Source organism: Pan troglodytes, chromosome 19 (assembly GCF_028858775.2).
Source record: "Pan troglodytes isolate AG18354 chromosome 19, NHGRI_mPanTro3-v2.0_pri, whole genome shotgun sequence".
In the NCBI taxonomy this organism is placed as follows: Eukaryota; Metazoa; Chordata; class Mammalia; order Primates; family Hominidae; genus Pan; species Pan troglodytes.
The window spans coordinates 35,205,456-35,327,666 of NC_072417.2; the positions used below are offsets into that span (position 1 = coordinate 35,205,456).

At 46.6% G+C, this 122,211-nt stretch overlaps 3 protein-coding genes, 1 long non-coding RNA gene and 1 other non-coding gene across 32 annotated transcripts; 2 read left to right on the forward strand and 3 right to left on the reverse strand.

Moving 5' to 3' along the window:
• Window positions 1-3,662: 3,662 nt before the first annotated feature.
• Window positions 3,663-34,514, reverse strand: ZNF207 (zinc finger protein 207). 19 transcript variants are annotated; one of them, XR_010152707.1, is made up of 14 exons: window positions 34,174-34,396; window positions 32,585-32,711; window positions 25,915-26,053; window positions 23,798-23,965; window positions 23,596-23,671; window positions 23,048-23,095; window positions 21,584-21,654; window positions 19,090-19,247; window positions 17,814-17,906; window positions 16,586-16,828; window positions 15,141-15,300; window positions 14,812-14,995; window positions 11,132-11,190; window positions 3,663-6,668 (listed from the first exon to the last, which is right to left on the reverse strand). XR_010152707.1 is itself a non-coding variant. In XM_016930475.4 (12 exons), exons 1-12 carry the CDS (start codon window positions 34,212-34,214, stop codon window positions 14,835-14,837), a joined length of 1,485 nt encoding a protein of 494 aa, XP_016785964.1. In that variant the 5' UTR covers window positions 34,215-34,514; the 3' UTR covers window positions 14,145-14,834. The 19 variants fall into 19 exon arrangements, 11 of the variants coding, with proteins under 11 accessions (XP_016785964.1, XP_063654054.1, XP_009430698.1 ...); XR_008540107.2 differs by having other exon boundaries at window positions 6,534-6,671; window positions 11,136-11,190; XR_001710551.3 differs by having other exon boundaries at window positions 6,536-6,674; window positions 11,136-11,190.
• On the reverse strand, window positions 34,299-34,391 carry MIR632 (microRNA mir-632). The gene has a single exon (NR_035956.1). It is a non-coding gene; the product is annotated as a microRNA mir-632 (primary transcript).
• On the forward strand, window positions 34,473-53,082 carry C17H17orf75 (chromosome 17 C17orf75 homolog). 5 transcript variants are annotated; one of them, XM_009432421.5, is made up of 10 exons: window positions 34,473-34,558; window positions 43,247-43,327; window positions 44,614-44,725; window positions 46,190-46,333; window positions 46,587-46,644; window positions 49,140-49,259; window positions 49,743-49,807; window positions 49,977-50,113; window positions 51,155-51,258; window positions 52,698-53,082. In XM_009432421.5, exons 2-10 carry the CDS (start codon window positions 43,297-43,299, stop codon window positions 52,911-52,913), a joined length of 987 nt encoding a protein of 328 aa, XP_009430696.1. In that variant the 5' UTR covers window positions 34,473-34,558; window positions 43,247-43,296; the 3' UTR covers window positions 52,914-53,082. The 5 variants fall into 5 exon arrangements, with proteins under 5 accessions (XP_009430696.1, XP_009430694.1, XP_511401.2 ...); XM_009432419.4 differs by lacking the exon at window positions 34,473-34,558 and adding an exon at window positions 42,303-42,530; XM_511401.9 differs by lacking the exon at window positions 34,473-34,558 and adding an exon at window positions 42,326-42,530 and having other exon boundaries at window positions 44,600-44,725.
• A 6,899-nt stretch (window positions 53,083-59,981) lies between these two features.
• RHBDL3 (rhomboid like 3) lies at window positions 59,982-119,471 on the reverse strand. 6 transcript variants are annotated; one of them, XM_016932027.4, is made up of 9 exons: window positions 119,000-119,471; window positions 117,374-117,397; window positions 100,219-100,377; window positions 96,021-96,245; window positions 90,570-90,718; window positions 86,849-86,961; window positions 79,568-79,668; window positions 68,541-68,601; window positions 59,982-63,671 (listed from the first exon to the last, which is right to left on the reverse strand). In XM_016932027.4, exons 1-9 carry the CDS (start codon window positions 119,108-119,110, stop codon window positions 63,400-63,402), a joined length of 1,215 nt encoding a protein of 404 aa, XP_016787516.1. In that variant the 5' UTR covers window positions 119,111-119,471; the 3' UTR covers window positions 59,982-63,399. The 6 variants fall into 6 exon arrangements, with proteins under 6 accessions (XP_016787516.1, XP_016787517.1, XP_016787518.1 ...); XM_016932028.4 differs by lacking the exon at window positions 117,374-117,397; XM_016932029.4 differs by lacking the exon at window positions 100,219-100,377 and having other exon boundaries at window positions 119,000-119,184.
• On the forward strand, window positions 104,054-104,680 carry LOC107969201 (uncharacterized). Its single transcript, XR_001710868.4, has 2 exons — window positions 104,054-104,158; window positions 104,396-104,680. It is a non-coding gene; the product is annotated as an uncharacterized LOC107969201 (long non-coding RNA).
• Window positions 119,472-122,211: the final 2,740 nt, after the last annotated feature.

Genomic DNA, 122,211 nt, shown 5'->3' on the forward strand with positions numbered 1-122,211 from the left:
GGAGAGCTGTAAATGGATGCCTAGTACAATGTGATAAAAAAGGATGCAAATACAGATTTTATAGATATGGTAGGTTGAGGGCCTTGGCTTTTACCATCTTCATGAATCAGAAAGCCATCAGACAAACTGTTTATGGCATCAACGGATGAGGAAAACGAGCCATGTGGAATAGCCAGGGGAATAAGTGAAAAGGGTGACTATCAATTGCTTCACAGCATCATGATCCTAGCAAATACTGAGACATATGGTTACACATTGCTCACTTCCATTGTACATGGTTATATAATACATGCACAATGTATGAATATACATTGGTAGAGACTCAGAACCAGCTTTCAGGAAAGTTCCATGAAGAATTCAGAAAGGGGTGTTCTGTTACTAAAAAATACAAGTTATGTGGTGATAACAAAGGTTTCTGAGCAGAACAATGTCCTATAATTGTGGGGAATAGTAAAAAATTAAGAAACTTAGTTTGTAAAGTGACCAAGAAGTACAATGGCCTCAGGTATATAAGGCTTCCAAAACACTTTAAACTGGCCTTACTGAACATAAAATAGTTCTAGTTTCAACTCACCAAGTTAATAGCTGTCCGGCCCAGTTATGGTTTCTAAATTTTATTATTCCCTGTCACCCAGATGGTAGTGATATGGAAATATCCTGTGGTGCCAGGAAATAGTGGCAGCCTATAATGATACCCTGGGTGCTTCTGAAGACACACTGGGTCCAAAACCACAGCCACTGCTCTAGTCGATGTTTTTTTGTTGTTTTTTGAGACGGAGTCCCACTCCTTGTCCAGGCTGGAGTGCAGTGGCACGACCTTGGGTCACTGCAACCTCTGCCTTCCGGGTTCAAGCGATTCTCCTGCCTCAGCCTCCCGAGTAGCTGGGATTACAGGCACCTGCCACCACGCCCGGCTTTTGTATTTTTAGTAGACAGGGTTTCACCATGTTGGCCAGGCTGGTCCTGAACTCCTGACCTTGTAATCTGCCCACCTAAGCCTCTTGAAGTGCTGGGATTACAGGTGTGAGCCACCACACCCAGGCAGTTAATGTTGTTTTTATGCCAAGAATCCCAAGACACCCCAACTCCTAGAGAAAATGTATATGCCTAATGTGGTATTCAAGGAACTTTACACTTTGGACTCCAATGACCTCATTCTTTACAACTTTCCTTCATAAGCCTCATACTATTGGGTTTTCCCATCTCTTTTCTAACACGTTTTTTTCCAATTTGCCCAAATCCTAACAATCCAAGACCTACTTCAAATGCCACCATCCTGAGATCACAGATGGAATTTGCTTTCTCCAAATTTTACGTCCTTTGAGGGCATTTTCACTTTGTTACTGATGTATCCTTCTTAGACTCTTGAAGAAACTTTTTTGCCTCTCAATGTCTTACTTGATCTCCAACAAACATTTCCTAAATAAGTCTTACAGATTAGGTGGAGCCTAAACGGCGTCCAAATAAATAACAAAAACAAAAAAACCCCAAAAAATCCCCCAAACCAACCCACTGTATTTCCAACGTTTCCTTTTTGAGTTGGGGGTCTCACTGTTGCCCGGGCACCAGCGAGTGCAGTGGCACCATCATGGTTTACTGCAGCCTTGAACTCATGGCCTGACACAATCCTCCCAACTCAGCCTCAGTTGCTGAGTTTACAGGCATAAGTCACTGTACCCAGCATCAATATTTTGCTTTTTGCCTTTTCCTGTGTTTCACATATTCAAGGTTAGCATCTTCTAACTTCTCCCATGACTATTCAGTAAGTCATTACATCAGTTACTCTTGAGATGTTTGGGGCCAGGTTCTTCTTGCCTTCTAACTGATCCTCATACTGCCCACCAACCCACCCTGCCCCACTGCCAACCAACTTAGGATAATCTGTTAATCATAAACCATGTATTACTCACCAGCTCCAAGTTCTTCAAAAGATTTCCATTAGAATGACATTCAAACCATGGTCCATTGTGAGACTTGGCCTCTCTCTCTCTCCCATCTCCACTCACCTTACATGCACACACACCCATCCCACCCACCATTCAAACCTCATTTTTTGTTCAAGATGTTATGTTTCCCATCTCATGGTTTCTGCACACCTACTACGCAAAACACTGTTACTCAATGAGACTTTGTGCAAAGGCTGGCTTCTTAAATCCTCAGTTCCAAAGTCTCTACTCAGATGCACTTCCTCTATTATGTGCAAAGGATAATATCAAAGCACACTGTGGGCATTCATATATATGTGCTAAATGAAATTTTTTGATTTGCAATAACTGCTCCCACCATTGCCTGTGGTCTAACAAGATTAGCACAAATGTATAGTGTGTTAGTTCTTCCAAGTAAACATACAGAAAATACTGAGCACTTACAAAGTTGCCAGGCCAAATTCTTTTACACATATTTACTTGTTTCTCACAAACCTATGAAACTTATGACTACCATTTGAGAAGTAACTTGTTCCAGGTCATATAACTAATAAATAATAGAAAAGCAAGGATTTGGTTGCAAGATCTAGTTTTATGCTCACTCTAAATCACTGTTTCTTCTGGCTCATCTACCTACCCAACTATCACATACAAAATATGCACACTAAGCGTGCTCTTTTACCCCTTTTCCCCGTAGACATTCTGTATTTAATAATTATTCCTTACAGTTCCCAGGATACAAAAAAAACTGCTCAGGACAACTGATGCATATCATAATACCTTAATATATAACTGTTCGGGATACAAATTTAAAAAATGGGCTCAGACAAGTATCATAAATAATAAACGAAAGATTTTATTCATCTTTGTAGATAACAAGCACTCAAAGGTTAATGAGTGAAGGAGATAACCATCTCCTCCAAACAAAGAGGCTCTTAATAACGCAGAAGCCAAAATCTTTCCACTTTTAGATGAAAACAAACTAAAAAATAACTTCAGGCTTCAGATATGGAAATAAAGCACCATTTTTCAAATGGTAGACTTGGCTTACTTAAAATAAGTAAATAGCCCCAGACTATCTGAAAAAGAAAAACATTTCAATGCCCCTTGTGAGTTCTAATTACATGGCTACATGTTAAGGAACATCTCTCTCTCTCTGAACCTACTAGTAAACAAAAATTATACAGATATACATACAAATGTAGTCTTCCATTTCATTTTTCATTTGCACAAGCTTCCAGCTATTTAGCCAGGTGACAAATCAAAGTGACAAGATGCACTAATATTCGTGAGAACTTTAAATTTTAAAAGCTAGTATTGAATTACCCTTAGTGAGCTCATTTACTTACATTAAAAATTATGCGATCAGTCATGATTTTTCTTTAGACCATTTAATAATACACATGGACTAACATTTATCATGCTTTGTTCAGGACCTCCTTACAATCATATCCCTTGTATGACTTACTCTTCACATAATCCCTTGCCAGTAAAAGTGAAGACCGAAGACTGACCTGACAGACAGGTCCCTTTACTAACCTTTGCAATCTTGTACCACTTCATAAAATAATGCTTACTCTAAACCACTACAGACTAGTTTGGAAATAAATGGACCTTTTCCTCAGAAATAATCAATCTTTCCTGGTGTAGTAATTGAACACTTCACTTTAACCTTCATTTATTATCACTTTATTATTAATACAACATCCCAGGGAATAGACTCCCAAATCTTATCACTTTTTCTTTTTTTCTTTTTTTTTTTTTTTGAGACGGAGTCTCGCTCTGTCACCCAAGCTGGAGTGCAACAGTGCCATCTCGGCTCACCGCAACCTCCTCCCCCTGGGTTCAAGCGATTTTCCTGCCTCAGCCTCCAGAGTTAGCTGGGGTTACAGGCACGTCCCACCACACCCGGCTGATTTTTGTATTTTTAGTGGAGACGGGGTTTCACTATGTTGGCCAGGCTGGTCTCAAACTCCTGACCTCAGGAGATCCACCCGCCTCAGCTGGGCCCAGCCCCTTTTCTCTCAATTTAAAAACTGCTTTAAAAACTGCAAATCAAGTATTGGGTTAATACCACTTTACTATCATTAACTGATTCCTCTAACATTCCAGAAAGAGCACAAGATTTTTTCCATTTTTGATAGCTGCCTATTGTCAGTTTTAAAAAGGGACATTGAAATAATCCTTCTTGAAGATATTTTCTTTAACAGCCACTTATTTCTACCCTGCAAAAAGCTTGAAATATAAAATTAGTATTTAAAGCACCATACAAAATAAAAAAACCAGACAAAGGAGTAAGGTATGTTCCAATTTAATCTTTATGCAGGCAAATTTGTAAAAATGTTAATCACATCTACATGAAGTCGCAAAAGAGATGCAATAATTATTGCTCACTTTTAAACATTATCTTATATTACGGAAATTTGGCTACTTACTCTCATCACTATTACATGCACTTAAAGTTAAATACTTACCAAATTTTCACTGTTTATTCCTGCTAGGAAAGGACACAGTTCCTTAGAAATTTACTTCACTTTAAATCTTAAAGACATAAATTGAGGGTCCATACTTTGTTTAGTGCTTATCTAGAAGAATGCATTGCCACATCACATACTCAGGTATTGATTTTCAGATTTTAGAAAACTATCATTGTTCATACTAAAAAGCATCACAGTTGACTGTTTATTATTGGTTCAGAAAGATCACAGGAGGAAATAGAATGTAAAAACATTCTTAGCATATGCTGGTTTTAATCTAGGATATAGTTAAAAACTAGAGGGAAAAAATAATCCATGTGTTACATATAGCGAGGCTAAATAAAGCAGGGCATAAATTAGAAATTTACTCAGAAGCTAATTTTCACTGGTATACGTGGTCTCAGAAATCAGTATTTCTAACTCCAATTTTTCATGCAGGGTTAGAGTGGCTTAAATAATACTTTTGAAATTTTTAAGCCTCTCAAAGAAACCCTGTAAGCAACTAGTCTGCAGGAAGAATTTTGGTAAACCCTTCTTCCACTCTAACTCCAGCTTACTGCTCATGAATCACCACAACAACAGCTTCAACAAGAACAGAATGAAGTTCTGGTATCTTAATTTTACACCTATGCAATGTCTCCAAAGCACTAAGAAAAATCTTTTGGCTGCCAACTAAAAAAAATGTTTAAGAACTTTCTTAAATACTAATTTTAAACATTTATTCCATCTCACCAAAATGAAATAATTTATGTGTTCAAAGTTTTTGTATTTATAGTCTGTTAAGCGAAGGTCAGAAAAAAGTGAACTAGCAAATTAAAAGGGAAATGCCAGGTGGTAAAATAATTTTCTAATATTCTTGATTCAAGTAATATCCAAAGATGTAGAAATTCAGAGTGCTCACCTCTTTAATCAAAGTGTCCTATTTCAGTTAATTTTAGAAGATAAAATTATAATATATAAAAGTATAAAATAGTACTCACCAGAAAGGCAGCTTTAAAGAGACAGTTTTAAGGAAAACCATTTCCACTGTATCTACACCATTTCATATACAGATTAAACTGTGAAAGGCAATGAAACTTAAGCCCTTGTGCAATTTTACATTAAAAAACAAGTGGTTATCTTGTAAGATATATTTTATTATCAGTTGATAAATCCATGTTTTAAAATTTAGCAATATGCACAATTTCCATATAATCTGTTTTCACAATGGCTAATCACCATCCAGCTCAAGAGGAATTCAAGATTACTAGTTTTATGGCTAGATCGTCTCAAATTAAACAACACACAAGGTGAAAAGGAAGAAGCCATACATCCTACTATCAGATTAGGATGGTTCAGGCTTGCGAAAATTAGAAATTAACTTGTATGCTTTATTCCTCCCTCCTCAGTGCTTTACATTTGTTATCAACCTAAAAGCACAACATTTAGAGGTTAAAGGAAATCTTTACAGGATGGTTCAAACAACAATGAACTCGGGTAGAATAAAAAAAATAATAAAAATGTTAAAACACATCTTCCACAACCCATTATGTCCCCACTGCCCCTCAAAAGTGTTACATAATCTAGCTACATTTCTTGATGAGTAGTCAACTTTCAGTATTAAAAAGGTATGTTATTCTTAGTTTACAGTAAAATGAACTCACTGGTACACCAACAGGATACGTTATAGTTTACAAAAAAAGAACAAAAATAGGAGTACTTGTATTTACAAGTGTTGCTAAAAGAACAAAAAAGCATTATAAAAACATATTCTAGCTTATGACTGTACACCATTTATCATTTCTAGATGTGAGGAAACTTGCCTTTTTTCTTAGGTTGATTCATACTGTAAAAAGTTAAAAGGTGAATGAGAGAACCACCATGAAATAGCTTAAGTAAAAGACCCTGGACCCAAAGCCCTGGACTCCATATCATCTATCAACAAGGGCATAGCCAACTGAAACTGTCTTTTCCTTTTATGTACAATGTATCTACTTAGGTTGAACCACAAGGAGATAACAAAGGAGCAGTATTACACCTTTATTACAACTGGGGTTAGCAAACCTAGATCTACTTTGGCCCAAGTACTGAGTGTTTTGAAGTGTCCAATGGATCTATTATTAGTTATACTAACATTTAAGTAACCGCACAGCTTTCTTCCTTGTGTGAGTTATATGGATATGTTTGAAAAAAATAGGAACATCAGGTACTTACAGATTAAACTAACCTGTACTGGCAGGGCTGTGGGATTTTTCTTCTCTACCAGTAAGTAGCAAATGCTGAAATTCTGCTGCTAGTTAACAAAAACACAAATTGTATTAAACTGAGGAGTTCAATCCATAGTTTAAAAAGTCAATGTGCATTAAATTTCCTCAGAGCCTGATACTAATACATTTAAAACTTTTCCCTAGTTTTTTTTTTTTAACAGAAGTTACCTTATATTGGCTATTTAGAATGAGCTAATTAACACTGAAAATCTCTTGGACACATCTCAATTTTACTATGTATTCCAGTATGTGAACTGTGATAGAAATTTTGATTACTCTAAAAAGGGGATGGGCATATATCTTAACCATGTGGGAATTTCTAAATTTAAACGAATATGTAGACATACCCCCAAAGACAAGCAATTTTTTAAAGTTTTTAATTCAACTTTTGTAAAAACTGATTTTGTCACATCAGAGATTCTCAATTTTAAAAACATGTACTGAGAAGCAAATTCTATTGTTTCTCTTTGAATAAGCGAACAGGTAAAGGGGGGCTTTGCTCAATAACTAGATGCTCTGTATTTTTTCTAACTCAGACTTACAGTAACTGTAGTAACTCTTCCCTTGCTCCACTTGGGTACTTAAGCAGCCTCATTTTATTAGTAAAGACTCGGATATGATGGTGCAAATCTTTTTTTTTTTCCGCCTCTGTGACTGCTAAACTATTTATGAATAAAATTTTAATAAGAAGCTACATTAAAATACTATGGTGAGACCTCAGTAACAAATGCAAATCATGAGCAAGAATGCCGTTACTTTTCAATATATTTAAGGTTCTTAAGTCAAACAACACTACCCAGTGTTCTCTCCCAAATAATCACTATTGGTCCATGTGTAGTAAACTGGGAAAATATCATTCTTCATTTTTATCCAAGTTGGCCATCAATGAATTTCACTGTTAGTTCCTCAGACTTAACCAATGGTGAAGGAACACAGATTCAACCATAATAGTAAAATGCAAACCAACCAACCCAGACACTAACAATGTCAGAGGGCTTAGAAAATGCCAATAAAGTACTTCACCTTTTTACAAACACAGCACACATTACTGAAGCTGTGCCAGATTACTACCTTATAGACCATTATATCATTTAGAATTAATGGGTGGGTTCCAAGTAATCAACCATTAAGACAGTTTACTCACATGTACCTCCTCTGAGGTTATTTTGATAAAAATTAAAACATAAACATTCTCGTAACTCATTGTATGCCTCTTAAAGAACCTAACCATCAAAGTTTCCATCTAATTAGCCAGTCTAGATTTATAATAGTGTTCAATTTGCTTCAAATAGGAATAGTTCAAATTAGTTTCAGCGAAGACCTACCTCGTTTGGGCTACAAATTTCTGCCTCAATATGACTACTACTTCCGCTTAGTAAAATAAAGACATTTTCCCCTGAGAATACATGAGACTAACTGAACAGATTTAAAGAGAGATGATTCAGATTTCTCAAACTAATTTAGTTCCAAACTATTATTTTCCAGAGTTAAGAAAATGAAAAGCTTTTCAAGACTAAAATATTATGCAAAAATGTATAGAGCCAAGAGCAAGAAAAATATACTTATTAAAAGCAATTATCTTACTGAAGAATTTTTTTTAATGTTACTTTAAAACGTAATCTATTTTCTAACAAAAATGCCAGGTAAAAAAATAAAGATAGATGTTTTAGGGCTTAAACACTTGGAAAACGTGGATATATTTAAAGTTATTGGGAAGCGCAAACTGAAGTCCTACTTTCTCCATTTCCTACATATTGGTCTGAATTAGATCCATAATAGGGTGCCTAGGAGCTTAAGATACTAGTTTAGAAAATTCAGCAGTAATCACAAAATTAATGAATATCCATTATGTACATGACCATACATCAAGTGCTTATTTTGCCAAGAAACATCACACAGAAAAGTCAGATGATTTCTTTGCTATAAAAACAAAAGGTTATTATTTAAATGATTCAATGACAGAAATTAAAATACTGAGAAAGGGTTTTTAAAAAGGAGTAAACTTTACTGTCATGAGACAGTTAGCATAAGTGGAATCGGGGGAATGTTTACTTATAAAAATCTGCCCTATAGTCAAATAGCCTTATAATTGAATCCCCTTTTAAAGGACTTTTCCATAAAAGTTACAATGAAGAGCAAACAAATTTCAATTTGGAATAACGCAGAAAGATTACTCAATATTAGGTCGATAATGACAACCTTTTAAAAAAGACATTATGTCTGTATAAATTTTAGAGTATCTACTTCTAGGGTACATGTCTATTTTCATCAGCTTATTCAAACAAAATTTTGCTCAGTTAAAGTGGTGACTTCACAATTTTCTTTCATGTGCCAAGTTTTACCAGTGGATGTTACAGACACCTAAACACTACATAATTCTCGAAATCTTATTTGTCTGAGTCACAGAACTACAAAAAAAAAAGGAACTATCTTAGTTAACTATAGATATTACCTTCAACAGATTATGACATTACTAAATCCTTCCCACCCCCAGTACTCAACCAGATAAGAGCCTGTATTTCCACCAGCACACGTTTTTCAATTATCACCATTAGAATTAAGATAAGCAACTTAGAAAGATTTCAGCATATTGCGGATGGTAGGTAATAGAGAAAACAGATCTCCAATTAAGGACTCTTAAATGTTGATTACTGAGGTTATAAAATAGTCCAATGGGATATTTTGTCATGGAAGCAAAAAATTCTTTAAATATTAAAATCCTATTAGTTATAGTGAAAAACATGTTATTTAACAAGTCAAAATTTACAATTCATTTAATGCATATTTTTTCTTTATGCTTCCAAGAATGAAAACCACATACAAACAATTCCAGGTTTGCTAAATGCTATACTGTTTGTTCATTGTTACTGCTCAGAGTAAACTGCTATCTGGATAGAATCGTGGCTCAAACACAAGAAACAAAAGTAATTCAGGTTTGTTTTTGGCCTCTCTTCCAATTCCCTAATTATTCCCTACAACAAACACACACACACAACTTTTCTCACCAAATAAAAGCAAATTTTAGTTGGAAACAAATGTGGATACTTTTCACATGTGCGTAAAACACTGTTGAGTGAGGCTGAAAATGAACCTCAAAATAATCACTCCAAAACCATAGTTTAACATACTTTACCACAGGATCAGGTATCAAATTTCAGTTTCGATACCTGAAAATTAGTAATCCATCCATGCTGAAAGGTCTGTAACACCCAAATTCTGTTGTTATATCAACTATATGGTCTATACCCCCACATACACAAGCACACACATAGACACCACCTTCCCACCTTTACAGGGCTCTACATTAACATTTGCTCTAATGTGGTGAGGCTTGAAAATATTTTAAAATTAAGCATTTCCAGATGACCTTTTAGCCTTAACATTCAATGCGTAAGTTTGTGATTAAGAATGCAGATTTTGGCCAAGCGCAGCGGCCCACGCCTGTAATCCCAGCACTTTGGGAGGCCGAGGCAGGGGGATCACAAAGTCAGGAGATCGAGACCATCCTGGCTAACACGGTGAAACCCCGTCTCTACTAAAAATACAAAAAATTAGGCGGGTGTGGTGGCATGCACCTGTAGTCCCAGCTACTCGGGAGGCTGAGACAGGAGAATTGCTTGAATCCAGGAGGTGGAGGTTGTAGTGAGCTGAGATCGTGCTACTGCACTCCAGCCTGGGTGACACAGTGAGACACTGTCTCAAAAAAAAAAAAAAAAAATTACAAAAAAGAATGCAGATTTTGGCCAGGCACGGTGGCTCACACCTGCTACTCCAGCACTTTGGGAGGCTGAGATGGGTGGATCACCTGAGGTCAGGAGTTTGAGACCAGCCTGGCCAACACGGCAAAACCCCATCCCTACTGAAAAATATTGAAAAAATAGCCAGATGTGGTGGCGGGAGCCTATAATCCCAGCTACTCGGGAGGCTGAGGCAGGATAATCACTTGAACCCGGGAGGCAGAGGTTGCAGTGAACCGAGATCGCACCACTGCACTCCATCCTGGGTGATAAGAGTGAAACTCCGTCTCAAAAAAAAGAAGGCACATTTCAGTATCCAGTGGCATTTCCAATGATTAAACTTATCCTTGAGGTTAAATTTAATAGTTTATGGAGAAAATAAAACCAGTAAGATTTTCCTAGAAGTGAAAGTAAAAAACGTGAATGAAACATTTCTTGCCTCCCATCAAAAATATCAAATTTTGTCAATTTATTGAAGTTCAATATAGGAACACAAGCTTTACTGAAGCTGTTAATTATGTAACACACAGCAGATTACATAAAATTGCATATGAAATACTTATGTTTATTAACACCACAGTCAAACGTGAATATTAATATAGAGCCTTCTCTGCCAGAAGAGTATAAAAATCCTAAGTTTAATTAAATTTAGGGGCCTTCACCAAACTTGCTGCAAGTTTGGGGACATAAATATCCAACAGCCATAAAGCTGTGAAAGCCCCTATAAGGAATAAAATAAATCCCACTTGCCTCAGACTGAACAGGGCAACACTGAGACTCAGCCTCAGCCTGTCCTATGGCAGGGCTATAGGAAGAAGAAAATTTTAATTTTAGAAAAACAGTTCCCAATTAATTTAAAAGACATGCATTAAAATTTTTTTTTTAAAAATCCCAATGATCAAGCAAGCAAAAGGAGCAGCTTTGTTTTTAACTATTGTCCACTACAATTCCACTCTGAGCCCGTACTTCTTTTTGTTGGGGAATCCCCCTCCCCAATTAATTAAGTTTAATTAAGGCGAGTCTAAGTTCAAAATGTAACTTAGTGGAATAGGAGTACAGTAGGAATATTTTATTCATACCTAATGGCAAATGTGTGAGAGACTACTAAAATACTAAGTATTCAAATCAAGTAATTCCAGCAGCCACTCAAAAATTAATCCTTACCTGCTGTGGTCTTGTTAAACAGTATGAAAACGTATACAACAGAAACTAGTGCCAGACAAAATGTTTTCTTGTTTTTCTAAAAGGGGTGGATGTAAGGTAGAGCCAAAGCTGCCAGCCCTACTAACCTTACAGCTTCCTTAATTATGACAATCACAATGCCTGCCTGAATTATCAACTCCCAAAAGTTGTCTTCTGTGAGGGCAGTTGGCATCCACTTTGACTCAACTTCATCTACTACTTAAGGAAGGTTGAGTCAGAGTTAATTATATGAATATAATTTGCTCCACTCATAATTCAACCACACTATGGACCCCAGAAGCATTTAGATAAAAGGTATTTTCTAGAAGCTTAATTACGTTTGGATGCATGCAAAAATTACACTTCAAATATATTAAATGGGTACACCACCTCTGAGCCTATAGCTACAAACTCAGGAACTCATGAGCTTAAGTTTTATGTGCCAATGCCTAACACTTTCAATTAATTTTTAATTAGAATTCTATCCCATATTTAAAAGTTCCATTTTTGCCCATCAGACCTATACAGAGAGCAAAAAACCTTGCTACAAAGTATCAACCTTCTTTGCATAAAATGCAAATAAAGCTTCACATAATTTCTGAAACAGGTCTACTAACTCTATTGCAGTTTGTCAATAACCATATACATGAAATTCCTGAGAATTTGGGAGAGCACCCCTTACTTAATTATTCTAAATTTAATCACAGCATTTTTTTTTTTTTTTGAGACGGAGTCTCGATCTGTCGTCCAGGCTAGAGTGCAGTGGTGCGATCTCCGCTCACTGCAAGCTATGCCTCCCGGGTTCACGCCATTCTCCTGCCTCAGTCTCCAGAGTAGCTGGGACTACAGGCGTCCGCAACTATGCCCAGCTAATTTTTTGTATTTTTAGTAGAGACGGGGTTTCACCGTGTTAGCCAGGATGGTCTCCATCTCCTGACCTCATGATCCGCCCGCCTGGGCCTCCCAAAGTGCTGGGATTACAGGCGTGAGCCACTGAGCCCGGCCTATCACACCATTTTTATCTTAAAGACTTTCAACACAAGTTTTCCTTCAGCAGTATATTAAGTGTGCTGCCAAATCAAAGCAGCATGTATTAATTTTGAAACCATTTAGGTAAGCAGAGGTTCAGAGGGGAAAGTGATTTGGGACTTGGCTGCTGGCAGAAAGCAATACATTACTGGCAAAATACGTATGTTTTATTTTCAAACTATGAAAATTTTTGTACCACTATGGTACCACAAGCACAGGAGCCAAAATCATTGAAGCCAAATAATCAGATATTTTATTTTATTTTTTGACAGAGTCTCGCTCTGTTGCCCAGGCTGGAGTGAACATAGCTCACCGCAGCCTCGGAAGGAGGAAGAACCTCCTTCCTCAGCCTCTTGAGCAGCTGGGACCACAGACACACACTAACGCGCCTGGCTAATTTTTAAATGTTTTGTACAGATGGGGTTTTGCCATGTTGGCCAGGCTGATCTCAAACTCCTGGACTCAAGCAATCCTCCCATCTCTGCCTTCCAGAGGGCTGGGATTACAGGCGTGAGCCACTGCACGCAGCCAATGTGAGTTAAAATAGCATTCAGCTTTATAATACTTGCAATGTTTTGCTTAAAGGTATGACTTTTATCTGTCACATAAATACAAACTCTTTTGTGATGGCTAAATCACTTTTCAATATATTTTCCTTCAAAGTTAAAGCCCTTTTTTCCATACAACTTCAGACTTCATGTCTTTTATCTATACCTTCACAGGAAAGTTATAAAGAAATGTTACCATTTTCTTAGAAGTCTTAACTTTATAATGAGAAAAACTCAACTTGAGTTCATTATATTAATACTTTGCATAGGTTATTTGATGCCTAAAAAATCATAAAACTACCCTGCAAAAGATCAGAAAAACAGATCCCAAAAAGGTCAACAAGAGCTATTATTTTAAGAGGTTGCAACACAAAATATTGAATAGCAGTCATCTCTACAGAAAAGCTCTCTGTAAGAACACAACATTCAAAATTTCCAAGGATAAATAAAAAGTTGCACAGTAAGGCTACCTAGGCTTAATAACAGAAGGTACTCAAATGAATAATGTAATCTTCCAGGAACATAATAAAAATTGCCAATTCATCTGTTAACCATCCCAACAGAGACACATTTAGATTCTCAGCATTACACTTAGAATAATATATAACAACCCATTAACAGCACAAGAAGCTATTACTGCATGCACCTAAGCTTCTAGAAGTTTGCACCTGAAAAGCTTCTGAGGTCCATGCAGTACTGAGTCTCAAAAATAATCAAAAGGAAATGAATGGGTCTGGCACTAGGCTCTAAACATCTCAGCAGGAAGGAAAAGTGTTAACATTTACATTTTAAGTATCTATGACACGTGATGTGTACTGACACCATAGAGGGTGGAAGGGTGATTATAAAGATTTCATACCCATTATGTTAATGACTCATGTATCTTAAGTTTTTCTCTTAACTGAAACATTAACATACAACTCTATGCAAATTCAGTTTAAAACATGCAGCTAAGAAATAACCTAAAACTCAAAGACAGAATCCAACGATATATCAAAACTGCATTGGTAACTACGAATTTTATTATGTGGACATCTACTGTGGCATGCATCTGTACAAACCTTTCAGGCAGTGGTCCACAGCTGGGTTATGAATAAAAAGGCATAAATTTTTCTCTCATTTTATTACAATGAAGTTTGACAGTACAGAAAAGTCACATGACCTTGGTGGGTCAGATTTCTTAAACCCTGCAACATGAGGAACTCTAAATACATTAAATATTGTTACACATTCAGACTTCCAATGTACAAGTACTTGGAAACAGTTACAGCCCTCACCAAGCTAGGTTGGGGACATGAAGTCCAACAGCATCTGAAATGCTGTGAAGGCAAACTTTACAAATAGCAATGTAAGCTTACAGAACTTGCCTTTACTAGGGTGGTATGTTCATGTAATTCCAGCGCCTTCACAATTTAACGAACCAAATTTACTATACTTCACTTCTAAAAACCTAGATGAAACATGAAAAAGAAGCCATACAGTATAAATTGCAACTTCAGGAAAAGTTCCTGCTTTATTATTCCAAATAATTTTTCCCATGTAAAATAAATGTCCAATAGTTCCTGGTATGTGGGAAGATAATGTTTGTTAAAGTCACAATGAAGCCTTATTGACGGAAGCTTGGCTATATAAACAGCACAAGTTGAGAAAAGGTTTAATCTCCAAACCTATTAGACTGGATGAAGTAAGATCAGTAACGGCCACCTTGCGACATTACAGGAGGTCTCATTCCCATCGGAGGTCGAGGAGGCCCACCCTGGTAAGGGGGCACCATTGGCGGTCCCTGCCCATACGGGGGCATAGCACCAGGAAGGTATCCTGGCATGCCTTGATGATGACCACCATACTGACCTAAAAAACAAGAATTTCAAACACAAAAAAATAGATTGTTAACGCATTGTACTTTTAAATGCAACGTATGCTGCAGATAAATTTAATATTTTATGCGTGAACTTAGAAAATCCACTAAATATGAAAAACATAAAAAGAGGAATACCATGAGGTGGCATTGGGGGTCTCATTCCTTGTTGCTGTGGGATGCCTGGCTGTGGTGGCATCATACCTCCAATTGGTCCAACTGGTGGATTACCGATGGGGGCCTGTCCTGGCCGAGGAAGATTACGTTGATACTTAGGTAACTGTGCCCTTCTCTCTTCCTGGGAATAAAAATAAGCACAAGGCTAAATACTCGAATGCAGAGGCTCATCAAGCATAAAGGCATGCATCTAAAATCTTACAACGTTAAGAGTAATTTTCAAAAATTTACCCTTACATCCCAACTATTTACTTTTGCCAGACAAACCAATCCAACTACTTAAACTCTAGATACCTTAAAACTTCACCTATTTGTAAACTTGAAGCATGGCTAACAACTTTCCGGGAATTACAAATTGCTTCAACAAGAAACTATCTAATGAAGTATTGTTATTAACATTCTTTTTTTTTGAGACGGAGTTTCACTCATTGCCCAGGCTGGAGTGCAATGGCCTGGTCTCAGCTCACCGCAACCTCCGCCTCCCGAGTTCAAGAAATTCTCCTGCCTCAGCCTCCAGAGTGGCTGGGATTACAGGCATGCACCCCCATGCCTAGCTAATTCTGTATTTTTAGTAGAGATGGGGTTTCTCCATGTTGGTCAGGCTGGTCTCGAACTCCCGACCCTCAGGTGATCCACCCGCCTCGGCCTCCCAAGTGCTGGGATTACCGGTGTGAGCCACTGCGCGCCCGGCCAACATTCCATTTTTTTCTTTTCTTTTTTTTTTTTTTTTGAGATGGAGTCTTGCTCTGTTGCCCAGGCTGGAGTGCAGTGGTGCAATCTTGGCTCAACGCAACCTCCGCCTCCCAAGTTCAACTGATGATCCCGCCTCAGCCTCCCGAGTAGCTGGGATTACAGGTGCCCGCCACTACACACTGCTAATTTTTGTATGGATGAGGTTTCACCATGTTGGCCAGGCTGGTCTTGAACTCCTGATCAAATGATCTGCCTGTCTTGGCCTCCCAAAGTGCTGGAATTATAGGCGTGAGCCACCACACCTGGCCATTATCAACATTCTAAACATTAACTTTATATCAAAATTAATTCATTTATATGGGACTTAAGGGATCTGCAGATTCTACTTCACACTTAACGTTTATTCAATTAACATATGCAAACTTATGTTTAACTAAAATGATTTTTAAGAGAGTTAAGAACCTGACTTACTGTCTTCTTTTAGAAACAGTCTGGAGGAAGGGGAGAGAAACCATCTAAGACCAAAACATGCAATATCCGTCCACTTTAAGTATTTTATGATTTCTTAAGAATCAGAATGGCAAAAACCACTTAGTGAGCATTAAACCAGATCACAGACCATCTGAGTACAAATGAACATTTATTTTAAAGGGACAAACTGCTATAATGGCTTTAAATCAAATGCTGCTCGTAGAAAACTAAAAGCAACTTACCAGGGATATATCCTCATCTGGATGGATCAACTTACTGGTTGCACTAGTTGTTGTAAGTGTAGCAGGCTTACTTGTTATTGAAGCCGCTGGTTTAGCTGCAGTACTATTTGTTGTACTAGTTGTTGAAGCTGTAGACTGTGTATAAGCAGGGAATGTAGGCTTTGGGGGTTCTGTAGTTGTTGCAGGGGTACTATTTAAGGGTTTGAAATCTGTACCAACAGGTCCTTGAACAGCTGCCTGAGCCTGTAAAATACAATACTTCATCAACGAAACTTCAAAACCTTAAATTAACTATATCTACAACAGTTCAACTTAAAACAAGGCATCAACATTAAATAAAGGACCAAACTTTAAATGAAATTAATACAAAGTTAACATGTGATAAACATTTCACAAAATTCAAGATAACCCATAAAAATATCAAAAGATGCTGGGTTAAAGTCACACCCACAACACAGCAGTGGAAATAAGACTGTATATTTAACTTGTTAGATGTCTTCTACCTCCTCACCAAAAATTAAATTTACAATGCTTTGTATTTATTCCAGATTGCTGAAATACAGTATCTTAGAATAGCATGTGTTCTATTTTTAATGTTCTATTAATTAGTTATTAATCTATCAAACAGCTAAAAAAAAAAAACTACAGAATATGAGTTTAAACTCCAGTTACTAACTATAACATGAACAGTGTAAATGGTGACACAATAAAAATACATCCTTTAGTAGTATTATTTATATATATATAATCCCCTCCAAATTAACAATGGCTGGATAATTATCATGGACAAAAGGGTTAATTTAGCAGGATCTTTTAAAGTAGCAAATTATCAGTAACAATGTGTTACTTTTCATAATACCACACATCTAAAACATGTAGACTAGGCCAACTTTAGAACCAAAGCAGTATTAAATTTTCTTACATTAAATGTGATGCATTAAACAGCATTAAATCAAAATAGCTTAATCATGCATCAGGCTAACCATTGGCCACTATAACGCATTTACTGCTTACATGCTTTTAACCCTTTAGAACCACAGGAGTTCGGGGTAGTTTTGTTTAGTATGAATTCAAATTTTTAAATACCATTTGACTTATATAGCATTAATTTTGCTTTAAAAAAGTAAACACAGTATATTTTTGGAAAAATATTCATTTTTTAAGTAGGGTCCAAAGGGTTAAGTTATAAAGCCATTTTAACAATTTTAAACTGCAACTTCCTGCGTACTTGTGCTGTGCTAGGAAACAGAGCTTTAGAAGATGCAGACAGACTTTCTGAATTGGATGAAGCTGTACTTGAGCTTGTGACAGGTGTCCCCATCTGTAGCATAAAAGAAAGGAAACAATGAAAAGTCTCCAAACAAATGGGTCAAAATAAGCCATGTGGTAGACTTTTTAGTAGATTGCATATTTGTAAATGCAAAATTTAATGCAATCAAATGTCACTTATTTTAAAAGGCAGGCAGTTAATGCATTTACAATAAACAAAATTAAAGTATGAGCCTCAAAATTTTAATTCTATACCAGTAAAACCTAATTAACTAGTTTCTTTTCTAAAACTACTGTTGTGCATTATTTCAAGAATGATACCTGAAACTGAGAATAACGATGTACAAATACTGACACTTCAATCCAATTCTGTATCAATGATTCTCTACAAAAGATTTTTGCCAAAAGTTTTACATCTCTCAATACATAAAATTCCCACCCACCATAAAAGCTAGGTTAATGTGCTTAACAAAAGGCACTTAAAGAAAATGCTTTTAATTTAGCACCCACAAACAGAAAAAAACAATTTAAAAAAATCTAAGGGATAATCTAAAAAAGAAAATGAATAAACATACATCCTGATCTAAATTCTGAATAAATTAAATCTGAATCTGCTTAATTCTCAATGAAACTAGGAAAAAAAGCAAAGGTGTTAACCATCATGTGTACACCATATAGAACAGAAGCATCTTTCACTTATGCTCTGGAAAAAAACTTTTAAAAGCTTTGAAAAAAGACCAGTAAGAAATACTAGTGTGCCTAGGTCAAAAGCCATTAAATTACTCCATTTTAGCACAAGTGCGGCATTGTAGCTCATCACTGTTCCGTACTAGAGGCAGAGCCTGACAAATGATTTGCTACCGTCTTAAGAATGCTAATCTTTGACTTTGGTGTCCTTCCATTCACAGTTTAGTCAGTAAAGGAAAACTTCTAAACGCTCCAGATATTAAACTTTCGTTAGCTTAAAAAAACAAAACAAAAAACTAAGAATAAATAGGGTTCACAGCTATGAAAAAGTAACATACTAACTTTGGCTCCATTCAACCTTTTATGGGTAGAGGAAATCAGTGTGTAAACATGGAAGTGGATAAGCCACCTTTTAGTATATTTAATAAATAATATTAAAAATATTATAAACAAAAAAAATTGACCTATGAAAATTTCAAAGACTTCTGTAAACAACTGTACTTTATCTTTAAATATAAGTGCACTCCTTTTCAGGATTTTCACCTTACCTGTCCAGCACTGGGGAAAAGAGGCTTAGTAACTGGAGGCTGTGGGGCAGGTACAGTTGCTGTTGGTGCAGGTGGTCTATTAAGAATACCTGGCGCTGAAACAGCCTGTGCTTGAGTCATTGGAGGAATTCCAGGACGTGGAACAGGTGGGGGCATACCTGCAGAGAAGAAATGTTTGGGGAAATTGAGTCACTGAAAAATTTAGTGTAGAAAAAAACGCTTCTATACTACAAAGTTATTAACAATTAACTGCTCAATGACTCGACTAAATCCAAGGAACTTAGGCATTTGCCCCATGCAACATTCTTACCTTAAAATTTCCCTTCCTTTGTACTGCTTCAGAATTTTACAAAGTGGAAGATAACACTAGACCCTGCTGCATGGGCAAAACATTTGGCAATTATGCTTACTGGTCCTACTGATTTAGCAAACTTCTTGCAATATATAAAAGAATTATTTCAATCGGCTACAAGACAGATATTTAAATACTTCCTGAACCCTAGTGCAAATTACAGTAAAAACTGATGAATCAAATATCATGAACAATAAAAACTTTTCCAAAGTTAAACACATCACTACTACATACTTTAAACTTCCTCAACATGACAAAACTTTTAATGACTTCACATTCTCAAATGAACATCAATTATTATTCTGTATTCTTTTAAATACCTAAATATGTACCACAACATAATGTATATGGAACTGCCTGGCAATTATTCATAGTTTGTTGATGCTTTATTTTTCCTGTGTCCATTTACATCAACTATCATTTCAGTACTCTAAATATGCTACGGATTGCAAACACACCAACATAAAACGCAGGCTAAGGCCGGGGACAGTGGCTCACGACTATAATCCCAGCACTTTGGGAGGCCGAGGCAGATGGATCACGAGATCAGGAGTTCGAGACCAGCCTGACCAACATGGTGAAACCCCATCTCTATTAAAAATACAACAATTTGTCGGGTGGGGTGGCACACGCCTGTAATCCCAGCTACTCAAGAGGCTGAGGCAGGAGAAAATCGCTTGAACCCAGGAGGCGGATGTTGTGGTGAGCTGAAATCGCACCACTGCTCTCCAGCCTGGGCGACAGAACAAAACTCCATCTCAAAAAAAAAAAAAGAAAAAAAAACAACTAATAGCCTCGTGTGGCACATCTTGCTGGCCAACCAAATCCCTTTCCTTGTGCTGTATTTCCTGCTTTATAGGCCAAATTCTATATACTTAATTTCCCAGGTTCCCTCACAGCATAATATGTAAGGAGCTAAAGAGCTTCTGGGAAAGTTATTTTGGTTCCAAATAGAAGAAAAAGGAGGCCAGGTGCTGAGGCTCACTCACACCTGTAATCCCAGCACTTTGGGAGGCTGCAGCTGCAGTGAGCTATGATCGTGCCACGGCACATCAGCACGGGTATCAGACCAACACCCTGTCTCAAAAAAAAAAAAAAGAAGAAGAAAAGAAAACGGAGAGTGCACTACGACCGACACCCCTTCTCGTCTAAGCTGTCTTATAACCAAATGACATTTCTGAGGAAAAAAAGCTAAGGTGAGCAAAGTCAAAAAAAGCATGGGTTAATAAATATCATTGGGCCACTGAATCTACCACTTTTTTGTTGACTGAGACAATGAATGCCTACACCGTTTAATACAGTTTGTTGGGGCCAGGCACAGTGGCTCACGCCTGTAATCCCAGCACTTCGGGAGGACAAGGCGGGCGGATAACCTGAGGTCAGGAGTTTGAGACCAGCTGGCCAACATGGCGAAACCCCGTCTCTACTAAAAATACAAAAATGAGCCAGGCGTGGTAGTGGGTGCCTGTACTCCCAGCTACTCGGGAGGCTGAGGCAGGAGAATCACTTGAACCCCGGAAGCAGAGGTTGCAGTGAGCCGAGATCATGCTCCAGCCTGGGTGACAGAGCGAGATTCCATCTCAAAAAAAAAAAAAAAGTTTGTTGGATTTCTCTATTACTTGTCTAAAACATTCCTAACAAATACAAGCGCTCTAAGTACGTGAGATTCAGCACATAGGCCGTGACTCACTTTGGCTGCTTTGAAACCTATCATCTATTTCAAACTTCAAGAAAGGGCCAGCCAGGCGTGGTGGCTCACACCTGTAATCCCAGCACTTTGGGAGGCCAAGGTGGGTGGATCACCTGAGGTCAGAAGTTCAAGACCAACCTGGTCAACATGGTGAAACCCCATCTCTACTAAATACACAAAAATTAGCCGGGTGTGGTGGCAGGCGCCTGTAATCCCAGCTACTCAGGAGGCTGAGGCAGAAGAATCGCCTGAACCTGCGAGGCAGAGGTTGCAGTGAGCCGAGATATCTACTAAAATACATTTTTAAAAAAAGGGTCCATATAACACTTCTCACAGGAACTTGCAACTTTCAAAAATTTTTTAATTTCATTATACTAATGCCCACAAACGTCTAAAAAAACTTAGAAATAAAGCCTGTACATCATATTAAAATGAAATTGTCTAACATATACCTGGTGGCATTCCAGGCATCAGAGGTGGTATTCCTGGTCCAGGTGGCATCATTCCACCCATTGGCATCATTCTATTAGAAAGCAAATTTCAAGAAACAGTAAGTTAATGAACAGCATAAACCATTAAAAAATATTCTGGCTAAAGCCTGAAACAACACTAGGTAGAAGACTTGAATCTGACCTCTAATACTGAAATGAATCAAAGCTGAAAGAACACACAACACACTGTAACAATTCTATCAAAATAAATTGTCTAAAACCCAGCAAACTCTTTGGTTTACCAATAAAAGAAAAAAAAAAGTTGACAAAACATTTAAAGTCACTGAGAACAAATATACTCTCAATATGTACAAGAGGCCTCATCTAAAATATGTGTAATGGGAAAGCAAATTCACTTTTTCCACTTGGAAAATATCCACACAGAGTATTAAAGAAAAAGAAGAAATCTCTATTTCAGAGTTGTGTTGGATTTTGAAAAGAAAAAGATTGAATGAATGTACCCTGTGAAATGAGATTTTTTATTTGGCTAGGTGCAGCAGCTCATGCCTATAATCCCAGAAGTTTTGAGAGGCCAAGGCTTAAGGACTGCTTGAACCCAGGAGTTTAAGACCAGGCTGGGCAAAAAGTGAGACCATATCTTTTTTAAAAAGCAAAAATTTTAAACATTAGCTGGGTGCAGTAGTGTGCGCCTGTAGTCCCAGATACTCAGAGGGCTGAGGTGGGAGGATCACTTGAGCCCAGGAGGTCAAGGCTGCAGTAAGCTGTGACTGCACCACTGCACTGTAGTCTGGGCGACAGAATAAGAGACCCTGTGTCAAATACATACATACACACACACACACACAATTTTTTTTTTTTAGAGAAAGGAAATACTACCACCAAAATTAAAGACACCCAAAAGTAAAACCAGATGGCCTATTTACAATAACTACCTAACACTAAACCATGACTTAAAAACACAACCCACTTATTTTTTTCCCCTAAAAGAGCTCACCTTCAAATATCAGTGTCCAATTCACTTAAAAAATGATAAATTGGTCAATTTTCTTTAAAATTTTTTAAATTTTTGTGGGTAAATTCAGTTCTTGATTTAAAATTTTTATCAGAAGATTAACTTCTATTAATAGATTAGAAAATTCCATTACATCCTATAATAATAAAGCATGTAATTTCATAGAATATAGTCTTTCTTAAATACTAACCCTTATTAACAGGTCCCATTACTTTCAATAGTTTGGAGAAAATCACTGCACATTTGAAGTATGTTTATATGGGTCTATTACCATTTCCTAAAAGATGTTTTATTTTCCTTCTTTAAGAGACCTGTGTTAATTAGCTTGCAAGTTTTAGTGAGGAAGGTTAGAAAATTTCTGAAGTCAACTGAATAGATACCATTAAACACACACATAAAAAAATGACAGTATGATTATACCTCCTGAATTACATTATGAATGAGATGCTTACATGTTTTCACCGCAAAATGACTGGGTGTATTTTCTCTGATGATGCAATCTGTGAAAATGTATGACAAAATCAAAATCTAACTGTGATTTTCAAAATACAGTGGGAAAGTGTATTGTATACCTCTCACATCCAACAATATTTAAGTAAAAGTGATGGGCACAAGCACCTCATATTCATTTTAGTTTTGATGCTTTGACAAATAAATCATTTACAGAGTTTCTCTGCTTCTTGTCACAACTACAAAGTGTCATAGATAATTCTGAATCTCAGAAACGCAAATCTATAAATAACCAACTACTTTAATCACAGTAAATGCAATTGAAGTAGATGGTTGCTTACATATACCCTAAAACCCAAAAATCTATTACTCAGAGGCAAATTTATATTCCTTAAATTTACTGGTTGATCCCTTTATTAGACAAGATATATAGAGCCCATACCTTCTAGAAGCAAAAAATGGAAAGTAACATTTCATTCATATAACATCCAAATTGAAAAAGATCATTACTAGGCACAAGCCTACAGGGCAATTAAAAGAATTTTCTTACCCAGGTGGCATGCCTGGCATAACTGGTGGCATTCCTGGCATCAGAGGAGGAACACCTGGCATTAATGGAGGTATGCCTACAAGCAAGAATTTCAATCAAAATAATAACAAATATTAAAGAGTTAGAGGGAAGAAAGTAATACTTCGATACAATATCAATAATGTCCTAAAAATGTTAGATTTTAAGCAATCCTATGTGTTACCTGGAGGCATTCCTGGTGCTCCTGGCACTGGTGGCAGTCCTGGCTGTGCCATTGGAGGAATATAACCTTGTTGAGGTTGAACAGGCTGTGGCTGAAATGAAGTTGAGGCTGCAGAGTCGTCATCATCATATTCATCAGAATCATCTTGTTGCTTCTTTTTTTGACTTTCTGTTAAAAAAAAAATATTTCCATAGAGTAAAAACTAAGAAAGTTTATTTACAACATTCAATATTTAAAAATACATATATGGGTAAAATTAGTTCATGAGATTTTTCTTCCCCAAAAATTCAATTAATACTGCTCTATGTTCTTCAAATGTGTTTTCACCCTATATTAAACAAGATTAACGTTCTTTCCCTGTCCTATAAAAGGTAATATGATTATCCTAAATCAGTATTTTTTCTTTTAAATTTTTAGTAAGGTCTTGCTCTGTGACGCAGGCTGGACAGCAGTGGCACGACTGCAGCTCACTGCACTCTCAAACTCCTGGGCTGAAGCGTCCTCCCGCCTCAGTCTCCCAAGTAGCTGGGACTGCAGACACATGCCACCACACTGGGCTTTTTTTTTTTTTTGGGGGGGGGTAAAGGTGAGGTCTTGAACTTTTGGCCTCAAGTGATCCTACGGCCTCAGCTACCTAAAGTACTGAAATTATAGGAGTCCTTCATTTTCATATGCCTTAACACTTGCTAATTCTATTTGGAATTCAATTAATAATAATAATATAAGAAAATCGAATGATCCAAATGGTACTGCATATATACAAATCAAGTATGTCTTCAAAATCAGAGCTCAAATTTTAAATTCCAAATAAATCTATCATCTACCATTCAATTTTATCTATCTATCAAGTGATCAATCAATCGATTTATCTAGATAGGATCTCACTCTGTTGCCCAGACTGGAGAATTCACAGCTCACTGAAGCTTCAACCCCTTGGGCTCAAGAGATCCTCCCACCTCAGCTGAGACTATAGGCATGTGCCACCACACCCGGCTAATTTTTGTATTTTTTTTGTAAAGACAGGGTGTCATTCTCTATTGCCTAGGTTGGTCTCCCAATTTCTGGGCTCAAGCAATCTTCCTGCACTGCCTGCCCATAGTGCTGGGATTACAGGTGTGAGCCACTGCAACTACCCTACCATTAAATTTATAATTGAAAATACTAACTCTGGGCTTAAGTGAGGCTGAAAAAAGAATATTATCACAAGGGGAGAGAGATGGTGGCTCACACCTGTAATCCCAGCACCTAGGGAGGCCTCGGCAGGTAGATTGCTTGAGGCCAGGAGTTTGAGACCAGCCTGACCAACATGGTGAAACCCTGGTTTCTACTAAAAAATATAAAAACTAGGCCAGGTGTGGTGACTCACATCTGTAATCCCAGCACTTTGGGAGGCCGAGGCAGGCAGATCACGAGGTCAGGAGTTCAAGACCAGCCTGACCAACATGGTGAAATCCTGTCTCTACTAAAAACACAAAAATTAGCCAGGTGTGGTGGCACACACCTCTAATCCCAGCTACTCCGAAGGCTGAGGCAGGAGAATCGCTTGAACCTGGGAAGCGGAGGTTGTGGTGAGCCGAGATCGCACCTCTGCACTCCAGCCTGGGCAACAGAGTGAGACTCCATCTCAAAACAAAAACAAAAACAAACAAAAATCAACTGGATGTGGTGGCTTGCGCCTGTAATCCCAGCACTTTGCGAGGCAAAAGTGGGCAAATCACCACTTAGGGTCTGGAGTTCGAGACCAGCCTGACCAACATGGTAAAACCCCGTATCTACTAAAAACACAAAAACTAGCCGGGCGTGGTAGTGCATGCCTGTAGTGCCAGCTACTCAGGAGGCCGAGGCAAGAGAATCGCTTGAACCTGGGAAGCAGAGGTTGCAGTGCAATGAGCCGAGATCATGCTACTGCACTCCAGCCTGGCAACAGAGCAAGACTCCACCTCAAAAAAGAAAAAAACAAACCAACAATCACTTAAACCCCGGAGGCAGAAGATGCAGAGAGCCCAGATCACACCACTGTACTCCAGCCTCGGCTGGACAGAGTAAGCCTCTGTCTCAAAAAAATAAATAAAAATAAATAAATAAATAAATAAAATAAAACTTATCCCAATATTTACCTTGTGTTTTCTGTTCAAGAAGTCGTCGTCTTTCATCCATGTCTTTTTCTGGAATACCTTCCATACCATATATTTCCAACTCTATGTCTGTTCTTCCAGGTATTGCATTTGGTACGGCATCTATTGTTTCTTTATGTACCTAACAACAACAATTTCCATTAGATAAAAGTCTTTTTTAAGAATAATTCCAAGTTAATCAAAGACTGCTTAGTATAAAGAATAAACGTTCTATAGTGAGGCCATGTAGAGCCAATTCCCAGTTTTGCCATTCACTAGCTCTGTGACATTAAGCATGTCAGTGGACTTCTAAGCCTCAGTTTACTTCACCTATATAATAGCTAACTTCTAGAGTTGTTTTTAGGATTAAATACTGTATATAAAAAACACTTGGCGAGATGTCTAACACACAGTAAGCATTCAATAAACATTCTTTCAAGTTTGCCATATAATCTTGATTACTTCAATTATTAGCAGTAACTAGTAGTCCTATCCAAATCAGGGATGTTTCAAGTGTGAATTAAGTAAAGATTACGAAACAGCCTCATACTAAGAATTAGAATATAGCCAGGCGAGGTGGCTCACATCTGTAATCCCAGCACTTGGCAGGCCAAGACGGGTGGATCACCTGAGGTCAGGAGTTTGAGACCAGCCTGGCCAACGTGGCAAAACCCTGTCCCGACTAAAAATACAAAAAATTAGTCGGGTGTGGTGGGGTCTGCCTGTAATCCCAGCTACTCGGGAGGCTGAGGAGGCAGAATCACTTGAAGTGAGCAGAGGTCACACCACTGCAATCCAGCCTGCGCGAGAGGGAGAGTCCCTCAAAAAAAAAAAAAAAAAATTAGCAGGGCGTGGTGGTGCACACCCGTAATCCGTCACTCGACAGGCTGAGGCATGAGAATCACTTGAACCTGGGAGGCAGAGGTTGCAGTGAGCACTCCAGCCTGGGCAGATACTGAGAGACTGTCTCCAAAAAAAATAAATAAAAAATAAAAAGTCAGGTGGGGCGGCTCACGCCTGTAATCCCAGCACTTTGGGAGGCCGAGGCGGGCGGATCACGAGGTCAAGAGTTCGAGACCAGCCTGACCAACATGGTGAAACCCCATCTCTACTAAAAATACAAAAATTAGCCGGGCATGGTGGCACGTGCCTGTAATCCCAGCTACTCAGGAGGCTGAGGCAGAAGAATCGCTTGAACACGGGAGGCAGAGGTTACAGTGAGCCGAGACTGTGCCACGGCACTCTAGCCTGGGCAAGAGAGCGAGATTCTGTCTCAAAAAATAATAATAATAATTAGAATAGCAAATTTTCTAAGTATAGATCTTGAGACAAGCCTCTGGTTACAAACTAGAAAAGTTACATTTGCAATCAGTATCACTTGTAACTAATGAGTTACGTGAGGCATTTTACTTTTTTTTTTTTTAAGACAGGGTCTCACTCTGCCACCCAAGCAGGAGTACAGTGCCATAATCTCAGTTCACTGCAACCTCTGCCTCCCAAGCTCAAGCCACCCTCCCACCTCAGCCTCCCAAGTAACTGGGACTACAGGTGCGTGCCGCCATGCCTGGCTAATTTTTGTATTTTCTGAGGCGAGGTAGTTTTGTTATGTTCCCCAGGCTGGTCTCAAACTCCTGAACTCAAGGGATCCACCCACCTCAGTGTCCTAAAGTGCTGGGTTACAGAGGTGAGCCACCATGCCCAGCCCTGAGGCACTTTAACATGTTTATTGCAACACACTGAAAATCTGGGATTTTTTTTCATTATATTGTTTTGCTACATAAGCGCTTCTAATCTTCAGATCTGGGTAACTTTTGCCAATAATGTAATATCCCTGCCAGTCTTGGTTTCTTCAGCAAGCCATTTTGCTGAAGTAGATGTCAAAGTATTTTGCCTAGACTATCAAGCCTTTCTGGAAATGCTAATGCATGCTCAAGTTTGAGAAGCACTCATTTAGGCTAATGACTTAGATATATTTGCCCAAATAATACTCATTTTTTCTTTCCTCCTAAGACATTTTCATGTACGAACAGAAAAGTAACTACAAAAAGCTAAGTATTTTCTTCTTAGCAATGTATCTCACTTAAAGATGTGAAACTGGGGCATGCAAATCAAACTCAGAAATTATCTTAATATCTGATTGTTAAAAGCTATTCCTTATATTGCAATTAAAATATTTATGGATAAAGCGGCTTAACAAGTGACTTAATTGCCGTTTCCTAAGGTTTTTTGAAATATTTTGCTATTCTTAATAAAGAGATGATGCAACAGGCATTCTATAAACAATTACATTCACATACACACTAATCTTCACTACATTTTTGAGAAGGGCAACAATTAATTTAAAGGTGTATCTATTATGGTACAGCCAGAATTAGATTTCTTGGGACCCTGCCAAGCAAAGTCATAGGGTCTTGGTTGAAAAGACAGGAGCAAGCATTGATGAGAAACTGCAGGGAACCACCTAACTTACTAATAATGTCTTACGGTTTATCATCTATAAAATTGGTATGATTTAACTGCCAGGTCTATCTCACAGGTTGCTGTGAAAATAGGACTAAATAAAGGCACTCAGACAATTAATAATGTTACTTTCTCAACTAACCTTGAAGCTTCCACTCCACTTCTCTGCTCTTCATAAAGGGCAGCTCCCTAAGAGTGCCTTCGCTTCCTCTCTCTGTCTCTTCAAAGCACCGTAATCACACTTCACCCTCACCACTCTTGGCAATCGCTCTTTGTCAAGTCACCAATGACCTTATTAACCCAGTCTCAGTACTCTTACTGAACCAGCATTTGACTCAGTTAAATAACTCACTCCTTGAAACACGTCATTGACTTCCAGGGCACTACTCTTGGTTTTTCCTACCTTTCATCTCCTTAGACGATTCCTTTTAATCTCCTGACCTTCAAATGTTGGAAGTGGCCCAGAGCAGAGAGCACCTAATTTCCAACCACACTATAGTCCTTACAAAGGACATCTGGTAGCGCGGCTTAAACTAGCCACCCTTACATTGTATGCTTCCAAATTTCTATCTCCTGTTTTAATTTCTATGAACTCCTGACTTGTACATCAAACTGCTTCGGTAACCTTTTCATCTGGATATTTAATAGACCTCAAACATACCTACACTCAAAATTAACACAGGACTCCCTTATTCTCATTCTTAAGCCTATTATCCCCGTAGCTTTTCACATCTTGTCATATGCTCAAAATAAACATTTTTGAGACAGGGTTTCACTCTTGTAGCCCAAGTTGGAGCTGAGTAGTGCTATCACGGCTCACTGTAGTCTCGTCCTCCCCAGCTCAAGCGATCCTCCTGCCTCAGTCTCCTGAGTAGCTGGGACACAGGCACGTGCCGCCATGCCCAACTTTGCATTTTTTGTAGAGACAGGGTCTCATTATATTGCCCAGGCTAGTCTCGAACTATTAGGATCAAGTGATTAGTCCATCTCGGCCTACCAAAGTGCTGATTACAGGCGTGAGCCACTGCACCTAGCCAGACCATCTTGAGATCAACATCTTGAGACCACCCTTAACTCCTCACTTTTTCTTATACCCCATATCTAACCTATCAAACTCTGGTCTCTGTCACCATCTCCTCTTGTCTGGAATATTCCAAGTCTTCTAAACTGGTCTCACTGTACTCTGCACTTTACTTTCAACCCTGCAGCCAGAAAAATCCTTTTAAAAAGTCTTACAGGCTGGGCGCAGTGGCTCACGCCTGTAATCCCAGCACTTTGGGAGGCCAAGGAAGGTGGATCAGGAGGTCAGGAGTTCAAGACCAGCCTGGCCAAGATGGTGAAACCCCATCTCTACTAAAAATACAAAACAATTAGCCAGGCACAATGGCAGGCGTCTGTAATCCCAGCTACTCTAGAGGCTGAGGCAGAAGAATTGCTTGAACCCGGAGGGCAGAGGCTGCAGTGAGCCGAGATCGCGCCCACTGCGCTCCAGCCTGGACGAAAGAGACTCCGTCTCAAGAAAAAAAAAAAAAAGTCTAACAGAGGCCAGCTGCAGTGACTTATGCCTGTAATCCCAGCACTTTGGAGGCCAAAGTAGATGGGATCACTTGAGGCCAGGAGTTCAAGACCACCCTGGCCAACATGGTGAAGCCCCATCTCTACTAAAAATACAACTCAGGCAGGCACGGTGGTGCACGCCTGTAATCCTAGCTATTTGGAAGGCTGATGCACAAGAATCACTTAAGCCCAGGAGGCGGAGGCTGCAGTGAGCACAAGACAGAGGAAAACTCCGTTTCAAAAAAAAAAAAAAAAGTGACAGAGCATACATCTCTATTTAAACCCCTATTTCATTCAGAATTAAAGATAATGGCCGGGCTCAGTGGCTCACAACTGTAATTTCAGCACTTTGGGTGGCCGAGTGGGAGAATCGATTGATCCTGGGAGTTGGGCGACCAGCCTGTGCAACATAGTGAGACCCTGTCTCTACAAAAATAAAATTTTAAAAATAGCCAGGTATGGTGGTACACAATTGTTGTCCCAGGTACTCAGGAGGCTAAGGTGGAAGGATCATTTGAGTAAGGGAGTTCAAAGTTGCAGTGAGCTATGATCTGCACTCCAGCCTGGACAACAGAATGAGACCCTGTCAATCAATCAAAACAAAATGTTCTTATCCACATTACCCAATATAAGTTAGCTACTTGACAGAGAAACTGAGCATTTAGATATTTATATCATTTTAAATAGCCACATGTAACTAATGGCTGCAACAGTGAACAGCTGTGGGTCTAACATGTAGTAGGTTCTCTAACTTTTTTTTTTTTTTTTTTTGGAGACAGAGTCTCTGTCACCCAGGCTGGAGTGCAGTGGCACAAACTCAGCTCACTGCAACCTCTGCCTCCCGGGTTCAAGTGATTCTCCTGTCTCAGCACCCGCCTCGCCCCCCCCCCCCAGCCCTCCCCCCGTAGCCAGGACTACATGTGCCCGCCACCACGCCCAGCTAATTTTTGGTATTTTTAGTAGAGATGGGGTTTCTCCATGTTGGTCAGGCTGGTCTTGAAACCCTGACCTCAGGTGATCCACCAGCCTCGGCCTCCCAAAGTGCTGGGATTACAGGCGTGAGCCACCACATCTGGTCAACATTTTAAAATGAGTATTAAATTGTTGTTAAAGTATCTGGAGTGAAAAGGATCTATATAAATTTATCTTTAAACCTGGAGAAATCACGTCTCCCTACCTCCCACCAATAGTAGTTTCCAATGATTTGGTATTTGCTCATCTCATATTTCTCTAAGGTCTAATTTAGCAAAAATTCAGACAGCTCTAGGACTAAGCAAAAGTAGAATAATGTTGAATGAGACATGAAGGTACTTACTAGATCTTAAAAAATATAAATTACAATGCTCTCGCTATTTATTAAAAGAACTTTAAAAACCTAGAAATTATTGTTATTATTATTATTATTGAGACAGAGTCTCACCCTGTTGTCCAGGCTGGAATGCAGTGGCACGATCTCAGCTCACTGCAACCTCTGCCTCCAGGGTTCAAATGATTCTCTTGCCTCAGCCTCCCCAGTAGCCAGGATTACAGGCGCATGCCACCACACCCGGCTAATTTTTGTATCTTTAGTAGAGACGGGGTTTCACCATGTTGGTCAGGCTGTCTTGAACTCCTGACCTTGTGATCCGCCCACCTTGGCCTCCCAAAGCGCTGGGATTACAGGCGTGAGCCACCGCGCCCCGCCGAAACCTAGAAATTATTAAATGAAATACAATTCTGGGCTGGCACAATGGCTCATGCCCATAATCCCAGGGCTTTGGGAGAACAAGACGGCTAGAACCCAGGAATATGAGGCTGCAGTGAGCCATAACCATGTCACTGCAATCCAGCCTGGGCCACAGAGCAAGGCCATCTCTTGAAAACAAAAGCAAAAAGTACAATGCTGCCATTCCAAAAGAAGTCCAATAAATAAATTGCTGAAATTAGCCTAGCCCCAAGCTACAGATAATAACAAATCCTTCAATGGCAGTGAGTAATGACTGCTAATTAAGTATTAATTCTTAAGGCCAGACCACCTACAAAATCTAAATCGCTGATCCTTGTTCTCTGCTCCAAGTACTCAGGAAATATTTTGTGATTTCGATATGTTACCAATCTAACCTAGTAAGGTACTATCAAACTAAACACAAATACAAACCCTCTTTAAACATAAAAAGCCAGTTTTGTTTATTGTCTTGATGGCTATCGAACAAATTTGTTTTTTGTTTTTTTTAATGCTGATTGGCTATCTTATCTTTTGCAGTAAGTGAACAAAAAAACCAAAACTACAGTTGTCAGAGAAATAAATGATTATTCTTTCGGCCAGGCGCGGTGGCTCACGCCTGTAATCCCAGCACTCTGGGAGGCCCAGGTGGGTGGATCATCTGAGGTCAGGAGTTCGAGACCAGCCTGGCCAACATGGTGAAACCCCAGTCTCTACTAAAAATACAAAAAATTAGCCGGGCATGGTGGCGGCTGCCTGTAGTCCCAACTACTCGGGAGGCTGAGGCAGAAGAATAGCTTGAACCCGAGAGGCAGAGGTTGCAGTGGGCCAAGACTGCACCACTGCACTCCAGCTTGGGCGACAAGATCGAAACTCAAAAAAATAAAAAAGATTATTCTTTCAAGTTGTTTCCAAATCACAAGCGGACAATAAATACAGAAGAAAAATCCTTACCTGCATGCAATGAATAGCTAAGCCAGGTCCTGTATACAATTTCTTGTGACATATATGGCATTTAAAATGCTTTGCTTTTTGGTGCTGAATAAGGATCTTCTCATCATCAAAATCTCTATTACAATACCTGATCAATACTGTTAAGGCACAAAGACAGCCTAATGATGACACTGCCTATAATAAAAACATATGGATAACATTACAATATGGGAACAGCTAAAACCAAAATGGTACTGTATAGAAACTCTGCTTTTTATATTTATTACACAATTAGGGACTACACTTGCCATGTTATTATTTCGGTATTTTCAATTTCCTAGAAGCCCAGCTCTCTTCACCACCCCAAAAAACACATCTCAGTAATCAGCAATATACTTTGTCAAATTCCTATGTTTAACAGAGATGTCGGTGAAACTTTTGTTATAAATATTTCAACATTTACAAATGCACACTGAGGACAGGAAAGAGTTCAGTTAAGAAATCCCCAAGGTTCTGTCAAGACAATTACTTCACTAGATATGAAGACGATAGCAATAACTGGATTAGGAATTTAGCAATATTTAGAATCTAAGAGTAACTATATGGTGAACAATAATCACATAATTTCGAATGAACAGTCCATAAAGTTGTTTCCAATTCCGTATGAATTTATGTTGCCAAGCAATGTATTTAAATTCACAGATCAATAAAATCAATAAAGCAGAATTCTTACTACATCAATAAAACAGAATTCTTACCTCACTACTCAGATTTTCCTAAAATCACATTACAAAATTCGTAACCGTATTTAAGCTATTTTTAAAACTGTTACATAAACGCAGTACTGTAACAAGCCGCCTTTACGTACAAAACAGTAAATAAAATAAATTTTAATGTAAAGAATATTAACGCTTCCAGAAAAAGCATTAATACCACACTGTAGTAAGAGTTTTCCTAATAAGATAGGCACTTTTTAGTCCTACGAAGTTGGGTAACAGAAACTCCACCCTGTGAGAACGCTTCCTGAAGATTAAGGCGCCTCTGGGTGAGACACGGAAGCTAGTTCTCCTCCCGCCCCGAAAAGAAAAAAAAAAAAAAGGTTCGAAACCAGGGTTGACTAACTTGGTTCTTTACTAAACCGCCAATTCGAAAAAATAAACACAAAACACACATAAAGTAAATAAAAACAGAAAAAGTGGGTGACAGACTGTGAAGCTGTCCCCAACCCTCCATGAAAGTAATAAGCCTATCGCACTCGAAGAAAAGTCCCTTGTTGAATCGTCACCAAAACAACGGAAGGTGGCTGAATAGTCCCTAGGGGACACCGTCCTTGGCGGAGGGGTCCAGGCCGCCTCCCGGAGTCCAAAATTCGCACCGAAGAAGATCCTCCTGAGTCACAGAGTCACATGACCCACAACTGCAAGAGCCTGTCGACCTCGGAACCCCATTTTCCTAGAAGCCTTCCCAAGTCCAATCCCAACCACCAGGCCACCCACGCAGACGCCTAAATACAAACGCTCCACGCCGTAAGCCAAATCCAGGCCTCCTAGTCCCAGGCCCCAACAACCGGCACCCTAACGCGACCTCGACTTCAAACCGACAAAGGATACCAGCACCACGGCTTCAGCTGCTTCTTCTTCTTGCGACCCATAACTGTGTTCTACCGGCAAAGTAAAAGGGAGGAGAAAAGAAGCAGGAGAAACGAGGCGAAAAATCCCTCACTTTCCCGACCCAACGGCTACCACCGCGTCCCACAGGAAGCAGACACAAAATGGCCGACGGCCTCGTTCCCCGCTCCGCCTCCCGTCAAGCACTGCGGTAGGAGGCGGAGCCAAGAAGGGGAGGGTCACATGACGCAGACCTCCGCCCTGAGTGGGTGGGACTAAGAGGCGCGAAGAGGTGGCAGCCATCTTGTCCGTTTCAGAGTTTTTCGCTTTCGCTGGCTGTGCTTGCGGAGCACTTTGGGTTTCATTTGTAAAGGAGCCGGAGCCCCAGGTACGCTAAGGGGCATGCGAATGGAAAACAGAAAACAAAAAAACGGAAAAGATTGCCAGTGCAGTTAGGGCCGATCACAAATAAAGATAGAGACAGCGCCCAATTTTAATTTTGTTTCAATTGAACAGTAAATGTTGATTATGTGCCTATTAAATGCTAAACCAAATAAGTTAGTCTCTGCTTTGTAACTCGCAGATTGGTGACAGACGAGTACACAATGCAGAGTTCTCAGTGCGGCGTTGGGGAAAATGCGAAGTGCTGTAGGACCTCAGAGAGCGGGAGTCCTAGGGCGGCCGTAGTGGTAGTGGTCGTTGGGTTGTCAAGTAAGGTTTTGTTTTTCTTTGTTTTGTTTTATTTTTCTGAGACCAAGTCTCGCTCTGTCTCCCAGGCTGGAGTGCAGCGGCGCGATCTCTGCTCACTGCAACCTCCGTCTCCCGGGTTCAAGCGATTCTCCTACCTCAGCCTCCCGAGTAGCTGGGACTGCAGGCCCGCGCCACCAAGCCCGGCTAATTTTTGTAATTTTAGTAGAATGGGGTTTCACCATGTTAGCGAGGCTGGTCTCGAACTCCTGGGCTCAAGTGATCCGCCCGCCTCGGCCTCCCAAAGTGCTGGATTGCAGGCTTGAGCCGCTGCGCCCGACATAAGAAAGGTTTCTTGAGTCAACGGGAGCAAGCAAGGTGAAGGAAGGGGTATCTCCGTAAGGGAGCAAAGAGTTTAAGTCTTTCAGGCTGGGCACCTGAAAAACTAATCTGGTAAGACTGGAGCTGATAGCCGGGCACGGTTGCTCACGCCAGTAATCCCAACACTATGGGCCAAGGCCGAGGCAGGCGGATCACTTGAGGTCAGGAGTTCGAGACCAGCCTGGCCGACATGGTGAAACCCTGTCTCTACTAAAAATACAAAAATTAGCCAGGCGTAGTGGCAGGCGCCTGTAACCTCAGCTACTCGGGAGAATGAGGCAGGAGAATCACTTGGACCTGGGAGGTGAAGGTTGCAGTGAACCGAGATCTCGCCATTGCATTCCAGCCTGGGTGACAGAGTGAGACTCCGTCTCAAAAAAAAAAAAAAAAAAAAAAAAAAAGACTGGAGCTGTCAGTCAAGGTGCTGGTCACAAGAGATAATCTTAGGGAGGCTAGCAAAGGCGGGTTCTGGCGAACCCTAGAAGCATTCTCAGAAGTTGGATTTCATGCTGAAGTCTCTGAGAAGGCACAGAGTGGTTCTAAGAGGGCAACTGGAGGATCATGCAAGTGAGAGGTGGTTAAAAGCCCAGTGCTTGGGTTCATAGTCCACCAGTGCCACTGCCTAGCTGCCTGACTTTGGGCAAGGCAGTTAAACTTCATCTTGGCTGCACTTAGAACAGAGCTTAGCATATAATAATAACTAGTATTGTAAATTATGTTACTATTAAAAGCAAAAAATAATAGCAGACATCCATGGAGCACCTACCGTGTGCCAAGCATTGTAGTGAGTTTTAACATTATTTGTCTCAGCCTCTGGGGTAGGAGCCATTATTGTCAACTTGTTAATAGAGATGAGATAAAAGAGACTTAAGAGAGCTGGAATAATTTGCCCAAAAACACAAAGTATGTGTGGAGCTGAATTAAATTTGAATTTTAAAGGATCAGTTTAGGCTGGGCGCAGTGGCTCACACCTGTAATCCCAGCACTGTGGGAGGCTGAGGCGGGTGGATCACCTGAGATCAGGAGTTGAAGACCAGCCTGGCCAACATGGTGAAACCCGGTCTTTACTAAAAATACCAAAAAAAAAATTAGCCAGGCGTGGTGGGGCATGCCTGTAATCCCAGCTACTCCGGAGGCTGAGGCAGGAGAATCGCTTGAACCCGGGAGGCGGAGGCTGCAGTGAGCCGAGATCACTCTGCTGCACTCCAGCCTGGGCGACAGAGCAAGACTCTGTCTCAAAAAGAAAAAAAAAAAAAAAAAGTTCAGGCTGGGTGCAGTTGCTCAAGCCTGTAATCGCCGTGCTTTGGGAGACTGAGGCAAGAGGGTGGCTTGAGGCCAGGAGTGTGAGACCAACCTGGGCACCATAGTGAGACCATCTCTATGAAAAAATAAATTAAAAAATGAAAAAGTTTAAAACTGTATTGCAATGTGCTGAATATCCCCCCAACTGCTTGAAACGTAATCACCAATGTGATAGCATTAAGAGGTGGGACCTTTAGCAGGTGATTAAATCATGAGTAAACTGGGGGGGGGGGTGGGATTAGTGATTTTATTAAAGTGCTGGAAGGAACTAAACTCTCTACTCTCTCTTGCCTCAACCAAATGAGGATGCAGCAAGAATGCCCTCATCAGACACTATTAGTGCCTTGATCTTGGATTTCCAAATTTCCAGACTATAAGAAAATAAAATTCAGTGGGTGTGGTGGTGGCTCACCCCTGTAATCCCAACACTTTGGGAGGCTGAGGTGGGTGGATCACCTGAGGTCAGGAGTTCGAGACCAGCCTGGCCAACATGATGAAACCCTGTCTCTACTAAAAAATACAAAAAAAACAGCTGGGTGTGGTGGCGGGCGCCTGTAATCCCAGCTACTCTGGAGGCTGAGGCAGGAGAATCACTTGAACCCAGGAGGCGGAGGTTGTAGTGAGCCGAGATTGCGCCATTGCACTCCAGCCTGTGCAATAAGAGCGAAACTCCATCTTGGGGGAAAAAAAAGAAAGAAAAGAAATAAAATTCTGGCCAGATGTGGTGGCTCATGCCTGTAATCCCAGCACTTTGGGAGGCCGATGTGGGTTGATCACCTGAGATCAGGAGTTCAAGACCAGCCTTGCCAACATGGCAAAATCCTGTCTCTACTAAAAATACAAAAATTAGCTGGGCATTGTGGTGGGTGCCTGTAATCCCAGCTACTCAGGAGGCTGAGACAGTAGAACCCAGGCTGAGGCTTGAACCTGGCAGGTGGAGGTTGCAGTGAGCTGAGATTGTGCCACTGTACTCCAGCCTTGGTGTCAGAGTGAGACTCCAGCTCCAAAAAAAGAAAGAAAGAAAGAAATACAATTCTGTTATTCATAAATTCCCCAGTCTGTGGTGTTTGTTACAGCACCATAAACAGATTAAAACACTTTTACTATGAAAGCAATAAGCAATAAAATATTGCTGTTAGTTGGGAGGCTTAGGCAGGCGGATCACCTGAGGTCAAGAGATTGAGACCATCCTGGCCAACATGGTGAAACCCTGTCTCTGCTAAAAATACAAAAATTAGCTGGGCCTAGTGGCGTGTGCCTATAGTTCCAGCTACTCGGGAGGCTGAGGCAGGAGAATCGCTTGAACCCGGGAGGCAGAGGTTGCAGTGAGCCGAGATCGTGCCACTGCACTCCAGCCTGGCAACAGAGCGAGACTGCGTCTCAAAAAAAAACAAAAAAAAATTGCTGTTAGAAATTAAAGAAGGCCTGGTGCACTAGCTCATTCCTGTAATCCCAGTACCTTGGGAGGCTGAGGTGGGAGAATCACTTGAAGCCGGAAGTTTAAGGCGAGCCTGGGCAACAAAGCAATATCCTGTCTCTATGAAAAAATTAAAAATTAGCTGGGTTTCGGTGGCCCAGGCTGGTAGTGTGCAGTGGTGCAATCGTAGCACACTGCAGCCTGGATCTCCTGGGCTCAATGGATCCTCCCACCTCAGCCCACGGAGTAGCAGGGACTACAGGGCCATGCCACCATGCCTTGCTAATTTTTGTGTTTTTTGTAGAGATAAGGTCTCGCTTTGTTGTCCAGGCTGGTCTTGAACTCCTGGGCTCAAGTGATCCTCCTGCCTTAGCTTCTAAGTGTTAAGATTAACAAGCGTGAGCCACCATGCTGTGCCTCTCGTTGTAGTGAGTTTATAGATAAGCAAGGGGAGGAGGCTAGAATGATCCATGCGGCCATGGATTAGAGCTGGAGACACCAGAATGAACTTGTGTTTATTTTAAAATAGATACATAGAGAAATATTTACGGATATGTGTATATCTAAAGTTAGTATAGATACATATATCAGCTGAGAGGGCCTAGAAGCAATAATGTCCCATATCAAGCATACTTTGTCCAGAGATCTTGGTTTGTAATACCATTCTCCAGTAAAAGCAACCTGAGGTCCTTGGAGAAATGGTTGATGCGGACCAGGCACGGTGGCTCATGCCTGTAATCCCAGCACTTTGGGAAGCCGAAGAGGGTGGATCACGAGGTCAGGAGTTCGAGACCAGCCTGACGAAACATGGGGATTCTGCTGCCTCAGACTCCCGAGTAGCTGGGACTACAGGCGTGCGCCACCACGCCCGCCTAATTCTTATATTTTTAGTAGAGACAGGGTTTCACCATGTTGGCCAGGGTGGCCTCAATCTCCTGACCTTGTCATCTGCCTGCCTCAGCCTTCCAAAGTGCTGGGATTACAGGTGTGAGCCACGGCGCCCGGCCAGGGGAATTCTTTTCAACCTAGAATTCAATGTCCGATCATATCAATCTAAAATTCTATTTCTTTTTTTCCCCCCTGAGATGGAGTCTTACTCTGTTGCCCAGGCTGGAGAGCAGTGGCATGATCTTGGCTCACTGCAACCTCTGCCTCCCAGGTTCAAGTGATTCTTCTGCCTCAGCCTCCTGAGTAGCTGGGATCACAGGCGTGCACCACCAGGCCCGGCTAATTGTTGTGTTTTTAATAGAGACGGGGTTTCACCATGTTGGCCAGGCTGATCTCGAACTCCTGACCTTGTGATCCGCCTGCTTCAGCCTCCCAAAGTGCTGGGATTACAGGTGTGTGCCACCATGCCTGGCCCCTAAAATTCTATTTCTAAGGAATATCCAATCAAATGTGAAAATACAATAAAGACGTGAGGATATATTTTCAGACATGCAAGGGCTTAAAAATTATTTTATATATACCCTTTCTTGGCTAATATTGGAGGCAGTACTTGAGCAAATCAAGAGAACAAACCATAATCTAGAAAAAATGGGATTAACAGGGAAGAATGTGAAGAAATCCAGATAAGAATAGAAGAAAGGGTTGTTGGGGGGACTCTATTACTTCCTTTCTTTCTTTTTTTTATTTTTATTTTTATTTATTTATTTATTTTGAGACAGAGTCTCACTCTGTCACCCAGGCTGGAGTGCAGTGGCATGATTTCGGCTCACTGCAACCTCTGCCTCCCGGGTTCGAGTGAGTCTTCTGCCTCAGCCTTCTGAGTAGCTGCGACTACAGGTGTGTGCCACCATGCCAGGCTAACTTTTGTATTTTCAGTAGAGATGGGGTTTCACCATATTGGCCAGGCTGGCCTCAAACTCCTGACCTCGCGATCCACCCACCTTGGCCTCCCAAAGTGCTGGGATTACAGGTGTGAGCCACCACGCCCGGCCGTATTAGTTTCTTTCTTTCTTTCTTTTTTTTTTTTTTTTTTTTGAGACAGAGTCTGGCTCTATGGCCCAGGCTGGAGTGCACTCTGCCTCCCAGGTTCATGCCATTCTCCTGCCTCAGCCTCCCAAGTAGCTGGGACTACAGGTGCCCACCACCTCACTGGGCTAATTTTTTGTATTTTTAGTAGAGATGGGGTTTCACCGTATTAGCCAGGATGGTCTCGATCTCCTGACCTTGTGATCCGCCTGCCTCGGCCTCCCAAAGTGCTGGGATTACAGGCGTGAGCCACCACACCCAGCCACTGTATTAGTTTCTTATGGCTGCTATAACATGTACCACCTGGGCACGGTGGCTCACACCTGTAATCTCAGCACTTCAGGAGGATGGGGCAGAAGGATCACTTGAGCCCAGGAGTTCAAGACCAGCCTGAGCAACAAAGTGATACCCTGTCTCTATAAAAAATAAAAATACAGCTGTTTCCTGAGTGAGATTTGGTTTTCAGTCTGGGCAAATGAAGACCATTTTGGGGTTAAATGGGCTCTTTTTTCTCAATTCCTTGATATGGACCTGTGCTGGGGACTGGTCAGCTATTCAAGTACAATGCACCCAGTTTTGGTTCTGTGCCAGGATTAAACCCACGATATTTCACAATTTGTATATGAACCCCAATGAAGTGTTTCTAGGAGATGGTTGCCTTGTAACCTAGTTTTGCCAAATATCTACTATGAGTTTTTCTACCATCCTCATGACTGTGGTAACTCAACCTCTCCAGGAAGTTCTTCTGCTTAAAACTAAAATCAAGTATATCTCAAGAGACTACTGTCCGATCTGAAATGCCTCTGTCATGTGTTGTCCGCAATCAGAATCCTCTTTTAAATGTAGTTGAAATGAGAGATAAGGAAACTGACAATGTTACTGAATGGGAGATAGAGGTGAGGATACCCATTGCGAATGAAGACATGGCAGTAACTTCTGCAATACAATCTTTTAAGAATCTGACTGCTATACTCCCTTGTTCATCAAATGAGTACCTTTATTGCAAGAGAAGAAACTGTGCTATCCACTTTGATATTGAGAGGCAATTTGGAATCTCTGCCGTAATTGCTTAGGACTGAGGATTTAATGTGCTATTTTTTGAAAATCTGAGAAGCAGGAAGGGGATTTAATGATCTCAACTGTTATCCATCTGAAAAACCTAACTTGTAATTTTAAATGAAATGGCAGGTTGCCTTCCACTATTCCTTTTTAAAAATAGGAACTGCCCCTGCTTTTAACTTTATGAAGTTTTATTTATGAATCAAGTTTGCACTACTAAAAATAAAAAAAACACACAAAACACATGCATGCACACACACACGGTGGCTTAAAACAATGGAAATGTATTATTTCACAGTTCTGGAGGCTGGAAGTTGACATGGAGGTGCTGGTGGGGACATACTCTCTTGAAGCCTCTAGGGGAGAATCTGTTCCATGACCTCTCCTAGCTTCTGGTGATGACCATCAATCCTTGACATTCCTTGGTTTGTAGATACATCACTCCAGTCTGCCTCCTCCTTCACGTGGCGCTATGGTTTGAGTGTTTGTCCACTCCCAAATTCATGTTGAAATGTAATTGCCATTGTAAGACTATTAAGAAGTGGGGCCTTTAAGAGCTGACTATAAATTGCCCAGTCTTTGGTATCCTTTTATAGCATCATAAAATGGACTGAGACAGAAAACTGGTACCAGAGAATGGGGTGTTGCAGAAACAAACACCTGAGAGTGTGAATTGGTGTTAGAACTGGGTAATGGGCAGAGACTGGAAGGGTAGCTGGGATTACAGGCGTGAACCACCATACGTGGCTAATTTTTTTGTACTTTTAGTAGAGACACAGTTTCACCATGTTGCCCAGGCTGGTCTTGAACTCCTGACCTCAAGTGATCCGCTTGCGTCGGTCTCCCAAAGCACTGGAATTACAGGCGTGAGCCACCGTGCCCGACCTTTTAGTTTTTATGTAGTCATTTTTTAAAACGTTTTCCTGTATGACTTCTAAGTGTTTTGTTATGTTTGGAAAGACCCTCTTCAAGAATTAACAAAATTATCCCATATTTTCACTTTAACAAAATTCATTTTAAATTCTTAACTTTTTGATCAAACGGGTGTCTGTGTGTGCTGGCACGCGCGCAAGGAGGCAGACGAGTAGCCTTATTCTTTTCCATGTGGCTAGGTAGTTGTGCCACCTTTATCACATAGAAAGTTTCCCAGATGTCTCAAAGGAAAATAAGTTCAAAATAAATGGTAAAAGCTTTTCAGTAAAGGCGAACTCAGTACGCCTGTCAGCCCCTGTGGGGAGAAGAGACTCCCTTTCCAGGCCAGTCCTTGCCTGCGAACCCGGGGAAACCAGCGGAACGCAGGTGTGCGAGGGCCGGGAGCCGGACGAGCCCTGATACCGACGGCTGCACGGCAGCAGGGGAGCCGTTTGGCGGAGACACAGGGCCGCTCAGAGGCCGCCGCGATGCTCCCCTCTTTGCAAGAGTCGATGGATGGAGATGAAAAGGAACTAGAGAGCAGCGAAGAGGGAGGCTCAGCCGAGGAGCGGAGACTCGAGCCGCCGTCCAGCAGCCACTACTGTCTTTACAGCTATCGCGGAAGCAGGTGCTGGCGCCCAGCTCGGCCTGCCAGCCCGCCCGCCCCTGCGGCCCCGCCCCCGGCCCGCCGCCCGGCCTTGCACCCCACCCCCGGCCCAGCGGCCCGGCCGCTCCTAAAAGCCATCTTCTCCTCTCCCAGCCAAGGTCTCTGGCCTGAAGGGCGCTCCTCGCCTCCCGCTGCTCTTCCTGGCCCTCCTCGTGGACTTGTATGCCTGACCCAACCATGCCTGTGCCCTTCATCTGCCCCTATATCATCCCAGCCTCTTACTCTCGCGGCTGCCCTTTGTTTAGCGCAGTGCCCCGCACGCTCAATAATTTCAGTTCCCGTCCCCTCTCCTTTCTGTCATTATCTCCCCACTTCTCCCATTTCTGTCACACACACCCCCATCCCCACCCTCTGGTTTTCCTCTGTTCCTTGATTCCTCTTTTTCCTCCTTCTGACTTTCCTGGAACCTTCTTGGCCTTGTCAAGTTTGGTTTTTAAAGGAGTTTCCTTGAACCTTCTGGGTATTTAGCCTTTCCTCCACCCGTTAAGTGGCCTGGAGAGAGAAGGGGCTCTTGTCAGCACTGCTGTATGGGTTTTCCTTGTCATGAGAATAGGCAGTGCACTTCCACCTTGCAGCATTTTTAGTTGACTCCTTGCCTTACCCTGCTTGCCAGGCCCCCATACTCCTCTTGCTTTAGAGCCCATAATTGATAGCACTATTGGTTTTGTGGCTTGTAGATTGGCGCAGCAACGAGGGGACAGTGAGGACGGAAGCCCAAGTGGCACAAATGCAGAAACTCCCTCTGGTGATGATTTCAGGTAAAAAGAGCTTCAGCATAATTCATGCATGTGCTTTCATCTTCCCTGCATCTCTGGCCTGTACATGTCAGTGGATACTCTATTTCCACTGAGCTTTCCCTGAGTCAAACCGTCAATTCCTCCTATCCCCTAGGAACCTCACCCTGATTTCCTCATTGGCTGGTTCATTCAAGGCTGGGGCAAACAAATCCACATACTGATAGTGTGCTTGGTGATTAGCCAGAAAGAAATCCTTTTTTTTCTTTTTCCTTTTAAATTGAGACAGGGTCTTGCTCTGCTGCCCAGGCTGGAGTGCAGTGGCATGACTTTGGCTCACTGCAGCGTCAACCTCCCCGGCCTCAGGTGATCCTCTCACCTCAGCCTCCCCAGTAGCTGAGACTACTGACCACCACGCCTGGCTAATTTTTGTATTTCTGGTAGAGATGGGGTTTCACCATGTTGCCCAGGCTGGTCTTGAACTCCTGGACTCAAGTGTTCCGCCCACCTCTGCCTCCCAAAGTGTTGGGATTACAGGCATAAGCCACCTTGCCCAGCCCTGAATTTTTTTTTTTTTTTTTTTTTTTTTTGAGACAGAGTCTCCCTCTGTTGCCCAGTCTGGAGTGCAGTGGTGCGATCTCAGCTCACTGCAAGCTCTGCCTCCCGGGTTCACGCCATTCTCCTGCCTCAGCCTCCCGAGTAGCTAGGACTACAGGCACCCACAACCACGCCCGGCTAATTTTTTTGTATTTTTTTTTAGTAGAGACGGGGTTTCACTGTGTTAGCCAGGATGATCTCTATCTCTTGACCTTGTGGTCCACCCGCCTCGGCCTCCCAAAGTGCTGGGATTACAGGCGTGAGCCACTGCTCCCGGCCCCAGCCCTGAAATTTTTAAATCATCAATTATACCTCAATAAAGTTGAAAGATAAAAAAGATAAGAATGTGTGCAGGGGTGTGATTATAATGACTGACCATGGAATTAAGGCAGAATAAGGAGGGAAGTGAGATGAGAAACTTGAGAGACTGAAAAAGAGGTAGGGTCAGTGGATTGGGGGTTCCAGTGGAGTCACAGTACTGGAGAGAATGAGCTGGAAAGATAGGAATATTTTAAGCTATTTGATGAGGTAGATCATACTTAGTGACATACATTCCTAGAAGCCGCACCAATAGGGGTCATAAGGACAGCTTTCCCCAGTCCTTAAAAGAGCCCCTGGCTTTGGTACCATTCTGTCTGACTTAATGGGTGTGAATACACTAGTCCACTGGTAAAGAATGTGTGTCTTTCATTTGTCAAGCCTCTCCTTGGCAGATACTAATCTACCATCCGAAGTGGAGCCAGAGCTGCGCAGTTTCATTGCTAAGCGTCTTTCAAGAGGTGCAGTCTTTGAAGGGCTGGGTAATGTTGCATCTGTGGAGCTAAAGTAAGTGCAAAATGTGCTGTGTCCTGAGTTTTTATTTCTGAACTAAATATGAGAAGTGATGAGAAACTCCAAAAGATCAGCTCCTACTAGACCTGCAGAATTTGTCTTTATTCTCTGGCAGCCCGAGCACTGGGCCTCACACATAAACATTTGTGGAATGGAATTAATTGAATGGCAGAGACCCTGGCACCAAATTGCACTTTATTTAATTAGTTTTTTTTTTTTTGAGACAGGGTCTTGCTTTGTTGCCCAGGCTGGAGTGCAGTGGCCCGATTACAGCTCACTGCAGCCTTGACCTCCTGGGCTTAATCAGTCCTCTCACCTCAGCCTCCCAAGTAGCTGGGACTGCAGGCAGGGACTACGATGCCCAGCAATTTTTTTAATTTTTTTTTTTTTTTTTTTTTTTTAGAAATGGGGTCCTACTATGTTGCCCAGGCTAATAAGTTTTGTACTTAGAAGAAGAAAAGTGTTGATTATTAAAACTAAATTTGTATACAGTTTGTATTTTCACAAACTTTTATGTAGTTTTCCTTACAAAGGGGAAATATAGCAGATACTCTTATTTTCATTTTCAGATGAGGAAATAAACTCAGAGTTTATGTAAACTTAAGTCATGAGGCTGGTCAAATTGATGGAGTTCAGGCTTAAACATGAGCATTCTTAGTCCAATTCCAACTGTCTTTCCATTACACCTCTCCTTTTTTGTTTTGTTTTGTTTTTTTTAAGACAGAGTCTCACTCTGTTGCCCAGACTGGAGTACAGTAGCATGATCTTGGCTTGCTGCAACCTCCGCCTCCCTGGTTCAAGCAATTCTCCTGCCTCAGCCTCCCGAATAGCTGGGATTACAGGCATGCACCACCATACCCGGCTAATTTTTGTATTTTTAGTAGAGATGGGGTTTCACCATGTTGGCCAGGCTGGTCTCGAACTCCTGACCTCAGGTGATTCACCCGCCTTGGCCTCCCAAAGTGCTGGGATTACAGGTGTGAGCCACTGTGCCCAGCCTCCATTACACCTCTTTATTCTAGTTCAACTCAGACCGTGAAGTTAGCATACAGGTCCCCTCAGGAGTTTGAGGCCACTTCCCAAGGATAAGGCCACCTTCAGTCACATCTGCCTTAAACATCAATTTGTGAAGATTTGGGAGAAGGGAGAACATGCTTTTTTTTAATATAAACATGGGTATGAACTAGAGTGAAATTTGTGTGAATTTTTCACATAAGACAGGAGAATTCAAAGAAATTTCATGTATGTTAGTGGCTGCTTTAACTAAAGCCCTCCAGGGTATACATTCATTTTTCTTTTCTGCTGCAAGTACACCAACGAGAAGTCTGGGAAGCTCTGAGTTAGTGGGCAGTTTAATGGTGTTGCCAGATCAAGATGACCGGAATTCAGAGCAGTCCACAAAATTATAGATGCATGAGTAACCAAAATAATGCATTTGACATTTTCTTTCTTTTCTAGAATTCCAGGTTACCGAGTTGGTTGTTATTACTGCCTTTTCCAAAATGAAAAACTGCTTCCTGAAACAGTAACAATAGACTCTGAACATAACCCTTCAGAATATGTGGTCTGTTTTTTAGGAGGGTCTGAAAAAGGACTTGAGCTATATCCTTTCTTTGGTTTTTGAGAACATCAGGAAGGAAAACGTGGGAAGGCAGGTGGAAGAATATTACTACCAACCTCCAAAAAGCTTTTCTACTCCTCGTGTATTTAGTTGAATTTCATACCTTCATGTGGCTACTTTGCCTTGGCTTGTTTGCATTTGCAGCTCACATTATTTGAGAGATTTTATATTTCTCGTTGAGAGATGAAATACTGTCTTCATTATTCATCCTTTATTGCTTCCTTAAGAACATACTTTCAGGCTTGAATTGGACAAGTACATTCAAGGGCTGAAAAATAACATGAATTGTGAGGTAAGGTGACTGACTTAATGGTTTTTAAAGACTGAAATGGGGCCAGGCTCAGTGGCTCACGCCTGTAATCCCAGCACTTTGGGAGGCCGAGGTGGGCAGATCACAGGGTCAGAGACCAGCCTGGTCAATATGATGAAACTTCATCTCTACTAAAAATTAGCCAGGCATGGTGGCAGGCACCTGTAGTCCCAGCTACTTGGGAGGCTGAGGCAGGAGAATCGCTTGAACCCGGGAGGCAGAGGTTTCAGTGAGCCGAGATCACACCACTGCACTCCAGCCTGAGCAACAGAGTGAGACTCCATCTCAAAAATATAAAAAAATAACGACTGAAATGATTAATATACTGTGATTGCTCTACTTGTCAAATCATATAGGTAGACACAAAGACGCCTATATTCTAGAAGCTTGCCACCTTGTGAGCTAGTAGAGAGGTGAATTTTTTTTTTTTTTTTTTTTTTTTTTTTTTTTTTTTAGAGAGGGTCTTGCTTTGTTGCCCAGGCTGCAGGGCAGTGGTACGATCAGGCTCACTGCAGCCTCAGATTCTTGGGACTCAAGCAGTCTTCTCGCCTCAGCCTCCTAAATAGCTGGGACTACAGGCAAATACCAACACGCCTGGCTAACTTTTGGTATTTTTTGTCGAGATGGGGATCTCACTTTGTTGCCCAGGCTGGTCTAGGATTCCTGGCCTCAAGCAATCCTCCCTCCTCAGCCACCCAAAGTGCTGAGATTACAGACGCGAGCCATTGTGCCCGGCCTACAGGTGGTTTCTTTTTCTTTTTCATTTTTTGAGATAGGGTCTCACTCTATCACCCAGGCTGGAGTGCAGTGGCACGATCATGGCTTACTGCAGCCTTTTCTGGGCTCCAGCGATCCTCCCACCTCAGCCTCCCAAGTAGCTGGTACCACAGGCATGCACCACCATGCCCAGCTAATTGTATTTTTGGTAGAGGTGGGGTTTTGCCATATTGCCCAGGCTTGTCTTGAACTCTTGAACTGCTGATCTCAAGTAATCCACCTGCCTCGGCCTCCCAAAGTGCTGGGATTACAGGTATGAGCCACTGCACCCAGCCTACAGGTGATTTTAAAGGGATACAGGAAACATAGTCCTGTAAGTGCTGAAAGTTTCACAAGACTACTTCTGATGTTTTGTATCTATGAAAAACTCGATCTATTCAATGGCATGTAGTAACATGCCTGGCGAGGAAGAGGATGTCCTTTTCCTGATTTCTAGCGTATAAGATTTATATTATGGTCAGAAGTACCGGTCCATGCAGCCTCTGGCACCAAAGACATGCTATGCAATAGTATGGCTGTTCTTGAACTAAACATCAAAGATTCTTAAAAACATTCTATTTTCATTAATTGATCTTTTATGAATTAGGCATATCCATATCAACTTAGTCAAACCTTTGAAAAACTGTCTGGGTGTGGTGGCTCACACCTGTAATCTCAGCACTTTGAGAGGCCAAAGCGGGCAGATCACTTGAGCCCAGGAGTTCAAGGCCAGCCTGGGCAACAAAGTGAAACCCCATCTCTAAAACAAATACAAAAATTAGCCAGGCATGGTGGCACGCGCCTGTAGTCCCAGCTACTTGGGAGGCTGAGGTGGGAGGATCACTTGAGCCTGGGAAGTTGAGGCTGCAGTGAGCTATGATTGCACCACTGCACTCCAGCCTGGGTGACAGAGTGAGACCCTGTCTCAAAAAAGCAAACAAAAACAATGCTTTCAGCTTGTAGCAGTTGTTAGTCATGACTCTCACAAATTTACTACCCATTACATATATAGTAGTAGTTATACTTTTCACATACTTAGAAGATACTGCAGGAGAAAGGAAGGGATAGTGCAGGAGTGAGCAACTGATGCAAGTCTAATAGAGTTGTTCTCCCGGACTAGAGCTCTTCGTGTGTGACACTAGTCTTCAGGGAGCAGCATAGCCTAGAAAGCCAGATGTGCTCACGGCAGCATGTCTGACATCTGGAGTGGAGTGGAGTGCTTTGATGAGTTACTTGTATCCTTCCCCGTTCACATTCTGAATACGAATGAATTCTCTATCTACATGCTGTTAGTCATTCAAAAGGCACTTAATAAGCTCATACTATGCATGTTTTAGACACTGTACCACAAGTGCCAGGGAAATGAGGATTATTGAGTGAGTATCTCCATTGAGTGCACAGTACAGTGGGAGGAGAGGGACTTGTGAGTGCCCAACTCTTCCCTGTGAAGAAATACCATGGAACCCTATTCAGTCTCTTCATTTTATAGAATGCATTTCTTGGTGTGTTTTAAATAAATTCAGTACAGATTTAATCCTCACCCTGCCCAACAAGCCAGGAAAGGTATATCACAATCTCTTTTTTTGAATTGGTGGTGTTAGCTTTAAAAAGGGAGGTGTCTATCCTGGTCTTTTTCACCATCAAGGATGTGATGAAGAAAATATGAAGTCCACTAAAGGAAAGGCTTATATTAAAGCAAATGATGTTCTTTCTTGATTTAGGAAAGGGGCCTGGAGAGTCACATAAAATCCTATCTGAGCAGCTGGTTTGAGGATGTTGTATGCCCAATCCAAAGGGTTGTTCTTCTCTTTCAGGAAAAGCTTACCTTTCTGCTACATGCCGTAAGTACTGCCAAATGAGAGCATTTCCTTAACTGAGAATGACTTTGGATGATTTAGAAACATACTCATTTTCTCTGAACATGACTCCCATCCCTCCCCAAATATTCAAACTATGCTTGCTATCAAGATAGACCACACTTTATTTTCTCAGATCTAGAAAGTGATATTACTAAGGTAGAGTTGAATTTCAAATGCTGAGTCTTCCTAATAGGATAAAACATTTTAAAATAATTACTTTTCCAAGTGATCTGGGAAAGGTATAGTTTCCAAAACAATTTGAAAAGGAAAACAAAAATCCAGAGCAATTTTGATTCTATAAAATGTTAATGAGCAGTGGCTGAACAAGGCTCTGGAGAGCTTGTGACCAGTGCCCATCAATTGTTGTCCAGTGTGGTAGGGACTTATGGGGACATTTAGTCATGAGTAGCTGCTCAAGAAAAACTGGAATATATGTACCAATCAGGCTTTATTTTTCTCTCATAGGCTTTGAGTTACACTCCTGTTGAAGTTAAAGAATCAGATGAAAAAACAAAGAGAGACATTAACAGGTAAAGAACAGTTTTTTCAAAGAGAAAAGCATTTCCACAGCAAGATTGACATCTGTGTTTGTAAACTGCTCCTTCCATCCCTTCCCCACCAGCCCAGTGCAAAATAAATTTGTTTTCATCCTTCCGTCCTGCAATATTGTTTGTGGAAATGGACTTGTGTGTGTGGCAGGTTTCTGAGTGTGGCCAGTCTTCAAGGACTTATTCATGAAGGCACCATGACTTCTTTGTGCATGGCCATGACAGAGGAGCAGCATAAGTCTGTGGTCATCGATTGCAGCAGCTCCCAGCCTCAGTTCTGCAATGCAGGTGAGCTACAACCTCTGAAGCAGCCTTCCTACATCTCTTGCGAGTCCCCATCTTTGCACTGAGAGCCTATGATACAACCTTATTCTTCCTGCCTTGTGCAGTTTTACATGGTTATCTCAAACCATGAGAAACCACTTGGTGAAAACAATATAATTCTAGAAACATGGAAATCATGCCATGCCTAGCAATTCCACATCTAGGTACATAAAGAAATTCTAGTATGTGTACACAAGGAGACGAATTTTAAAATGTCCATAAAGGCATTACTTGAAAAAGCAAGGAATTGGAAGCAATTTAAGTGTTTATCAACAGGAAAACTGATAAGCTGCTATATTCATGCAATGGAATATAACAGAGCAGTGAAAATGAATGAACTAGAGCTACTTGTGTCAATATAGCTCTCAAACATACTATTTAGTGAAATAGCCATAAAAGAAAAAATACATAAAAGTTTTAACATATGCAGAATAATGTAGATAAGGCTTACACGTGCAAAGGTATATGGGAAAAGTTTAAAGACGTCTGTGGGAATGGTTATCCTTTCTGATGGGAAAGGAAGGGGGATGTGATTGGGAAGGGGCATACAGCGGGCTTCAGCCATTTTGGTATTCCTTAGCCATGTGGTGAGCACACTGTTTTTTTAGGCCATTATACATGTCTTAAATAATTCATTATAGGTGTTTTTATAAAGAAATAAATGGGTCAGGCGCAGTGGCTCACACATGTAATCCCAGCACTTTGGGAGGCTGAGGCAGGTGGATCATCTGAGGTCAGGAGTTTGAGACCAGCCTGGCCAATATGGTGAAACCCCGTCTCTACTAACAATATAAAAAAATTAGCCAGGCATGATGGCAGGCGCCTGTAATCCCAGCTACTCAGGAGGAGAATCGCTTGAATCCAGGAGGCGGAGGTTGCAGTGAGCCGAGATCGCGCAATTGCACTCCAGCCGGGCAACAAGAGCGAATCTCCCGTCTCAAATAAATAAATAAATAAAGCTTTGTAAAATTTCATTTTATTTAGTCTCTCTGAAATGTTTTATAGGAAGTAACCGGTTTTGTGAGGATTGGATGCAAGCTTTTTTAAATGGTGCCAAAGGAGGTAACCCTTTTCTTTTCCGACAAGTACTGGAGAACTTTAAACTAAAGGTAATTAGTTGGCTGTGTGCCAAGTGCCACATGAAATTTTTGTCTGAATTTTAATTAGTACCAGTGACAGAGTAACAAATTGCTTTATAGCTGTGATGTCTGTTAATTAGGATGTTCTCAAAACTGGAATTATCAGAAGACATTTACTTTATTTTTTGGCAGCTTCTGTATACATATCATTTCTAATAAATTGGGTTGAATGCTTGCTTATATTTAAGGAACATCAGTCTTACAATTTGTGACTTAACTTAGTTGGAAAGCACAAAAAAACTGGTTCAGTGCCTAAGTTTTCAAAATTCTGATGGGGGCTGGGCGCAGTGGCTCACCCCTGTAATCCCAGCACTTTGGGAGACCATGGCAGGTGGATTGCTTGAGGCCAGGAGTTCAAGACCAGCCTGGCCAACATGGCAAAACCCTTTCTCTACTAAAATTATAAAAATTAGCTGGGCCTGGTGGCGCATGCCTGTAATCCTGGCTATGTCAGGTGGCTGAGGCACGAAAATTGCTTGAACCCAGGAGGCAGAGGTTGCAGTGAGCCCAGATTGTGCCACTGCACTCCGACCTAGGTGACAGAGTGAGACTCTGTCTAAAAAAAAAAAATTCTGATGGGGACGTGTTGTCACCTTATTTAGTTTTGTTTGTTTGTTTTAAGAGACAGAATCTTACTCTGTCACTCAGGCTAGAGTGCAGTGGTGCAATCATGGCTTACTGCAGCCTTAACCTCCTGGGTTCAAGCAGTCTTCCTGTCTCAGCCTCCTGAGTAGCTGGAACTACAGGTGTGCACCACCACACTCAGCTAATTATTTTTATTTTTTGTAGAGACGGGGTCTTGCTGTGTTGCCCAGGCTAGTCTCAAACTACCGGCCCTTAGGCAATCCTTTTGCCTGGAGCTCTCAAAGTGTTGGGATTACAGACATGAGCCACCATGCTAGGTAGATTATTTTAAAGTATTTTTATTTTGTATAAGAGATTTTTGGCTGCGCATGGTGGCTCACGCCTGTAATTCCAACACTTTGGGAGGCCGAGGCGGGTGGATCACTTGAGGTCAGAAGTTCGAGACCAGCCTGACCAACATGGTGAAACCCCGTCTCTACTAAAAATACAAAATTAGCCTGGTGTGGTGGCGCACACCTGTAGTCCCAGGTACTTGGGAGGCTGAGGCAGGAGAATCACTTGAACCCAGGAGGCAGAGTTTGTGGTGAACCGAGATCAAGCCATTGCGCTTCAGCCTGGGCAACAAGAGCGAAACAAAAAAAAAAAAGGAGATTTTCTTCTTCTACCAAGGGCAAAGCATACTGCAATTTAAATTTTGGAAATATTTAATATGAAAAGCAAACAATTCAGGAAGATATGTTGAGTTCTCAGCTGGATAGGAGTTATTTTTTGAGCTTCATTATTATTTCACTTAACACATTTTTAACTGGGTAATCTTTTTCTAGGCCATACAAGACACAAACAATTTGAAGAGATTTATCCGACAGGCAGAAATGAATCATTATGCTTTGTTTAAATGTTACATGTTCCTAAAGAACTGTGGTAGTGGAGATATACTTTTGAAGATTGTTAAAGTGGAACATGAAGAAATGCCTGAAGCCAAAAATGTGATAGCTGTCCTTGAAGAATTCATGAAAGAAGCTCTTGACCAAAGTTTTTGATCATATGTTTTGAGATAATTGTATGATCAAGTTGTATATTTAAGTCTTAGTGTTTGAAATTGCAGTTATAATTGTTCATAGGATTGCTATTTAAGATGATTTGAAACTCAATCCAGATTTTCTTTTTGTATTTTACCAATTTAACTTAAATAAAAATCTGAGGAACATCTTCACTGAGTCCTAGATAGATAATGTATGTGAGAGTTGTGAAATTTTAGTGTCTCACTGGCCCCATAAATTCCACGCTTCAGGAAGTTGTTGCTTAAAAAATTTCAGAGATGATTTTGTTTGTGGCTTTTCTCAGGAAAAGCCTGAGTTTGCTGCAGTATTTAGCAACTTTTCTTCTCAGAAAAACCATAATACTTCCTTTTCAGTGGACTGTAGCTTCTTAAAAAAAAATGTAATCCTAGTCTTAGAACAGATTAATACCACTACACCAGTTCAGAGATAGATCTGTGCATCCTGTGGGTGCTTGATACATTTTTTTGTCTAGTTGATAACGGCATGGATGATAAAGTCAGATTTTAAGTCAATATGCAAATCCTGAGTATGTAGAAAATTAAATGAGCTTTACAAATCGATGCACTAGCTTCAAGATAAAATATTATCTTTGAGCTGGGCGCAGTGGCTCAAGCCTGTAATCCCAGCACTTTGGGAGGCCGAGGCGGGCAGATCACGAGGTCAGGAGATCGAGACCATCCTGGCTAACACAGTGAAAGCCCGTCTCTACTAAAATACAAAAAATTAGCCAGGCATGATGGCGGGTGCCTGTAGTCCCAGCTACTCTGGAGGCTGAGGCAGGAGAGTGGCGTGAACCCAGGAGGTGGAGCTTGCAGTGAGCCGAGATCGCGCCACTGCACTCCAGCCTGGGCGACAGAGCGAGACTCTGTCTCAAAAAAAAAAAAATTATCTCTGAGAGAAAGCTACTGCAGAAATCGCCTCCAGTCACCATTTCATTTATTTGTTCACAGGTATTTATGAAGAGCCTGTGTTTTCTTTTAGGTGAAAATGCTGGAGTTTTAAAACAGTGTTGAGAAAAGAAACAAAGTACATACAGTTTACAAGCAAACTGTAACATAAGGAATGCAAACAGTTTCTTCCTATTAGAGTTACTCATTGATTTTAGTTTTTTGTACATTTGTTACAAGCCTCAGATTGTTTTACTCTGAATCAATTGAAAGTGCCCTCAGCTAGCCATTTACAATTCCCATGGAAGCCTATGTAGCTACATACATACAATTGCAATTTGCTCGGGATAGCTCTTTAATAAATTCATTTGATAATGATTTTTGCTTAGAAGAATTCTGTTCTCACTTCCCTGAGGATGCTCAGAGGAGCACAAACCCATAAAACTGAGGAATCCTTTCTTAAATGGATCTAAATTCACATTAAGTGCTGAGTTTTAACTTTCAAAATGACTGACAATGGCCTTCTGCTTTCTCCTCTACATAAGCCTCGGGACATGACTCACCAAGCATTTCTTTTCTTTTAATGAGAAATACAATTCAGAATCTTCATAAATGCTTTCATACGGTTTTAAACTTTAATAACTTGGATTGTAGGCAGTATAGAAAAAAATCTAAGTAGCATTTTTCATAGTATTAAAGTGAGAGTGGCTGGGCACGATGGCTCATGCCTGTAATCCCAGCACTTTGAGAGGCCGAGGCGGGTGGATCACCTGAGGTCAGGAGTTCCAGACCAGCCTGACCAATATGGTGAAACCCTGTCTCTACTAAAATTACAAAAATTAGCTGGGAACTGTGGCATGTGCCTGTAGTCCCAGCTACTTGGGAGGCTGAGGCAGGAGAATAGCTTGAACCCGGGAGGCAGAGATTGCGGTGAGCCAAGATTATGCCACTGCATTCCAACCTGAGTGACAGAGCGAGACTCTGTCTCAAAAAAATAAAGTCAGGGTGACTAAGGAAAACCAGCAATTTTATGACACTGTCCTTGAATCTGACTGTCTTTTCCCAATGTAGTTGGTTCCCCACTTAGAAATCATTTTTTAAAGTAAGCTACATTAGCACATCAATGTTTTAAGTCTGAAAAAATACTTCATTTTCAAATTCATGTCATTCAAGAGTCTATGTTGTAAATGGCATTTAAAAGCAAATGTGTTACCTGCTTCAAATCATTTATGGATATAGGCAAGGTGTAATTACATATTCTCTGTGTGGTTGTATATATTTTTGTAATGTAGGCTCACTACATTACACAGCTCTATATGATAGTCTTATTTTATCTTTTTTTTTTTTTTAATGAAATGGGGTCTCACTATGTTGCTCAGACTGGTCTTAAACTCTTGGACTCAAGCAATCCTCCCACCTTGGCTTCCCAAACTGAGCCACTGCACCCGGCCTCTGGTAGTCTTATTTTAAAAAAAGTAAGTCTGGGCCGGGTGTGGTGGCTCATGCCTGTAATCCCAGCACTTTGGGAGGCCTAGGCGGGCAGATCATGAGGTCAGGAGATCGAGACCATCCTGGCTAACACGGTGAAACCCCGTCTCTACTAAAAGTACAAAAAATTAGCCGGGCGTGGTGGCAGGCACCTGTAGTTCCAGCTACTTGGGAGGCTGAGGCAAGAGAATGGCGTGAACCCGGGAGGCGGAGCTTGCAGTGAGTCGAGATCACAGCACTGCACTCAAGCCTGGGCGACAGAGCGAGACTCCGTCTCAAAAAAAAAAAAAAAAAAGTCTGACAAACTCTGTATCACTACTGTAGACAAGGAAAATGGTGTCATGTAACTGAATATCTTGGTCATGAGAAGAAACCACAGAGTTCATGACTAGAAACGTACTGTATTCAAATTTTAATAAGCTACTATCTTGGCTTTTAAAGTTTTTTTGTTTGTTTTTGTTTTATTTTTTAAGATGGAATCTCGCTCTGTCACCCAGGCTGGAGTGCGGTGGTGCAATCTTGGCTCACTGCAACCTCTGCCTCCCAGGTTCAAGTGATTCTCCTGCCTCAGCCTCCCCAGTAGCTGGGACTACAGGCATGTGCCGCCACGCCTGGCTAATTTTTTGTATTTTTAGTAGAGACGGGGTTTCACCGTGTTAGCCAGGATGGTCTCGATCTTCTCACCTTGTGATCCGCCCGCCTCGGCCTCCCAAAGTCCCGGGATTACAGGCGTGAGCCACTGTGCCCAGCCAGCTTTTAAAGTTTTAAAAAGGATTTGTTCAGACATGGAATATATTTGTGTATATTACTTGTGTGCTGTACACACAGAGGAAATGTATGTTTGTCATGTATGAAGAATGGCTTCAGTTTCTCTGTAATTAATTTGTAATTATAATAATAAAACTTAGCTTCTCATCAAGACAGTTGTTTTTGTTTAATGAGCTCAGTCCTCAAGCCTAACACTTGTATTCCCAACAAGGTTGTGAGGAAATTATACTTGTTATACTAAGGAATTTGTTGAAGAAAATCAAATCACTTGCTGGGATACACACCTTTCTGCTTCTTGCAGGAGGCATCAAGCAGAATCTAAGAGCAATTTCCCTCACAATGTTTTATTCATTGTCCAGTAGAGTTATACTCATAGAACTCAATAACCCAAGTTACTTCCTTTCACTCTCATTCATTATTCACCATGACAGAATGCCTGTCCTCTACCAGAGGATCCCTTAGACCAGGTGCCAGGAAAGCCTGCGGGCTTCTTGGAAATAAGATGCAGTTACTAGGACCACACTTTCCTAACAGTGTGTCTTCTCACTTAATGGAAACCCTGCTGACTTCAATGAAGTCTTTCCACTTGGAGGTCTGAGAGGGCAGTCCAGTTCTCTTAATGGCTAAAGTTCCTAAATGTGGCTGGATGCGGTGGCTCAGGCCTGTAATCCCAGCACTTTGAGAGGCCAAGGCAGGAGGACTGCATGAGCCTAAGAGTTCGAGACCAGCCTGGCAACACAGTGAAATGCCATCTCTACAAAAAATAAAATTAGCAGGACCTGGTGGTATGTGCCTATAGTCCCAGCTACTCAGGAGGCTGAGGCTGGAAGATCGCTTGAGCCGAGGAGCTCAAAGTAACTGAGCTATGACTACCACTACACTCCAACCTGGGCAACAGAGCAAGACCCGCTCTCAAATATAAAGAAATAGGCCAGGCACGGTGGCTCACGCCTGTAATCCCAGCACTTTGGGAGGCTGAGGCGAGCAGATCACCTGAGGTCGGGAGTTCGAGACCAGCCTGGCCAACATGGAGAAACCCCATCTCTACTAAAAATACAAAATTAGCCAGGCATGGTGGCACGTGCCTATAATCCCAGCTACTCGGGAGGCTGAGGCAGGATAATTGCTTGAACCTGGGAGGTGGAGGTTGCGGTGAGCCGAGATCGCATCATTGCACTCCAGCCTGGGCAACAAGAGAAAAAATACATATATATGGAAGCAGTAATGAATCGACAGCTGTGGTTTTTCTTGTAAACTACTATGAGGGCTGATAAGGTGAAGGTCCTATTACATGAACTCTGAGTGAATGTCCCGAGGTTCATTCCTGTTACTGGATGGCCCCAGGCCTAATGCAATGAGATGGATCTTTAAACAAAGACCCTGAGGCCTGCACATGCTTAGTGCCCTTACAGTCCTGTGCAAATACCTGAGGGCTGACAGCATGAACTTTGGTACCACCAGTCTTGGGTGTGAAGCCAGCTGTGCCACATACTACCAGCAAGTAACTAAATTTCTCTAACCTTTTCCCTTGTGTATAAATAGGGGGATATTTATACCTAGTTCACATAAAGTAGCTGTGGAAATGCCTACCTCAGTGCCTAGCACATAGTAGGTACACAGGAAATCGTCTTCATTTCTTTTTTTTTTTGAGACGGAGTTTCACTCTTGTTGCCCAGGCTGGAGTGCAATGGCACGAATTCGGCTCACTGCAACCTCCGCCTCCCAGGTTCAAGCGATTGTCCTGCCTCAGCCTCCCAAGTAGCTGGAATTACAGGCACGTGCTACCACTCCTGGCTAATTTTGTAGTTCTAGTAGAGACAGGGTTTCCCCACGTTGGTCAGGCTAGTTTCGAACACCCGACCTCAGGTGATCCACCCACCTCAGCCTCCCAAAGTGCTAGGATTACAGGCATGAGCCACTGCACCTGTTTTTTTTGTTTCTTTTTTGAGATGGAGTTTCGCTCTTGTTGCCCAGGCTGGAGTGCAATGGCGCAATCTCGGCTCACTGCAACCTCTGCCTCCTGGGTTCAAGTGATTCTCCTGCCTCAGCCTCCCGAGTAGCTGGGACTACAGGCATGCACCACCATGCTTGGCTAATTTTGTATTTTTAGTATAGACGGGGTTTTGCCATGTTGGCCAGGCTGGTCTCAAACTCCTGACCTCAGGTGATCCACCTGCCTCAGCCTCCCAAAGTGCTGGGATTACAGGTGTGAGCCACTGTGCCCGGCCCTTCATTTCTTAATTACCTTATTATTGGGAAGTGCCTTATTAATGTGTGGAAGAATGAGAATCTAGTATTAATAGAAGAGAAGAACCAGGAAAGTGAAAAGGGGAGAGAAGGCAAAGGCAGAGAATTCAACAGCTTCTGGCTCTCCAAGGAGCTTGCCTTTATTAATTAATTAATTTATTTATTTATTTATTTATTGAGACAGGGTCCACTCTGTCACCCAGACTGGAGTGCTGTGGCAGGATCTTGGCTCACTGCAACCCCTGCCTCCCAGGCTCAAGCAATTCTGCCTCAGCCTCCCGAGTAGCTGGGACTACAGGCACGCACCACTACCACCCGGCTAATTTTTGTATTTTTAGTAGAGACAGGTTTTCACCATGTTGGTCAGGCTGGTCTGGAACTCCTGACCTCGTGATCTGCCCGCCTCAGCCTCCCAAAGTATTGGGATTACAGGCGTGAGCCACTGCGCCTGGCAGTTTTTTTGTATTATTAGTAGAGATGTGGTTTTGTCATGTTGGCCAGGCTGGTCTCGAACTTCTGGCCTCAAGAGATCTGCCTGCCTCAGCCTCCCGAAGTGCTGGGATTACAGGCATGAGCTACTGCGCCTGGCAGGAGCTTGCCTTTAAATGGCTCAGGTACTTTAGCCTGAAGTTGACCTATAAGAGCACTGATGCTCAGAGAGGATCCTGATTTCTCCTTCTAGGGAAGTTGGATCTCCACACTCTAAACAGAAGTGGGTTCTTTGGCCTTTAGCCTTAATGGCACTGTAAAGTTTGTTCTTGGATAGATTCTGCAGCATTTAAATTTTCTTTTCTTTTCCTTTTTTTTTTTTTTTTATTTTGAGACAGAGTCTAGTTCTGTCGCCCAGGCTGGAGTTTAGTGGCATGATCTCGGCTCACTGCAACCTTGGCCTCCAGGGTTCAAGCGATTCTCCTGCCTCAGCCTCCTGAGTAGCTGGGATTACAGGTGCCCACCACAACGCCCAGTTAATTTTTGCATTTTTAGTAGAGACGGGATTTAACTGTTGGCCAGGCTGGTCTCAAACTCCTGACCTCATGATCCGCCCACTTCGGCGTCCCAAAGTGCTGGGATTACAGGCATGAGCCAATGCGCCTGGCCTGTTTTTGTTTTGTTTTGTTTGAGACGGAGTCTCACTCTGTTGCCACGCTGGAGTGCAGTGGTGCAATCTCGGCTCACTGCAACCTCTGCCTCCATGGTTCAAGCGATTCTCTTGCCTTAGCCTCCTGAGTAGCTGGGATTACAGGCGTGCGCCACCACACCCAGCTAATTTTTTGTATTTTTAGTACAGACGGAGTTTCATCATGTTGGCCAGGCTGGTCTTGAACTCCTGACCTCAGGTGATCCACACGCCTCGGCCTCCCAAAGTGCTGGGATTACAGGCGTGAGCCACCATGCCCGTCCTACATACACATTTTTATGGGAAGAGAAATCACAGCTTTCATCAACCACTCAAAAGAGTTCAGTGATTTGAGAAAAGTTAAGTAAGATGCACACAGCTACAGACTGGTGCTAAGCACTGATACCCCAATCTGTATTTTATAGAAATCCTAGATCCACCACCGCTGCTGTTCACCCTCTCCCACCCATCCTGACCCAGACCCAGATGAAACAGGCCCTAATGCCAGCCCTTCAGGTCACTTCCTGAATAACCAATGGCTTGGAAAAAAAAAAATCTTTAATGGAATCTGTGCTCAAATAATATGTTACAACAAAAATATACAGAATGTACACAATACAAAAATACTTAGAAACAAACATTGCAGTTTGTGTTTTGTTTTTTCCACTTACTCAAGTCCTCGGAGGGGCAGTTCACTGTTGGGCACTGTTTTTAAGGCAGAGGAGAACCGTGCTTTCCAGCCAGCACGGGGAGCAACATGAATGATGCCAGGAAAGGCTTTCATGGCACCCAGGGAATCTGCATTACGTATTTGCAAATTAAATTGGACGCTGGGGGAAGATCCTGGCGTGGTGAGCAATGGCTCCCCTAATCCTCTGGGCAAGAATGGTTCTCATGGAAATCGAGAGTCATTAGCTGGCAAAAGAGCCTCATTAGGGAGCTTTTCCTAATTAAAAAACGAATGATGAATGGTGTCATTAAAGCGAAATTTCTCCTTTGAAGGTTTGTTTTCCCTTCCCCAGTTTCTGTGATTCCTCTCCCGTTTAATGAGAGCCAGTGAGTCTATGGCTGCTGTTTGGGGATTCCCCAGCTTTCAGTTTCTGTATCCTGTGGATAAAAGGCCAACCTACCTCCACCAGCCTGAAGATTTACACACCACCCCCTGGGCTGGCAGCCACCTCAGACAAGGAAAGAGACACGGAGGACACGGCCAGCCTTGGCCATGGGGAAGTGCTGCTGAGAGGGTGGTGGGACCTGCTGAGGAGAAAGCCAGATGCCACAAAGAGAACTCCTCTGACCAGACAGCTGCCTCCTGACCTGGGGAGAGGCCTGGGTCAGGTGAAGTGACCCTATGACCCCACCCTGCGGCCCCGCTTGGAAGTCATGGTTGGGAGAGGGGGTGGAGGTGGGTGTGCTGACAGGGAACAGCTGCGGCTGGTGGTCTAAGGTGTAGACGAGGGTCCTTGGCAGCAGAGGACACACTTAACATGGTGGGAGACACGATTCCGCCTCCACTGTCCTCAGTAACAAGCTTCCCTGGGAGTCCCCGAGGGAGCTGAGTGCTTCTACGAGGGATTTCTAGAGTCTTCTAGTTCAATGCTTTCTCACCCCTGAGAGAGGAAGCTCCCTCTCCAGGTCATACCAGACAGAGGTGGCACTCTGCTCATTCCACCCACACCACAGAAGCCCCAGGGACCAGGACAGGAATCTGGAGGGGATTCTCCATCCCTCCAGGAAAGGACCTCATCGCTCAGCTTAGTGCGGCTGCAGCCCAGGCAGAGGCAGCAATGTCCTGACTCCTTCTGCATCCTCCCCTGGTCTTCCCTGAGCCCAGCTCCACAGCCTCAGAGCCTCCTCCTCTGAGGCACTGACTTCCATCTACATCTTTCTATCACTAGGGCAGAGAACGGTAGGCAGGGCACACACAAGACGCCCCAGGCTGAAGCAACACCGCCAAAGGCGTGGGCCCACAGTGCCACAGGCTGCGGCCCTCAGCATGGCACTGGTGCAGGGGAGCAGGACCTAGGGAACTACATATGTGGATGAGGCCAGGGCAATCTATTTAGCAGTGGGCCAAGATGCGGTATGGCTGGGCCTCGCCTGCCAGTGAGTGAGTGAGCCCATTTACATGTAGTCACCAGGACGGGAAGCCACTGTGGCCCAAGACCCCAAATGCCTGGCCTGACTGACCCTGGACCCTGCTACACTCAAGGGCCGGGATGGGCACGAGGCTGGAGGAAGACCGTTCCCACACTCCTGCCCCTGTTTCTGGACACGCCCAGCCCCCCTGCCTCCTCCCAGGCCTGGCGTTCTTTGTTCTTCTGGGCTGTCAGTGGTTGAGAATTCCAAGAGCATGATAAAGGGAGTGTCATCTTTTGTCAAAGGTCATCCTCATGCCCTCCATTCGGGGCCTGCACCAGCTCCTGTTAGGAGGGTCATTCCCTCCATCTTGTTTTCTCACCTGTGTAATGGGGTGGGGTGGATTTGATAACCACCATGTTCTCTCCCGCATCCAAGCCTCCGAGGTTACTGGCTGCCCTCCCTCTGAGGTTCATCCATGCACCCAACAATTCTCCCGAGGCAAAGTTTTCCAACTAAATTGGAATTCCTCTTCCTGTAGCCTCCTGTCCCCCTAACTTAAATGGACACATGGCCTCAGCATTCCTACCCCAGCCTCTCTTGCGCCCCCAAAGCTCTTTCTCTCCTGAGGGAGATAGGATGGAACCTTTTTGGATATGAAGGCCATCTCAGAGGGAAACAAGAGCTGAACCTGGCAAACCTCAGCATCCAGGGATCCTTGGAGGGCTTGAGCTCTCCCTCCAGCAGGGCCATTCTGCCACCGGTCAGTGATGCTCAGGGGCAGGTGTGGAAGGGACAGGAGATGGGAAGGAAGGGGGCAGGCTTTGTCAAAGCAAGGACACTCAGCAACCACAGCACACCACGGTCTCCTGCCTCTCACGGATGCCCACATGGGCCCCCTGCATCCTCCATGCCTTCTCTGCAGGCGCTGACGTGCCTCAGTTACCTTTCCCATCACATACACACACACACGCACACACACACACGCATGAATGTTTCAAAACACTGTCTCCATAACCAAAGAGAGGCACAAAGTAGTGTCAGGGCAGCAAAAGGAAAGAAAAAGACCCTAAAACAAGGCTGGGCATGGAGGCTGGGGCACCCGTGTGAGATGCCAATATCCTGGAAGAAAGGGAGGGAGAAGTCTGAAGCTGGTCCTGGGTCTGTCTTCTCCAGGGTGGAACTTGGAATGAAGTTTATTCCCCCTGCATGGGTCCCTCTCACTGGGTACCCCCAGCACAAGAGGGGTCCTAGAGCCTACAGGCTCCCTGCTCTGCCCAACCCAGGCACAACAGATCATGCCCCAGTGCACACCAACCAGCCCAGGAGGGCACCCTGGTTTCAGCCAGGTCACAGCTGACACGTCCAGTAGGCCCTCTTCTTACTGGAGCCCCAGACACAGCAGGTGTCAAGGAGACACCACATGGCCTGCAATTATCTCTGAGCTAGAGAGGGGCCATGCCTGGATGCAACAACCTTCGAGCCTTCCCATGTCTCTTAGGGTCTCTGAGGGTAGAGGAGGAGGAAGAAGCTGCTGCTCAATCCGCAGCAGTGAGGGGGCACCCCCTGGCCCCATGGAAGAAGCCCAGCCCAGGTGAGGGAGGGCCACTCTCACACCCCACCCCAGACCTTCACCCTGGCCCGATGTCATCAGAGCAGCCGAGAAAAACGACAGCAGCCACATCAACTCCTCCGCCAGGTGCCTTTCAGAAAAGGGTCTCCACTGTGTGTCCAAATCTAAACACAAACATTACAGTGGCCCAGAGTCTTCTGTCCTTGTCTGCCCGGCCTAGCTGAGCTGGTGATGAGAAGAAACCTCGCAGGCGCTCCCTGTGGGTGCTGCTTTTCCCTCCCCTCCCCGACCTTGGGCCTCCAGCCCTCAGGGGGGAGGCGGCAGCTTCAAGTCCAGCAGGGTGTAGGCAAAGATGTTCCAGAAGACGGCGAACAGCACGAAGACGGTGTACATGGCCACAAAAATCCACCACAGTGACTGGTCCTGGAGCCTCTGCTCGTAGTTCCTCAGGACCACCACGCCCAGGGTGATGCCCACGGCCACGCCACCCAAGTGCGCCACAAAGCTTGGGTGAGGGCACGGGGGATAGGCCGACGGGTGGAAGCGGAGCCACACGGCCCGCCCAAACTCCATGCTCACTGCAAGGGGAGGAAGCAGAGATGTCACAGGAGGGCCCTGAGCAGGGGCTGAGGGCCTTCACTTCATCACCCACCCATGAATTCATTCCCTATTAGGCCAAGCACCATTCTCTGCACTGGGGACACAGTAGTGAAGGAGGCAGGCAAATCTCTGTTCTCCCAGAGCTTACAGGGTCTAGCAATAAACCAGTAAGCAATTACATACATGAGATAATTTCAGGAAGAGAGACATCTATGGGAGGAAACAGGTGATGTAAAAGCAATGCCTGGTTTAAGGAGGGAAATTCTTTAGCTCGGGGAGTCATGCAAGACCTCTCTAAAGAGGTGACATTTGGCCGGGTGCGGCAGCTCACACCTGTAATCTCAGCACTTTGGGAGGCCGAGGCGGGTGGATCACCTGAGGTCAGGAGTTCGAGACCAACCTGGCCAACATGGTGAAACCCAGTCTCTACTAAAAATACAAAAATTAGCTGGGTGTGGTGGTGGGCTCCCGTAATCCCACTACTCAGGAGGCTGAGGCAGAATTGCTTGAACCCAGGAGGTGGAGGTTGCAGTGAGCTGTGATTGCACTACTGCGCTGCAGCCGGGGCGACAGAGCAAGACTGTCTCAAAAACAAACAAAAAAAGAAAACCCCGACCCCAACAAATTGCTGAATTGACCCCTTAACAGATTCTTTTTGTTGTTCTTGTTGACACAGGTCTCACTCTAGGCGGGAGTACAGCGGCACCATCACAGCTCACTTCAGCCTCAACCTCCCGGGCTCAGGTGATCCTCCCATCTCAGCCTCCCAAGTAGCTGGGACTACAGGCACCCACCACCACATCTGGGTAATTAAAAAAAATTTTTTTTTTTTTGTAGAGATGAGGTCTTACTATGTTGCTCAGGCCTGAACTCCTGGGCTCAAGTGAGTCTCCTGCCTCAGCCTCCCACAGTGCTAGGATTATAGGCATGAGCCACCACACCGACCCGTAACAGATTCTAAGATGCCTTCATCCTGATCACCAATCCACGCTTCTTGTGTGAACTTCTTGCGTCAGCCAGTCAAGTGGGGATGAGTCTCTTGAAAGGACGGGCACTAGGAAACTGCCATCCCATTATCCACTACCAAAAGAACACTGAGGGTAGGTATTCTTATTCCCATTTTACAGATGAGAAAACCAAGGCAAATTTGACACTGAAATAAAGCCCTTTGAGGGGAATTTTATACCTATTTAGCTACCAGTTAATGAGCCAGGGCACTTCTCTCCACCCTAACCACTGCAGGGGGTGCCAGAACCTCCAGGGACCTTCATTTCCCTTGGGGTTGCCCAGCCTTCTGGGCTGAGCCCTGCAACTCCAAGGATGGCCGATAGATGGCAGAAAAGGCGCATCCAGGGACCGACCCTCCGCCCTCCGCTCTCCCACTCCTGCCCTGGGACAGCCTTCCAGCCTTGGCTCCCCAGGTCCAGGGTTTGATAAAGGAGGTATGAAAGATGATGGTCTCCAACTCCGATACAGCATTTTAGTTTTTATGATGCTTACGGTTAGACTTTTTTTTTTTTTTTTTGAGACGGAGTCTCGCTCTATTGCCCAGGCTGGAGTGCAGTGGTGCGATCTCGGCTCACTGCAAGCTCCGCCTCCCGGGTTCACGCCATTCTCCTGCCTCAGCCTCCCCAGTAGCTGGGACTACAGGCGAGTGCCACCACACCCGGCTAATTTTTTGTATTTTTAGTAGAGACGGGGTTTCACCGTGTTAGCCAGGATGGTCTCTATCTCCTGACCTCGTGATCCGTCCGCCTCGGCCTCCCAAAGTGCTGGGATTACAAGCGTGAGCCACCGCGTCTGGCCGGATTTTTTTTTTTTTTAAACAACAAAACTCATGCTTCTCTTTCCTTCCTCAAAAACGAACAAACTCAGAGCCTAAGCAGACGCAGAAGCTATGCCACACCCACTGCCACCCCACTGCACCCTAATGCCCTGACTCAAGGAGTCCTCAGGTTTTAAGGCTGGAAGTTCCTTCCTGGGATGAGAGAATCTCCAGCCCCATCCAGGAAACAGATCCAGAGAGACCCACAGAGGGTCAGGGGCAGACCCAATTTCTTGAAAGCCATGGGGTAAGAAGTAAGGAAGGTGGACGTGAATTGAAGCGGAGCCTTCCCAGGCCTGACCCTCCGTGAATTGAAGTGGAGCCCTCCCAGGCCTGACCCTCCATCCCAGGTTTGTTCGGACTCAGTCTTCCTCTTACCTACACAGCAGGTGGCTGACCCAGAGAAAGCCCAGGTGCTTACTGTCTAGCTTGGCTAACATGTGGGACATTTGAAATGGCACAGGCTGGCTCTGAATTCTGGCTCTATCACTTCTTAGCTGGGTGACCTTGGGCTAGGAACCTACCTCTCTGAGCCTGGAGTTTCTACCTATAAATTAAGCTAATAATAATACCCTTTCTAGGTGGGTTTGGAGGACTGGATGAGAAAATGCGTTCACTCCCTCTTCTATCCTCATTGTTTTTTGTTTGTTTGTTTGTTTTTGTTTTGAGACAGAGTCTCGCGTCTCGCTCTGTCCCTGAGGCTGGAGTGCAGTGGCATGATCTCGGCTCACTGCAACCTCCGCCTCCCAGGTTCAAGGGATTCTCCTGCCTCAGCCTCCTGAGTAACTGGGATTACAGGCACGCGCCACCACGCCCGGCTAATTTTTGTATTTTTAGTAGAGACAGGGTTTCACCATGTTGGTCAGGCTGGTCTCAAACTCCTGACCTCAGGTGATCTACTCGCTTTGGCCTCTCAAAGTGCTGGGAGTACAGGCATGAGCCACTGCGCCCGGCCTTTTCTTTTCTTTTTTTTTTTTTTTTAAGGCAAGGTCTCGCTCTGTCACACAGGCTGAAGTGCAGTGGCATGATCATAGCTCACTGCTGCCTCAAGCTCCTGGGCTAGGACTATAGACATAAGCCACCATGCCTGGCTAATTTTTAATTTGTGTGTGTGTGTGTGTGTGTGTGTGGAGACAGGGTCTTGCTGTATCGCCCAGGCTGGTATTGAACTCCTAGGCTCAAGAGATCTTCCTGCCTCAGTCTAAGGAGCTAGGACTACAGGTGCAAGCCACCATGCCGGGCTAATTTTTTTGTTTTTTTTGTTTTTTTTTTTTTGTAGAGACAAGGTCTTGCTATATTGCCAAGGCTGGTCTTAAACTCCTGGGCTCAAGCGATCCTCCCACCTTGGCCTCCCAAAGTGCTGGGATTACAGGCGTCAGCCACACAGCCCGACCCCTACCTCCATTGCTTCTGTTCAGACTCATCTCTTTCGATCTCAGAAAGAGCCCTTTGGCCTTTGGTCTTTGGTCTTATCCCCCTTGTCCCCACAATCTATTCTCCACACTGCAGCCTGACTGGTTTTCTAAAACTCTGGTTATCCATCAATAACTCTCTTGTTGAAAGCCCTCCAGTGGGATCCCAGGGAACGCAAAGTGAAGTACATTTTCTTTTCTTAGCATTTAAAGCCCTTAACAATCTGACTCATACTATTTCACTAACTTTATCTCTGATCAAAATCACACACAATCCCAAAACGAATTTCTTGGTTTTGCTAACCAACTCACTGGCCATGACCCTTCACCCATCTATATGTTAGTTCAGGCTGCAGCTTTGCCTGAAATGTCCTCTTACACCGTGTTTACTCGGTGGACACCTGCTTGCCTCTAACACTCAGAATGACCTCTGTAGGTAGAACTGAGCTCTCCCAACTAGGGCCCTGAAGACATCTTGTTCCTAGGGGTTCTTGGACTAGTTACAGTTTGCGAACCTGCTAAAACTGCAGCTTTTGATATATGTGTGTATGCACATGAGTGCACATATATGTATTTTTCTGGCGACAGGGTCTTGGACTTTCAACAGGGGATCTCAAAGGATCAGTTCCATGACCAAAAAGGTTAGGAAGTTATTTGTCTTGATCTGGGTGCTGGTCCTTAAGCACTTTTCTGTTTGCATATTATATGTCAATAAAAAGATGAAAAAATAGGCTGGGGCCAGGCATGGTGGCTCATGCCTGTAATCCCAGCACTTTGGGAGGCCAAGGCGGGCAGATCACCTGAGGTCAGGAGTTTGAGACCAGCCTGGCCAACATGGTGAAACCCCGTCTTTACAAAAAATACAAAAAAGTAGCTGGGCGTGGTGGCACGTGCCTGTAATTCTAGCTACTTGGGGGGCTGAGACAGGAGAAATCACTTGAACCCGGGAGGTGGAGGTTGTGGTGAGCTGAGATCACACCACTGCACTCTAGCCTGGGCGACAGAGGGAGGCTCCATCTCAAAAATAAAATTAAATAAAATAAATAAAATTAAATAAAATAAAAATAAAATAAAATAAAATAAAATGCCGGGCGTGGTGACTCACACCTGTAATCCCAGCAACTTGAGAGGCCAAGGCAGGAGGATTGCTTGAGCCCAGGAGTTCAACACCAGCCTGGGCAACATGGCAAGACCCCCATCTCTGCCAAAAATTTTAAACAGCCAGGCATGGACCCACACATGTGTAGTCCCAGCTATTTGGGAGGCTGAAGAGGGAGGATCACCGGAGCCCAGGCAGGAGTCTGATGCTGCAGTGAGCTATGATTGTGCCACTGCACTGCAGCCTGGATGACAGAGGGAGACACCCTGTCTCAAAAAAAAAAGATGAAAATATAATTTTTAAAAATAGATAAATAAATAAAAGATGAACGGTTACGAAGCAGCACAGCAGGACAGACAGCTCTCACAATATCCCTACTTTTTTGCACACCATTGACATGTCCCACTTTTTTTTCTTGACCACAAGCCCGTGAAGGGCAGGAACTGTGCCATCTTTGAACCCCAGGGCCTGGTGCCAGGCTTTGGTCCCCCAGCGCCCCATCAGTACTTACTACAGATAAGGGCCACAGCCATCCGCAGCAGCTTGAACTGGCACTTCATGCCTGACCAGTTCTAGGGAAAAAGGAGAGTTCAGTCAGTTCCAGATTAGACCACTCTTCTGCCGGTGTGTCTTGCTTAAGAAAACCTGACATTAAAATAAGGATCTCCGTGAAGTCCTGAATGAGAGGGTTGTGGCTTAGTAGCAGAACACACCACATGGCTTTGAGATTTTAGGCAACAGCAAGTTTACTCCTGTCATAAGAGTTCTTGAGCTGGACTAACAAGAGGAAGGGACTCCAGATCTAGGAAGAGGAGAGGCCCTGTCTCCTCAACATGGACAGAGAACATCTCAGAGCTGCATTTACTGCTGAGCTCCATGGTTGCAAAGGATGCAGGAGAGCCAACCAAGCAAAGTCAAGACAGAACCATCAGGATGATAAAAGAGCTCAAAATCCTGCAAATGAGGAATGAATGGGGAAGCCAGGATCTTTTAGCTCAAAAAAGAGGGGACTCAGGGGTCAAGTTCATTGTTGTCAAATATCAAATGAGTCAACACAAGGAAAGGGCACATTCAATTCAGTGTAACCTGCAAGCAGAAGATGCAATGGATGAAAACTTCAGAGAGAGACTTTTTAGCTCAGAGTAAGTTTCCATTTCTAGTAAGCAGAGCTCTCCAGAGATAGAATGGTCCGTCTTGCAGGCTTCGTGAGTTTCCCAACCATCGGGGGTTTCACGTCACTCGGAAAGGATGCTCCAGAGGAGAATCAGATACTGGAGAGGGGGTGGGCCAGGTGGCCTTCAAACAACTCCCTCTCTCCCCTGAGAATCTTGGAAAACTCGGAACCTCCAAAGCAGATAAACAGTACAATTATTCGCTTTACAAAAGGACTTTTCACTTTACAAAAGACTTCACCACAGGATTCCTTTGAGAGGCACTCCTGCAGTGCATTCAAAGCACTATTCCATTTATACAGAGGTGCGCGTGCACAGAAATAAGCCCGGAATCTTCCTGGAACACATAAGCCCCAGGGAAGGAGGGCACAACCAGGGGACTTTGGTCCCCTCCCACCACCCAATCTGCCTTTGCTGCCTGGCCCAGGCCCAGCTCGGGGGCACGTCTGGCACTTCTTTGAGGTTGCAGGAACATCCGTGTAACTTTACAGAGGCCCTGAACACTGGCATGGACACTAACATCTATGAACGCTTCAGTCAAGCAAGCAGGACACAGAGCAGATGCCAAAGAGGGGGAAATCCTCACAGCCTTCAGTTCTTGCCCACCTCCTCCCTTCTCCCCCTCTTTCCTCACTGACCAGCAACCCCTTCTTCACAGAAAGTGAAGTGTGGGCCACCTGCGGTCCCGCTTTAGGTGGAAAGCCTGTCTTCGCTTGCCGACATGTTCCATGCTAGGAAGCAGATGGCAGGATATCGGTGTCATCTGCTGGTGTCTGCCCACAGAGGAGCCTTGCCAGGAGACGAGGAAGAAAACAGGAGTCAGTGCCCTCCCCTGAATCTAGCGACCCAATCTGAGCGGGCTCAGTTAGCGGATGGTGGGCACCGCAGACCCCCTTCAAGCTGAAACCCTAGGATGGGAAGAAACTTGGGAACCATCTAATGGGACATCTCTTCCCAAAGGCGGACACCCACTGCCAAGTAGCCAACAAGATGGCCCTCCAGCCCACGTGATGGGGTGCTCCCTGTCTCCCTGGGAGCCCTGGGAAGGGCTCTCACCCCTAACGGTTCTTCTTGCTGTTGTTTGCCAGGCTTTCCTTCCCTATAATGTCCCCTCCATGGATTTCAATTCTCCCTTAAAGGTGATACCCGGCTGGGCGTGGTGGCTCATGCCTGTAATCCCAGCACTTTGGGAGGCCGAGGCGGGTGGATCACTTGAGCCAGACTCCGTCTCAAAAAAAATAAAAATAAAAAAAAGTGATACCCATGTTCATAGCAGCATTATTCACCATAGGCAAGACACGGAAGCCACCCCAGTGTCCATGGATGGATGGATACATGAAATATACATACATATGTCTATATATTTGGTTTCTTGCCCACCTCCTCCCTTCCCTGACTCTTCCTCACTGACCGGCCACCCCTTCTTCACAGAAGGTGAGGTGAGCCACCTGCCTTCCCTTTTTAGGTAGAAAGTCTAATCTTCACTAATCTTCATGTTCCAAGCTAAGAAGCAGATGGCAGGATAACATTGTCACCTGCTGATATATACATACAATGGAATACAATTCAGCCTTAAAAAGGCGGTGGCTCATGCCTATAATCCCAGCACTTTGGGAGGCCGAGGCGGACGGATCAGAAAGTCAAAGGAGATCGAGACCATCCTGGCTAACATGGTGAAATCCCGTCTCTACTAAAAATACAAAAAAATTAGCCGGGCATGGTGGCAGGTGCCTGTAGTCCCAGCTACTCTGGAGGCAGGCGAATGGCGTGAACCCGGGAGGCAGAGCTTGCAGTGAGCCGAGATCACACCACTGCACTCCAGCCTGGACGACAGAGCGAGACTCGTCTCAAAAAAAAAAAAAAAAAAAAGGAGGGAATTCTGACCCATGTTACAGCATGAATAAACCTGGAGGACCTTATGCTAAGTGAAATAATGCAGTCACAGAAAGCTAAATACTGTATGATTCCACTTAGATGAAGTATAGAGTAATTAAATTCATGGAGACAGAAAGTAGAATGGTGGTTGCCAGGGGCTGGAGGGAGGAGGGGGTGGGGAGTCATTGTTTAATGGGTACAGAGTTTCAGTTTTGTAAGATGAAAAGAGTTCTGGAGACAGATGGCGATGATTGTACAATGTGAACGTATGAATGTACTTAATGCCATTGAACTGTACATTTAAAATGTAACTGTATACTTTAAGATGGTACATTTTATGGTATGTACATTTATCACAATTAAAAGCAAAAGTACAGAAGACTTTTTCTTTTTAAGAGACAGGGTTTCACTCTGCCAACCAGGCTGGAATGCAGCAATGCAATCATAGCTCACTGCAGCCTCAAACTCCTGGGCTCAAGTAATCCTCCTGCCCCAGCTTCCCAGGTAGCTAGGATTATGGGCATGTGCCACCACATCTGGCTAAATTTTTTATTTTTTGTAGATATGGAACTTCACTATGTTGTCAGGTTGGTCTTGAACTCCTGGCCTCAAGTGGTCCTCCAGCCTCGGCCTCCCAAAGTGCTGGGATTACAGGCTAGGTGCTCACGCCTGTAATCCCAGTGCTTTGGGAGAGGCCAAGGCAGGAGGAATGCTTGAGCCTGAGAGTTCGAGACCAGCATGGGCAACATGGCGAAACCCTGCCTCTATAAAAAATTAGCTGGGCGTGGTGGTGTGCACTTGTAGTGCCAGCTACTCAGGAGGCTGAGGTGGGATGATCGCTTGAGCCCAGGAGGTGGAGGTTGCAGTGAGCTGAAATTGCACCAGCACACTCTGGCCTGGACAACAGAGTGAGACCCTTTCTCAAAAACAACAGGCCAGGTGTGGTGGCTCAGGCCTGTAATCCCAGCACTTTGGGAGGCTGACGCAGGCGGATCACTTGAGGCCAGGAGCTCAAGACCAGCCTGGCAAACAGCAAAACCCCATCTCTACTAAACATATAAAAGAATTAGCTGGGTGTGGTGGTACATGCCTGTAACCCCAGCTACTCTGGAGGCTGAGGCACAAGAATTGCTTGAACCTGGGAGGTGGAGGCTGCAGTGAGACGATATTGCGCCACTGCACTCCAGCCTGGGCAAAGGGTGAGACTCTGTCTCAAAACAACAACAAAACAAAAAGTGCTGGGATTACAGGCATGAGCCATTTGTGCTCGGCCCCCTCTGAGTAAGTATCTTATTATTTTTCTTTTTTTTCCTTTTGAGACAGGGTCTTACTCTATTGCCCAGGCTGGAGTGAAGTGGCATGATCACGACTCACTGCAGCCTTGACCTTCTGGGCTCAAGTGATCCTCCCACCTCAGCCTCCCAACTAGCTGGGACTGTAGGCAGACTGTACCACACCCGGTTAATTTTTAAATTTTTTGTAGAGATGGGGTCTCCCTATGTTGCCCAGGCTGGTTCAGAACTCCTGGGCTCAAGCAATTCACCTTCCTCGGCCTCCCAAAGTGCTGGGATTGTAGGCCGTGAGCCACCAAGCCTGGCCTAAGTGAATATCTTATCTGAAGACAATGTCTCTTTCACTATGTCCTGAGTGATAATATCAGGCAAACAAAGTAAGTTAGAATGTATGGACAGCTCTCTCCTTTATCTGAGGTCTCCTGCCTCCATGCCCCTCCTGGGCCCTATCTGAGATAGATGTTAAATGCGCCATCCTTATTTTTGGCCTGGTTGGCCATCAGTGGGGTGGCTCAGAATTCCTTCTTCTCTGTCGTTTTCATTTGTGAATTTGAGATAACAACTGCCCCTTATCTCAGTTCCCCACCTCATCAGGTGGTTGTGAGAATGAAATGAATTAATATATGTAAAGCACTGAGACCACTGCCTGGCACACAGTAGGCATCATCTAAATGTGTGACAGTATCTTGACCTGAGACAAAGACGGGGAGTTTGCCCTGCAGAGTGGCTTGAAAAAATCTGAATCTGAATGACTCCAGTTTTGCCACAGCACCTCCCAGGCCCGCTTTATGGGTTTACAACATCTGCCTGGACCCTGAAAGCCCTGGAGCCTGCCAAGCTGATCCAGTCCATCCCTCTGCCGCACACTTTAGGGAAGAAGAAACTGAGGATTCAGGAGGGCTGGTTCAAGGTCACAGTGAGTGAATGGTGAGCTGACTGGGCTCCTGGTCCAGGGCTCTGTCCACCCACACTTCAGAGGTCACATTCCATGTGCCTGTGCCGTCTGTCCCAGCTGCCCACAAATGGAGCGAAAAAACGCCAGTAAATATGACCTGCCTCCCAGCAGCCGAGGGGTTAAACTAGAGAGTCCCCGCTTCCAACCAGCTGCCTTACTTCCCTAATCCAATATTCCCGCCAATAAAATCAGTGCACTGAAACAACGGGAGAGAAGAAAAAAAATCTCACATGCAGCCAGCACTGCTGCTGCTATAAAAGCTGGAAAGCCTGCAGATCTTTGGGGAATACAAACCTTTTGCAGGCCCTTTAATTTCATTCTCCCAGAGCCTCAAAGAGTGAGATAGTACTCACCCACAGCGAACAAGTTGGTAACCAGTCCCCTCAGCATCTTGCTCACCCAAACGGGTTAAGAGTGCAGAGGCTGAAAGCCAGGCAGGGAGCTTCCATTCCAATACAGCTTTCTATATCTATCCCTGGTAGAAACGGTTTCTTGTGAAATGACTTCAAGAAAACCCAACACAGGGAATGTGAAAGCATGACGCAGATAAATTAGGGAGTTGATTCTTTGTCCTACAAAAATATTTTTCCTTAATAAAGTAAACCTTTTTTTTTTTTTTTTTTTTTGAGATGGAGCCTGACTCTGTCGCCCAGGCTGAAGTGCAGTGGTGTGATCTCAGCTCACTGCAAGCTCTGCCTCCCAGTTTCAAGGCATTCTCCTGCCTCAGCGTCCTGAGTAGCTGGGACCACAGGTGCCCGCCACCACGCCTGGCTAATTTTTATATATATATATATTTTTTAGACGGAGTCTCGCTCTGTCGCCCAGGCTGAAGTGCAGTGGTGTGATCTCAGCTCACTGCAAGCTCTGCCTCCCAGTTTCAAGCCATTCTCCTGCCTCAGCGTCCTGAGTAGCTGGGACCACAGGTGCCCGCCACCACACCTGGCTAATTTTTTGTATTTTTTTTTTTAGACGGAGTCTTGCTCTGTCGCCCAGGCTGGAGTGCAGTGGCACGATCTTGGCTCACTGCAACCTCCGCCTCCCGAGTTCAAGCGATTCTTCTGCCTCAGCCTTCTGAGTAGCTGGGACTACAGGCACCTGCCACCATGCCCACCTAATTTTTGTATTTTTAGTTGAGATGGGGTTTCACCCATATTGGCCAGGCTGGTCTCGAACTCCTGACCTCGTGATCCGCCTGCCTCAGCCTCCCAAAGTGCTGAGATTACAGGCATGAGCCACCGCGCCAGCCAGTTTTTTGTATTTTTTAGTAGATATGGGGTTTCACGTATTAGCCAGGATGGTCTTGATCTCCTGACCTCGTGATCTGCCCGCCTTGGCCTCCCAAAGTGCAGGGATTACAGGCATGAGCCACCACGCCCGGCCAATAAAGTAAACTTTATAACAGAAATCTTTAGTGTCTGTTAGGCAACCATCTTCCCTTGTGCTTTGACAATGTGGTTCAGTTTGTGAAAATTCAGACCTCAAACATTTTGGGAAAACATCAATCATACAGAGCGAAGTGTAAGTAAATATCTTGTAGATTAAAAAATGGAACTCTGGCCAGCAGGAGGCAATTAATAAATTATTCAATTAGGTGTATCTGTATATTTCTAGTGTTTAAAATAAGAAGTCTTGGCGGGGCATGGTGGCTCACGCCTGTAATCCCAGCATTTTGGGAGGCTGAGATGGGTGGATCACTTGAGTTCAGGAGTTCGAGACCAGCCTGGGCAACATGGTTAGCTAGGCATGGTGGCACGAGCCCGTGGTCCCAGCTACTCGGGGGGCTGAGGCAAGAGGATCGCTTGAGCCCAGGAGGTGGTGGTTGCAGTGAGCTGAGATCGTGCCACTGTACTCCAGCCTGGGTGACACAGCGAAACCCTGTCTCAAAAAAAAAAAAAAAAAAAGAAGTATTGATTATAGGGCTTTTTGCATTCCAGATCTTTTGTTGAAATATTTTGTCCATTTTCTCATCTCCCAAACAACTGTTTTGTGAAGATGGGATTACAGATGAGACAACTGGGGCTCCAAGAAGTTGAGTAATAGACTCATAGCTATTAAGATGGTGACATTGGTACTCAAATGTGGATTTTCTCTCAAGTCCATGCTTTTTCTTTCCTTTTTTGAGACAGAGTTTCGCTCTTGTTGCCCAGGTTGGAGTGCAATGGCGTGATCTCGGCTCACCACAACCTCCACCTCCTGGGTTCAAACAATTCTCCTGCCTCAGCCTCCCGAGTAGCTGGGATTACAGGTATGCACCACCACACCCAGCTAATTTTGTATTTTTAGTAGAGACGGGGTTTCTCCATGTTGGTCAGGCTGGTCGCAAACCCCCAACCTCAGTTGATCCGCCTGCCTCGCCCTCCCAAAGTGCCGGGATTACAGGCATGAGCCACCGCGCCCAGCCCAAGTCCATGCTTTTTCTACTTTTAGTTCTGATGAGGTACTTTACTGTGTATCTCTCTCACACACACACACACACACACACACACACACACACACACACACTCACTCTCCAAACCTTCATTTTGAAGCTGAAAACAATAGTATATCTATTAGGTAGAACCATATGAATTTGCCAATATTCAAATGCTGATGGCCCATAGAAAGGGCAATTTTTTTTTTGAGACAGGGTCTCTCTCTCTGTCACCCAGGCTAGAGTGCAATGGTGTGATCTCGGCTCACTGCAACCTCTGCCTCCTAGGTTCAAGTGATTCTACTGCCTCAGCTTCCTGAGTAGCTGGGATTATAGGCACGTACCACCACACCTGGCTAATTTTGGTGTTTTTAGTAGAAACGGGGTTTCACCATGTTGGTCAGGCTGGTCTTGAACTCCTGACCTCGTGATCCACCCGCCTTGGCCTCCCAAAGTGCTGGGATTACAGGCGTGAGCCACTGTGCCCAGCCAGAAAGGGCCATTTCATATGGGTCGACCCAACGCATCTCTGAACTGCTTAGCATTGAACTAATTTGAGTAAAGGTAGCCTCTTGACAAAGATAAACCAGCCTTTTTAATGAGACGATGAGTTTTCTTTCATTGTCAATAAACACCACATAACTTTCTTTCTTTCTTTTTTTTGAGACAGGGCTTCACTCTGTTGCCCTGGCTGGAGTGCAGTGATGCAATCTCAGCTCACTGCCCGCTGACTCTCTGGCTCAGGTGATCTCAGCCAGCCTCCAGAGTAGCTGGAACCACAGGTGATCTCACCTCAGCCTCCAGAGTAGCTGGAACCACAGGTGCATGACACCACACCAGGATAATTTTTTGTATTTTTGGTAGAGATGGGTAGAGATGTTGCCCAGGCTGGTCTTGAACTCCTGGGCTTAAGTGATCTGCCTGTGTTGACCTCCCAAAGTGCTGGGATTACAGGTGTGAGCCAGCGCGCCCAACCCACACAACCTCCTGGAGAAGGGCTCCCCATGTGTCATGCTCTGGGGACTGCACAGCTCCCAGTTGGCCAAGGAAAGCCGTTTGCTTCTGGAAAGCACGGGGCTCTCAGATGAGGCTGCTCATCTCCACAGCGGCAGGCCATGGGCTACTTGACAGAGAGAAGCATCAACTGGAACAAAACTGCTCTCACACCTCTCTCGACAAACATGCCCTACTCCATGGTCCTTCAGTGGTCTGCCTTCACCATGGGAACTTCTGGGCCATCAGAGCTGTTTCCCATGAGGTGGGGAAGAGGGTGGGAACAGGGCATCGTTATGAACGCCAGCGTGCTTCTTCCTCCCTGTGTTCTCTTTCAGTTGAGCTTGTTCATCACCCCTACACACATACAAGTCTTGGGCGGAATGGGAGGGAGGAGGTTAGCATTTCCTTCCCCTACTGAAAGGAATTGGGGCAGGGGGAGGGGGGAGTGGAGGAGGCAGAATTCAGAGGAAAAGCTGTGTCTGGGGAAAGATGTGGCACTGATACAGAATGACCCATTTAAAAAGGCCATGGGAGGCAGCCCATGCACTCAGGTTTTCAACAAACTGAAGTGTGTGCATGTGCAAACACACCTGCACACACACACTGAGAGGCTCACCGTTCCACGTTTCCCAACACCCGCAGCCTCTCTCTGAGCACTCACCTGAAGGTGCCAAAATTCAGGCCAGTAGCAAGTATAGGCAGGTACTCAGTGTCTGTCTACCTCTCCCCCTCTCTTCCTTTCTTTTCCCCTCCCTCTTGTGCTCTTTCTTCTCTTGCTCAATGTACAATGGGCATTTTGATGAGAACAAAAGGGACAGGGTTGGGAGCAGGGTGGGTGACAGAGAGATTGATAAGGAAGAAAAACATGGGATAATTCAGGAACGCCAAGCCCTGTGCACTGTGATCATTGAGCATTCAAACATCTGCCACGTGGGTGAAGACACTGATGGAGGAGTGGGTGAGAACAGGAGGACCCCAAAGAAAAGCTATGCCTTCCTTCCTTCATTCACTAAAATCTAGTGGGCACCATCTACCATGCTCCCAGCCATATGCCAGGTACTGGGAAATAGACAAGTAAGACCCAGAGGCTCCCAGGCCAGCAGAGGGATTGGGCAGGGTTAGCCACTGACTCCTCCATCAGCCTTCAGACTTCAGACCGCCTCCACAAAAAGGATTTTGATATCCTCTAAGACTATCAGATCCCAATTTCTGGCCTTCAAGGCTTTGTCTAGTCTGACCCCATCCTGGCCTCTTCTGTCAGGAGAAGGAAATTAAATTTACATTTATATAGGTGGTTATTTGCACTTTATTTCATTTACTGTATATCATTCCATTTCTTTTCTTTTCTTTTCTTTAAATTGAGACAGGGTCTCACTCTGTTTCCCAGGCTGGTGTGCAGTGGTGCAATCTCTGCTCACTGTAACCTCTGCTTCCCAGGCTCAACCGATTCTCCAGCCACAGCCTCTGGAGTAGCTGGGACTATAGCCATGCACCACCGTGCCCAGCTAATTTTTGTATTTTTTATAGAGATGGAGTTTCGCCATGTTGCCTGGGCTGGTCTTGAACTCCTGAACTCAATGCAATCTGCCCACCTCAGCCCCTCAAAGTGCTGGGATTACAGTCCTGAGCCACTGTGCCCAGCTCCCATTCCATTTCACAGATGTAGAAAGTGAGGTGCAAAGCAGTTAAGTAATTTGCCCAGAGTGTAGCAGGGATTTAGACCTAGGCTGACTGGCTCCAAAGACCATGTTCTTCACTATCACACTGTACTACCTTTCAGGAAAAGGCAGAGGGTGAGAAATGGAGTGGTGCCCCCCTCCCATGACAGACTGGGATAGGGGAACAACTGTTTTTTTTGAGACGGAGTCTCGCTCTGTCACCCAGGCTGGAGTGCAGTGGTGCGATCTCGGCTCACTGCAACCTCCGCCTCCCAGGTTCAAGCAATTCTCTTGCCTCAGCCTCCCAAGTAGCTGGGACTACAGGAGCGTGCCACCACGCCCAGCTAATTTTGGTATTTTTTTAGTAGAGATGGGGTTTCACCATGTTGGCCAGGATGGTCTCGATCTCTTGACCTCATGATCCGCCTGCCTCGGCCTCCCAAAGTGCTGGGATTACAGGCATGAGCCACTGTGCCTGGCCGGGAAATGACTCTTGAATGGTTGTCAGGAGATATGGGTTTAAGCCCTCATTTTGCCACAAACTTGACTGTGACTTTGGACAAGTCACTTAACCTCTCACAGCCTCCTTTCCTATTTGAGAATTTTGATGAGATAATCTCTAAAGCCCTTGTATTTTTAACAATCTATGATAAATAAGCAATTCCAATGGCCATATATGCTAGTGACCAAATTTTTTTTTTTTTGAGAGAGAATCTCACTCTCTCCCCCAGGCTGGAGTGCAGTGGCGCGATCTCGGCTCACTGCAAGCTCCACCTCCTGGGTTCGCGCCATTCTCCTGCCTCAGCCTCCCGAGTAGCTGGGACTACAGGCGCATGCCACCACGCCTGGCTAATTTTTTGTATTTTTAGTAGAGACGGGGTTTCACCGCGTTAGCCAGGATGGTACCAAATGTTAACTCTTTAACGTTGGTGAATGGGAAAGAGGCAGAAGGGGCAGATGGGCATGGTCCTAGGCCAAGCCGTGACTGGAGAAAATAGGAATCGCATCTGGAAGGCGCTCATTTGAAATGGGCCTGCAGAGGGTGAGGAGTGTGTGAGAACTCTGCTCCAGGTCAGGTCTGCCTGGTTTTTGCTGAGCCAGCTCCAGTGGATTAATACTCAGGCCCAGTGATGGCAGAGGACAGGGCCAGAAAGACACATTGAGAACGGGAGGTGCTCACCATGACAATGTTGGCCAGATGGGCAGAGACGAGAGCATACACCCCTCCAGAAGAGCCCACGACTGGAGCGGTCATGTCAGCCACAGACACTGCCAAGGACCCTAGTACAGAAAGACAGCGAGAATTCTCAGGAGTGCGGGACTCGGCTCACCCAACCCAGCCCCAGGCCTTGGATTCTGCAGGCTCCGTGCTAAGACTCCAGAGCAAGACGCTCCACCTCTTCCTCCTTTGAGTCCATGTTGCCAGGGAGCTTCCCCTCCCCTCCCCTCCCCTCCCCTCCCCTCCCCTCCCTCTCCCTCCCTCCCTCCCTTCCTTCCTTTCCTTTTCTTTCTTTCTTTCTTTTTGAGACAAGGTCTAACTCTGTCACTTAGGCTGGAGTGCAGTGGCACGATCAGCTCACTACAGCCTTGACCCCCGGGCTCAAGTGATCCTCCTGCCCCAGCTTCCCAAGTAGCTGGAACTACAGTCGTGCGCCACAATGCCCAGCTAATTTTTGTATTTTTCTTAGTAGAGACAGAGTCTTACTATGTTGCCCAGGCTGGTCTCAAATTCCTGGACTCAAGCAATCCTCTTGCCTCAGCCTCCCAAAGTTCTGGGGTTACAGGTGTGAGCCACAGAGCCCTGCCTCCAGTGCATTTCTTAGAGGATTAATTTCTGGCTGAAAGAACCATTTGATTCTTTGACTCAAAGAGGGAAGTGTCCTGCCCAAAGTAAAATTCAGACTTCTACCTGGATTATCTGCCTCTCAATCCAATGTCTGCCTGACATGGTGCTATGTCAGGGTTCTGGAACCATAACAAAAATAGTAGCAGTAGTTATTGAAGAAACAGCAGCCACCTAGGTGACACGGATACCAAGCAAACATTTTACAGACTTTCTTCCCTTCAATCCTCAAGACAGCCCTCTGAGGCAGGCGCCAGTAGCCTCATTCCTGAGATGAGGAGACTAAGCCCAGAGTCTCCTGGTAGGAAGTGCCGGAACCAGGATTTGCATCTGGGTCTGCCTGATGCAAAACCCACCCGTGTTCTTGACCAAAGCCTGCACTCTTGGCCTCTCTAGCAGCCACGCCCCAAACTGGCCCAGAGGTTAACCTCCACCTTCTTCCATCTCTCCCTCTGTTCAACAGCATCTAGAAAACTGCTTAGGGTTACGTCCACCCTTCCTCCAGCCCAGCTAAATCACAAAAGGCCAACAGCATCTCTCCAGTGGGGCTCCTTTGGAGGAAACATGTCCTTGAAAAGTCATGGGGAAGAGAGAGAGATGATGTCATACCCTCTGGGGGAAAGGAAGGGTATGCGAGGCTTGGTCTGGGGGATGACAAACTTTTGTCCTGGGAGGGAAGCTGAACAAAGAAAAGAGGGGAAATTTATTGTTCTGGTCTCATTTAAGTGTGATCAATGCTTTGGCTTCCAAGGGAGGACATGGGAGACTAAAAATAACTAGGAGGTAGAGCCCAGGGCTCAGAGGATGAGAGGTGGCTGGCCTGGGTGAGTGTGCAGAAATTACCACTGGAAAATGCCCAGGGGCTCAAGAGCCAATTAGCTGCTGGAGAAAGGAGGGACAGGCAGAAAGCCAAATTCTGCAGGCTGTATAGGGTGCAAGATCCACGGACTTAGGAGGAGGCTGGGCCCAGCCCAGCAACCAGAGCACCGAAGGACCTGGCAGCAGAGCCCCCTGATAAACTCCTCCACCTCCCCTGCCCCCACCTCCATCAAGGCCTCCCCTACTCACTGAGCTCCTTCAAGAAAGAGAGTCCCCACAACCAATTCTTGGTCTCAAGGGGGATGTAATCTCTCAAAAACAAAAACAAAAACAAAAAAAACCTGTCATGAACTGAGGACTCCCAAGTCCTCCTCCCCTCCCAGGGCAACTATAAATCTTTCATGCCTTCCCTCTGGCTTTAATTAGGTATTGATCTATTGTCAGATAACTTTCTTTTGCTTTTGCTTTTTTTACTGCTTAGCCACAGGGTCAGCCATATATAACAGGAAAGAAAAATCCCAGGGTGGCAAACAAACAGGCAGCAGGATCCGCATGACAAAGGTTTCCCACGCTCTCCTGGTGGGGCTGTCTTCGAAGGCTGCATTGCAGGGCTGCAATGAGGGCTGGCTGCCCAAGCTTCTCCTCATTAATTACCTTTTGGACAGAGGAAGCCCCAGCCTCCCTAGGCTGGCTTCTCTTCTCAGAGCAGGTCTGTACAAACTGGCCCAGAGTCCACTCCCTCGCCCCTGCCCCAGCACGGTCCACCAAGGCAGAGCCGCCCCAGGGCAGCCCCAGGCAGGGATGGGCCCCTGCGAGGGTCAAGCTGGCACACACTGACCTTTCCCTCACCCTATCCATGGCTCGGAGTCCTGACCCTAGGGTCAGGGGTCAGCGTGGGATTGTGGCAGGAGTATGGAAGGGGCCTGGCCAGCTAGCTGTTGTGACCTTGGGCACAGTCCCTGAATTCTTTGGGCTTCGGTTTTCTTTCATGTCTATAAAATGAGGTCTAAGGCTTTCTGACTTTTGAGCAGCAAAACTCTCTTCAAAGGAAACTTTTCAGGGACGCCCTAACCCATGGAGCAGAACACAGGCAGCAGCTCTGGCTAAGTGGGGATGAGGCCTAGAGAACAGTTTGCCAGTGCTGGAGGGGACCTCCCTGGTTCCTTCCAGATCAGAAATTCAGTGACCTGAGTCTTGGCCTAAGATCCAGGGGCCGCGGCTCGGGTCCCGATTCTGGAACCTCAAAGGTAACGGCCTGAATCCACCTGCCCCCCCATTGGTGATATAAAGACTTTTGGGCCAGGTGGGGTGGCTCACCCCTTATGTAATCCCAGCACTTTGGGAGGCTGAGGCAGGCAGATCACCTGAGGTCAGGAGTTCGAGACCAATCTAGCCAACATGGTGAAACCCCATTGCTACTAAAAAAAAATATATATATATATATATATATATATACAAAAATTAGCTGGACATGGTGGCACATGCATATAGCCCCCCAGCTACTCGGAATGCTGAGGCACAAGAATCGCTTGAACCTGGGAGGCAGAGGTTGCAGTGAGCCGAGATCGTGCCACTACACTCCAGCCTGGATGACAGAGCAAGACTTCATCTCAAAAAAAACTCCAAAAAACTAAAAAAAGCAGACTTTCAAGTGACTGCAGGTGAGGCCTGGACTAGAGCAACTGGGAGAGACCAAAGACAAACATGGGGCTGTGTACACATAAACACAGTAATAAAGGCCCTCCCCGGGCAGGAAGTGTGGGCCAGGGAGGAATCCCCTCCAGAGCTCTGAACAATCCTAACAGGTACAGGCAGATAAGACCAGTATGAATTCCACAGAGGTCATGGAGGCAGAGGACTAGGAGAGAATGGCAAACTGGAGTGACATGCCACACCTCTGCACAGAGGCAAACCATGGGCCTTAGTTCTCATCAGGATTACAAATTCTGTATCCTGCACCCCAAAATTCTGAGATCATGCCAGCACACAGATAAACTGGCAACTTTGCCATAAGGTACAGCCGTGATAATTTTAGCCCAGAAAAATTTAAAGCAGGTGTTCTTCAACATCTTCTTTGGCCTTAAAAAAAATCCAAATAAAAATTGGCAGAACATTTATCTTTAAGTAATGTAACTTTATTTACGTATCTTTCCTTTTTTTTTTTGAGACGGAGTTTTGCTCTTGTTGCCCAGGCTGGGGTGCAATGATGAGATTTCTGCTCACTGCAACCACCGCCTCCTGGGTTCAAACAATTCTCCTGCCTCAGCTTCCCGAGTAGCTGGGATTACAGGTGCCTGCCATCATGCCCAGCTAATTTTTGTATTTTCAGTAGAGACAGGGTTTCACCATGTTGGCCAGGCTGGTCTCAAACTCCCCATCTCATGTGATCTGCTCGCCTCGGCCTCCCAAAGTGCTGGGATTACAGGTGTGAGCCACCATGCCCGCCAACTTTCCTTTACTCTATAAATATTTATTGCCTAACATGTGCCAAGCCCTGTGCTAGGCCCTGGGGATGCACACGTGGTTAGTAATCTATATAATCTATAATATAAGATTGGTGATATTGATTTTTTTTTTTTTGGTAGAGATGGGGGTCTCACTATGTTGCCCAGGCTGGTCTTGAACTCCTGGCCACAAGCAATCCCCTCACCTCAGCCTCCCAAAGTGCTGGGATTACAGGAGTGAGCCACTTTGCCCGGCCCAAGATACTGGTTTTTAAAATACCTACATTGTGTGCCATATAATTGCTAGCCATAAGTGATTTTCACATTGGCCTCAAGCATTGGTTAGAAAGAAGCACAGGGGGCTGCCAGGCACAGTGGCTCACGCCTGTAATCCCAGCACTTTGGGAGGCCAAGGCGGGTGGATCATGAGGTCAGGAGTTCAATACTAACCTGGCCAAGATGGTGAAACCCCGTCTCTACTAAAAATACAAAAAAATTAGCCGGGCGCGGTGGTGGGCACCTGCAATCCCAGCTATTCAGGAGGCTGAGGCAGAGAATTGCTTGAACGCAAGAGGCGGAGGTTGCAGTGAGCCGAGATCATGCCACCGCACTCCAGCCTGGGTGACACAGTGAGACTCCGTCTCAAAATTAAAAAAAAAAAAAAAAAAAAAAAAAGGAAAGAAGCACAGGGCTTGGGAAGGGCTCCTCCCTAGTTCTAGTACTTTTCAGGTAAGCAAATCTGCAAGTCATTTCACCTCCCTGGGCTGCCTGTAAAATGGGAGTGGTAGTACCCACCATATAGGACAGCAGTGATGAGCATAGCATCCACGATCATCCGCAAACCCCTCATCATATGCCTGGAGCATGTATACGCCCCATAGAGGTTAGCTATCCTCATTACAAAGTGTGGGTTGGAAACACTTTCACTGGGAAGGAATTAGAGAGTAAGGCTGCCAGACATCTATTAAGGTCTCCTTTGGTTTTTTTCTTTTTTTCTTTTTTGAGACAGGGTCTTGCTCTGTCACCCAGGCTGGAGTGCAGTGGTGTTATCACAGCTCACTGCAGCCTTGCACTTCTGGGCTCAAGCGATCCTCCTGCATCAGCCTCCCAAGTAGCTGGGACTACAGGCCTACACCACCATGCCCGCCTAATTTTTTAAAAACTTTTTGTAGAGACAGGGTCTCCCTATGTTGCTCAGCTTGGCCTGGAACTCTTGGGCTCAAGCGATCTTCCTGCCTTGACCTCCCAAAGTGTTGGGATTACAGGTGTGAGCTACTGCACCTGGTCTGCCTTGGTTTCTGACAATAAATTAATTGCAAAAAGGACAAGGACCACCTTTTGGTTCTCGTCATACTATTATAGTGGTTGAGATCACAGCCTTGGGGGTCAGACCCTGCCCAGCTCCACCACTTTCTAGCTGTGTCTTCTTGGGCGAGCCACTTAGCCATCTAAGCCTTGGTTTCCATATCTGTGCTGGGGGAGAGCAACAGTGCCCACCTCGTAGCGTTGCTGTGTGGATGAATTACGGCCTGCATATGGTAGACACTGATAAGTGCCACCCGTCCAATCTAGGGCTGGCTGGCTGTAAACCGGCTCACCTCTCAGAGGAAAGCTTGGGAGGACAGGAAAGGGTAGACAGCAGAGACAGATCAATCAACTCAATCATGGAGATCAATGACATGTGTGGTGACCAGAGTGCCCTCTGGTCTTAATCACTGACTCAGACAGAACAGTGCACGCCATGTGCTCAATGATACAGCCCTACATGCTCACATTCAGGTGATGAGCTCTGCTTCTGTTTGAATCTTCCCACTCTGCACTGGTGTCACTGGGGAGGTGACACCTACACTGTCTCCCCACTGCATGTCACCTGGTTTGGGTGAGGTCTGAGTCCGTTTGAATCTTATTTTTGTCTTCTAGGTTATTGGCATTCCCATCTAATTGAATACTAACTGCAAATGTTATTAATGTCTTCCCTGTTCCTTGCTATTTAACATCTGGGTCTCTGGGTATTGAGGTATGGAAAATGAGGCTATCAATCCTCAGATGTCAGGATTAGGGGGTGTGTGGGTGGCTGAACAAGTCTGGCACTTAGAGATGCTCATTAGCCCTTTATTCAAGGACATGGTGAGCCTTGGATTCTGGGAGGGGCTTGCAGGGGTGCTGACCAAGGTGGCCAACGATTTTAACCTCAGCGCATACAGGAACAAAGGAGATGGTGCAGGGTGAATCTCCCAGGCCAAGGGTTCATGCACTAGCAGACCAGCCTCGTGTGGGTGGGGTGGGACCCTTCCTCTTTGATTTCTGAAACCACTTCAGTTACTCCCAGGGTCCCTGCCTGCCTGTTGTTTACAAGGCTGACGCTGCCCGGCTCTCCTGATGACAACTTTAATACCACTCAGAAAGGATTAAGATCTTACTTAAACATACACACAAAGCTCCCTTGGGCACAGCTGTCAAGCTGAAGAGCTGAGGCGGCAAACCTTGTTAAAAAAAAAAAAAAAAAAAAAAAACAGCCGGCAATAAAGATGGAGACATCACGAGGGAGATCCTCATGTTCAGAGGCCTGGCTGGCAGACGCTTCCTGCAGAAATCCGTGCTCTCCCCAGCTAACTTCACCCACCTCACCTCCCACTGGGGAGGGGGCAGAAGGTGGAAGGCTCACTGGGAGTCACTCTGGCCACTATCCATGAAGGATGATCACTGGCCACACGTGTGCCCAGTCAGCTGGAGGCCCAGATGCCTTCAGATGGAGCCAGGGCTCACTGCCTCTTAGGTCAGACTCCCTGTCAGCAGTGGGTCAGGCAAGGGGACTGCGGTTGGTCTGGGTAGCAGCCAGCTCTCTTTTTGGGGACAGGTGCTACGTGGCCAGGGTGGTACCTGGCTCCACTCACCCCTTTGATTCCCCTGTGGGGATCTCACTGTGCCCTTGCAGTTTTCGGAGCACTGTTGTTCCATCTGTTGCCTCACTCACTCTGCCCTCCTGGCAACCCTACAGGCAGATCTCATTAGTTCCCTCTTAAAGCTTAACATGGCCAAAAGAGGTTAGGAAATTTCCCCAAGCTCAGAGAGCTACCACATGGTGGTGTGAGACCGAGAGTCGGTTGTCCAGCCTGTCCCAAATCCAGTGCTCTCCTCCCCCGTCCTGCCACACACCTCCCTCTATGGGCAGCAGTCCGCTCTCCAGCCTCATAGGGAGGTGGGTGTGCCTGGAGGACAGCCTGGTTAAGTCAGGAGCCTTGGAGATGAGGATCTTCTGTGTGTCCTGGAAACCTGGGGCTTGCCCCGCCCCACAGGGTCTCCCACCCCACCCTGGGGCAGTGTGCCTTTGTGGACACGGGGCCTACCTGCCTACCTGCCACAACACCGGCCACGTAGACAAGCCCAATTCGGGTGGCTCCATGCACCATCTCCAGGGGCACCCCCACCAGCAGCTGCAGCACCACATTGAGTCCCAGGTGTTCTATCCTGTGACAGAGAGACCACACTCACTCATTCATCTATTCATTCATTCATTCATTCATTCATTCAACAAACACCTGCATCCCCCAAGATGCCAGGGATCCAGCAATGAACAAGACCACCTCTGTCTGCGAGGAGCTCATGGTCTAGGGGAAGGAATGACAATTCAGACAGACCATCTTGGAAAGAGTGTTCCTTCCAGATGGGACAGGAACACATGTGCAAGGCCTGGGCGGTGACTGGCAGCATTTCACTTGGCACAGTGAGACAGACTAACCACAGTCAAGATCCAGCAACTAGGCTGGGCGCAGTGGCCCACACCTGTAAGCCCAACACTTTGAGAGGCCAGGGTGGGAGGACCACTTGAACCCAGGAGTTCAAGATCAGCCTAGGCAACATAGTGAGATCCCATCTCTAAAAAAAAAAAAAAAAGATCCAGCAACTCCATCAGTTAACACGTGAAAAACCAAGTCTCAGAGATAGTGACCAGCCACAGTTAGTGGCCACGCTGACACGACAGTTCAGGTCTCCAATCTGCCTGACCTGCTCCATTCACTGGGCCATGTGGTCATTCTGGCTCTCTTTGTTTTTTGTTTGTTTGTTTTTGTTTTGTTTTGTTTTTTGAGATGGAGTGTTGCTCTGTCAACTAGCCTGGAATGCAGTGGCATGATCTCAGCTCACTGCAACCTCTGCCTCCTGGGTTCAAGCGATTCTCCTGTCTCGGCCTCCCAAGTAGTTGGGATTACAGGCCACCATGCCCAGCTAATTTTTGTATTTTTAGTAGAGATGGGGTTTCACCATGTTAGGCAGGCTGGTCTTGAACTCCTGACCTCAAGTGATCCACTCGCCTCGGTCTCCCAAAGTTTTGGGATTACAGGCATGAGCCACTGCGCCTGGCCATGTTCTGGCTCTATTTGTAAGAGCTATGGATGTTAGCCGGGCGTGGTGGCTCATGCCTGTAATCCTAGCACTGCGGGAGGCCCAGACAGGTGGATCACCTGAGGTCAGGAGTTCGAGACCAGCCTGGCCAGCGTGGTGAAACCCTGTCTTTACTAAAAATATGAAAATTAGGCATGGTGGCAGGTGCCTGTACTCCCAGCTACTAGGGAAGCTGAGGCTGGCAGGTGCCTGTAATCCCAGCTACTCGGGAAGCTGAGGCAGGAGAATAGCTTGAACCTGGGAGGTGGAGGTTGCAGTGAGCCGAGATCGCACCATTGCACTCCAGCCTGGGCAAAAGAGCGAGATTCCTTCTCAAAAAATAAAATAAAATAAAATAAAATAAAAAAGAGCTACGGGTGTTTAAAGAAAAATATGTTCTCAAAACAAGTGCAGGCATTAAATATACATCTTATAACTTAATAATTCAAAGCTTTCCCTTAAAGTCTCATAAGAGAGGTTTCTCTTTACTGGTATAAGAAGAGACCTAGGCCAGGTGCGGTGGCTCAAGCCTGTAATCCCGGCACTTTGGGAGGCTGAGGTGGGCGGATCACAACGTCAGGAGTTCAAGACCAACCTGGCCAATATGGTGAAACCCTATCTCTACTAAAAATACAAAAATAAGCTGGGAGTGGTGGCATGCACCTGTAGTCCCAGCTACTCAGGGGGCTGAGGAAGGAGAATCGCTTGAACCCAGGAGGTGGTGGCTGCAGTGAGCCAAGATCGCACCACTGCACTCCAGCCTGGGTGACACAACGAGACTCCATCTCAAAAAAAAAAAAAAAAAAAAAAAAAAGAGACCTATTCTGCTCCAAAACCCTCAGGACTAGGATATGGGATCCCAGGTTTTCTGTTTTTTTTTCTTTTTTGTTTTTTTTTTGAGATGGAGTCTCTGTCATCCAGGCAGTCTCTCTCACACCATCCATGCGGTGGTGTGATCTCGGCTCGCTGCAAGCTCCGCCTCCTGGGTTCATGCCATTCTCCTGCCTCAGCCTCCCGAGTAGGTGGGACTACAGGCGCCTGCCACCAGGCCTGGCTAATTTTTTTTGTATTTTTCAGTAGAGATGGGGTTTCACCATGTTAGCCAGGATGGTCTTGATCTCCTGACCTCATGATCCGCCTGCCTTGGCCCCCCAAAGTGCTGGGATTACAGATGTGAGCCACCGCACCCGGCTGGACCCCAGGTTTTCTGACCCTGTGAACGCCTTCCTCCCTATACTACCTGTGACTACATCTTGCTGCTAAAATTGTGGGGCATCTAGCTGTGTGCATGTGACCAGAAAAGACTGTAACATGACTATTACTAAATCAATTGGGTGCTTCCAACTTTATACAGCACTTTAACACCCACTGTCTCATTTAAATTGAGCTGACATCCCCTGGGAAGCTCCTGGGACAGGGCTCAGATGCCCCCAGCTCACTGCTTTTGGCTCCAGGAGGCAGAGGATGGAGCAAGGAGGCTTTGGCTATTCTCCTTCCTCACCCTGAGGCACCAAGAGAGGTCAGGGGGCAGTCCTGGAAAGAAGGCAGACAGTCCCAACCCATGTGCAGCCACTGGCTTGGGATGCCTGGGCAGGGAAGCCCCCATGTCTGTTGTCACCCCTGGCTCATGAGTGGATGTGAGTGAAGCATGACAGCCATCCCGCTGCTCCTTAGCCCTGTAAGATCGAAGCCTGGGGCAAGCCAGACAAGGTAAGCAGCATGTACCAATGGTCCTCTTTGGCCTGAGCAGAGGCGTTCATTCAGGTCTCTTCACCCGAAAGCACCCTCCCCCGCAGGTGCAGCCAATTTGGGATTAGCTCTTGCACCTGCTTTAGAGGCTAAGGGGAAGGGAGGCTCATGGGACAACTCCCTCTTGGCCATTGTGGGTCTTTCTGCTGAGCAATGGGAATTATGGCGTCATTGGGGCCAGAGTGACCCCCTTCCCAGTTCCCACTCCAGGGCCAGGCACCCCCACGGTTTTCCCCAGGCTAACTGTGAGCTCCTTCACTTCTCTGGAGAGGCTACAGAAGAGAAGACACCACAGAGGCCTGGTGTCTGGGGTCTCTCCTCTCCCATCAAAGTGCTTCTACCATATAAAAGCCTCCAGACTGCTCTTCAAGGGATATGGACCTGGGTGGTCACCTGGCCAGCTGGTAGGCCCTTATCATGAAGTGGGAGGCACCAGTGAGAACCGATTGTGCTGCAGCCCCAAAACAGGCTACAGGGCTCTATAAACAGAAACTATAATTATCGTCAGAGTTCCTCAAGAAGACCCTCTCTATATATGGAGACCACACTGGGAGGCACTCACACACAGTTATGGACAATAAATCTGGTGGCTTGACATCCCTTTTTGCTCTAGTGGCCAAAGCAAAAGCTCTAGGAAGCCACTAGGAAGCACTAGAATAAATTTTCAAGCCACGTCTAGCAAGTACATAGAATCAAATGCTGTGTATGTGTGTGCTGTTCTCACTGCTGGCTTTTAGCATTTTCCTTCTTATATATTTTCCCCTTTCCCATTCACTCTCAATAATTTACTTGTATATTTTGGTATTAAATGAGTTTCAAGCAGCCATCCCAAATCCTATGTCCAAATAGATAAAAATAAACTAAAAACTATATTTCAATCCAGGCTATCTTGACCACTTATTTTTCTGTAGGGTCTTTTGACAGAGCAAAAGAAGACAGGTACTCACCCTGCATGCATGAAGATGTATGTCAGGTACCGCCAAACCTGTGCTCGCAGCTGTGGGTGGTAAACCAGGGAGTTCTTCAAGTAACGTGGATGAGTTACCTGCAGTACAAATTGACCTAGCGACACCCCATTGTAGAGGAAAAAGGCAACCTGGACAGAACAGAGAGAGTCTGTTACTAGGTGCACACTGCCCAGGAAACTTCCTGTTGTGCTGACTAGCACTGGGAGTCCCTACAGGAAGTTACCACCTTTCCTTCTCAGAGAAAGAGGGATACCCCACAGCCAGGGCCCAACTGAGTTTTTTTTTTTTTTTTTTTTTTGAGATGGAGTTTCGCTCTTGTTGTCCAGGCTGGAGTGCAATGGCACAATCTCGGTTCACGGCAACCTCCACCTCCTGGGTTCAAGCGATTCTCCTGCCTCAGCCTCCTGAGTAGCTGGGATTACAGGCATGTGCCACCACGCCTGGCTAATTTTGTATTTTTTAGTAGAGACTGGGTTTCTCCATGTTGGTCAAGCTGGTCTCGAACTCCTGACCTCAGGTGATCCACCCGCCTTGGCCTCCCAAAGTGCTACAATTACAGGCGTGAGCCACCGTGCCTGTCTCAGCTGAGCTTTTAACCACCCCTCACCCACTTCTGTTTGCTTATTTTGTGTCAAATGGCCGCAACATGGTCCTGGGGTCTCTTTGTCCACACTTCCTCCGTGCTAAGCAGAAAGGATTTGGAGGATTTTGAACTTTAATTCCAGTAATAACTCACACACCCACTTGGGAGATGACGAATTCCACATAGCTTGATTTCTTAAATAACTATAGTGAAATAAACATAAAATTTACCATCTTAATCAGTTTTTTGGGTTTTTTTTTTTTTTTGAGACAGGGTCTTGCTCTGTCGCCCAGGCTGGAGTGCAATGATAGTCTTGGCTCACTGCAACCTCCGCCTCCCGGGTTCAAGCGATTATCCTACCTCAGCCTCCCAAGTATCTGGGATTACAGGAGTGCACCACCACACCTGGCTGATTTTTGAATTTTTAGTAGAGATGGGGTTTCACCATGTTGGCTAGGCCAGTTTAGAACTCCTAACCTCATGTGACCTGCCCACCTCGGCCTCCCAAAGTGCTGGGATTACAGGCATGAGCCACTGCGCCCGGCCTTAATCAGTTCAGTGGCATTAAATGACATTTATGTTGCTGCGCTACCATCACTACTATCCATCCACAGAACTCTTCATTTGCAAAACTGAAACTCTGTACCCACCGAACAATGACGCCCTACCCCCTCCTCCCTCCAGCCCCTGGCAACCACCATTCTACTTTCTGTCTCCATGAATTTGACTACTCTAGCTACCTCATATAAGTGGAATCATACAGTATTTGTCTTTTTGTGTCTGGCTTATTTCACTTGGTATAATATTTTCAAGGTTCATCCATGTTGTGTAGCATGTGTCAGAATGATCCCCCTTTTTTTTGAGACAGGATCTCACTCTGTTGCCCTGGCTAGAGTGCAGTGGGGCAGTCTCAGCTTGCAACTTCTACCTCCTGGCTGGTCTTGAACTCCTGGGCTCAAGCGATCTTCCTGCCTCCTCAAGTGCTGAGATTATAGGCACGAGCCACTGCACCCAGCCTTCCCTTCCTTTTTTTTTTTTTTTTTTTTTTTTGAGATGGAGTCTCGCTCTGTCGCCCAGGCTGGAGTGCAGTGGCGTGATCTCAGCTCACCGCAACCTCTGCCTCCCGGGTTCAAGCAATTCTCCTGCCTCAGCCTCCCAAGTAGCTGGGATTAGACGTGTGCCACCATGCCCAGCTAATTTTTGTATTTTTAGTAGAGACAGCATTTCACCATGTTAACCAGGCTGTCTCGAACTCCCGACCTCAGGTGATCCACCTTCTTCAGCCTCCCAAAGTGCTGGTATTACCAGCGTGAGCCACCGCGCCTGCCCTCCACTATAAACACAGACCACATTTTGTTTCTCCATTCATCTACCGATGGACACTTGGGTTGCTTCTACCTTTTGACTATTGTGAATAATGCTATTATGAATATGGGTGTATCAATATCTCTTCCAGTCCCTTTCAATTCTTTTGGGATATATTCAGAAGTGGAATTGCTGGATCATATGGTAATTCTATGTTTAATTTTTTGAGGCAACGCCAGACTGTTTTCCATAGCAGCTGCACCATTTTACTTTCCCACCAACAGTGCACAAGGGCTCCAATTTCTCCACATTCTCACCAACATTCCACAGAAGTTGATTTTGCACACGTGACTGAAGCATACTTGTTTAATCTCTAAAAGGGTATTTAACTCTTTTTTTTTTCTGGGACTCCTTCTAAAATGTATCATTTATGTCCCTGTGTTCTTAATCAGGGCATATGCATAACTGTTTAAGAATATCTCAGGTATGGGCTGGGTACAGTGGCTCACGCCTGTAATCCCAGCACTTTGGGAGGCCGAGGCGGGCAGATCACAAGGTCAGGAGTTTGAGACCAGACTGAGCAATGTGGTGAAACCCCGTCTCTACTAAAAATATGAAAATTAGCCGGGCGTGGTGGCAGGCACCTGTAACCCCAGCTACTCAGGAGGCTGAGGCAGGAGAATTGCTTGAATCCAGCCAGCGGAGGTTGCAGTGAGCCAAGATTGCACCACGGCATTCCAGCCTGGGTGACAGAGGGAGACTCTGTCTAAAAAAAAAAAAAAAAAAAAAGGAATATCTCAGGTATTGATCTGGGCCATAAGAGTGATTTGTTTCTCCAGCAACCCCAGGAAGATGACATTTTTTGTTTGTTTTTGTTTTGAAATAAGAGTCTTGTTCTGTCACCCAGGCTGGAGTGCAGTGGCACAGTCTCGGCTCACCGCAACCTCTGCCTCCTGAGTTCAGGCAAGTCTTATGTCTCAGCCTCCTGAGTAGCTGGGATTACAGGCACCCACCATGATACACGACTAATTTTTGTATTTTTAGTAGAGACGGGGTTTTACCATGTTGCCCAGGCTGGTCTTGAAATCCTGACCTCAATGACCCACCCGCCTCGGCCTCCCAAGGTGCTGGAATTACAGGCGTGAGCCACTGTGCCCGGCCAGGATAGTGTTTTTGTTCATACACTCAAGGTCCTAAATTCTTTTTTTTTTCTTTTTTGAGACGGAGTCTTGCTCTGTCGCCCAGGCTGGAGTGCAGTGGCATGATCTTGGCTCACTGCAACCTCCGCCTCCCGGGTTCAAGCAATTCTCCTGCCTCAGCCTCCCCAGTAGCTGGGATTACAGGCACCCACCACCATGCCTGGCTAATTTTTATATTTTTAGTAGAGACAGGGTTTCACCATGTTGGCCAGGCTGGTCTTAAATTCCTAACCTCAAGTGATCCGCCCACCTCGGCCTTTGAAAGTGCTGGGATTACAGGTGTGAGCCACCACGTCCGGCCAATCCCCCAAATTCTTGTATTTCTTTTCCTTTTTTTTTTTTTTTCTTGAGACAGGGTCTCGCTCTGTCACTCAGGCTGGAGTGATGTGGCATGGACACAGCTCACTACAGCCTTGACCTCCTGGGCTGAAGCGATCCTCTTGCCACAGCCTCCCACGTAGCTAGGACCACAGGCATGTACCACCATGCCTGGCTAATTTTTTGATATTTTGTAGAGACAGTCTCACTTTTTTGTCCAGACTCGTCTTGAATTCCTGGGCTCAAGAGATCCTCCCACCCTGACCTCCCAAAGTGCTGGCATTACAGGTGTGAACCACTGCACTCAGCCAATTCTTTTATTTCTTTAAGATTCAGGTCTGCTTTAAACTTTTCTTTTGTCACTTCCTTCACTGCCAGGCTGTCGGCTACTGTTTCTTATTGCTTGCTGGTAGTGGACCCCTTTGTTGCTTTACACCATGTCCCTCCTATTTTCTATTCATTATGAAATCCGAAAGCCAGGTTACCAGAACTGTATAGAAGACAAAAGCCTTGGGCATTGTAGCCCCGGGGCTTCGAGATCGTTATTTCAGCTATTTGATCACTTCCCAGTTTCTTCTAGATTGGTGGTTCGGGTTTACATAGCTGAGGTTCATCTGAACCAATCTGGACACAAAATTGCTCCTCTTGATCAACCTGGGCAAACTGAATTCTCTGGCCCTCAGTTTCTTTATCTGGAAATGGGTACCGATACCTAGACTTCCAGAGTGGCCAGGAGGTTTAAAAGTGATAAACTATACACAAAGAGCCAGCCCCCTGCCCGGCACACACTTAGAGAAGGAAGCTATAATTAGTGTTGGGTTAAAATCTTCTGGGCTCAGCCTGGGAATGGCTTAGGCCCCTGGTAGCTGTATTCTCCTGGGCTCTCTGAGGAGCCGTTCTGTCCACCTAATACCATGAGGGTGGCCTGGCAGCAAATCCTGCTTCCAAGGCATCTCGTTATTATTGGGCCTCAAATAGAAGTTAATAAATAGACCAGCACAGTAAGCGCTTGAAGAACGAGTCCAAGAATATCTCAGAAAAATCGCAACTTCAACATGTACTTGGATGAAGCCATAACAACAAACAGGGGAATGCTGGCCTGCAGACCAGATATTCTGACTTAGAAAAAAAGAAGGATGCCGCGAAGCTTAACGATCCTGCCGTTTGATTAGGCAGGAACTTTACAAGAACATATGCAGAGGCGGTAATTAGGCCCGTGGCTTTGGAAGAGAAACAGCGGAGATCATAAAATCCCAAAGTGAAGCCAAGCATCCATTCAGGAGCTGCAGCTGGGGTGGGCTGCACAGGTTCTTGAGTGGAGGAGCCAAAAGAATTGAGTTTTATCACACACGGGCACCAACACAGCAAGGGGTACCTTTGGATTCTGTTGCATAAGCAGTAGAATTTAGCATAACAATAGGCACAGAGGATTCCCTAAGGGGAGAATGTTCTTTAAAAATGTTAAGCCCATATTTACCTGTTCACACTCCCTCCCAGATGTGTTTGTGTGATGCTTTTGTGTTCAGAAAGCACCAGTAGCCATTCTCTCACTTTAAATAAAGGTGTCCTGGGAGAGGGAAGGCAGGTCTGGTTATTTCTGATTTTCAGGCGGGAAAAAGGAGCAAATGACTGGTCCACATTACCCACCTAGGGAGGAACTAAATAAACTGGTTTTAATGAGTTAGCCTGGCTAGATCTCCCAAGTCAATGAACTTATGACATCGTTTTTGTTGCTGTTGTTTTGGGGTGGGTGGGGGGTAGTGGTCCTACGGGGATTTGGCTGCAGTAAGTATTGTTTGAAGTAATAATCTTTGGAATATCTCTTTGCAGTCCAGGGTTACAACACTGGTATGCACCGCAACAGAGTCTGATTCGCAATACAACTATTATTTGATCCTCAACCATTGCCCTTCGATGGAAAAGAAATGTCCCTCTTCCCTCATGATCTGTGTCATCCTCTTGGCTCCTCTCCCCATACCCGCCACTCCCCAAGGCAGAGCAACCCCTCCCCACCCTTGTCCTTGCCTCCAGCAGCGTGACTGTGATCATGAACCAGGGTGGGGGGCAGCAGGTGTAGCTGTCATAGTACCACTTGCGGTCAATTTCCCGGGGCAGGGTCTCATAGGCCACATGGCGGATAAGTCGCTGCGAGAGGCTCAGCCCCTTCTCCTCCAGCAGGGCCTTGCTGCTTAGCCTGCGGTTGCCCTGCAGGATGGCTTGGCGGAAGCTGTTGGAACGCTTGTTGCTCATCTGTGCAGGAAATGGAGTGGGGAGAGGGTCAGAGCTGGGGCCCAGCGGAGCTCCCCACCCACTTCCCAGCCAGCATGTTCCTTGCACCAGGCCTGACCCCGCATTTCCCTTTCTCCTATAATAGTTAATAAGAAGCAACATTCACCAAGGTCTTGTTAGGTGTCAGGGGTTATTATTCTCAGCCCTTCACGTCTTTTGGCTCATTTGATGATCACCAGTCTTCCCGTTAGATAAGGACTATTAACATCCCCATTCTATTGGATTAGGAAACTGAGACACAGAGAGCTTTAGGAATCCATCAAGTTCGCACTCAGTAAGGCTCCAGAGCCCGTATTTGTGTTCACTATACCTTCCTTCATCTACTCACTCATCATCCATCCATCACAATTTACTGAGCAACTACTAAGTGTCAGGCTCATTACCAGGCACAGGGAGGGATACGGTGGTGCTCAAGACAGATTAGTAACCAGCAATCACAGTTCAGAGTGATGGTTGCTGTGGGAGCACACAAGAGGGAGCCCAATCCAGTCCCAGGGAGGTCAGAGGTCCAGGAAGGCTTCCTGGAGGAGGTGAAGTCTGAGTGAGAATCAAAGGATGAGCAGGAGGTAGCACCCTCAGACACGCTAGCTTGGGAAGAGGCAGGCAGCCCTTGGTTAGATGGGTTTGCAGAGAGGCACCCAGAGCCAAAACCCAAGCTGTGCCTGGGGAAGGTCACCACTCCCGAGGGCCTTCACAGGACCTGGAATGCCCAGCAAGCCCAAGGACTGGCTGCAGAGCTCCACCTGGGGACCAGCTCTATCCTCAGCGGCCTGAAGCTTCTCTGACACATACTGGGTAGAGCTCTGGCAGCCTCACCCAGTGGTCAGCCTGACTCGGAGACCAGAGGTGGCCTTGCTGACTCCTGGCCTCCCAAGGCCTCCGTTACCTCCCACCTGCCTTCCACGGCCAACTGTAGACCCTTCTTATGGGGAGAAGTCCTAGAGATATGGCTCTCCCAAGCCCACACCTCAGCTGTCCCTATGTTTGCTGGTGTGGGGATTATCAGTGTATTCCTGGGACTCTAGGCCCAGCAGTAGACATCAGGCTAAACCCGAAGGCAGGAGCCCAGTGGGCTGGTGAGGTGAACCAGGCCAGACCACGGCACAGGGGTTGTAGGCCCTGTCAGCGGGCAGATGGCTGGGGAGGATCTAGGTTCAGACCAGGCCAGGTGGTGTGAACTTCCATCTATAGAGTCCCCCCACCTCACATTCCTGAGCTCTGTTGTCTCATAGTCAAAATCTAGCTTAAAGCTCGCCCCCTCCAGCAGGCCATCCCAGATGAACCTTTTCCAACCATTCTCTATCCCCATTCTCTCCATGCCTACAAAGCTTGGACCTAGTTCTTCTCAATGGCCCAGGAGCTCTGTAAATGTAGGCCAGGGTTAGGCGCCTGGTGCACATTGTGAGCCCAAGACAGGATCATGATGTCAGATTATTTTGTGGCCACTGTCACCTGTCTCTCTCCCAGTCCCTGAGGATGCACCTGCACAGGGGTGTGCACAGCACCCGTGGTGGGAGCTGGCTCAGCAGGAATACACACTCACCATCCACCTGCATCCCTCACATGCCCAGTGCTGTGCTGGGCACAGTCCATGACCATGGTCCCAGGCCACATGGAGCTTACAAGGGGAGACAGAAGTGTAAAAACAGTAAAAAAGGGTGCCATCATAGTTATTTGGCACCCCGTATTATTCCGACATTACAAATATGGGGACTGAAGCTTGGAGAGGGTGAGTAGTTTCCCCAGGTACTCATACTTAGTAAACCACAGAGTCAGGATTCAAATACAGATCTGCCTGACTCCACAGTCCATGCTAGCCCATACGGAGCTGTTGTGCCAATCAGATAAAGGAGCCTCTTCTTCTGGATGGGTGCACCCATGCCAGGCCTTGGTGGGCAAAGTCCGGGCCAGATTTCAGTCTCCATCATCTCTCAGCTAGGCACCATTGTACAGTATACAACCTGCACACTCATACACGACTACCCGGGTTGCTCAGCTGTAATGCAGTGTGGCGGTCTGTACTACGAGAGAGGCCTGGGCAAGGCACTGTGGGAGCTCTGAAAAAGGCTGACTCACTCTGCCTGGATTGAGCAGATAAAGGCTCACAAAGGATGCAGAGGAGTTTACCTGGTGGAAGAACATTAAGACACATCAAAAATATTCAAATACTTTTTTTGATCCTTGCAACAACCCTAAAGAGAGGATCCTTTGGATCTATTCTACAAATGGGAAAAGGCAGGCTCAGAGGCTCTTTCCCAGTGAGTGGCAGAGGCAGAGCCAGACCAGGACCCGGGTTTGCTAGGCTCCAGGTCCTCAGCTCTCTGCCCTACTCAGAGCTTCCCCTCTGGTGAGTCCCTTTGTCTGCTCTCCAGGGCAGCCCTGCTCATACAGATCCAGTGCAGAATTTGAACAGAGAAATCTCAGAAATCCCAGCAGTAACAAGTAACTTGCTGTCCTGAGCTCACACAGAGGCTCCATTGAGCCCTGGCTGGAGAGAAGCCACTCCTGGGCCCCACGTGCCCTAAGACCTAGCAGGGCATCTTGCAGCAAACACACAGGTGCTGGGGCTGTGGCTGTGGATGAGCCTGGGCAGGCTCAAACCTTTGGCCTGGTCTTTGGTGGCACTGCTGGGTTCCAAGTCACAGGACTCACCCTCACTGCCTATCCTATGAATCCTCACTGTCCCCCTCCCCTGCTCAGCTCAGCTCTGTCCCTTGCCCTCCAGGAGGTCTGCTCCCTGGGTCCACTCTGAACAGCAGTCGATTCCTCCACTCCTAAAAACCCCACAGCAGCTCCTTGCAATCACACCAACCCTTGGACCAAGGCTGGACCTCAGCCAAGAGGCTGTTGAAACATCTCCCCTGCCTGGGCATCTGCATCAGAGCACTCATGTGGCACAATGACAGGGTCCAGTGGTGGTGGCTCCCCCATCACTGGTGCCTTTGAATTTAGGAGTCTGGGGCGCTTCACACAAGTCATTTCACTCTCGCTCCCTCCATGGGTGACATGAAGAGAGGTGACCAGCTCCATCTCACCAATAGGGAAACCCAGCAAAAACTTTGGGTCTTATTTTCAACCTGCTTGTTCACCCCGCTTTTCTACTGATGTCACCTGCATCCCATGGTGGGTGAAATACTGCCTGCTTAACCCCACTGAACCCCAGTCCACAGCAGCCCCTGAAATAGCGCAGCACTAACCCTCAGTGAGGGGAAGTCTCTGCTCCGAGATAACAGACCGCTGGGCAGGATCCATGGGCCTCTCTTCTCCGCCTCTTTGGCAGCCCAGAGCATCGGCTGAGCAGACCTGCTGAGCTCTGGCTCTACCACATGCTGCACTGACCCTCCCGGCCCCCACTCCCCAGCCCCTTCTCCTACCACCAATACCCTACCTACTCGCAGCCCTTCATTTTGGTGGAACTGACCCCACTCTCAGCTACAGGAGTGGGGCAATGATTGATTTAATGCAATCTACCCATCCTACTGACCCAATCTAGGCCAATGGGAGGGAGAAAATACCAGGCCTTGTGCAAGAGCTACACCAAGAAGGATTTCTCTCTCTCTCCTCTCTCTCCCCTCCCCTCCTCTTCTCTCTCCCCTTCCCTCCATCCCTCCCTCCCTCTCTCTCTCCCTCCCTCCCTTCTGCAAGGTACAGCCTGAGGGTATGAGGGCTGGAACAGCTGCAGCCACTTTGCTGCCACAATAGGAGGGTCTGAAATTGCCAGGTGCTGCCTTGAGGATGGGCTGACACTGCGGAGGGCAGAGCCTAGAGACAAAGAGAAGATGAGTCCTTGGTGGCACCCTTTCACCTCAGAAGCCTGGACTTTTTCAGTGCTGCAGGCCAACAGATCCTTTGAATTGCCTAAATCCTTTAAATGTGTGGAAGCCACAACCCTCAAACAGGTCCCCCCCAGTACCAAGGGCCCCAGAGCACTCACTAGGCTGACAAAATCCTGGTAGCCGATCTGCCCATCCGCGTGGCTGTCGGCAAGAGCCAGGAGGACCTCCCTTTTGTGCGGGTCCAGCTTGGAGCTGTGGCTCTCCAGAAGACTCCGGAACTTGCCTGTGCTAATGTAGCCTGTGTTCCCAGGGTCAAACTGAGGGAAAAGCAGACAGCAGCAGGGTCAGCAGGGCACCACCTCCTCTTCACACTGATGTGGGTGCCCTGATCTCCACCACTATTCACTGGCTTTAGTCCCCAGCCCCTGGCAGAGGCTCAGTCAGTGTCTGGGAGGTTTCCAAGGACCCCCGTGGGAAACATCTAAATAGGAATGACAATCACTTAAAGTCCTAGAGGACCTGCAGACCTTCAGGATCACCCAATCCAACCATCTCGCGTGGATAAGGAAACTGAGGCTCAGAGAGGTTAAACCGCCTCCTCTCACCATGGAGAGGGAAGTGCGAATGAAAAGGCAATGAGTGCAGGAAGATGAGAAACTTCTGGGGCCTGGGACGGGTGAGAGGACAGCAGGAGAAGGACATTTCAGCTGCGACTGGCAAAGGGAAAGGGGACTGGGCCAGAGGGACCCCAGGGGGGATGCCAGAGGGCCCTGGGGAGCAAGAAGCACTGCCTTGCAAGTCCTTCTGCCCCTGGCCGCCCTCCCATGGCCCCTCCCACACACCCAGGCGGGGAGGATTGGTGGAGCTCCCCAGAGACACTCTGCTCTGTGGTTTTTGTTTTGTTTGGGGGGTGTTTGTGCGCGCGCATGAGTAGGAGTGCGCGTCTGTGTGTTTTACACCGTGCTCTTTCATCGTTTGCAGCTTTGCACCACGTGGGTCCCTCTGCCTGGGATTCCCTTTCTTCCTCCGTCTCCCTGGAAGACTCCGACTCACCCTTCCTGACTACTCAGATATGCCCTTCTCTTGGAAGGCTCACCTCAGCCATGGCCTGTTCTCACGGAACCCTCTGTTCTGTCCAGACCTCTGGGCCTCCAGCCCACACTGATGTCTGTCTGCTTTTGCCTCCTCCTTGGACCGCGGCGCCTCGCGGGTCGGTATCACAACTTATCCCCGGTACTTAGCACAGAGCCTGGCATTATCAGCACTCAATCAAGATTTGTTGGATGAATAACTAGTGGGTGTTCAGATGAACAGACAGGCACTGATTTTCCATGAAAAGCCTCATCAGTTCAGTTAGAAAAGGCAGGATCGGGCCAGGCGCAGTGGCTCAAGCCTGTAATCCCAGCACTTTGGGAGGCCAAGGCGGGCGGATCACAAGGTCAGGAGATCGAGACCATCCTGGCTAACACGGTGAAACCCTGTCTCTACTAAAAATACAAAAAAGTAGCCAGGCGTGGTGGTGTGCGCCTGTAGTCCCAGCTACTCGGGAGGCTGAGGCAGGAGAGTATGGCGTGAACCTGGGAGGCGGAGCTTGCAGTGAGCCGAGATCACGCCACTGCACTCCAGCCTGGGCAACAGAGCGAGACTCCATCTCAAAAAAAAAAAAAAAAAAAGAAGAAGAAAAGGCAGGATCTTAGTCACCTCTCCCAGAGAAGACCTTATCATTTCTATCCCTTTCCTCACGGAGCCCACCCAATGCCCACGGCAACACTTTTAACACCAAGCATCTCCTGGACGCCAGGAGCTTTCTTGTTCAGAAGGTGCTTCCCTACATAAGACTCCACTGCATCCTGGAGATGCAGCTGTGAGTTGTTTAAAAGGCAAACAGACATTGAGGATGTATGTGTGTGCATGACGAGGGAGTCCGGAATACCAAACCCACGTTTTCGCCTTTTCTAGATGGTCAATGAAGGCTATTTTAGGAAAGTGGATTCTGTGTGTAGCATTTCTGAGAAAATCAAAGAGCAACAGTCAGGAGTCCCAGTCATGGGCTATTTCAATTCTCCACAGAAGGCCGGGCGCGGTGGCTCATGCCTGTAATCCCAACACTTTGGGAGGCCGAGGCGGGTGGATCACGAGGTCAGGAGATCAAGATCATCCTGGCTAACACGGTGAAACCCCGTCTGTAATAAAAATACAAAAAATTAGCCGGGCGTGGTTGCAGGCGCCTGTAGTCCCAGCTACTTGGGAGGCTGAGGCAGAAGAATGGCCTGAACCTGGGAGGCGGAGCTTGCAGTGAGCCGAGATCGTGCCACTACACTCCAGCCTGGGCTACAGAGTGAGACTCTGTCTCAAAAAAGAAAAAAAAAAATCTCCACAGAATTGAACAAGAAAGGACATCTCCAATGAGGTCTATTGTTTTTTGTTTTAGACAGGATCTCACTCTTGTCACCCAGGCTGGGGTGAAGTGGTGCCATCATAGCTCACTGAAGCCTCGACCTCCTGGGCTCGGCAATCCTCTCACCTCAGCCTCTCAAGTAGCTGGGACCACAGTTGTGTGCCACCACAACCAGCTAATTTTTAAATTTTTTGTAGTGATGGGCTCTCACTACGTTGCCCAGGCTGGTCTCGAACTCCTGGGCTTAAGTGATCCTCCTGCCTCAGCTTCCCAAAGTACTGGGATTACAGGCATGAGCTACCATGCCTGGCCCCGAGGCATATTTTTAAATCTGTATATCTCCCACCTTCAAGCCAAAATGCCAGGTTTCATGGATGACATCTGTTTGGTTCACAACACCAAGTATTTCAGGAAACTCACCTACTTGTTGCTCAGTAAAGATCTTGAAGAATAAAAACACCTAATATTTTCTGAGTGTTTTCATGGAGCCAAATACTGTTTAAGCACCTTATGCATATAATGTCTTTGACTCCTACACAACTTTATGTAGCAGATCCTATCCATGTCCCCATATTACAGACGAGGAAATAGAGGCACAGAAGAGTTAGCACGGGGAGGTGAAGTGATTTGCCCGGCAAGCGGCAGAGCCAGGATTGCACCTCCAGACAGCTGAGCACTCCTCTAAGCCATGGCCAGGTGCCACTGACCTCCAGCTCCAGGGACTGCTCTGATGCCCAGGAACAAAATTTAAGGACCAAAGAGGTGAGTGCGGGCCCAGGAGAGGAAGGGGCTCCGTGAGTCTCACAGCCCTACCATAGGCAGAGATTTTTAAATCCGGAAACAGCCCCGGACAGCAACAGCTCTGACCTCCTCCATTGCTCAGCTAAGGAAATGGACCCTGGAGAGGGAATGTGGCAACCACAGCCAGGGAGGGTCTGTTTCTTTGGTGCCTGGGACCCCTCCCATCTCTACAAGCCACCTGTGCCAACCCCTACTCCATCACAGGGTCTCACTAGCCTGGCCCTCCTGTTCTGGGTGGGTAGATAGGGGGTGGGGTGCGGGCTGAGAAGGAGCAGGTGGAGTCCTGGGAAGCCCCCCAGCGGGGGCTGCAGGAGGGCCATTGGTCTGCGGCACAGCTTGTGCAGTCTCTCCTGCCTCGGCCTGGAGAAGGGAGCCCAATGACTTTGCGTGCCCTGGGAGCAAGCACCAATCCCCTCCTAGGGGCTGCCTCCCAGGCTGGGGAGGGCCGTGGGGTGGGGGTGCGGTGGGGGTGCTGGGATCAGGCTCCAGACAAAGAGCCACCTGCTCTCCCCCTCAATCTCCCCCTCCAGTGCTCCCTGCTGTTGTCCTAGTGACATGGCTGCCCTGTGGCTCCTCAAGCCTCCACCCTCACCAGGGCCTGCCTGCCCTGCCCCAAGCATAGTAACAGGCTCCAGACAGCAGAGAACAAGCTGGAATCAGGCCGAGCCTCGGTTCTCTGCCAAAACTCTACCTTTCATGGCAGGGCCAGACAGGCCAGACAATGGGGGGCGGGGTCACCGCTACCCTAATAATGAGGCCTTGGGGATGCCCGGAGGATGGAGGACGGCTGGGGCAGGGGGAGGGAGAGGCAGCAATGGGCCGGCTGCCTGGGCTCCATGAATGCACAGGACACCTTTCAACCCCCACCCCCACCCCCAGGAAGATGAAAGCAAGGGCAGGTGCTGACATTGGGTATGGGGCATGGGGGAGAGAGAAAGGGAGGCAAAGGGAGAAAGAGACAGAGAGAGCCAGAGAGAGCATGAGTGCACAGAAAGCAGGAGAGAGGTGCATCCCATTGCCCCAGAAGGAAGCTGGGAGTTTCTAACAGAGGCTGCACCCCTCACTCAGGGGTAGCAAGGAACAAGGCAAACCTCATGCTTGTCTCCACCACTAACCAGGGTTTGTGTCATTTACAGCAAACTCCCGAGCCACAACTACCTCATCTACAAAGTGGGCGACCTTCCTCTCGCAGGGCAGCAGCTCACCAGGGCCTGGGCTTGGAGGCCAGACCAGCTTCCCTTGCAGCGAAGCTGGGAGCATCCTACTGTGATGGGGGTGTGGCTGACCCTCTCTGGGCACATATCCTACCCTTCCTCCTCCTTCACAGCCTGCTTAAGGAGGACTGGGATCATTAGGCAGATCCAAACTGTGGTTTGGAGCTTTCGGGAAAACAAGCCCCATCAATGCAATTTCCTTGTTAATACCGTGCCACTGGTCCTGAAGCTCCCCTCCCCCAGGCACTGTGCCCCAGATTCACCCACTTTGGTAGTGAGGTGCTCCTGATGGGGTCTGGGCTGGGTGGGATTGAGGCGGCCTGACCGGGGCTGCTCTGGGGCTGGTCGGGGCAGCCGTTAGAATGTGGGCTGTGAATGGGCCGTAGTGGCCCAGCAGGGAGCCAGGAGCCTGGGAGCGTCCTGGAAGCTGCCTCCTGAATAGGGCTCAGTGCCTTGGAGGGAGGGGCGGCCAAGTCCACATTTAGCCTGAGCGGAAGACACAGAGGAGCTGGCCCGCCCACCTGCCTCGGCCTTTAATCGCACCAGCACCCAGCGTCCGACCCTAATCCTCTAGGTCACAGCTCGCCTCAGCCTGAGGCCTCCCACACGGTCTGCCTTCTCCTATCCTCTATGCTGCACCCATTCCTGGGGCGCTCAGCCCATCTAGGTGGGGGAACTGACCCACCAGATTCTCTCTTTGTATTGCTGCCATCTGGGGCTCCTTCCCCAGTCTGGGGCAAGGGGAGGAAGAGAGTTCCAGAAAGAGGCTCCACTCGCAGCTGTTGTGCCATCTTGGGTAGTTCATTCAACCACCCTGCCTCAGTTTCTCCATCAATCAAGCAGAAACTCTTCTCAGGGAGCTATAAGGGCCACCCACCCCGTGCACATAAGCGTGCCATACGGAAATGGGGGGTAGAAAATGAGAAATCCACAACCCATGCAGCCCACAAGGGCAGCCAATCTTCTATTTGGAATCTTTGCACAGTCAAGGGGCTACGGGACATTCGGGATCACAGCAGGCAATTCCACATGGAGTGAGGAAGGGCTGGGGTCATTTGGGTCTGTGCTGTCAGAGGGGCCTGGCAACACTGGGGAGAGGGACAGCAGGTCAGGTAATCAGAAATCACGGAGCAGGAGGGAAACTCAGTGGTTTTCAAACTACGCTGCAGAGTTCTAGGGGCTATGGGGCCTCCAAGGCCCAGAGGTGCTGGAGAGGGCACTGAGGAGCAGCCCCCAGCCCTCCTCAGGCAGGGCAGCTCCATTCGGAGCTAGTTTATGTGCTGGCCTTCTGCATACTATCCTGGTGAACAGCAACACGATAAGGGCTGATATGTGTGGAAAGTTTGCTATGTATCAGGCACCCCTCGACTGAAACCTCAGGCCACCACACACCCTGGTTTTTCTGTGTTAGTCCTGGCATATACCTGTTGTCCAAGCATAATAATTATTATTGTTCTTGTTTAAGAAACAACAGGATCTTGCTCTGTTGCCCAGGCTGGGGTGTAGTGATGTGATTGTAGAATTCATAACCTTGAATTCTTGGGATCAAGCAATCTTCCTGTGTTTGCTTCCTGAGTAGCTGGGACCACAGGTATGTGCTACCATACCTGGCTAATTTTTAAATTTTTTTGTAGAGACAGGGTCTTGCTATGTTGCCCAGGCTGGTCTTGAACTCCTGGCCTCAAGCAATCCTCCCACTTTGGCCTCGTAAAGTGCTGGGATTATAGGCGTGAGCCACCCTGCCCAGCCTTGAGTGTGATTTACAGTAGCTCCTTTACTCTCAAAGTGTCCTAACTTGGTCACTTTGAGAGTGGTCCCCCCTATTTAAATCTCACAGCAACCCTAAGAGGTACACACTATTGTGAGCTCCATTTTACAGGAGAGGAAACCGAGGCACCAAGAGCTGGGTTGCCCAAGTGTGAATGGCTGGTAATAGGTGCAGATGGATTCATATCCAGGCAGAGGGGTGAGAGCCTGCACTCTCTCCCATCACTAGAGTGCTGTGGCTAAAGAGAGTTTGAGAGACCCTCATCCAATCCTCTTATGTGTCCACCTAACACATATTCACTAAGGATCAACTGTGGCCCAGGCATCCCACTCGTTTTATGGGGAAACAGGTGCATAGGGCAAAAGGAACAAAATAAACTAGTCCAGGTCAGAGAGTGAGTTCGCGGTCAAGACAGAAATAGTTCAGGATTCCTCCACTGTGCTGGCTGGTCCCATCTTGCCCTCCCTTGTTTTTCTCTGTCTTGTTCGGTTGAATGAAACATAGCCCCTGAGTTTATTTTTATTTTTATTTTTTTGAGATGGAGTCTCACTCTATCGCCAGGCTGGAATGCAGTGGTGCGATCTTGGCTCACTGCAAGCTCCACCTCCCAGGTTCAAGCAATTTTCCTGCCTCAGCCTCCCGAGTAGCTGGGACTACAGCACCCACCACCACACCCGGCTAATTTTTGGTATTTTTAGTAGAGATGGGGTTTCACCATGTTGGCCAGGCTAGTCTCAAACTCCTGACCTCAAGTGATCTGCCTGCCTCAGCCTCCCAAAGTGCTGGGATTACAGGTGTGAGCCACCACACCCAGCTGATTTTTAAGGGTTTCCCAATGTGTGTTCTGTGGAATACCAGGTACCTGATGGTACCTGAAATAAGGGTTCTGTGGTCCTACAAGTGGAAAAACCTCTTGGAGGGTCATAACACACCATATCAAGGACTCTGCAAGGTTTTAGGCTGGAGAAACCTGTCTGATTTTGTTCAGCCCAGCATTCTTCAAACTCATTTGACCTTTGGTCGTAGTATTTTTTCACAGTAACACTTGATGGAACACTCTTTGGGAACAAGGTATGAGTCCACAGCAGTCACGTTTCCCTTTGGTGAACCTAGCCCCTTTGCCGCTGGTTCAGAACCAGAGCCTTTCACTTCCGCCCCATGAGTAGCATAGGCTCTCCAAGCAGCTGACACTTTGCTGGAGTCTTCCAGCAATGCTAGAAGTCTGTGGGCTCCAGGCCCAGCCTGAGGGTTGACTGGGGACACCAGGCCTCAGAAGAGGCTGAGGAGTCCGTGACTGGCCTAATGGGGCCACTGAGCCGAGCTCTCAGGGAGCAAACCCCGCTGGAGCTGGGATTTGCCTGCTCAGCACCCAGGACAGCAGCACTGCTTCTCCCCTCCCAGCTGCAGGCCCATGAGCCAGGCCAAGGCTTCAGAATTTGCCCAGCAACAGGGAAGCATGAGAGAGAGAAGGGCATACCTCTGTCTTCTTGTGTCTATGATGTATGTGTGATTTTCACCAGCTGCATTTTCAGGACAAACACACGTCTGGTCTCTGCCTCCAAGGCTTGAATTCTCTCTCCCAGGAGGACCCTCTCTCTGTCCATGCTCTAGACAGGCCCTGGACCTCAGTGAGGGATGTGAGTACTTTCAAGGACCTCAAAGACAGTACCCAGGGCCAAGGAACCAGCTGCCACTGGGGTAAAGACCTCTTGAGTCAGGAAGGTGGAGACCTGGGATCTAGAGCAGGTTCCCATCCGGATCCCCATTGTCTTCTCCCATGTACACACACCAAGGCAGAATGAGCCCTGGGAAATGAGCACAGGCACGTGTGCTAGGGCTGGAGTCCGGTGCTAGGGCTGCAGTACTGTGCTAGGGCTGGAGTAAGGTGCTAGGGCCGCAGTACTGTGCTAGGGCTGGAGTAAGGTGCTAGGGCCGCAGTACTGTGCTAGGGCTGGAGTAAGGTGCTAGGGCCGCAGTACTGTGCTAGGGCTGGAGTAAGGTGCTAGGGCTGGAGTACTGTGCTAGGGCTGGAGTAAGGTGCTAGGGCCGCAGTACTGTGCTAGGGCTGGAGTAAGGTGTTAGGGCTGCAGTACTGTGCTAGGGCTGGAGTAAGGTGCCAGGGCTGGAGTACGGTGCTAGGGCTGGAGTCCGGTGCTAGGGCTGGAGTACTGTGCTAGGGCTGGAGTAAGGTGCTAGGGCTGGAGTACTGTGCTAGGGCTGGAGTAAGGTGCTAGGGCCGCAGTACTGTGCTAGGGCTGGAGTAAGGTGTTAGGGCTGCAGTACTGTGCTAGGGCTGGAGTAAGGTGCTAGGGCCGCAGTACTGTGCTAGGGCTGGGATAAGGTGCCAGGGCTGGAGTACGGTGCTAGGGCTGGAGTCCGGTGCTAGGGCCGCAGTACTGTGCTAGGGCCGGAGTGAGGTGCTAGGGCTGGAGTACTGTGCTAGGGCTGGAGTACGGTGCAGGCAGCTGTCTGGTGAAGGTTACCATGGCTCAACTGCTGGCCCCCTGCCTCATTACTCGTCTTCTGAGCAGAGCAGAATTAACGAGGCTGCCCAGGGGTCTGTGGTTCAGCAGAGCTCTCCCCACCCAACGGCCAGAGCCCAAAAGGGAACTCTGGCCCATTCATGGATATTTACAGCCCCGTAAATTAGGTCCAGGCTGCAGCTGCCAAGGTCAGCAGGGAGGTTAGGGGAGTAGGAGCTTTCTCTCCCAGTTCTGCTTTCTTGCAAATGAGGATGCTAATTCACCCATAGAGAAAACCACCTCACACCCTTCCCCTGACCTTTTTCCCCTGACTCTTTAAAATACTGACTTTCACAATTTTTTTTGTTTTTTTGTTCTCATGCCAACCCTAGAGTAAGTCTGGTTTGTCCCATAGAGAAAACCACCTCATACCCTTCCCCTGACCTTTTCCCCTGACTCTTTAAAATACTGACTTTCACATTTTTTTTGTTTTTTTATTCTCATGCCAACCCTAGAGTAAGTCTGGTTCGTCCCACTGAACAGATACAAAAATTGAGGTACTCAGAGACATGCCCCCTGCCTGAGGCACTCTGGAAGGGGTGGACCCAGGCAGTCTGGCCTGCTTCAAGCTGGGGCTGGGAGGGGGTTTTCAGAGACCTCAAGCCTCTGTGGGAAGGAGAGAGACCAGATGGAGGCATGAGGGGCCCTTGTGACCCCTACTCCCCTGGGATCTGGCCAGGCCAGGCCCCTGACAGCTGGAGAAGCCTCCACGATTCTGGGATTCCCAGTTTTATTATTTCTGCTCCCTCAGCTGCCACCATAGAGGGGTGGGGGAGGCAGCTCAGCCCTCTCATGGTGCTTCTCCCAAAAGCCCCAAGCAGCCTCCTGAGCATCCCCCTTGCCCAAAGTCGAACAGCCGAATCCTAGGATGGGGGCAGCCAGGCTGATTAGGGAGAGACAGGCATCCTGGCCTGAACTCAGGCTGAGCCCTTGACAATCGGCATGCTTCCAGAAAACCACCCAGCTCTCCCAACATCTGGGAAGTGAGGGGAAGAAACGACCTCACACCTTCCCTGGAACGCATGCAGCTGGGGATGGGTGGGGTGGGCAGCATGGGTTGGGGGACTGCCTCCTCCACTGGGCCTATTCCTTCCCGCCCCTGGGGGACTCCTGCAGCCCCTTCTCCTCCTTCGGACCTCCTCACAAGGCCTCCCAGGCACACAGACGGATCCCTTCCCATTCCAGAATGGCCCCTGCCTTTGGGAGGCCACTGAGGGGGCTGCCAGGGGCTGTGACTCAGAGGCCCTTGGGTACCCAGGAGGAACAGATGTAACATCCATGCTGACTCATCCGGCCCAGCCTGACGCGCCGCCTAGGGACTGAAGCCGAGTCATGGCCATGAAGCCCAGGAGTCTCAAGGGAACTGCAGGCAGGGAGTGGGGAGTGAATGTCAGCAGGGAGGGATCTGACATCGCCCCATCTCTCCCCTTCAGCCTAAACCGCTGGCCGCCGCTGCTTCTCCTGGCAGCCACCAAAGGGTCTCTCTGGTCCCCCAGAGGAGAGAGAGCCAACAGATCCAGGGAGAAGGAGGGGAGCAAGATGCAGAGCGGGTGCATGGCAGGCAGGATAAAGGGCTGGAAGAATAAAGGGTGCTCAGCTGCTCCTGCATCTCCTGGCCCATTTCAGGAGCTACCCAGAAGCCTTGTGGGGACACACACACATGCATGCGTGCACACACACATGCACACTCATGCACACACACACATGCATGCATACACACACATGCACACTCATGCACACATAAACACACGCGACTGCCGCAGAAGGTCCTCACTGCTGTCTTTGGGCAAGCTCCGCCCCCTCAAACCTCACTTTCCCTTTTTATTTTAAATAGAGAAGGGGTTTTGTTATGTTGACCAGGCTGGTCTTGAACTCCTGGCCTCAAGCAAACCATCCTCCCCTCTCAACCTCCCAAAGTGGTGGGATTACAGGTGTGAGCTACTGCACCTAGCCAGTTTCCTCTTTTGAGGTGCAGCACCACACACCTCACAGGGCTGCTGAGAGATCAAAATGAGACAACAAATTTATAAGCACGCAGTTAGACATTCAATGTTTGCTCCCTCGAAGAATATTTACTGACTCAAATATACTGATTTCAACCTGTACCTTGCTTCACAAAAGCCTGGGGAATGGTGATGGGGGCTACCTCTAGTTGTTCACAGCTTAAGCCACACACGGACTGGTTTCTCTAGCACAAGACAATGGCCCCAGTGTCACGATAGACCACTAAGTAAAGCTCCAGCAGGAATTGCCAGATCAGAACACCAGACAGAGGAGTGCTAGCCCTGTCTACCTGATGGCCAGACGCCTCGTCTCACCCTTCACCCTCTGCCATGCACAACACTCCCCAGGCAGCCTTTGTCCAAAACCTTCTCTCCTTTCTCTCTGGAAAGTTCAGGGGAAATGTGATTTTTCAGCTTCTCCCCTAAAGCAGGCAGCCTGATATGGTGGAAGGAACCCCAACTGGGGCTCTGAACACTTCGATTCAAGACCGAGGTCTGGCCAGGCACGGTGGCTCACGCCTGCAATCCCAGCACTTTGGGAGGCTGAGGCAGGCAGATTGCTTGAGGCCAGGAGTTCAAGACCACCCTGGCCAACATGGTGAAACCCTGTCTCTACTAAAAATACAAAAATTAGCCAGGTGTGATTGCACATGCCTGTAATCCCAGCTACTTCGGAGCCTGAAGCAGGAGAATGACTTGAACCTGGAAGACAGAGGTTGCAGTGAGCTGAGATTGTACCACTGCATTCCAGCCTGGACAACGGGGTGAGACTCTGTCTCAAAACAAACAAACAAACAAAAAAACAAAAAAACCTACTCTATTATATGTCTTTTTTTTTTTACTTGTTTAAATTCCTGTAACACACAACAGTATTTATGAGGTGCTCACTACATACTGTGCCAAGCACTATACACACGGCATCCCGTCTTCACAACAACGTGGGGGGGAAGGTACTAGGCTGGCACTTTACGGATGAGAAAACTGAGGCGTGAAGAGGTCACCTGGCTTGCCCATTGCCACACACCTAGTAGGAGCAGAACTGAGACTTGACCTAGATATGTGTCCTCTCCACCTGCCTTGGTTACTCAAGGCACCAACTAAGTGAATGGCCTGGTGGCAGGAACACAGTTCAGATAGAAAGCAGGGTTGGGATCTAGTCTCCGCTCTGGCTGTATTGCACCAAGTGACCTCAGTAGGCCACTGACTTCTGTTTCCTCATTTGCAAAATGAGCGGACTGGGCCGGGCGCGGTGGCTCACGCCTGTAATCCCAGTACTTTGGGAGGCCAAGGCGGGTGAATCACCTGAGGTCAGGAGTTCGAGACCAGCCTGGCCAAAGTGGTGAAACCCCATCTCTACTAAAAATACCAAAAAATAGCCAGGCCTGGTGACAGGCACCTGTAATCCCAGCTACTCGGGAGGTTGAGGTAGGAGAATCGCTTGAACCCGGGAGGTGGAGGTTGCGGTAAGCTGAGATCACGCTACTGCACTCTAACCTGGGCAACAAGAGCGAAACTATGTCCCAAAACAAACAAACAAAAACAAAAACAAAATGAGCAGACTGGACAAGATGCCTCCATTAACCTTCTAATAACCTATATTCCTTGAGGTGGCAGCAGCCATACGGTGGCAGAGGGGCTGCCGTGAGTGTGGTAGCTGCACAGTCAGGGCCTGCTCCTGGAGAGGATATTTTAACCCAAGACAATGCATGCAGAGCTGTAGTTCGACCTGTCGTTCGCTCAAACGTGTGTATCTATTATGTGTCAGGCAGGCAGCCAGGCGAAGTTCAACCTCGGATCCCTCGGCCCTGTTGCCCAAAGCAATCAAATGCATTTCTGTGAGTGGTCAGGAATAAAAGGGTTAATGTCAGTATAGCTGATGGGGTCACTGGGGCAGGAGTAAGGTAGGGAAGCAGGCTCTGTGGTGAAGAGGAGTCCACAGCCTCAAGGGTCCTAGAGGCCACTTGATAAGGAGTTGGGGGTGCAGAGCCCAAGGGCTCCAGTTAAGCCTGTGGCTTTGTTCCTCTCTGGGAACCCTGCTCTGCTGGTTAATTGTGAGTTCTGGGGGTGGCCAACACCCTGTCTCTGGGGCAGGTGTTTTCTCTGCAGCTCCTTGCTAATCCCTTCAGGGGTCTTATCTGAACCTCTTTTCAGCTCCCAGAACACCTTTAAGCCAGCTTGCAGGGGGGACTACAAATGAAGTCAGGCCAAGGGAAGAGCCCCAGGCTGGAGGGCAGGGAACTGGGAAGGGGAGACACTGGAAGTCGGAAAGCAGAAAAATCCTCTGGGCTCAGAAGTGTTGAGGAGCTGCCTTCCCCGTAGGGGCCTGGATCTCAGAAGTGGTCCTTGTGCTTCTCCAAGCAAATTCTGATTCTCAATGAAGATACTTTTGTTGAATATCCACTGCAAATCAGATATCGCAAAGGGAGCTTCCACTTCCATTTAATTCTCATAGTCACCCTGAAGTTAAATATTATGTCCCCATTTTACAGAGGAGGAAACTGAGGCTCAGAGAGCTAATGTAATTACCTCCGATCACAAAGTGAGTAAGACTTGAACCCAGGTCTATCTGACTCCAAATCCAAGTTTCTGACCCCAGCAACCCACCGAAGCAGCGGCCCCACGCCTTCTGTTCATCGTAGCACATGTTTATGTTTATAATTTTGGTGAGACAGTCAGTACTTGTCTGCTTTCCTTCTGGGAGATTAGCAAACTTGGGGATCTCTTTTGGGGGTCTAGGAAATACAGGCTCCCAGTGAGAAGGGAAAAAGGAAGATAGTCAAGTTACTTTCAATACTGCATTTTCCCTCTTGTTCTTTTGAGCTTGAAAGCAATTGTGCTTTGTTGACTTAACGGAACTCTGCTCCAAACTCTTTTGTTCATTAAACATTCACAGATCTTGGAGGCATTTTTAAGGGTAAACCTGGAAATGACTTTTCCAACCCAAGAAGCCCTTTGTGGGTTAACTGGGCTCTGGTCCCATATCTGTCACTGCCCCGCTATTTGGCCTTTGACTAAATATTTGACCTTGAATCAAAGCTCCCTGGGATTCAGGAAGGGACTGAGAATAAGACTATCAAAGCATAACCCGAAAAAGGGAAGCTTTTCAGAAACCTATGGAACAGATGTAAAGCGATAACTAAAGGGGACATTACCTGTGCAAAATTATAAATATCAGTGGCATAAATCAGAAATAAAATATCAACCCAACCACACAAAAAAATTTACCAAATAACATTTCTCAAACAATATAATAAAGAAGGCTTACTTAATAAGCGATGCTAGCATAGCTGGATAGGAATCAGATGCAGATGGAGTGCAGGGTTATATGATGTTTTTAATCATAGAAAAAGTAGTAGGAAATAAAAGGGCATATTTATGAGACCTGGGGAGGGATGAAAACTATCTCAGGCCTGAAGCAACAGAAGGAATCAGGAAGGAAAAGCTCAACAGATTCCACAGAAAATAAGACTTTTTTCTTTAACAAAATTTTTTTTAAACTTTTAAAAAACGGAGGTGGGGTCTCGCTATGTTGCCCAGGCTGGTCTTTAACTCCTGGGCTCAAGCGATCTGCCCACCTTGTCTTCCCAAAGTGTTGGGATTACAGGTGTGAGCACCCCGTCAGAAAAATAAAACATCTTTACTACGATATTATACTATAACAACAGACTAATATTTATGGTAAATTTTAAATCTACTTAAATATTTAGGAAAACCATCAAGATCTCCAAAATATGAAAAGACGATTCCCTCAAGAAGAAGTTTGAACAGGACATGAACACATGCAACATACTGAGTTGAACTAATGACCCTCAGGTCTCCCACCTGCTGCAACTTCTGGGACCCATGGGGAAGAATCGGGGGAGTGAGGGTGCGTGGCATGGATTGGCCCTGCTAACACTCCTGCTTGAGTGGGCCAGATGCCACAATGCCAGGGAGGGGGATGCAGAAGCTTCCATGGGACTGGGGTCACCTGCTTTCATCACCTCCAATCCCCACAAAAGGTATCCTGGCCATTTAGTTCGACGGTGACCATATAGGACCAACAAGACCAACACCATGGCTTCTAGCCCTTGGGGTCCAGTTGGCGTCATGCTAGATCAAGGCTACTCCACATGCTGAAGAACCAGACATTATGGAGGGACTGGTCTAATCCATCCCTAACACCTGGAAAACAGACCCTAGCAGATCCCAGTTTGAAATTGGGTTACCACTGGTGTCTGCTTGACCCAAGAAGGGAGGGAGGAGAGGCTTGACTGGTTCTAGCCGCCCATGCCATTGATCTCTGGAAGGTGAACTCCAGAGTCACTTGTGCTTACAGGGACTCTGAGAGGTGTCATGTCCCATCCATGACTGCAGTTTGATCTATCAGGGTTGCTTGCTTCTTTTTTTTTTTTTTTTTGAGAAAGGGTCTCACTTTTTGGGAGGCCATCCTCCTGTCTCAGCCTCCCAAAATGCTGGGATTACCGGCGTTAGCCACTGTGCCTGGCCTAATTTCTTTCCTAGAATTAATTCTGGGCAGGCCTCCCAGAAGCAGGGGTATGCTCTTTGTGACACCCAGGACCCAGGACCTACCTTCAGTTGGAAAAATTCGATTTAATAGACCACTAGCTACTATTAGGTGCTACACATTCTTTCTGCTCCCTTGAGTTCCAAAATCTTCCTACTAAAAGCTCTCTTCCTTTCACCCAAATGGTTTGTTTTAAAATGTACACATACACACAGGGACTGGCAAAGGAAATTAATCAAATGAAAAAGATAGACACAGACAGAGAAAAAAAAAAGAATGATACACTTTGTTCTAGGTTCTGATTCTAAATCTGGCAGGAGGTGTGAAGGGCTGGCAGCTTGGTGGTAGTGGTGGCAGTGGCGCAGCGGGCTCCCTCCTGCCTTGGGGCATCAGGCCAGCAGCTGCTGTACTCTTAGGAGCCAGAGGGAGAGATGCTCTACCCGTCAGGACAGGAGCCAGTGCATGCTTTGAACTTCAAACCACAGCCAGACCTCGTGGTTAATGTGGATGATAACCCCAAATCCTCACCCCAGGCCTTTTGCACTGCAATTCCGTGTCATCACGCCCACTCCGGCATCTGCAACCGGCTGGCTCCTCTAACTGAACTCGTCTCAAACCAAAGTTGTCATTTTTGCCAAACGTCTCTCCTCACTCCAACTTGTTTTTTGTTTTTGTTTTGAGACAGGGTCCCACTCTGTCACTCAGGTTGGAGTGCAGTAGCACGATCGTGGCTCACTGCAGCCTCAACTTCCTGGGCTCAAGCAATCCTCCTGCCTCAGTCTCCCATGTAGCTGGAACCACAGGAGTGTGCTACCATGCCTGGCTAATTTTTTAATTTTTTGTAGAGATGAGGTCTCACTTTGTTGGCGAGGCTGGTCTTGAACTACTGGGTTCAAGTGATCCTCCCGCCTTAGCCTCCCAAAGTGTTGGGATTACAAGTGTGAGTCACCCCACCCGGCCCCACTCCAACTTCTTTCCCTCCTAGGTTCAGAATCTCAAAGTTAGATATGTGGTTCCCCTCACCTATGGTCTATTAAGATCTTCCAATTCTTCCATCACCATGTCCCTCTTCCCGTCCATCCTCACTGTCACCTTCTTGCCTCCGTTCAGTGCTGCAGCTCCTGCCTAGCTTCCCTCATCCCGGTAGCCCATTCACTCCTTATCCCCTAAGACACTGGAGCTTTCCCAAGCCTGGCTTGGATCACGTAACAACCTTGCTAAAAAACTTTCTAAGGCTTCCCCTGCCTACAATGAAGTCCTGGTTCAAGCTAATTTTTCAGCTTTATCTCCTTCTCCTACCCAACACATTCCCTCTGGCCCACTCACACCAATTTCTTAAAGTTGCACAAACTTCATGGCACAATCATTCTCACCCCAGGACTACAGCACTCAACTATCCTCCAACATGGGGCAAAGAGAGAGAAGGAAGCACATAACAGCACCCACCACGAATGCTAAGAGGAGAACCATTTCCTTGCTGAAGGTCAAATGTCCATCTCCAGGTTCAAAAGCCAATACTTGGCACCCCCAACTCCATGCCCTACACCTGGACTCCAGGCATTGCGAAGAATCACACACAATTTCCCCTCTGTAACCTCCCAGCACTCCCTCATCCCTATGACAGAATTAAAGACATTGAATTAGCCTTCAAAAGAGTCCATACTGTGAGTCAGCCCCCAAGGATGGCAGAGATTTGACTTCAGCGGTGGCCATGGACCCTCCATAGTGGAGGTAGAAACGGAGAGGGATTGTCAGCCCAAGCCCTTCCCCCACCTCTCCAGCCCCCTACTGCAATCCCCTGGCATATGGAGGATTTCCCAGGCATTCAATATATAACGTCCAATTTCTACATGGTGTAAACCCGGCTCTGGTGCAGCAGAGTACGGAGGAGGCAGGAGGGAGATCCTCTCAGGAGAGCCCATCTCTTCCTCCTGATACCTGGAGAGCAGTGTCGTTCAGCCCCAGAGATGCACAAAGCCACACCCCCACCCCACGTCACCATCTCAGGAGCGCGGAGCTAGGGAAGCCCACGCAAGCAGGGAGACTGAGACCGATTTCAGGGAGGGCTGGAAGGAAATGGGGGGTTAACTGCTCACATACCTGATCAAACAGGACTTTCCAGTGCTGGCAGAGAGGGAGGCCATGCAGGAGAGGAAGAAGAGGAGAGAAAGAAAGACACACTTATCACCAAGGTCTCTGTAGTCCTCGGATGTTTCTGACATAGCCTCCCAGCGGCTGCCCAGGAGTCATGACCAGGCTCAGGGACTGGCCACAGGAGAGCAGGGGAAGTCTGGGAGGAGCTCCCCAATGAGTCCACACTGAGCAGAGGGAGGAAACTCACAGTAAGGGATGGGGTGGGGGCGGGGGCGGCAAGGTGGGTGTTGCTGGTTCTGGAACTGGCAGAACAAGTGATTCTCAACAATTACTAAATAAAGGCGTCCAAATATGTCCAAGCGCCTCTAATAATTTCTGCTGCCTAAAGCCTATGTCCACAGCTACTCCCAGGCCTGGGAGAGCATGGCCAGGTGCAATCCCATCAGACCCCGGCGCAATGAGTCTCACCTGCTGGGGGCTAGAGCCCCCTCCCCCCCCAACCAGGAGAACTCACCTCTGCATAAACACTAACATTTTGCCTGCAGTTTTTTGTTTGTTTGTTCGTTTTTTGTTTTTTTGCGGGGAAGGAGGGGTGGTGAATGCCGAATGCGGTGAAGCCCACCCATTCTCTTCCAAGGCTGAGTCTAAGTGGTGACTACATCAGATTCTGCCAGGGGTTTAGGGCCAGAAGGAAGTGATGGATTTAACCGCAGACGCCAAAGAGAGAAGATCGTAAACTACCCCCCAACCCCATTCAGACTTTCCCGCTTTGGTTGTGTGGGTTGGGGGCCTGGTTTCACTTCCATCTCCCCACCCTGAGGGAGGGGTGGGCAGGGCAGGGTGTCTGCCCGGTTTTTCACCCCTATGTGTAGGTTAGCCCCGGGAGGTTAACCCAAGAAACTCCAGTTCCCAGGGCTTCGCAGGGCCGGCCCGCAGGACCGGAGGGATGGAGACCCGAGCAGCAGACGGCGGGGAAGCCCTCGGGGCAGCCCCTCCCTCTACTCGCTCAGGGGACCGTCCCCTGGCACCGCCACGGTCTTGGACTCCCGGGCCTCCTTCTAGGAGCAAAGCCGCTCCCAGCACTCTTTCCCTCCCTGCTCCGGCCGGGGTCAGAGGCGGGGGCCGGCTTGAATTTCAATCAGTGTCGCGGCAAGGCAGGTGCCGGGCGGGAGCTAATCCGGGAGCGGAGGAAGGGGTCGCCAGACCGGCTTGCACGGCCAGGGACGGGGACTCTGCGGCGTCCGCTCCTTCCCCAGCTCCGGGAGCTCGCAGGTCGCGGGCGTGAGGGGAGGGGGAGTCACCGCCGTGACGCGGCCGCCTCTGCGGGAAAACGCCGTGTCCCGGGCACTGCACCAGCGGCGGGGAGGGGGCTCCGGCGGTGACAGGTCCGCGGCGCAGTGGCGGTGCTGTGTCCCGCAGGGAAGCCGCGGGAACCAGAGCGGGGGAAGCGGTGCGCGCGCGTTTCGGGGAGACCGGTCCCTCCGCCCCCTCCTGCCCGCGGGGACCCGGCCAATCCGGGGCGCTCCCGCGTCACCTTGAAACCTCCAAGTTGCCCGGCGTGGGGCGAGACAGGGGCGGCTTTTCCCCCCGGCGCCCCCTAGAAAGTTTGCCGGGCGGGGAGGGGGCACTCACGTCCTCCGGCGCCGCGGGCAGCCGCTCCTCGGCCTCGGGTTCCAGCTCCTCGATGCGCTCCGCCTCGGCGCAGGCGGCCACCGCGGGGCCCGGGCTGGGGTGCTCGCCCATGGCCGAGACGGGGTCCGGGGGCGGCGGCGGCGGCTGCGGGGCTCGTCCCGGGGCGCCGGGCTAACTTTGCGCCGCGGCGGCCGCGCCGCTCCGGGGGCTCAGTGCGCGCCGCGCCGCCTCCGCGCCCGCCCCGCAGCCCGCGCCCGCCCCCATGGCCCCGGTCCCCGCGCCGCCGCCGCCTCCTCGCGACCCCGGGACGCCCGGCCCCTCCGCCGCCAAACTTCACTGCGCTAGCTGCCCCGCTGGCCTCCGCCTCCGCCCCGGCCCTCGCGCCCGGCTCCGAGGCGAGGGCGCCCTTGGGCCGGCCCCGGCCCCGCCGCTCCCCGCGCTCCCTTCCCGCTTCTCGCGGCCCCCGCTCTGCGCCCGAGTCTCCTCCTCCCCGCGGAGTCTTCGGGGGCGGCGCGCGGGCGGGGGCGGGGCTGCTCGCGGGGAACGCCGGCCCCCGCCCCGCACCCCACCCCGGGCGCCGCCACCCGGGCCCAGTCGGTCAGAGCGGCGCGGCCCGGGAGCGGGAGGGCTGCGGCGGGGCTGGCGAGGAAGTGGCGGCGCTGCCCGGGGCGGGGATGGGGACTGCGCCGTCCCCGGCCCGGTCACCACCGGCCTGCACTCCGGGCCCGGGCTTGGCTCTTCCATCGGCTTAACCATCACTTGGTGGTGGCAGATATGTGATGGAGACACGATGTTGGCGACGTCAGGGTTAACTAGGAGTGAATTGGGGGCGCGATGTTGTAAGGAGGGGATCCCTCCCTCCCGCCCCATTATCCTTACGCCCTATTCACTGCGGTCTCAGATTCTGGGAGGTCTTGGGAGGCCCAGAAATGGGAGAAGTCAGATTGCGGGGTCCTGGGCCCCAAAGCCTAAATCTTGCCCTTTCTACACCCGGAGCTAAGTGACCATGCCCAGGCTTCATTTGACCACGTGGACAAAGGTAAGCCCAGGGAAATGCCCCATCTGGGGAGAGGGACGCTAAAGAAACTAAAGCAATCAGAAAGGAAGTTAGCCAAAAAGGAGTAGGGGATCTTTTAAAGAAAACAATCGATGCTGTTTCCCTGCAGGAAAGCGCCCCCAAGAGAGACCATCTCCCGAAGCAGAGGCTCTGGCTGTAAATGGTGCTAGTGGCCGGCCTGGCAGGGGCCAGCTCTCCCCAGAGGCTCAAGGGGCTTCTCCAGGAAGGCTGTGCCCTTCCACTCCTCTTGTTTTCCTCTTCCCACCACCCACTCACTCACTAGTCTTTGCCCTCTTCCTTCCTCTCGGAAACGGAACAGGCTCCTTTCCATTAGTGAGAGCTGCAACTAATGCAGTCATCTTCAGAAAGCAAAGACATAACCCCGTGCCCAGGATCCGAACTGCGACCATCGCCCAGCAATGACTGCTCCCCTTAAACACCGAGAAGGGAATTCACTTGATTCTAATTAGGTGAGTTTGCTACAGACACCAATTTTCATCTCTGTTTCAGAAAGTGTGATCATTTCAACTATTTTTGTTTCTCACCACCCTCCTCCCCATCCCTACTCTACTAACAAGTCAAGATCCTGCCAAGATTTCCTTGTAAATAAAACTGTCTGCATGGGGTGTGATTTTGAAAACAGCCTTCAGGGGACAGAAGAGAGGCTGATTCTTTGTGAAGAGGAGCCCAGAAGGACAAGTGACTGCTGGGGCCCTGGGGTCTGTGTTGCTGCCTCCTGCATCCCAGGCTGTCATTTGCATGACCGGTATGGGTGTTGGCTCTGTTATACTTAGATCTCTGGGACTAGAGAAGTGGGCCAGGAAGTCTGGTTCCAGGGGAACTGGAAGGAGAAGGGCACAGAAAAGGGTTGGCCACTCTGCTGGGATGCCCAGCCACCCTGGACAGTGTTCTGATACCAGCTACCCATGGGAGCTTCATCAGCCCAGGGACAGCTCTTAACAACATATCCAACTCTGTCATCCCTTCATGGGGAAGGGAGCTTAGCAGGCTCAGTTCTGTTCCTGAACATGTATTAAGCTCCTACTAAGTACCAATGACGGAGCTTTGAGAATACAGAGGTGAATAAGAACCAGACCCTGCCCTCCAGAAATGGATAATTGGGGGTGACAGTCACATTCAACACAAGGGTAAGTCCTGGATTCAAGGGAAGCCCAGAAGGTGTAGAACTCCAAAGGAGGGGGTCGCTGTGGGTCCAGGAAGGCTTCCCAAAGGATAAGCCTCCAGAACTAGGCAACATGGAAAAGGTGAAGGAGGTGTTCCAGGTAGAGGGAACAGCACGACCAGGCTTGTGGAGCAGCATCATATGGAAGGCAAACGACAAGCAGTTTGGCATGGCTGGAAGCTGGAGCACGATGACCAATCTAAAGAGCCCAGCCTGGACGGGAAGGTTGTGAGGGGCTGTGAGTTTCATGGGAAAAGAGCTTGGACTTTACCTAAGGGCAATAGGGAGCCATTGAAGGATTGTGAGCAGTAGAGTAATATTTAAAAGATCCCTGGCCAGGCGCGGTGGCTCACGGCTGTAATCCCAGCACTTTGGGAGACCAAGGCGGGCGGATCACGAGGTCAGGAGATTGAGACCGTCCTGGCTAACACAGTGAAACCCTGTCTCTACTAAAAAATACAAAAAATTAGCCAGGCGTGGTGGTGGGCGCCTGTAATCCCAGCTACTCGGGAGGCTAAGGCAGGAGAATCACTTGAACACAGGAGGCGGAGCTTGCAGTGAGCCGAGATCTGCCACTGCACTCCAGCCTGGGCGACAGAGTGAGACTCCGTCTCAAAACAAACAAAAAAGATCCCTTTGGCTGTAGTGTAGAGTCTAGACAGGAGGGAGGTTGGCCTGAGCAGAGGGCCATGAGAGGTGCTGTCCAAGGAAGAGGTCACAAGGGCAGCAGCAGTTAGAATAAAAGGGAGAGGGAAGATGGGAAACATCCAGAAGGCTATCTTGTTCCTCCTTCTGTCCCTAGGAACATTTACCCCGCCTTGGCAGGCTATGTTTCCAAAAGTCTCCTAAGAAGGAATTCCTGATCTCTCACCAGGATTCTTGCTTCACGGGGCAGCTTCTCTCACCTTGGCCCTTGCTGGGAGGTGATGGTGTCTGGACTTGGAGACTGTTAGGACAAGTTGTTACATCCAT

Coding starts and splice junctions, on each gene's coding strand:
- RHBDL3 (XM_054670056.2), bottom strand. CDS start 119,110: ATGGGCGAGCACCCCAGCCCGGGCCCCGCGGTGGCCGCCTGCGCCGAG. Junction 117,398..118,999: donor TGCCCGCGGCGCCGGAGGAC/GTGAGTGCCCCC, acceptor CCTCTCTGCCAG/CACTGGAAAGTCCTGTTTGA. Junction 68,602..86,848: donor CGTGGCCGGTGTTGTGGCAG/GTAGGCAGGTAG, acceptor CTTTTTCCCTAG/AACTGGTCAGGCATGAAGTG.
- ZNF207 (XM_016930475.4), bottom strand. CDS start 34,214: ATGGGTCGCAAGAAGAAGAAGCAGCTGAAGCCGTGGTGCTG. Junction 26,054..32,584: donor TAGCTATTCATTGCATGCAG/GTAAGGATTTTT, acceptor TGTTGTTGTTAG/GTACATAAAGAAACAATAGA. Junction 17,907..19,089: donor TTTTCCCCAGTGCTGGACAG/GTAAGGTGAAAA, acceptor TTTATGCTACAG/ATGGGGACACCTGTCACAAG.
- C17H17orf75 (XM_511401.9), top strand. CDS start 42,391: ATGCTCCCCTCTTTGCAAGAGTCGATGGATGGAGATGAAAAGGAACTA. Junction 43,328..44,599: donor CCCTCTGGTGATGATTTCAG/GTAAAAAGAGCT, acceptor TCATTTGTCAAG/CCTCTCCTTGGCAGATACTA. Junction 46,645..49,139: donor AAAATAACATGAATTGTGAG/GTAAGGTGACTG, acceptor TTCTTGATTTAG/GAAAGGGGCCTGGAGAGTCA.